Source organism: Elephas maximus, chromosome X (assembly GCF_024166365.1).
Source record: "Elephas maximus indicus isolate mEleMax1 chromosome X, mEleMax1 primary haplotype, whole genome shotgun sequence".
In the NCBI taxonomy this organism is placed as follows: domain Eukaryota; kingdom Metazoa; phylum Chordata; class Mammalia; order Proboscidea; family Elephantidae; genus Elephas; species Elephas maximus.
In genome coordinates this window covers 81,006,296-81,150,474 of record NC_064846.1, presented here as the reverse complement: position 1 = coordinate 81,150,474, position 144,179 = coordinate 81,006,296, and positions in this window count along the sequence as shown.

Below are 144,179 nucleotides of genomic sequence, written 5' to 3'. Positions count from 1 at the left end.
CTCTTTCAGAAGAGGATGTGGAACCAGGGATATCATTGCTGATGTCAAATGGATCCCGGCTGAAAGCAGAGAATACCAGAGGATGTTTACCTGTGTTTTATTGACTATACAAAGGCATTCGACTGTGTGGATCATAACAAATTATGGAAAACCTTGCGAAGAGTAGGAATTCCAGAACACTTAATGGTGCTCATGAGGAACGTTTACATAGCTCAAGAGGCAGTTTTTCAGACAGAACAAGGGGATACTGATTGGTTTAAAGTCAGGAAAGGTGTGTGTCAGGGTTGTATTCTTTCACCATACATATTCAGTCTGTATGCTAAGTAAATAATAAGAGAAGCTGGACTATATGAAAAAGAATGGGGCATCAGGATTGGTGGAAGGCTCATTAACAACCTGTGTTATGCAGATGACACAACCGTGCTAGCTGGAAGTGTAGGGGACTTGAAACACTAATGAAAATCAAAGACCACAGCCTTCAGTATGGATTGCACCTCAACATAAAGAAAACAAAAACCCTCACAACTGGACCAATGAGCAACATCATGATAAATGGAGAAAAGATTGAAGTTGTCAAGGATTTCATTTTACTTGTATCCACAGTTAACAGCCATGGAAGCAGCAGTCAAGAAATCAAAAGACGCATTGCATTGGGTAAATCTTCTGCAAAGGACCTCTTTAAAGTGTTGAAGAGCAAAGATGTCACCTTGAAGACTGAGATATGCCTGACCCAAGCCATGGTATTTTCAATCACATCATATGAATGTCAAAGCTGGACAATGAGTAAGAAAGACCAAAGAAGAATTGATGCCTTTGAATTGTGGTGTTGGCGAAGAGTATTGAATATACCGTGGTCTGCCAAAAGAACGAACAAATCTGTCTTGGAAGAAGTACAGCCAGAATGCTCCTTAGAGGCAAGGATGGCGAGACTGCGTCTTACATACTTTAGACATGTTGTCAGGAGGTATCAGTCCCTGGAGAAGGACATCATGCTTGGCAGAGTACAGGGTCAGTAGAAAAGAGGAAGACCCTCAACAAGGTGGATTGACACACTGGCTGCACCAATGAACTCAAGCATAACAACGATTTAAGGATGGCTCAGGAATGGGCAGTGTTTTGTTCTGTTGTGCATAGGGTCTGTATGAGTTCAAACAACTCGATGACACCTAACAACAACAGCAACAAGATGACAGAGACTTTCTCTATAGCTCTCTTCACTTCTTTTGGAGCCGTCAACTGAATTGCCTTTGATGTCCATAATTCTACCAGCAGTCTCTTCAAGGCAATCTAGGCTTTTACCATTGAGTACCTTAAAACTCTTTCAGCTTCTACCCATCACGTGGCTTGGCATCTACCTTCCCCTATCTTTGCTCCTCTCATTTGTTTTGTTTAATCTCTTTTATATCTCAAAAGAGATTGACTTAAAACACACCGTATGATAATTCTGTCTCATTAACATAACAAAAAAACATTCCCAAATGGGAATTATAACCACAAATATATGGGTTAGGATTTATGACATATATTTTTGGGAGACACAATTCAATCCATGCAATGAACTAAAGGTTAGAACTAAAATTATAAAGTTCCTGGAAGATAATATAGGAACAAAACTTAGAGGACCTAATTTTTGGCATAAATAGCCTATCAAAAAACACAACTAAAAATGCATGAACAACAGAGATAAATTAGATAACTGGGACCTCCTAAAAATTAAACACTTATGTTTATCAAAAGGCTTTACCAAAATAGTGAAAAGAGAACCTGCTGACTGGGAAAAAAATATTGGCAATGACATGTCTGACAAGGATCTAATCTCTAAAATATTTTGAAAAGTTCAACAACGCAACAACAAAAAGACTAACAATCCAATAAAAAAAATGGGCAAAGATACAACCATGTTTATTGCAACATTTTCCACTACAGCAAAAAAATGGAAACAACCTAAGTGCCCATCAGTGGACGAATGAATAAACAAGCTGTGGTGCATACACACAAAGGAATACTACACAATGATAAAGACTAATTATGAATCCATAAAACATCACCCAACATGGATGAATCTGAAGGATATTACGCTGAGTGAAATAAGTCAATAGCGAAAGGAAAAATATTGTATGAGACCACTATTATATATGGTTAAGAAAAGGTTTCCACACAGAAAGATGGTTATCAGGAACAGGAGGGGAAAGGAGGGAAAATCACCAACTAGACAGTAGACATGTGTTAACTTTGGTGAAGGGAAAGGCAGTACACAATATGAGGGAAGTCATCAAAACATGATCAAGTCAAGGGAAGATACTGAGAAGTATGCAAGAATAAAAGGTAATGATGGTAAATACTATAACATATACAATCCTGCACAACAGCAATAACAAACAACAATTTATGAGTGGATGCATAGGCAGATATGTATGTTGAATAGGTGTGGGAGGGCGTATGCGAGTACACCCACATGCATATATAGGTTTGGCTGTGGACATTTCCACATACATATTTGCATGTGCTGCATATATACTCATATATATAATAGAGCACACAGGGAGCACATTCAGGGAAACTTCTTAGACATAGCCAACCACTTTACAGGACTGAGTTACTGGCCTTGAGGCCTGGGGACCATAGTCACAGGGGACATCATAAAATCAGTGTTCGACATCCTACTTTGGTGAGTAGCATCTGGGGTCTTAAAAGCTTGTGTGTGGCCATCTAAGATATATCTATTGGTCTTTTCCCATCCAGAGCAAAGGAGAGTGAAGAAAACCAAAGATTCAAAGAAGCAATTAGTCCAAAGGACTAATAACCCACAGGAACCAACCCTCCACTAGCCTGAGACAAGAACTAGGTGGTGCTCAGCTACCACTACTGATGGCTTTGACCAGTATCACAATACGAGGTCCTGGTTAGAGTGGGAAAAAAAATATAGAACAAAAATCAAATTCATTAAAAAAACCAGATTTACTAATCTGAGAGAGACTGATGGAACCCCTGAAACTATGGCCCTTAGACACCCTTCTAACTTTGAACTGAAGCCATTCCAGGCTTATAAAATAAACAATAACACCCATGAGGAAATTTCTCCTTGGAAGAATCATCTATATGAAGCCAAAAGGGCAACATCTTCCCGGAAGCAAGATGAGAAGGCAGGAAGGGACAGGAAAACCAGACAAATGGATATGGGGAACTGAAGGTAGTAATGGGGAGAGTGCTGACACGGTGTGGGGATTGCAACTAATGTCATGGAACAATTTGTATATAAACTATTGAATGGGAAACTAATTTGTTCTGTAAACCTTCACCTAAGGCACATTAAAAAAAATGGGCAAAGAACATGAACAGACACTTCACCAAAGAGGACATTCAGGCGGCCAATAAATATATGAAAAGATGCTTGTGATCATTGGCCATTACAGAGATGCAAATCAAAACTGCAATGAGATTGAGATACCTTATCACCCCTGCAAAAATGGCAATGATAAAAAAAATACAGAAAACAACAAATGCTGGTGAGTTTGTGGGGAGATTGGAACTCTTATACACTGCTGGTGGGATTGTAAAATGGTACAATCACTATGGAAAATGGTTTGATGCTTCCTCAAAAAGCTAGAAATATAAATACCTTATGATCCAGCAATCTCACTCCATGAGATGTAAGAGCAGTGACACGAATGGACATATGCACTCCTATGTTCATCGCAGCATTATTAACAATAGGAAAAAGATGAAAACAACCTAAGTGTCCATCGATAGATGAATGGATAAGCAAATTGTGGTACTTATGTACAATGAAATACTACATAACTATAGAGAATAATGAGGATTCCACGCAACATCTTACAATATGGATTGATGTAGAGGGCATTATGCTGAGTGAAATTAGTCTATCACAAAAGGACAAATATTGTATGGGCCCACTATTATAAAAAGTCAAGAAGAGATATACATATAGAAAGCAAGTTTCTTTGATGAGGGGGGAGGTGGAATCCTTTCTAGACAATAGACGCTTGTTATTTTTGGTGATGAGAAAGACAATACCAAATATGGGTGAAGTCTGCACAACCTGACCAAGGCAAATGAAGACACTAAGAAGTACACAAGAAATAGGGACAATTTTGGTAAATGCTATAACATATACAATTTTGCAACAATAGTAATAACTAAAAAATATGTGTGTGGTTACATAGATAGATATGTCTGCATATATGTGCATAGGAAGGCATATGTAAGCACTCATGTGTGCATGTATAAGTGTATCTGTAGGTATATGTGTATATGTGTTTGTGTGTGCTGCACATATATCCACAAATATAATAAAGTACATGGAGGCAGAGTTACAGAGACTTCCTAGACATAGCCAAATAATTCACAGGATTGGTTCACTGGGTTAAAGGCTTAGGACTATAATCTTGTGGGACAACTTAATCAATTGACATTAGCATAGTTCATAAAGAATGTTCTACACTCTAGTTTGGTGAGTAGCATCTGGGGTTTTAAAAGCCTATGAGTGGCCATCTAAGATACAACTATTGGCCCCTACTCATTTGGAGCAAAAGTAAATGAAGGAAACCAAAGACTCAAAGAAGAAACTGGCCACAGGACTAATAGCCCACACAAACCATGGCCTTTTCTAACCTGAGACCAAAAGAACTAGATGGTGCCTGGTTCCTGCTAACAACCGTTCTGACCAGAGACATAATAGAAGGTCCGGGATAGAATGGGAGAAAAATGTAGAACAAAATTCAAATTACTAAAATAGGCCGGATCTACTGAACTGATAGAGACTAGAGGGAGAGACTAGAGGGACCCCTGAGATTATCACCCTAAAATACACTTTAAACTTGGCACTGAAGCTACTCCTGGAGGTCACCTTTCAATCAAATAATAGATTGGCTTATAAAATAAACAATGTCGTCCATTCCTTAAACAACCAATATATGAGCCCCCAAAATGGTCAACATTTACCCAAAAACAAAGATGAGAAGGCAAGAAGGGGAAGGGAAGCTAGAGATCAATGGATCTAGCTTCCAACAAACAGAACAGAAATAATGAGAACTCTGACACATTGTGGAAATTGTAACCAATGTTACAGAACAATTTGTATAAAAATTATTAAATGGGTACCTAATCTGCTGTGTAAACTTTCAGCTAAAACAGGATAAAATATTTTTTAAAAAAGAAAAGAAATGGAAGTGTCCAGAGAACAAAAATGGAAACAGTTGCTGTAGTACAGTTCATGTATTGCCAGAAACAGTGCCTATCCTGTGCCAAAAAAAAAAAGAAAGAAACAATGCAGAGGGAGTCCCCCAAAACATTCCTTTCCTCTGATGGGGTCAAATTATTATGTCTGGCAGAGAGAAGGTTGCTGTAGCACCTGAAAAAAGAAAAACTCCAGGTTTATCAAAGTCAGTTAAAGACCCTTTATAGATTTATTGCTTGCCAAATTTAACTTATTAGAGTGTTCACCTTTTAGCAGACGACATCTCACTTCAAGGCCCAGGTCACCCGCCTGATTCCCTTTCTTGACTAATTTCACATACAGGTCCACTTGATGATTGATCACCCCACTCCAGAGTAAGGGTGAGTGTATTTGCACACGCAGTAGCTAGATTTGTTTGGGGAAAAATGGGTAGTTCTCTCTCTCTCTGTCACACACACCCACACATATACACACACACACAGCCAGACTTCCAAAGGAGACCTATATCTTGTGCTTAGTAAATTGGAGCTATTATCACACACACTTTCCTTTACCTTAAACCTGAAGAACTTTCTTTACTAGTGTCAGAAAGTGATTCAGAGGTGGAAATGAATCTAATCTAGGAAAAAAATGTATCTAATGTTTAAAAAAAAAAGCTTGAAATCAAACCTATGAACCCAGTTCATAAATATACTTTCATTAAGATAGAGGTCCTTCTTAATCCCACTTTTACACTCCCCCCCCAAAAAAAATAAAAATAAAAATTTTTATTTTTTTTTACTATCTACTTTCATTTTGCAATCATTTCCCCTCCAAGACTGACCTTGAATTATGAAGTTGCTGCTGTCCCACTCTCCACCAGTTCAGAACAGCTCTTCTAAGCAGTACCAATCTGACTGTTCAAATAGCAGCTTCAGCCCAACCCATCAAATTGTTTTGGACAAACTGAGTCTGCCCTTGTTGATTTACCCATCCAGAAATCATTATTTCCAGAACAGTGAATTCTATGTTAGCTACCTTGCGGAATTCAAGTCAACTATTTTGCATCAAATGTCTTCAATGTACTGATACTGTATGCTTGTGTGTGTGGACAGAGTGAACGCGGGGGCTGGTTGTTCAAGAATGAAAGGAGCAAGTTCCCACTAACCTCAAAGTATTTCCATTATGTTGAGAGAGAAAAACACATAACAGCTTCCTAGAATTTAAAATACTTCTTTTTTATTTTTATGAAGGACAAGGATAGCAACTAGTAAGAAAATGTCACCTTAGCTCTACTTTAGAGCCAACAGATGATAATATCAATTACAACTATTTAGCTCCTTCATTTCAGGTCAAAATAGACAAGGCTCATAGTATAATAGCTTTCTCTGAGCTTCATCAACCAATACCTTCAAATATTCTCAGGAAATTCTGATCCCCTTTTTGATACTAAAGACTCATCTCAATATTGCAATTATCAGATACATGTAAAGACAAAAAGGATCCTGATGGCAAGTTATTTTTAAAAAAATGATTCTGAAATTCTTTGGTGTTTTTGATAAGTATCCACAAAGGATACAAGAAACAAAAAGCAAAATTATTTTCAAAGGGAAATGATAGATGCAATACAGCAGAAAAGCCTCATGTCTGTATTCAAGTCCTATAATTCACTCGGGAAGAAACAAAATTTTGGTCTAGAATGTTGGGTTGTAAATGTGTTATGTAGCTTCTTAAGACAAAAAATTGTGTGAGATTATGTTTTTGACAAGATTGGAAGTTTTATTATTCTCCATGACCTTAAAATACTTGATAACCCCATTGCTTCTATAATGGTGTTTAGTTTTCTCTCTCTCCCTTTCTTCCTTCCTTCCTTCTTTCCTTCCCCCTCCCTCCCTTCCTCTCTCCCTCCCTGTTTCTCGCCCTCTCTCCTTCAGACATGTAATATTCTTCCATGAAATGCCAATAACAACAATATCATTCCAGACACTCTCTGCAGCAAGATTCAGCTAGCCAAAGAGATAAGCACATTTATGCAGCAAACTGAATAGGGTTATGACTGTGAGTCAGAAGTATTAAAAACCAACTTTTCCACAGACCAGCTGTGTGATCTAGGATAATCATAAAATTGTTCTGTGCGTCAGTCACCTGTAGATTAAATATGGGTGTTGGACCAAATAATAATATCTTTGTTGTTGTTGGCTACCTTCAAGTTGGCCCTCGACTCATGACGACCCCATGCACAACACAACAAAATCCTGCCAGGTCCTGTGCCACACCCATGATTGGTTGCAGATCAACTGTTGTGATCCATAGGATTTTCACTGGCTGATTTTGAGAAGTAAATCACCAGGCCTTTCTTCCTTGTCCATACGATTCTGGAATCTCTGCTAAAATCTGTTCAACATCATAACAACACATAAGCCTCCCCTGAGAGATGGGTAGTGTTTGTGCATGAGGTATATTGGCTAGGAATCAAATCCGGGTCTCCTGCATGGAACGTGAGAATTCTACCACTGAACCACCAGTGGTCCCAGATAATGTCTTAGAACTCATTGCAGTTGAGTTAATTCCAACTCTTAGCTACCCTACAGAACAAAGTAGAGCTGCCCCATAGGGTTTCTGTGGAAAAGCTAGCTAGTGGATTCAAACTGCCGACCTTGGCTTAGCAGCCAAACTCTCAACTACTATGCAACTAGTAGTCCATATAAGTCCCTTCAATTTTCCACAATCTATGGTTTTAATTTAAAGAAGTTAGCCAACAGGCATTGGAACTTTCGTTACTTTTGAAATCACAGTATAATTTTTAACAATTTCATATTAAAAAAAAAAAAATGTTGCTTTCGAAACGATTCTGACGCATAGCAACCTTAAAAAAAAAAAAATTACCTAATATCAATTCCTGGTCCTAAAAACCCAGAAGTAGGCAGAGCAGATATTATCATTCCTATTTTAAGTATGAGAAAATTTAGCCTTAGAATGTTTAGGGGGTTTTGACTAAGACTTGCAGCTAGTAAATGGTAGAGTAGGGATTCAAAGCCAAATCTGTCTGACCCTGATCCTTTCCACAAAACCATTACACCTACTTCTCACTTATGACTATCTCGTTAACAGGAATTTCAAATTTATGACAATAGTAAAAATATATACTGTCTGAGTATTTTGTACATTAACAACATGAGTCTGGCAGTTACAGATGCCAACGTTCGAGGTGAGAGTAATGCTGGCTGTGATGGCTAAGGTTATGTGTCAACTTGGTGGGGCCATGATTCTTAGTGGTTTGGCAGTTACGTAATGATTTAATTTGGCTGTTATGTAATGATATAATTTGGCAGTTATGTAATGATGTAGTCATCCTCCATTTTGTGATCTGATGTGGTCATCCTCCATTATTGCATACCTCCGATTTTTGCATAACGACCTGGCCTTTGGAGCCTAACCATGTCAGTAAGTGAGGAGTGAATTTTTTGTTTACTGTTAAGGTATGTACAGATTTTGAGAGGCAGAAAAATCCGTTTTACTCTCACATAGATGACACTTGATATTTTAGTATAAAGACCAGACCTTTTCTGAGTTCCAGATCCATATTCCATGTGCTTACTCAAGATCTCAAATATACCTGACACTCAACAACTCAGCACATTGAAGACTAAAATCATGGTCTTCTTTATCTTCGCCCACTAAACAAACAAACAAGAACACTTGGGAGAGTGTCCAGTATTTTAAGCCTTTTTTATTCAGTTGTACAAGCCAGTAATGTGTCATCCTTGTTGTTGTTGTTAGATGCCGTCAAGTCAAGCAACGCTATGCACAACAGAACAAAATACTATCCAGTCCTGAGCCATCCTCACAGCCATTGTTATGTATGAGCCCATTATTGCAGCCACTATGGTCAATCCCCCACATCAAGCGTCTTCCTCTTTTTCACTGACACTGTTCCTTACCAAGCATGATGTCCTGTTCCAGGGACTGGTCCCTCTTGATAACATGTTCAGAGTCCGTAAGAAGTCTTACCATCCTTGCTTCCAAGGAGCACTCTAGCTGTGCTTCTTCCAAGACAGATCTATTCTCTCTTCTGGCACTCCATGGTATATTCAATACTCTTCACCAACACCATAATTCAAAGGCATCAATTTTTTTTGGACTTCCTTATTCGTAGTCCAGTTTTCACATGCATATGAGGTGATTGAAAATGTCATGGCTTGGGTGAGGCACACCTTAGCCCTCAAAGTGACATCTTTGCTTTTCAGTACTTTAAAGGGGTCTTTTGCAGCTTAGTTGCCTAATGCAATGCGTTGTTTGATTTCTTGACTGCTGCTTCCATGGACGTTGATTGTGGATCCAAGTAAAATAAAATCCTTGACAACTTCATTCTTTTTTCCATTTAGCATGATGCTGCTTATTGGTCCAGTTGTGAGGATTTTTGTTTTCTTTACTTTGAGGAGTAATCCATACTGAAAGCTGTAGTCTTTGATCTTTATCAGTAAATGCTTCAAGTCTTCTTCACTTCTAGGAAGCAAGGTTGTGTCTTCTGTATATTGCAGGTAGTTAATGAGTCTTCCACCAATTCTGATGCCATGTTATTCCTCATATAACCCAGCTTCTCAGATTACTTGCTTAGAGTACAGATTGAATAAGTATGGTTAAAGGATATAGCCTTGACACACATCTTTCCTGACTTTAAACCACACAGTATCCCCTTGTTTTGTTTGAATGACTGTGTCTTGGTTTAGGTACAGGTTCCTCATGACCACAATGAAGAGTACTGCATTCCTCATGCTTTGCAATGTTATCCATATTTTGTTATGACCCACACAATTGAATGCATATGCATAGTCAATAAAACACAGGTAAACATCTTCCTGGTATTCTCTGCTTTCAGCCAAGATCCATTTGACCTCAGCAATGATATCCCTTATTCCATGTCTTCACCTGAATCTGGCTTGAATTTCTGGAAGTTACCTGTCAAAGTACTGCTGCAGCCATTTTTTATGTTCAGCAAAATTTCACTTGTGTAAGATATAGGGTCGCTATTAGTCGGAATCAACTTGACGGCAGTGGGTTTGGTTTTGGTATATTATTGATGTTGCTCAATAATTTTCTGCATTCTGTTGGAGCACCCTTCTTTGGAATGAACACTAATAATCTCTTCTGGTCGGTTGGCCAGGTAGCTGTCTTCCAAATTTCTTGGCATAGACAGGTGAGCCCTTCCAATGCTGCATCCATTTTTTGAAACATCTCAACTGGTATTCCTGGAGCTTTGTTTTTCACCAATGCCTTCAATGCAGCTTGGACTTCTTCCTTTAATAACACTGATTCTTGATCATATGCTACCTCCTGAAATTTTGGAATGTCGACGAATTATTTTTGGTACAGTGACTTTTTGTATTCCTTCCATCTTTTGATGTTTCCTGTGTCATTCGATATTTTCCCCATAAAAAAAACCCAATGCCGTAGAGTCAATTCCGACTCATAGCGACCCTATAGGCCAGAGTAGAACCACCCCATAGAGTTTCCAAGGAGAATCCTTCAAAATTGCAACTTTAGGCTTGAGTTTTTTCTTCAGTTCTTTCTGCTTGATAAATGTGGAGCATATTCTTCCCTTTTGGTTTTCTAACTCCAGGTCTTCCCCACCACCCACATTCTATATTCAATCCGTTACCAAATTCTGTAAGTTTTAGCTCTTAAGTCTATCTTAAATATATCCATGTTTAACGAGTTCTATTACCAACAAACTATCCAAAACTGCCACCGTATCTTGATTGGAATAGTTAAGATAGCCTCCCAACCTATCTCCTTGTTTTCCAAAACATTTGCTCTCCATACAGCAGCCAGAGCCATAATTTCAAATTTCAAATCCAGTCAATTCAGTCTTAAAACCAATTGACGGCTTCTGTGTAAGAGCACTTTAAAACTCAGGCACTTGGCATGGCTTAGTTGGCTGACACAGGTCTGAATCAAATTCCCCTTTGTCCTAGATCCGTGTTTCTACTTTCAGAATACATGACACTCTTCCTTTTTGGGTGAACACCTATGTGGTTATGTTTGCTTAAGTTTATGATAAAAATATTCTAGGAAGATCGTAACGAAAATATGGGGTCACTGTGACTCAGAGCCAACTAAACATCAATGGCTTTTTTGTTGTTGTTGTTTTTCTAAAATCTCAGTTCTTTTCCAAGAAAAACTGTTTCTTGTGCCTAGGCTTTTAATAGCTACTCTGAGAAAATTTGATATAAATCAGTTTATTTGAAAAGTGCAGTAAAAAAGATAGATCACTTGTTTTGATTAGTATAATAGAAACTTCAAAAGGGACAACTTACTGTAAATTTCTATCTCCTTAAAAAATGTCGTTGGAATTAGGATCTGAATTGCATTGTATCTATAGATGGCTTTGGTAGGATAGACATTTTTACAATGTCGCATTTTCCTATCCATGAGCAAGGTATGTTTTTCCACTTATGTAGGTCTCTTTTGGTTTCTTGCAGTAGAGTCTTGTAGTTTTCTTTGTATAGGTCTTTTACATCTCTGGTCAGATTTATTCCTAAGTATTTTATCTTCTTAGGGGCTATTGTAAATGGTATTGATTTGGTGATTTCCTCTTAGACGTTCTCTTTGTTGGTGTAGAGGAATCCAACTGATTTGTGTGTTTATCTTGTATCCTGATACTCTGCTAAACTCTTCTATTAGTTTCAGTAGTTTTCTTGAGGATTCTTTAGGTTTTTCTGTATATAAGATCATGTCATCTGCAAACAGAGATACTTTTACTTCTTCTTTGACAGTTTGGACACCCTTTATTTCTTTATCTAACCTAATAGCTCGGGCTAGGACCTCCAGCACAAAAGTTGAATAAGGTTGTGATAAAGGGCAACCTTCTTTGGTTCCTGTTCTCAAGGGGAATGCTTTCAGTCTCTCTCCGTTTAGGATGATGTTGGTTGTTGGCTTTGTATAAATGCCCTTTATAATGTTTAGGAATTTTCCTTCTATTTCTATTTTGCCGAGAATTTTTATCATGAATGGGTGTTGAACTTTATCAAATGTCTTTCTGCATCAATTGTTTATTTATGTGATGGATTACTTTCATTTTTTTTTTTCTAATGTTGAACGATGCCTGCATACCTGGTATGAATCCCACTTGGTCATGGTGAATTATTTTTTTGATATGTTGTTGAATTCTATTGGCTAGAATTTTGTTGAGGATTTTTGCCTTAAGTCCATGAGGGATATTGTTCTGTAATTTTCTTTTTTTGTGGAGTCTTCAGCACATTTTGGTATGAGGGTTATGCTAGCTTCATAGAATGAATTTTCTTTATGCTCTGAAATACTTTTAGTAGTAGTGGTGGTAACTCTTCTCTGAAAGTTTGGTAGAATTCTCCAGTGAAGAAGCTATCAAGGCCAGAGCTTTCCTTTGTTGGGAGTTTTTTCATTGTTTTTCAATCTCTTCTTTTGTTATAGGTTTATTTAGTTGTTCTGCCTCTGTTTGTGTTAGTTTAGGTAGGTAGTGTGTTTCTAGAAATTTGTCCATTTCCTCTAGGTTTTCAAATTTGTTAGAGTACTACTTTTCATACTACTCTGTTATGATTCTTTTAATTTCAGTTGGGTCTGTTGTGATATTGCCCATCTTATTTCTTATCCGGATTATTTGCTTCATCTTCTGTTTTTCTTTTGTCAGTCTGGCCCATGGTTTATCGATTTTGTTAATGTTTTCAAAGAACCAGCTTTTGTTCTTGTTAACTGTTTCAATTACTTTTGTTTTCTATTTCATTTAATTCTGCTCCAATTTTTATTATTTGCTTTCCTCTTGTGCCTGAGACTTTCTTTCGTTGCTCTCTTTCCATTTGTTCAAGTTGTAGGGATAATTCTTTGATTTTGGCCCTTTCTTTTTTTGTATGTGTGCATTTATTGATATAAATTGACCTCTGAACACTGCTTTAGCAGTGTCCCAAAGATTCTGATAGGAAGTGTTTTCATTCTCGTTGGATTCCATTAATTTTTTTTTTCCATCCTTAATTTGTTCTATAATCCAATAGTTTTTGAGCAAAGTGTTGTTCAGGTTCCATGTGTTTGATTTCTTTTCCTTGATTTTTCTCTTATTGATTTCTAGTTTTATGGCTTTATGCTCAGAGAAAATGCTTTGTAATATTTCAATGTTTTGAATTCTGCTCAGACTTGCTTTACTGGCCTAATATATGGTCTATTCTAGAGAATGTTCCATGTGCACTAGAAAAGAAAGTATATATGGGTCCTGTTGGGTGAAGTGTTCTGTGTATGTCTATGAGGTCCAGTTGGTTAATTGTGGCTTTTAGCTCTTCCGTTTCTTTATTGAGCTTCTTTCTGGATGTTCTGTCCTTCACTGAAAGTGGTGTGTTGAAGTCTCCTACTATCATTGTGGAGCTATCCATCTCACTTTATTATGCTGTTATAGTTTGTTTTATGTATCTTAAAGCCCTGTCATTGGGTGCGTAGATATTTAATATGGTAACATCCTTCTGGTATATTGTCCTTTTAATCATTATATCGTGTCCTTCCTTATTACTTGTGGTAAATTTAAGTTTGAAGTCTGTTTTATCAGAAATTAGTATAGCTCTTTTTTGATTGTTGCTTGCTTGATATATTTTTTTCCATCCTTTGAGTGTTAGTTTGTTTGTGTCCCTAAGTCTAAGGTGTGCCTCTTGTAGGGAGGATAAAGATGGATGATTTTTTTTTTTTTTTTATCCATTTTGCAACTCACTGTCTCTTTATTGGTGCATTTAGTCCATTTACTTTCAATGTGATTATAGATAGGTATGAATTTAATGCTGTCACTTTGATGTTTTGTGTGTGTGTTGTTGACAGTTTCATTTTTCCACTTACTTTTTTGTGCTGAAAATTTTTTTCTTTATAAATTGTGTGTTCTTCTTTTTCACTGTAGTTGAGTATGTTTTTGCTGAGTCTATGTTTTTCTTGTTTTTTATTTTGAAGTGTAGGATTGTTAGTCTTGTTTGTGCTTACCTTAATATTTACGCCTATTTTTCTAAGTTTAAACCTACCTTGTGTCTCCTTATATCGCCTTGATTTCCTTGCCTTATGGACAATCTATGCCTACTTTATCTATTCCCTCTTTATTATGTTAATGTTGTCATCTTTTACATAATGACATCACCGATTCCTTGTTTTGAGTGTTTTTTTTATTTTGATTTGTTTTTGTGATTTCCCTATCTGTGTAGATATCTGGTTGCTCTATCCTCTGTTCTAGTTTTGTGTTCATATCTGATATTATTGATTTCTAACCAGAGAATTCCCTTTAGTATATCTTGTAGTTTTGGTTTGGTTTTTGCAAATTCCCTAAGCTTCTGTTTATCTGTAAACGTCTTAATTTTGCCTTCATTTTAGAGAGACAATTTTGCTGGATATATGAGTCTTGGTTGGCAGTTTTTCTCCTTCAATGCTTTATATATCTCATCCCATTGCCTTCTTGCCTGCTTGGTTTCTGCTGAGTAGTCTAAACTTATTGATTCGCCTTTGTATGTGCCTTTTCACTTATCCATGGCTACTCTTATAATTTTCTCTTTATCTTTGGTTTTGGCAAGTTTGATGATAATATGTCTTGGAGAATTTCTTTTGGGATCTACCTTGTATGGTGTTAGATGAGCATCTTGGATAGATACACTTTTATCTTTTACAATGTCAAGGAAGTTTTCTGCAGACAAATCTTCAACAATTCTTTCTGTATTTTCTGTTATCCCTTCCTGCTCTGGTATTCCAGTCATTCGCAAGTTATTCTTCTTTATAGAGTCCTACATGATTCTTGTGAATCATGATTTTCCCCCCACGTGTCTGTCAGTTTGTCACACTGCGGGGGCTGTGTGTTGCTGTGATGCTGGAAGCTATGCCACTGGTATTCAGATAACAGCAGGGTCACCCAAGGAGGACAGGTTTCAGCTGAGCTTCCAGACCAAGACACACTAGGAAGAAGGACCTGGCAGTCTACTTCTGAAAAGCATTAGCCAGTGAAAACCTTATGAATAGCAGTGGAACATTGTCTGATATAGTGCTGGAAGATGAGCCCCCCAGGTTGGAAGGCACTCAAAAGATGACTGGGGAAGAGCTGCCTCCTCAAAGTAAAGTCGACCTTAATGATGTGGATGGAGTAAAGCTCTCGGGACTTTCATTTGCTGATGTGGCCCAACTCAAAATGAGAAGAAACAGCTGCAAACATCCATTAATAATCGGAACCTGGAATGTATGAAGTATGAATCTAGGAAAATTGGAAATAGTCAAAACTGAAATGGAACACATAAACATCAATATCCCAGGCATTAGTGAGCTGAAACGGACTGGTATTGGCCATTTTGAATCAGACAATCATATAGTCTACTATGCTGGGAATGACAACTCAAAGAGGAATGGTGTTGCATTCATCGTCGAAAAGAACTTTTCAAGATCTATTCTGAAGTACAACGCTATGAGTGATAGGGTAATATCCATACGCCTACAAGGAAGACCAGTTTATACAATTATTATTCAAATTTTTGCACCAAACACTAGGGTCAAAGATGAAGAAACAGAAGATTTTTATCAGCTGCTGCAGTCTGAAATTTATCAAACATGCAATCAAGATGCACTGATAATTACTGGCAACTGGAATGCGAAAGTTGGAAACAAGAAGAGGGTTCAGTCGTTGGAAAATATGGCCTTGCTGATAGAAACAATGCCAGAGATCGAATGATAGAATTTTGCAAGACCAACGACTTCTTCATTGCAAATACCTTCTTTCACCAACATAAACGGCGACTATACACACAGAAATTAAATTGATTACATCTGTGGAAAGAGATGATGGAAAAGCTCAATATCATCAGTAAGAACAAGACCAGGGGCCGACTGTGGAACAGACCATCAATTGCTCATATGCAAGTTCAAGCTCAAACTGAAGAAAATCAGAGCAAGCCCATGAGAGCCAAAATATGACCTTGAGTATATCTCACCTGAATTTAGAGACCATCTGAAGAATAGATTTGATGCATTGAAGACTAGTGACTGAAGGCCAGACAAGTTGTGGAATGACATCAAGGACATCATCCATGAAGAAAGCAAGAGGTCATTGAAAAGACAGGAAAGAAAGAAAAGACCAAGATGGATGTCAGAGGAGACTCTGAAACTTGCTCTTGAGCGTTGAGCAGCTAAAGCAAAAGGAAGACTTGATGAAATAAAAGAACTGAACACAAGATTCCAAAGGGCATCTTGAGAAGACAAAGTAAAATATTATAATGACATGTGCAAAGAACTGGAGATGGAAAACCAAAAAGGAAGAACACACTCGGCATTTCTCAAGCTGAAAGAACTGAAGAAAAAAATTCAAGCCTCTAGTTGCAATAGTGAAGGATTCCATGGGGAAAATATTAAACAAGGCAGGAAGCATCAAAAGAAGATCAAAGGAATACACAGAGTCATTATACTAGAAAGAACTAGTTGATGTTCAACCATTTCAGGAGGTGTCATATGATCAGGAACTGATGTACTGAAGGAAGAAGTCCAAGCTGCTCTGAAGGCATTGGCTAAAAACACAGCTCCAGGAATTGATGGAATATCAGTTGAGCTGTTTCAACAAACAGATGCAGTGCTAGAGGTGCTCACTCGTCTGTGCCAAGAAATATGGAAGAGAGCTTCCTGGCCAACTGACTGGAAGAGATCCATATTTCTGCCTATTCCCAAGAAAGGTGATCCAGTCAAATGTGGAAATTATTAATGACATCAAGGACATCATCCATGAAGAAAGCAAGAGGTCATTGAAAAGACAGGAAAGAAAGAAAAGACCAAGATGGATGTAAGAGGAGACTCTGAAACTTGCTCTTGTGTGTTGAGCAATGTGGAACAATATCATTAATGTCACACAAAAGCAAAATTTTGCTGAAGATCATTCAAAAACGGCTGCAGCAGTATATAGACAGAGAACTGCCCGAAATTCAGGGTGTCTTCAGAAGAGGACGTGGAACCAGGGATATCATTGCTGATGTCAGATCTATCCTGGCTGAAAGCAGAGAATACCAGAAGGATGTTTACCTGTGTTTTATTGCCACAGGCAATAAAATGCAAAGGCATTCGATTGTGTGGATCATAACAAACTATGGATAACACTGCGAAGAATGGGAATTCCAGAACACTTTATTGTGCTCATGAGGGACCTTTACATAGATCAAGAGGCAGTTGTTCGGACAGAACAAGGGGATACTGATTGGTTTAAAGTCAGGAAAGGTGTGCATCAGGGTTGTATTCTTTCACCATACCTATTTAATCTGTATGCTGAACAAATAATCCGAGAAGCTGGACTATATGAAGAAGAACGGGGCATCAGGATTGGAGGAAGACTCGTTAAGAACTTGCGTTATGCAGATGACACATCCTTGCTTGCTGAAAGTGAAGAGGACTTGAAGCACTTACTAATGAAAATCAAAGACCACAGCCTTCAGTATGTATTACACCTCAACATAAAAAAAAAAAAAAACATAAAGAAAACAAAAATCCTCACGACTGGACCAACGAGCAACATCATGATAAATGGAGGAAAGATTGAAGTTGTCAAGGATTTCATTTTACTTGGATCCACCATCAACAGCCATGGAAGCAGCAGTCAAGAAATCAAAAAACACATTGCATTGGGCAAATCTGCTGCAAAGGACCTCTTCAAAGTGTTGAGGAGCAAAGATGTCACCCTGAAGACTAAGGTGTGGCTGACCCAGGCCATGGTATTTTCAATCACATCATATGCATGTGAAACCTGGGCAATGAATAAAGATGACCGAAGAAGAGTTGATGCCTTTGAATTGTGGTGTTGGTGAAGAGTATTGAATATACCGTGGTCTGCCAAAAGAACGAACAAATCTGTCTTGGAAGAAGTACAGCCAGAATGCTCCTTAGAGGCAAGGATGGCGAGACTGCGTCTTACATACTTTGGACATGTTTTCAGGAGGACATGTAGAGAAGGACATCATGCTTGGCAGAGTACAGGGTCAGTAGAAAAGAGGAAGACCCTCAACAAGGTGGATTGACACAGTGGCTGCACCAATGAGCTCAAGCATAACAACAATTGTAAGGATGGTGCAGGACCAGGCAGTGTTTCGTTCCATTGTGCGTAGGGTTGCTGTGAGTCGGAACCGACTTGACAGCACCTAACAACAACCACACATGATTCTTAGGGTTTCTTCATTTTTTTTTAATTCTTTTATCTGATTTTTCTTCAAATATATTGTTGCTAAGTGTTTTATCTTCTGTCTCTCTAATTCTGCCTTCCAGTTACTCCATTCTGCTCCTCTGACTTTCTATTGAATTGTAGAATTCTGTAATTGTTATCTTCTGAATTTATGATTGCTGTCTCTCTATGGATTCTTGCAGCCTATTAAATTTTTCATTATGTTCTTGAATAATCTTTTTAATTTTTTCAACTTCTTTATCTGTTTTCCTTGGCTTTTTCTATGTGTTGCCTGATCTTGTTCCTGATATCTTGAAGAGTTCTGTATATTAATCTTTTGTATCCTACATCTGGTAATTCCAGTAATATGTCTTCATCCAGGAGTCCTTGATTCTTTGTTTTGGGAGTTGTTGAAGCAATCATGGTCTGCTTCTTTATGTGATTTGATATTGACTGTTGTCTCCTAGCCATCTTAAGTTATTGTATTAATTGATTTTATGTTTGCTCGCTGTGTCCTAGTTTCTTGCTTTGTTTTGTTTTGATATGCTCATATAGGCTACTAGAGTGAGCTAACTTGATTACTGGAGCCTTTGAAGAACTAATGTCCTGTTGCTGGATGGCTAGACTTTTTACCAGGCATATGAGCCTAGGAGTCCTTTCACTATTCTTGTATAGATTCAGCTCACGTGTCCTTATAGTCGGTCACCTAGTGTGTGGTGTAGGCTCTCAGATACTGTCTTAGAGGAGCAGTGGTGATGGGTGTATGCACAGGTTTCTGGTAGCAGCAGGGGGTCACACTCTGAGGAAGGCAGGAGGCTGACAGCCTTCCCCAAAGTGTCAGTGAGGAAGGAACGTCCCTGTTCTCTAGAGTGCTCTGGTGGGTGGGCTCTGCATCGGTATCTTAGGCACTCAATGCTTATACCCGTAAGGACTGGTGGGCACCACTATCCTTGGACCCATTTCGTGGGTGGTGAGGTGGCGTGGATGGAGCCTCCAGTCCTCAGGCCCCTGCTGTGGGTAGGTGACTAAAAAAAAAAAAAGGCCCTGTTTAATAGGCAGAGTGGTATCAAACCTCTAAAACCTGCCTCTCCACTGCAGAGCTGAAACAATTATAGTCAGGCCTCAAACATATTTGCCCTTGCAATATAACAGCCAGATCTTATCTGGTGTAGTCAAGCCACCAGGATTCATGCAGAGTGAAAGACAAAGTCTGTAGATCGCTTGTGCCAGGGCTGGAGCTGCTTCTGCTCTGAGCTTCCAGATTAGGGGAGTTGGCAGAGTATTTCCCCCCCGTGTGTTAATTTGTTCCCTCTCCAAGGCCAGGAGAATGACTCAGGGAGCACAGCAGAGCCTATCTCAGGCCCAGGGAAATCAACCGCTAATGAAGTTGGCTGGGGCAGGGGGAGGACGGATCAGATACATAGGAGAGAGTTCTTTTGAAAGAAGGAGCTATTAGATCCTTGCAGTAAATTAGACAAAATCACTTATCTTGTGATGAGAGTGCTGTTTTATCTCAGATTCCAGAGGTGTGTGTAGCCTGTGTGTGCTGGCTGGGTCCCCACCGAGATCACCCCGGGGGTTAGAGCTGAGTCCTGTGCTTGCCTTCTTTCTCTGAAGCAGCTGTGTCCTAAACTCCACCGCCAGTCCCGTGGCTGTCACACCAGGGGGCCAGGGGTGCCAGCACTTTGGTTGCCTTCTTTCACTGAAGCAGCCACTTCCTAAACTCCACTGCCAGCCCCGCTGTAGAAACGCCACAGGGTCAGGGGTGCAACACTCTGCTTACCTTCTTTCACTGAAGCTGCCATGTCCCGGGAAACTGCCATCAGCCCTGCTGCAGTTGGGCCAAGGAAAGCACCAAGGAATCAGAGCTGAGGCACTGCCATGGGCTTGGCAATTCCTCACTGCTTCTGCACCATATCTCCCTTCCCTGTCACTCGGTCCAATTCCTTAACTTTGCCTTTGATGCTCAGGGTTCCTACCTCGTCATATATGTAATTGATTCACTTGTTTTTTTGGGTGTTTGTTGTAAGAAGGATCACCAGAAGCATCTGACTACTCCCCCATCTTGGCCCCGCCTACTGGGTTTTTCTTAATGAAAAGTTATAAAATAATAGAAGAATGTTAAACTGATTGCCAATAGAATAGCAAAGAAAGACAAAGGAAAGAGTCAAGGGACCCTCCCAGCAGAACAGAAATATTTAGAAGGTTATTAGAAAATAAGACGAATAAAGTAGAAATTGATGGGATTTCATTTACATGTAAGTGGGTATAATGCAATGGAAAGTACTTTTATGATTCTGAAACAGTTGCTGAAAGTTTAGGAAGACTGTTAGACTGAGAGGATATGAACAAAGTTAATAGGATCAAGAAAAAGTTCGATTGAAAAATTGGAACGTTTAAATAGATTTTTGCCATATAAAATACTTAGGCTTATTCAGTATGTTATAAATTGCATAAGAAATGTTACCAAATCAGAAGATATACTTAATTTTAAGTTGAATATTATTAACAAATTTCAGAAATTGTATAAGTTCCTAAGGATTTGTCAATATTCTCTCTGCCTCTAATATGTTGGAATGCTACTTTGCCTAATAATGAATATTATTAGAATATCCTGACATTTTAGTATTATGTCTGAAAATTATTGTGTGTTGTATCTGAGCTCTTTAAGTTATTATTAAGTTGACTTTATTTAGCTTTACATTAGTTGTGTAATTAACTTTCATCAGGTCTTTCACTTTTAAGAATTATTATTATAAATTAACCATAGCCATTTTTAAGTTAGTCATCATCAGATAAGTTTTACTTTACCAATTCACTGAAAACACTTAACCAAAATATTTTAACAAAAATACTGTATTTGACTTAGAAAATGAACCACACTTAGTTCTCCATCCTTGTGCAACAAAATTAGAAGGAGTTAAACCTTGGATCCATTTGTCCCAACTTAGGAGGGCTAAGGCACCTTCCTAGACTTGTCAGCCCTCCAAAACCAAAGTCTGTTGCTGTCAAGTTAATTCCAGTGACCTAAAAATTACATTTAAACACCTTCATGGCCAGAATCAGACTACTTTAGAAGTAGAGAGCTAATCCCAAGTGTCATGGATTGAATCGTGTCCCCCCAAAATATGTTCCAACTTTGTTAGGCCATGATTCCCAGTATTGTGTGGTTGCTCTACATTTTATGATTGCAATTTTATCTTAAAGAGGATTAGGGTGGGATTGTAACACCCTTAGTAAAGTCATAGCCTTGATCCAATGTAGAGGGAGTTTTCCTCGGGTGTGTCCTGAACCACCTTGTATCTTACAAGAGATAAAAGGAAAGGGAAGGGAGCAGAGAGGGAGGGACCACATGTCACCAAGAAAGAAGCACCAGGGGCAAAGTGCATTCTTTGGACCCAGGGTTCCTGCACAGAGAAGCTCCTAGTCCAGGGGAAGAATGATGAGAAGTACCTTTCTTCAGAGCCAACAGAGAGAGAAAGCCTTCCCCTGGAGCTGACACCCTGAATTTGGACTTCTAGCCTACTAGACTGTGAGAAAATAAACTTCTCTTTGTTTAAGCCATCCACTTGTGGTATTTCTCTTATAGCAGCCCTAGATGACTAAGATAGAATTTGGTACCAAGAGAGTGGGGTGTTGCTCTAACAGATACCTAAAATGTGGAAGCAGTTTTGAAACTGTGAGTGGATAAAGGACAGTCAGTGTCAGAAAACCAGAGGCAGCAGAACCAGGAGACCAGGACCAGACAGAGCTGGAACTGACCCATGGAGTGAAAGACCTGAGTGCCTTTGTACAGGAGGCTTAGTGGCCTAGTGGGGTGCCTTCAGGCACTTATTGGTGGAGCTAAAGAGCTTCGGAATGGGTGAGCAGTTGAAGAACAGTGGATTATCCTAATCATGAAAATTTGAAAAGTACTTAAACATTAGAATAAAAAAAAAATTATACAGAGGAAATATACCTGATTTTTTTCTCAAAAATAAAAAGAAAATTAAACAAGGGCAAATATATAAATTATTCTTATAAGAGTCCGCTTGCTAAGTATTTCTCTAAATTCTTCTTGCTACTAATCCTTAAGAGTCTCAATGATTTCTGTGCCTAATATCACATCATCCTTTGCTAATTAAAAAGTTTTCCAAGTCCATCATCTGCCTTTTATGATTCATTAGCTTCACCACAAACAAATGATCTGGAATTTCAGTGATATGCCCTTTCATCTGAAGTGCCCCTCTTTTCCTTAATAGTGAATAGCCTCTCATCTTCTAAAACCCAGGCCAAATATCATCCCGTCTGAGAAGACTTCCTCCACTGCTTTTCCCCCAGGCAGAACCCATCCTTTATTGAAATGCGTACTCACAGGTCTTTATACATATCTCTTTTAGACCTCCTATATCACTGTATTATAATTATTTGTTCCATGAACAAATGTTTAACAGTCATTAAGAGACCTATTAATTTTCTATGACAAAATAAATTCAAAGGTAGGCAGGTCAAGATTGTTATAGTGGCTCATGTCATCTTTCTACTGTCTTCAAAGCTCAAACTCTGCCTTCCAAGCTCAAGCTTTCCTCAATGTCACAAGATTTTTGTTGTAGCTCTGCTACTACAGTCATGTCCTAGATAGCTAGAAATGCCCCTCCAACAGTCCTGAGTATACCTCCTTCCCTTTCTATTGAGACCACTTCTTAGTTGATTTCATTTATGTCCAGGAAATGTTGTGAAGTGTGGGCAACCTTTCCCCACTGAGGTGAGACCAGTATGTCAGTGGGGAGTGCTGCTGGGGAGGTGAGTTTAATTATGGTGGTGGTGGTGTGAAGGAGAGCAGTGAGAAGGGAGCTGCCACTGCTGTTGCTATTGCAGCTCAGAACAGGAAGTTCTTGAGCTCTGCATTCTGGTCATATCCATGGCCCCTTGAAGTGGAGACCTTGCTCAGTGGTGATATTGCATCTCCCAGCACAGATACTGGAAGTGCAACTGTGATTAGCAATTGTTCTCAAAAGGAGTAAACTAATTGATGCCTTAAGTGCTGCTTAGCTCTCATAGTAGCTACACTTGAACTGGGAGTGGCCATGTTAAGAGATAAGTGCTAGACATTTCCCTATAATTTCCTTTACCCATAACCCTGACCCATCCAGGAAGTCTGTACTCATTGCCTCTAGATAAGAGTGACACAGTAGAAAGAGATTTTAAGAATGTTGTTACCTGGCTTTTGAGTTTCAAATATAGCCCCTCAAGTTATAACACAAAAGATTCATGGATATAGATACTGCAATACATTTGGAAGAATGCAAGTGGTATAAAAACAAAGCTTCTCACTCAAACAGAAAAGATCTCTAGGAAATAGAGGGAAGCTAGAAGGTGGTGGGTTCTTGAGGATAGAAACACTGTGCCCTGTGCCTCTCCCAGGGAAATGTCATTAGTGAGGGAAATAAATGGAAAAAAAAATTGGTTAGGGGTGTCTGAGTAGAGGAAACTGTTGTCTTCCTTCCCTAGTGGAACCAAAGGAGACAGCAAGATCCCAATGCAGCAAAAGCTGATCCATATGTTTAGATACTAGTTTAGGCCTGAGACAGCCTGTCTCAGCCTGTGTACCTCAGAGGGGCATGGATAGCTGAGATGGAGCTGCGTCTGATGGAGCTTTTGGGGTTTTGAACAAGAGATGACATAGTAGTGACCTATGTCCCAGCAGATCCCAGCCTGAATAAATGATGACTCACCCAGATACTTCCCTCTATCACTGATATCTAGGTCCGTTCCATATAACTTCCACCTCCAGCACTGGAACTCAGACTCAACCCCGGGGGAAAATGAAGTAACCCCAAATTGATTAAGGCTGCACCACCACCACTTGGTCGAATGGAGGCTCATAGCAGAAATTAAGTTCAGTTACACATCTTACACATCTGTGTTTTGGTACTGAAACCTGTATTCTCAACACATTGAATACAAATTATCCATTATTTTGTGTGGTTATTTGACTAATGTTTGTCTACTTCACTAAATCATAAACTTCATGAGAGTGGGAACTGAACTTGTTTTTGCTCAAAAATATATCCCCAACACCTAGCATAGTTCCCGGCACTTGAAGGCACTATGTTTATTTTCTAAGAGCATGACAAGGCCATTGATGAATGACTAATGAAAGAAAAAGAAAGAAAGAAGGAAAGCCAAGATATCTCAAATATCTCATTGGTGCTATTAAGTACCAGGCCTTGTGTTTGCTGTTTTATACTCATTATATCAATCATTAAATCCTCACACAAAGTATTATTATTATCATTATTTGTATTTTATAGAGGAGAAAATGGAGGTTCAGGAAGGTTAACTCACTTGTTTAAGGTCATTTAGTTAATAAGAAGTGAGTCTGGGTATGTCTGACTACCACACCATACTATATACCATGCTATCTCTCAGAAATCTAAAGACTTGATGAAATTTTTTTCCCTCACATATAAGAAAATATATGCGGATCAAACTTTATTCAGCATGTGTATGTACATCTTTACATCACTGGCACATATGATGGAGAAGGTAATTAATATAGTGGCCTTCTTACATTTATAGAACACTTCTCATTTTTTCAAAGCATTTACACATTTACTTTCTAAATAAATCTGACAATACAGTTGCACTTCATGAATAGTTCAAAATGAATAGTAGAACGTGGACTAATTCACCTAGCCAAATAAAACAACTTACTGATCATATGTAATCAGTGCAGAATATCAGAAAAGCTTTTTTATTTTAAGAGTGAATTATGGTTCTCCCTTCTAGTAGAATATCCATTTCAAAGTATGTTGTCTCCTTGGTGCAGAGCTATGTGGCCAGTGGTCGTGCATTATAAAATTCAAAACTATCTAGTGGTGAAAGTGAGGCCACATTACTTAATCTCGTAATGGTTGACTTTGGGATATCTATACATCTTGAAAAAATAAAAGCTTTTTAGTATTTTCTATAATAAATGAAGAAGCAGATGTTGGCCCATGGGAGAAGAAAAAAAAATCAATATTGAGAATAATGCCAGACAGATCTGTGTCAGAACTAGGCCCTTTGGCTGCTATATGAAATTGTAAATCCATTGGTTTTACTCCACAGAATATGCAAAGAAAACTATTATAAAATCAGACCAGGAATCATAGCAAAAACTGTTAACAAAAATCTTAAGTATTTCTGAAATTCCTGCTTAAATTCCTGGCCCCTGAAGACATTGCTAGGTGGCCTATGCCTGTCTTTTATGCCTTCTTCCTGAAATAAAACATTCCCTTCCCTCAGTAGGTACCAGGTACTCTCATACTGTCTCCTCTCATCATTCCAGATCTTTTCTGCCTAAATGATGCTCTGAGCTTCTCTGTTCATCCTTCCTATTATACAGTTCTCTGTGGAGTTTTCATATTGCAAATTATTGGATAGATTAGAGATGACTGATAATATATTATTTCAGCCAGGAAGATTGATTTATTAGCTACGAATGCATTCTGCTGAAAATAACAGAAAATTTCATTATAGGAGCTTAAAGATAGATGGGTTTGTCTCATACAACAAGAGAGTAGGTAGTCTAGAGCTGGTGCGGTAGCCGAATGATGCCACAAGAAATATAGATTCTTAATAATTTCCTTCTCTGTCGTTCTTAGCAATATAGGCTTGTTGCGTCATGGTCATAGATTAACTACTATGCCTTGGCCTCACAACTGAGGTTCTTGGCAGGAAAATGGGAGGTAGTATGAAGGGACAAAATGGTTAAGGGCTTTCATGTAGTTAGGTTTCACCTTTGGATTCGGAAATAGATGCCCTACTCAAGAACCTCCCCATACATTTCGTTGGCAAGAGCTATGTCTCATGTATACTCACAATTATTTTACACAGCTAACAGGGAAACTGGGAAATAGTTTTATTTTTGGCTGATGCATTACCACCATGAACAAAATCAGGCTTCTAATAGTAATAAATAGGAGGGCATATGTATTTGATAGGCAACAACCAGTATCTGCCACAATAGGTATTCTGAGAGAACATGGAAAGAAAGAAAGAAGGGAGGGAAAGAGGAAGGAAGGAAGCAGAAAGAAGAAGAAAAAAAGGAAGGAAGAGAAGGAAAGAAAAGACAAAAGAAAATTTTTTTAAAAATCCAACAGTAGAATTCCAGGCATCAATGAAGCCTAGAGGAGATATTTTGGAGAATATTTGGAGGACTTTTTTTTTTTTTGAGGTATTTTTTGTGACTCCTCGAATTATTCATATAGACACAGAAGCCTCCATATAGAATCCAACAGATTTTTGTATGTTTATCTTGTATCCTGATACTCTGCTGAACTCTTCTATTAGTTAATGAAGTGATGTTTGGAATACTCCAACTATTGTAAAACTATCTGTTTCTGCCTTAAATTTTGTCAGTGTTTGCTTTATATATTTTGGGGCCCTGATGTTAGGTACATATATATTTGTCATTATTATATCTCCTTGATGATTTGACCCTTCTATCATTTTATAATGTCCTTCTATGTCTCTTATAACAGATTTCAAAGTAAAGTCTATTTTGTCTGATATTAAAATTCCCAGCCCAGCTCTCTTTTGGTTACTATTTGCATGGAATATTTTTTTCGATCTGTTCACTTTCAACCCATTTATGCCCTTGGATTTAAAATGTGTCTTTTTAGACATCATGTAGTTGGATATTGGTATCTTTATTCATTCTACTTCCTTCCTTTTGACTGGAGCAGTTAGTCCATTTACATTTGCAGTAATTTCTGATAAGGAAGGACTTACTTCTGTCATTTTTTTTTCTGTATCTTATGCCGTCTTTGTCCTTCATTCCCTCCAAAAGTGCCAACTTCTGTGTTTTATTGATTGCTTGTAATGAACCATTTTGATTTTCTTATCCTTTCCTTTTGTATTTTTTAGATATTTTCTTTTGGTTATGATGTTTGCTTCTAACATCTTACGTGTGTAACAACTTGGTTTTAATTGATAGGAACTTTACAAACCCTTTATACCTATGCTGTTCCTCCCTTCCTCCTCATTTATGTTATCACTTATTATGTATTTATACATCAAGTGTCCTGTAACTTAAATTTATACTTATTTTTATGCATTCATCATTATAAAGCATAAAGGACGTAACAATTAGAATTATCAAGCAAAAATACCTTTAAACTTGCCCTTGTACTTGCCCATGCAATTAACATTAATGGAGGTCTTTTTTTCTTTTTCACCTATGTATATAGTTTTGAGTTATTTTCTAGTGTCCTTTTTTTTTTTTCCTTTCTGAAGGACTTACTTTAACATTTCCTGTAGGATCTGTCTAGTGGTTATGACCTCTCTCAGGTTTCGTTAATCTGGGAATTTCTTAATTTCACCCTCATTCTTGACAAACAGTTTTGCTGGATATAGTATTCTTGGATGACACTGCCTTTCTTTCAGCACTTTAAATATGTCATTCTACCATAATTGGGATGACATACTTAAAGTGCTTAAAGAAAGGCTTCCAAGGTTTCTGAGAGACTAACATTTAATCTTACTAGTTATCCTTTGTATATGACTATTTGCTTCTTTCTTGCTTCTTTCAGGATTCTCTCTTTACCTTTAGTTTTTGAGAACCTGATTATAATGTGCCTTGATGTGGATCTCTTTGGGTTAATCCTACTTGGAGTTCAGTGAGCTTCTTGGATTTGTAAGTTCATGTTGTCAGATTTGGAATGTTTGATGCCATTTTTTTTCTTCAAGTATTTGTTTTTTTCCCCTTACTCTTGCATCTCCTTCTGGCATTCCCATGATGTGTATGTTAGTTCTCTGGATGATTTCCCACATTTTCATTAAGATATGCTCAGCAGTTTTGAACCTTCTCTGTTGTGGTTCTTCATTCTAATTAATTTCAATTACCTTATTCTCTAGATCTCTGATTTTTTCTTTAGATAGTTGAAAGCTGTATTTCTAGTGAGTTTCATTTTAGTTATTGTTTCTTTCTGTTCCAGTATCATTGTTTGGTTTCTCTTGATAATGTGTGTCTCTTTTTACATATATTCATTTTGTTCATGCATTGTTTTCCTAATTTCATTTAGTTCCTTGAGTTTTTCTTAATCCTTGGAACTTGTTTAATATTGCTCATTATTTTGGTTTTCAGAAATATGACTTATCTCTCTTCTCTTGTTAACTTGTGGGGAATCATTTACAGTGTCTTTGTGTGTCTTGCAATTTTTTGTTGAAATAAATACATTACAATTGTGTACTTACTACAAAATTTTGAGCCACAACAGTAGAAGGTGTTAACTTTCTTAATTTCCCCAAATATACAGTGCTTTCAACAGCATGCATTTCTGCAAGAAACTCTTAGAAGGGCACCATCTTCAGACTTTGATTACTACTCCATCTTCTTCTTTGCGTGTCTTAAGTTAGCTAGTGCTACTCTTACACAAATACCACATGTGGGTAGCTTTAATGAACACGTTTTATTTTCTCACAGTTCTGGAGGCTAAAAGACCAAATCAGGGTCACAGTCATATTGCTTTCTTTCTGGGCATTGCATGTTTCCTTGATCCTCAGATGACATCTGCCTTTTGCCATTTGTGCTTGCCTCTGTGTCTTATCTGCACTTTTTATAACTCAAAAGTGATTAGGTTTAGGACACACCCTACACTGATATGGTCTTATTAACATAACAGAGAAGACATATTTCCAAACAGGATTACATCCACAGGTATAGGGGTTAGGATTCCAACATGTATTTTTGAGGACACAATTCATTCCATAACACTGTGATATCTTCTGCTTAGCCCAGACCAAGGTTTCAGTTTTTCAGCAGCTCCCAGACAGATCTGAAAACACACAACTTAAAGGGGTGCAGCCTTTAGACTTTGGTTTATTTCTCCCTCCTTGCTCTATGAGGCCCCCTTTAGTGGCTCCAAAAGTGATCTGAAAACACACATTGAATAGAACACCCTCAGATGGGTATATCCCATGGTCCTTAGTCATCACTCTCTGCTCTGTGAAAGCTATGAGTCCTATCAGACTGCAGGTTGAGTGTTTTAGGCTACCTCCAGACATAATGGAATATACTTCCTGAACAGTCCAACAGCAAGATCTGTCCTATCTATTTCAGAACCGGAGACTGGGGCTCTTCTCAGTGCACAGGAAAGCCATGGGTCAACTAGGGCTGTGGCTGCATCCATCCATCTGCCACACTAGGAGGGGAGGGGCAGAGTCACACTGAATAGTCCACTCAGGAGGTCTATACTGTTGGTGTTGGAGCCAGAGATTGGGGCCTTTCCCAGTGCACAGGAGATTTGTGCATTGGCTGGTTGTGCAAAGTGGCTGCAGGGCCACTGGAGCCTTATCTTGAGGGCAGGAATAGTGGAAGAAGAGATTTTCTTACCATATGATTTATCCCTGTCTTTATTCAGTTTGCAGATCCTTGCTGTGGTTCTTTTTCCATCATTTCAGAATTTTCACAGGGCCAAATATGGGGTTCTAGTTGCTTTTCTTGGAATTCTTGTGGACCCAGTGGGGATCTTGGATCTGCTCATGCTGCAGTCTTCCCAGAATTCTCTGTACATACTGTTTTGAAGCCTATAGTTTAACTTAGCACTGGATTGTGAATATTTTCCCAAGTCAATAAATATTCATCAGCAGCATGACTTTTAATGGCAGTATAACTTACTTCCATATGGATTTACTATAATTTACTTAAACATTTTTCCATTGGTGGACATTTTGGCTGTTTATTTTTTTCATTATTATGAATAATATCATGACCAAAATTCCTACATATCAATTTCTGCATAGGTCTTTGGTTACTTCCTTAGTATAATTCCCTAGGACAGAAATTGTTATATGAAAGGTCATGCATTTTTTAAGACTTTTAAATGTTCTTTGCCAACATATAGCTGACCTTATCATACTGTGTTTACATTTTGTTGCAGAAAAAGAAACTAGCTTTTTTACATGAAGAAACAGCTACACACATATGCAAATTATTTACTATTCTGCACATGATGAAACATCTGTAAAAAAAGGCATTTATTTCTATCAGAAATTTCCATCTAAACACAGATATCACAAAATGAGGATGAAAAAAGACAAGCACCAAGTGATTTTCCATTAGCAGATTTGTGCTCTTCCAGAGTGTGTGTATCCTGGACATTCAACGTAAATGGAAGTGTAGTGGGGACAAAATGGTAGAGGTCATTCAACAAGCCTATATTTAGTCTGTACTTGTCAAGGTATTATTACTCTGCATTTGCATGTGCATAGGACAGGAATACTGTTGACAGTCATTTAGAGAAAAACTGAGACTCTGGTTTCATGAACTGCCAGGAAAAGTTTGCCAAAGAATGTAATATTCAATTAATGGGCTACATGTAGCAAGGGATGTAGAAAGCCATCTGACCAGGCAAAACCAAAGCCAGATGGGTAGGTTACAACTGAAAAAATTGACTTGTGTTGATCTGAATTGAAGTTTGTTTTAATAATTATATCTTAATCTCATTACCATTCTCCTACATGGAAAAGGGCCCCCCAAAATATGCTATAATGTGACAGAAAATATTCATATACTGAATATAGACAAATAGAAAATTTTCAAATAAGTCCTGAACCTAATGCTCCATTGTAAATATGTCTGTAGAAGGAAAATAGATGTTCAAAAAAGGAAGATAACATATAATAAGGATGGGGATGGGGGGGCTCATTGAGTTCTTTGAAAACATTTGTGCTCTGACTTACTAATTTTACATTGATTCTTTGACCACCTACTCTATGTTAGACACTGTGCTAGGCTTTGAAAAAACAAAAACAAATAAGGCAAGGTCCTAAAGGTCTTTAAGGCCTTATCTAATGGAGAAAATAATAATAATGGATAATTTATTTTGAAGGCTTGGTATATGCATCAGGGTTCTTGGTTGTAAGAAACAAAATTTGAATGTGGCTAATTTAAGCATAAAAGTAGTTCATACCTTCTCAGTCTAACAGGACCAGATGACCAAATTTAACGGTTTCACAGGTTGTGCTGCTGAGATCACTGACACTCAAATCTGCCACTGGAAACCTTATTTCTACTGTGTCTAGTAACTGGATGTAATTGTTTTTGTCATAAAAAAAAAAAATCCCAGTGCCTTCAAGTTGATTCCGACTCATAGCGACCTTTTTTTTTTTTTTCACAGCCAGGATTATTTCTGGATGATCCCAATGCCTTCACAATACTATCTTCCATTTAAAGTGTGGGGTGGGTGCTTCTTATTTTCAGAGGCAAATTATTCCAATGCCCTATTTTCAAAGGAATTTGGGAAAGTTATTATCTATTATTTTTCTCTTCTATAGTGGGAAGTGACATTTCAGAAGCAGATTGCAAGGGCTGTTTTCCAAAGTACGTCTGGGCAGATTCAAAGCTCAACATTTCCACTAGTAGTAGAGTGCTTAACCATTTGTGTCACCCAGAGAACACACTATGAAGCAGTTCTACTCTGCACACATGGGGTCACTATGAGTTGGAATTGACTAGACGGCAACTAACATCAACAATACTGGGAAGGGGGTTATGTCTCATAAGATGAAGGATTGCCCAAACATATGAAGATGTTCAGGTGCTAGGGAGCTACAAAGAATTACAAATATCCTCTATGTCACGTACCATGCTAAGTGATTTATATACATTTTCTCTTTTAATCTGCAGAATCATGTGTTAAGTAGATGTGGCTACGTTTCACTGAAAAAAATAAACGACCTCCAAAACTCAGTGGCTTATAACAACAAGGATATCTCACTCATGCTACATGTCCATTGTGGGTCAGCAGGGTGTGAGGGGATTGTTCTCGTTGCCCTTACCAGGTATACAGCCTGACAAAGCCTTTACCATTTTGTAACACCACCATCTCAGTACGAGACACCAGGGTTTACTATATCAGAGGATGAGAGAGCAAGAGTTAAATCATGGTGATTAAGTGTTTTTTAGTCTGGAAGTGACCAGTCATTTCTACTCCCATTTCAGTGGCCAGAACTACTCATGTGACCATGTGTATCTAACTTAAAGGAAGCTGAGAAGTATGATCCGTCATGTGGACAAAAGTAGAAAGTTTATTTTGGGGAATATTAGTAATGTCTACCATAGTAGGCACTATTGTTATCAGCACCTCCATTTTGAGGAAATGTAAACACAGAGAAATTAAGTAAGATAGTAGTAAGTAACAGAACTAATATTTGAATATTTTCTGTTACATTAAGTTTTATAATAACAATGATATCTAACATGCAATGAGAATTACTAAGTGCCATTTTAATTTCCACAACCCTTTGAGATAAGTCCAATTAATGTCTCAATTTAATAACTAAAAAAAAATTTTTTTTTTTTTTTTTAGGAAAAAGGCTATGAAAAGTTCTGCAATTTACCCAAGATCACACAACTAGTAAATGGTGGATCAAGCCTGGAAATAGATGTTTTGACCACTATATTATATCACCTCCACATGCTCTGCTTTCCAACACAATATAGCTAATGTAAAGAAACTAGTCTGTTGTAGATTGAGTTGCATACCCCAAAATATGAGTTTGAATCCTAACCCCTATACCTCATGGTGTTATGTTAATGTGGCTATGTAAGTGTGTTTTCAGCCAATCACATTTGAGATATAAAAAGAGCAGATTAGGCACAGAAGCAAGGAAGCACAGCTAGGGAAGGATAGGTGCCATGCCACATGAAGATTGCCAAGGGATCCAGGAACAGAAGCTGAGAAAAGCTGACAGAGAGAGAAAGAAAGCCTTCTCCTAGAGCCAGTGTCCTGAATTTAGACTTCCAACCTCCTAAACTGTGAAAAAATTAATTTCTGCTTGTTGAAGCCACCCACTTGGGATATTTCTGTTATAGCAGCATTAAATAACTAAGACATTGCCCATTTGAATGAGTGTAATCTTTTATTCAAAATGGGTTTCTTATAATAGATCTTTAGAGCTGCAAGAAACTTTAGAGATTGTTTAGAGATTTTTGCACATGAGGAGATTGATGTCAAAAGAGGGAAAGGGGTTTATGTGGAGTCATCAATATTAATTGGTGGAGCTGGGACTCAAATGCAGGTTTTCAACAATGCTTGGTCTGATATTGAAATTTCTGGAAGTTTTCTGCATCTTTAGATGCTAGAAGTACCTCAGAAGCTCACCCTATACCATATCTCATCTAGGGGTCACGGATATATACTCCTTCATCCAATTACAAGTATATTCTCACTTATTTGCAGGGAAGCTGTGGTGTGGGGAGAGGGAGTGGGAGAAAGAGTATTCAAGTAGATCGACTAATCAAATTTAATAGGGGAAAATTAGTTAAGGGTCTCGTAGAGTGTGTTTCTGCTTTAACAACTGTGAATTGACTAAAGGAAGAGGAATAAAAACTAGGCTTATCAATAGCCAATTAGGCAGAGAATACCTGGAAATATGCCTTTATAGCTGTCCTAAATGGGCCCAAATCAGAAACTGGTCTAAAAAAATAAAGTGAAAAAAGGTGAGCAGGCTTCATCTTCTGAGGTTCACATCCATTTATAGTATTTCACTCTCATTCCAACTGTTTGTTGTGATATTTAGAATAATGTTTGCTTAGAAAACTCCAATCCCACAGTTAGGATGCACTATTGTTACTTATATTTGAGTTAACAGATAATTCTATTGGAATCCTAATTACACAGAATGCTCAGTGTGCATTGTTGAAAAAAGTGGCTGTAAAACACTGTTTCAAATCAAATCAACATTTATAGCCCTTGCCTACTATGTGGAAGGTACCATGCAAAGTGTTTTGTCCCAGAAATTTTATAACAGCTTGAAATTCAGGAGCAAGAAGGGCCAGATAGGGATGAGTCAGAATCTAATTATTAGGAGAGGAAGCAACTCACTGGTGGCTAAAATTAGGGTATAAATGTGTTCTTCTGACGTACAGAGAATGACATTTCTGAATGTAGGGCTGGACAGTAGTTAGGTGTTGGATAGAATCCATGTTTATTAATAACTACACAATTAAAGTAGATGTGTTGTTTCTGTGCCCCTTGATGGTTTTATGCAACTGATTTCAGCTATCATCATTGGAGATTTAACACAAATTCTGCTCCCATTGGAAATCCACAAAATCAAATTAATAGCTTAAACTTTCTCCAAACAAATTAATGCCACATGCTACAATGAACAGCGATCTGTTTTATTTATTTATTTGTTTGTTTGTGGGGCCAAGATGGCAGAGTAGTCGGATGCTTTCTGTGGTCCCTCTTACAACAAAGACCTTAAAAAACAAGTGAATCGATTATGTATGAAAATCTAGGAGCCCTGAACATCAAAGATAAAGTTGAGGAGTCAGACTGAGCAGCAGGGAGAGGGAGAGACAGTTCAGAAGCAGCAAGGATTTGCCAGACCTGACCTTTATACGTTATTCCCTCTGACTGGAACATTTTCTTCAGGAGACCTCCCCTGTTATATGATCCAGAAGACCCTTACAATTCTTTTTCACAAAATACCACCTTTGTTTTTTTAGTTATTTTATGCCTGCTTCCCACACTTCTCCTTGAAGAAAGAGAATGCACCTGTGTTGTTCACATTCTATACTCCAATGCTTACCACATATCATTTTGTAACCTGCTTTGTTCACCTAACACTGTATCATGTACATTTTTCTAGGCCGAAAAACATAGATCTATTCACTCATTTTAACTACTGTGTAATAGTCCATTGTATGAATAATTCATTATTTATTTAATGAACGGTCTATTAAGGGACACAAGTTGTTCCTAATTTTTTGATAATTTAAACTAGGCTTCAATGAGCATTTTTTACTTGTCCAGTTTTTCCTTGGAATAAATTCCCGAAAAGAATTACTTCATCACAGTATATGTGCTTTTAAAATGTTCAGACTACCATTTTTCAGACATGTTAAGAGCTTGGAAGTTGTTACTCCTGTACTTTCAACAAGTTAAAGCTTGGAAAACTGAAAATTGACTTTTATTGAACCCATCAGAGAACTGAAGTCACAGGGAAAACTGCCACCCTGAAATCTGAACAGATGGGTGAATCCATAAAGTTACAACTGAGATCTGCTTATGTGGGGCAGAAGCTACTGGAGCCATAAATTGGTAGAAACAGTTAAGTTGTAAGTTTGAAAAAATTGCTGGATGCTGAGCAATGTATGGAAACCCTGGTGGCGTAGTGGTTAAGTGCTATGGCTGCTAACCAGAAGGTCGGCAGTTCAAATCCACCAGGTGCTCCTTAGAAACTCTATGGGGCAGTTCTACTCTGTCCTATAGGGTTGCTATGAGTGAGACTCAACTTGACGGCAATGGGTTTTTCTGGTTTTGGGCAATATATAAAAAATAATACACACAACCAGCTAGGGTTCATTTCAAGGATACTGGGATGGTTCAGTGTTAATAAACCAACCAATGCAATTCCTCATATTAACAGCTTTAATAAGAGAAACCATATGATCATATCAGTAGATCCAGAAAAAGCATTTCACAAAATGCAATACCCCTTCAGGATAAAAACTCTTAACAAACTAGGAATAGAAGGGAGCTACCTTCACCTAGTAAAGATTATTATATACGAGAAAACCTACAGCTAACACCATACTTAATGGTGAGAGACTGAACACTTTCTCCCTAAGTTCAGGCACAAGGCAAGTATATCCTCTCTCTCACCATTCTTACTTAGAATAGTGCAGGAGTTCTTAACTAGTGCAATTAGGCATGAAAAGGAAATAAAAGGCATACAGTTTGGTAAGGATGAAATTAAACTGTCCCTATTTTCAGATGGCATGATTGCCTACATAGAAAATTCCAAGTAATGTACAAAAAACTGCTAGAAGTAATAACTGAGCTGAAAAACAAGAATTAAGTGAAACGACTAACACTACCCAATTTTAAGACTTACTTTAATCAAAGTTACCATAATCAAGACAATGCTGTATTGGCAAATGAACAGAAATATTAACCAATTGGACAATATAGAGAGCATAGAAATAGTGCCGTTGCCACTGAGTCGATTCCAACTGCCCCACAGGGTTTTCAAGGAATGGCTGGTGGATTCGAACTGCTGACCTTTTTGGCTAGCAGCCGAGCTCTTAACCACTGGGCCACAAACTCACACAAATATTGTTGTTGTTGTGTGCTGTCGAGCCAATTCTGACTCATAGTGACCCTATGGTCAACTGAGTTTTGACAAAGATACAAAAGCAATTCAATGGAGAAAGAAAAATCTTTTCAACAAATTGGACATTTATATGCAAAAAAGGAACCTAGACACAGACTTTACACTTTATGCAAAAAATAATTAAAAGTTAATCATAGACCTAAAAAAAAATTCCAAAACTATGAGATTTCAAGAAGAATCTATTGACCTTGGGTTTAGTGATAAGTTTTTAGATACAACACCAAAAGAATGATCAATGAAAGAAAAAATGGATAATCTGAACTTCAGCAAATTTAAAAATTTTTACTCTGTGAAAGACACGGTTAATGGAATGAAATTACAATCCAGAGATTGAGAAAAAATATTTTCAAATTCAGGACATACAAAGGACTCTTCAAACTCAATAATAAGGGGAAAAAAAAGCAATTAAAAAGTGGGCCAAAGATCTGGACAGACACCTCAACAAAAAAGATATAGGGTTGCCAAATAAGCATTTAAAAGATGCTCAATATTGTTTGTCATTTGGGAAATGCAAATTAAAACAGCAATGAGATACCACTATATTGGCAAATATATAAAAAAAATCTGACTAACAACAATTACTGGCAAGTAGGTGGAGCAACAGGAATGTTCATTCATTGATGGTGGGAATGCAAAATGGTACAGCCAATTTGGAAGTCAGTTTGACAGTTTCTTACAAAACTAAACATAGTCTTATCATACGATCCAGCAATCACACTCCTAGGTATTTTCCCAAATGATTTGAAAATTACATCCATACCAAAACCTGTACCTGAATGTTTAGAGCAGCTTTATTCATAATCACCAAAAGCTGGAAGCAATCAAGATATCCTTCAATAAGTGAATGGATAAACAAACTGGTATATCTACTCAATGGAATAATACTCAACAATAAAAAGGAGAGGGTTATTAATTTACTCAACAACATGAATAAATTTTAAATGCATGCTGTTAAGTGAAAGAAGCCAGTCTGAAAAGGCTGCATATTGTATGATTCCATTTATATGGCATTCCGAGAAAGGCAAAGCCGCAGAGACAATAAACAGAGCAACGGCAACCAGGTGTTCAGGGAGGTTGACTAGGTGACACGTAGGGGTTTTTTTAGGGTGATGGGACTATTTTGTATGATATTATGGTGAGTGACACATTATGCTACGCTTTTTTCAAAATCCAGAGAAGTTTATAGCACAAAAAGTGAATCTTAATGTACAGAAATTAAACAAAATCAACTAGAAAGTCAAGGTATCCCAGGACAGTATGCAGATTGTGGCAAAAGATTGTAACTGCATTACAAATGTATGAAAGAACCTCACTGAAGACAGTGGGGGCAAAAGGTGCTGACTTAAGTAAACTTGGAAGTGAGTGGAGACTGTAAGGCTAACTACAAAAGAAACGATTCATACCCACTGCACCTTACCATAGTTGTTTTCCATAGGGGTATTGGTAAACAATTCTGAAGTCACTATAATATATACCAGAATTGAAAAATTAAGTAAATGATAGATTGTGATATCCAGGCTACTTATTGTTGGAATGGAAGTTTACAACCAAGCAAAGGGAGAGGGCTAGAATGATTGATGTGGTAATGGGTAGTGTTGGAGATGTCAGCATGAACTCGTGTTTATCTTAATATAGATATAGATAGATACATATAGAACACTTAAAGATATACGCATATACACCAGTTAGTATATACACACGTATATTTCCTTATTCTGTCAGCAAGAGGGCCTGGAAACCATGCCATCCCAGTAGCAACAAGCACACCTAGCACCCAAATTTTGGTTTCTGATATCATTTCCCAGTATGTGCAATCGGGGCTCCTTGGAGAAAGAGCTGATTTTAGCGCTGGTGCAAGGAATATACAGATGAGCCCGGAACATCTTTTAGTGTCTGGAAATTCTTGTATGTGCTAAAAACAAAACAAACAACCTCCCCTCCACACACACACATGCAAAAAAGGTATGTCAAAGGGACATAGGACCCAAGTGAAAGGTTTCTGAATGACCAAAACTGGAAACAATTTTAGCAACAAAAACAAATAAAGTGGTCTTGGATTATAATCCAGAATATAAAATAAATATCCATGAGCCCTTAAGGATATAAACCAATTATTGAATAAATAAGCGAATGGGAGACAATAAACAAATCTCCATTAGAATAATTCCAAATAATTTATGTGGATATTCCACCTTCAAAGAAATGAAGCATAGTGCTGGACTCCTTAAGTGTGTGCTGTGCATTGTGTCTTCCCTCCAAAAAGTATAGTACGGAAAGGGGAAAAAAAATAGTAACCTTACAGTAGAAAAACCTGACAAACACTACCTCAGCCAGGTGATCAAGGTTAACATCAACAGTCACGAATCATATTGACAATGTTTATCCTTGATATGATGTAATAACTATGACATTTTACCTCTGTAGACTTCCTCCCCAAAGCCCATAAGCCAAGTCTAAACATGAGAAAAACTTCAGGCAAATATTCTACAAAATACTTGGCCAGGTCTCCTCAAAACTGGCAAAGCTCTTCTCAATACTGTCAAGGTCATTAAAAAGAAGGAAATTCTGAGAAACTGCCATACCCCAATTGTAACACAGTAACGTCAACAGTTTTTTTTTTTTTTTTAACGTCAACAGTAGGGGAAATTGAGTGTGGGGTATATGGGATTGTCTATAATACTCTTTCAACTTTTTTGTAAATCTAAAACTATTCTAAAATAAAAAGTTCATGACTTTTTTCAAAGGAAGTAGGCTAGAGTATAAGATTTCTACTAGTAAATATAATTCAGTGATTAAAAGTTTAGTGCTACGTCAGGAAAACGCAAACAGATCGGAAAGAGTTACTCTTGTTGTTGTTAGGTGCCATTGTGTCGGTTTCAACTCATAGCAACCTTTTGTACAACAGAATGAAGCACTGCCCGGTCCTGCACCAGCCTCCCAACCGTTGTTATGCTTCAACCTATTATTGCAGCCACTGTGTCAATACATCTCATTGAGGGTCTTCTTCTTTTTCATTGACCCTCTACTTTACCAAGCATAATGTCCTTCTCCAGGGACTGATTCCTCCTGACAAAATGTCCAAGGTATGTGAGACATAGTCTCACCATCCTTGCTTCCAAGGAGCATTCTGGTTATACTTCTTGCAAGACAGATTTGTTCATTCTTTTGGCAGTCCACGGTACATTCAGTATTCTTCTCCAACATCAGAACTCAAAGGCATCAATTCTTCTTTGGTTTTCCTTATTCATTGTCCAGTTTACACATGTATAGGCAGCAATTGAAAACACCAAGGCTTGAGTCAGGAGCACCTTAGTCTTCAAGGTGACATCTTTTCAGCACTTTGAAGAGGTTTTTTGCAGCAGATTTGCCCAATGCAATGCGTCCTTTGGTTTCTTGATTGCTGCTTCCGTGGGTGTTGATCGTGGATCCAAGTAAAATGAAATCCTTGATAATTTCTATCTTTTCTCCATTTATCGTGATGTTGCTTATAGATCCAGTTGTGAGGATTTGTGTTTTCTTTATGCTGAGGTGTAATTCATACTGAAGGCTGTAGTCTGTGATCTTCATCAGTAAGTGCTTTAAGTCCTCTTCACCTTCACCAAGCAAGGTTGTGTCATCTGCATAATGCAGGTTGTTAATGAGTCTTCCTCCAATCCCTATGCCCTGTTCTTCTTCATATAGTCCAGCTTCTTGGATTATTTGCTCAGCATACAGGTTGAATAGGTATGGTGAAAGGATACAACCCTGACACATACCTTTCCTGACTTTAAACCACACTCTACCCCCTTGTTCTGTTCAAACTACTGCCCCTTGATCTATGTACAGGTTCTTCATGAGCACAATTTAGTGTTCTGGAATTCCCATTCTTCGCAATGTTATTCATAATTTGTTATTATCCACACAGTCAAATGCCTTTGCATACATAGTCAATAAAACACAAGTAAACATCTTTCTGGTATTCTCTGCTTTCAGCCAGGATCCATCTCACATCAGCAATGATATCCCTGGGTCCATGCCCTCTTCTGAATCCAGCTTGAATTTCTGGCAGTTCCCTGTGGATGTACTGCTGCAGCTACTTTTGAATGATCTTCAGCAAAATTTTACTTGTCTGTGGTATTAATGATATTGTTCAATAATTTCAGCATTCAGTAGGATCACCTTACTTGGGAATAGGCATAAATATGTATCTCTTCCAGTGGGTTGGGCAATTAGCTGTCTTCCAAATATTTTGGCATAGACAAGTGAGTACTTCCAGCACTGCATCCCTTTGTTGAAATATCTCAATTGTTATTCTGTCAATTCCTGAGCCTTATTTTTCTCCAATGCCTTCAGAGCAGGCTGGACTTCTTCCTTCAGTGCCACTGATTCCTGCTCATATGGTACCTCCTGAAATTGTTGAACGTCGACCAATTCTTTTTGGTATAGTGACTCTGTGTATTCCTTCCATCTTCTTTTGATACTTCCTGAGTCATTTAATATTTACCCCCACAGAATCCTTCACTATTGCAACTCGAGGCTTGATTTTTTTCTTCAGTTCTTTCAGCTTAAGAAATGCAGAATGCTTTCTTCCCTTTTGGTTTTCCATCTCCAGGTCTTTGCACATGTCATTATAATAATTTACTTTGTCTCTTGAGCCACCCTTTGAAATCTTCTGTTCAAGCCTTTTACTTCGTCATTTCTTCCTTTCGCTTTAGCTACTCGACATTCAAGAGCCAGTTTCAGAGTCTCTTCTGACATTCATTTTGGTCTTTTCTTTCTCTCCTGTCTTTTTAACGACCTCTTGGTTTCTTCATGCATGATCTTGTTGATGTCATTCCACAACTCATCTGGTCTTCGGTAATTAGTGTTCAAAGTGTCAAATCTTTTCTTGAGACGGTCTCTAAATTCAGGTGGGGTATACTCAAGCTCATACTTTGGTTCTCATAGACTTGTTCTAATTTTCTTCAGTTTCAACTTGATCTTGCATATGAGCAATTGATGGTCTGTTCCACAGTCAGCCCCTGGTCTTGTTCTGACTGAGGATATTGAGCTTTTCCATGGTCTCTTCTCACACATGTAGTCAATTCGATTCATGTGTATTCCATCTGGTGAAGTCCACGTAGTCACTGTTTATGTTGGTGAAAGAAGGTATTTTCAATGAAGAAATCATTGGCCTTGGAGAATTCTGTCATGTGATCTCTGGCATCATTTCTATCACCAAGGCCATATTTTCTAACTATCAGTCCTTCTTTGTTTCCAACTTTCACATTCCAATCTCCGGTACTTATCAATGCATCTTGACTGCATGTTCGATCAATTTCAGACTGCAGAAGTTGGTAAAAGTCTTCAGTTTCTTCATCTTTGACCTTAGTGGTTGGTCAGTAAATTTGAATAATGGTCGTATTAACTGGTCTTCCTTGTAGGCGTACGGATATTATCCTATCACTGACAACATTATACTTCAGGATAGATGATGAAACCTTCTTTTTCACAATGAATGCAAAGCCATTCCTCTCCAAGTTGTCCTTCCCAGCATAGTAGACCATATAATTGTCCCATTCGAAATGGCCAATACAAGTCCATTTTAGCCCACTATTGCCTAGGATATCAATGTTTATGTGTTCCATTTCATTTTTGACGACTTCCAATTTTCCTAGATTCATACTTCGTACATTTCATGCTCTGGTTATTAACGGGTATTTAGATCTGTTTCTTCTCATCTTGAATCATGCTACATCAGCAAAAGAAAGCCCAAAAACTTGACTCCATCCACTTCATTAAAGTCAACTGCACTTCGAGGAGGCGTCTCTTCCCCAGTCATCTTTTAGTGCCTTCCAACTTAAGGGGCTCATCTTCCAACACTATATCAAATGATGTTCTGCTGTTATTCATAAGGTTTTCACTGGCTAAATCTTTTCAGAAGTAGACTGCCAGGCCATTCTTCCTAGTCTCTCTTAGTCTGGAAGCTCAGCTGAAACCTATCCACCATGGGTGACCCTGCTGGTATTTGTATACTGGTGGTATAGCTTCTGGCATCACAGCAACATGCAAGCCTCCACAGTACGATAAACTGACAGACATGTGGGGCTACAGGCCTAACAGTCTACAGAAACTACAGCCTCGTCTTCCCTGAGACCAAAAGAGCTAGATGATGTCTGGCAACCACTATGAACATTTCTGATCAAAGCCACAATAGATGAATTCTAGTAGAACAAGAGAAAAATGTAAAAGGGAACCTCAAATTCTTAAAAAGTCCAAACTTACTGAACAGGTTGAGACTAGAGGACTCCCTGAGACTACCGCTCTGTGATACGCTTTAAACCTTAAACCGAAATTATTCCTTGAGGTCACCTTTTAGCTAAATAACAGATTGGCTCATGGAATAAAGAATATCCCCTGTGAGTAATGAGATACTTTAAAAAATTATCGGTATGAGACAGAATGGTCAAAATCACCCTAAAGAAAAGATGAGATGGTAAGGAGGCAGGGAACCTACAGTACTGGAAATGGTACAATGAGAAAGGAATGAATGAGAATGATGATACATTATGAGAAATGTAACCAATATCACTGAATAATTTGTGAAGAAATTGTTAAATGGGAACTTAATATGCTTTGTAAACTTTCACTTTAAATGCAAAAAAATATGATTTTTTAAAAAAGAAATTATTCAATTGTTCCACATACTCTAGGAAGATCTAGATCAGATAAACAGACTGGTAAATTTAATATGACATATATTACTGGGTATTGTTTTATTTAATATACAAAGAGTTAATTATGGAATTTTAAAGCTATAGTTAGACACTTTATTACCTATTTGTATACTTTTGTGTTTTTCTAATTGCATATATATATATATAAATATTTATTAATAAATAATCATTTGAAAATTATTATGTGAATAATGTGGTAAAGGGGATGCCTTGGAGAAATTCAAAGAGGCTATCAACTGTGAGAGACAATCCTCTATTTGTAACAAAAGGAAATGAGAAAAACTGCTATGCTCACTGAATAAAGGCAATATTTGGTGCTGGCAGGATGGGCAACTCATAGTGCCAAATCATTTAAAAATCGATTTTAGTAAAAATGTTGATACTTCTCATAATAAAAGAGATAAATTGGCCACAATATTAAACCAACATTGATGGAATAATTTTATAGGTATTGGCAAGGATGTTTCCAAAACATGTCTTAACTGCCAATGACACAATCCTGACAAAATTGAAAAGATGGGACATATGCAGAAACCAAAGCTTCGAGGCCTCTTAAACACCTCTAAATGGACTTTATACAAATGCCTTCTGCAATGGATCATGAATGTGTTCTGGTTAGGGTTTTTATTTATTTTTTATTCCCAGGATGGATTAAAACTTATACCTGCCCGAGGGCTACGGTCCTAACTATAACAAAAATGTTACTTTATTTTGTTTTTCCAACCTCAGAAATTCTCACTTATCTCTCTAGTGACAGAGACTTTCACTTTGTTGGCATTGTTATTAAGAAACTTTTTGTAAAAATTTGCCTTCGTCTCAAAATCTTAACTGTCCTAATCGTCCACAGTCCTCAGATAAAGTAGGGAGGGCTAATGGAATCCTAAAATTAAAATTAGCAAAGCTCTTAGGAACCCTTGTTCTTCCATGGCCTAATATATTACCATTAGCTTTAAAGTTTATAAGGTAAACCTTCCTGGCACCCACACTTTATCTCCTTATGAATTTATAACACTCTGTCCCATGCATTCCATAATTTCACTGTCAATCTTAGAGTCTACCCTATTACAAGGCAGATAAGATTAACTCCTGCAAGGGGCTCATATGATACCTCCAGTTTTATTACCATCAGATATTAGATACACTTCCAGAACATCCACCTAAACAGCCTCTGCATAATACACAGCCTGGAAATTCAGTCTTCTGGATAAGACACCAGACAAAAACTGCTCTTGAGCCTCAACAAAAAAGACCCAATCAGGTACCTCGACACCTGACATAGCAGTAATATTTCAAAGTATTTATCTTTGGATTCATGTTTCCCAACTCAAAAGATAAAACACTTCATCCTGACTATTGCACATCCATTGCAATCTGAAAAACTTAAGCTAAAGATTCATAGGAATCATCCAGAAGCCACAAATTCTGAGGTGGACCACCGTCACCTAAGGCGACAGAACAAGACGATGACTTCAGAAGTGGACTGTTTCAACATAAGACTACAGAACAATATTAGTTTCGTGATTCTTCAATACTCTTTCTTGCCCATTTACTACTGATCTTTTCCTGTTATACACTTCGATATCTCTAAAACACTAACAAGATCTCTCTTATCTTCATTCTATTATTTCCGACTCCTTATGGTCTCCTTTTACGACTTAAGGAAACACAAAACTCTCATATGTTTTTCCAGACTATGGATGCTTCCCTGAATTTAACTGATTTCTGGACCTGCCATCCCATACCTGACCCTGCTGACAAAAAGTGTTAGCTAGTAAGAAGCAGTTTGTGCTATAACAAATACATCTTATTGCATCTGTATAAATATGATAGGACAGATACAGGAGTCTGTGATTAAGCCAAAAGAAAAAAGCCACATGATTCTCTAAAACAGATCCAGCTGGAGCCTGGGACATGTTTTAATGGCCTTCATTTCATAATCTAGGCTTCTGGATTTATTTCTGATAATTGTGTGTACTATAATTGAACAATGTATTCTGCCCAGAGTCTAAAATGTAACTGTGCAGCCATTGTCTTGTCTGGTGGTTCAAAAACCCATCTTACAACAGGAGGAGGAGAAAAAATTAACCTTGCATCAGCTACACACTACCGCTACCTTCAATGCGTATTCCTCTGATCCTAATCAGCAGAATCTTGGCAATGGTGAATATCTGAATGTTATGTAATAATGTATTGTGTCCAGACCATCTGCCCTTGCCCCAAAGAGGAAAACAAGAGAAAAAAATAGCCCCTTAGATACAGGGTCTGACCTGACTTCACAACAATGTTGTTGTTGTTAGGTACCCTTGGGTTGGTTCCTACACAGCTGGTAAGATGTGTTTTCATTCTCATTTGATTGTGTGATTTTCTTTATAGGTCTTTAATTTTTTCTATAACCCAAGAGTTTTGAACAAGGTGTTGTTCAGTTTCCACGTATTTGATTTTTTTTCCTTGCTTTTTCTGTTATTGATTTTGACATTTATGGCTTTATGGTCAGAAAAGATGCTTTGTAATATTCCGATGTTTTAGATTCTGTTAAAGCTTGTTTTGTGGCCTAATATGTGGTTTATTCTGGAGAATGTTCCATGTGCATTGGAAAAGAAAGTATACTTGGCTGCTGTTGGGTGGAGTGTTACGTATATGTCTATGAGATCAAGTTGGTTGATTGTGGCTTTTAGATCTTCAGTGTCTTTACTGAGCTTTTTACTGGATGTTCTGTCCTTCACCGAAAGCAGTGTGTTGAAGTCTCCTACTGTTATTGTGGAGCTATCTATTTCTTTTTTCAGTGCTGTTAGAACTTGTTTTATGTATTTTGGAGCCCCATCATTGGGTGCATAAATATTTATTATGGTTATGTCCTCCTAGAGTATTGGCCCTTTAATCATTATGTAATGTCCTTCCTTATCCTTTGTGGTGGATTTTGCTTTAATGTCTATTTTGTCAGAAATTAATATTGCCACTCCTGCTCTTTTTTTATTGTTTTTTGTTTGATGTATTTTTTCCTTTATTTGAGTTTTAGTTTGTTTACGTCTTTAAGTCTAAGGTGTGTCTCTTGTAGGCAGCATATAGACGGATAGAGTTTTTTATGCATTCTGCCACTCTCTTAATTGGTGCATTTAGTCTGTTTACATTCATCTTAATTATTGATATGTATGAGTTTAGTGCTATCATTTTGATGTCTTTTCATGTGTGTGTTGTTGGCAGTTTCTTTGTTCCATTTAACTTTCTGTGCTAAGTCATTTTTCTTTATGTATTTTCTTTTCATCTTTTTCACTGTGGTTGATTTTTTTTTTCTGAGTCTTTGTGTCTGTCTTTTTTTTTTTTAATGTGTGGGATTGTTAGTTCCTTTTGTGGTTGCCTTAATATCTACGCCTATTTTTCTAAGTTTAAACCAATCTTTTATTTCTTTATATCATCTTGACTTCTTCTCTGTATGAAAGATTTATGACTACAGTTTTTAGTCCCTCTTTTTTGTTTTAATGTTGTTGTCTTTTACATATTGACATCTCTGCTTCCCTATTTTCAGTGTTTTAGCTTTGATTTATTTTCACGAGTTCCCTATCTGGGTTGAAACCTGATTGTTCTGTCTTCTATTCTAGTCTTGGGTTGTTATCTGATGTTATTGATTTTCTAAATGGAGGACTCCCTTTAGTATTTCTTGTAATTTTGGTTTGGTTTTTACAAATTCCCTAAACATTTGTTTATCTGGAAATGCCCTAATTTTGTCATCATATTTGAGAGACAGTTTTGCTGGATACATAATTCTTGGCTGGCAACTTTTTTCCTTCAAGGTTTTATATATGTCATCCCATTGCCTTCTTGTCTACATGGTTCCTGCTGAGCAGTCATAGTTTAGTCTTATTGACTCTCCTTTGTAGGCGACTTTCCTTTTGTCCCTAGCTACTCTTAAAATTCTCTTTATCTTTGGTTTTGGCAAGTTTGATTATAATATGTGTTGGTGACTTTCTTTTGGGCTCTACCCTGTGTATGGTTCAATGAGCTTCTTGGATAGATATCTTCTCATCTTTCACAATAGATGAAAACGAGGCAGTTGATCAAGCAGAACAATGGGTTACCTCGTGGTTTAAAATCAGGAAAAGTGTGTGTCAGGGTAGCATCCTTTCACCATAGTTATTCAATTCGTATGTTGAGCAAATAATCCTAGAAGCTGGACTATATGAAGAATAACAGGACATCAGTATTGGAGGAAGACTCATTAAGAACCTGCATTATGCAGATGACACAACCTTGGTTGCTGAAAGTGAAGAGGAGTTGAAGCACTTAAAAGATGTCCCAGACTCTAGCTGGATCTGTTTTAGAGAATCATGTGGCTCTCATTATTGTGAGAGGTTTTAGCCCAGTTAAAGAGGTAGAGAGGCAGGGAAAAACTGTAAAATTATAATCTGGACTTTAATTCTGTATTCTGAGAATCTAAAAAATAGATGTGTTAATATGATTGTTAAATGATGCTTTTCAAGTAAAACAAAAAACTCTTTGTGTAAAGACAAGGCCGTGGAAGCTCCATAGGCACATCCAAACTCATTGAAGAACCAAATTGCTGGGCTGAGGGCTTTGGGGACCACGGTCTTGGGGAACATCTAGCTCAAATGGCATAACACAGTTTATAAAGAAAATGTTCTACATTCTACTTTGGCGAGTAGCGTCTGGGGTCTTAAAAGTCTGTGAGTGGCCATCTAGGATACTCCACTGGTCTCACCTCACCCCTTCAGGATCAAGGAATAATGAAGAAAACTAAAGACACAGGGGAAAGATTAGTCCAAAGGACTAAAAGACCACAACTACCACAGCCTCCACCAGACTGAGTCTAGTAAACGAGATGGTGCCTGGCTACCACCACACCTACTGATCTGAAAGAGACTGGAGAAACTCGGAGAGTATGGCCCCTGGACTCCCTTTTAGCTCAGTAATGAAGTCACTCCTGAGGTTCACCCTTCAGCCAAAGATTGAACAGGCCCATAAAACAAAATGAGATTAAAGGGGCACAGCAGCCCAGGGGCAAGGACCAGAATGCAGAAAAGGACAGGAGACCTTGTAATAGGGAACCAAAGGTCAAGAAAGGAAAGTTTTGACATGTCTTGGGGTTGTAAACCAATGTCATAAAACAATATGTGTACTAACTGTTTAATGAGAAAGTAGTTTATTCTGTAAACCTGCATCTAAAGTACAATAAAAAAAATTTATTAAAAAAATGCATGTTGCCTGAGAAACAAGAAGCAGGGCAAAGCAGAAAAAAAATTCTTTGTGTAGATTAAGGTTTGTTATTGTTAGTTTTTGATCCCATGGGTGGAGGGTAGAACTGCCCCATAAGGTTTTTAAGCCTGTGACCTTTTGGAAGCAGATTGCCAGGCCTTACTTTCAAGGCACCTCTGGATGAATTTGAACCACCAACCTTCCGTTAGTATTCCAGCACTTAACCATTGCTCCACGAGGGGTTCTAGACATTCTCAATTCATATGAAAATACAATTCCAAACCAACTCTACTGCTTGAGGCTAATTTTCATATATAATTTGTGTGGCATCAGAGGGCATACCTATTCTTCTTCAAGGGGAGACATGAGGAAGAATAAAGTTATTCTGAAATGTCCTATGTGCAGAACCAGGGGCTTGGATAGTGCAAACTGTTTAGCACTTGACTACTAACTGAAAGGTTAACAGTCCGTGCCCAACCAGAGGGAGGTGCCTCAGAAGACAGGCCCGGCAATCTGCTTTAAACAGCTCACAGCCTTGAAAACCCTACAGAGCAGTTCTACTCTGCACACGTGGAATCACCATGAGTGGACTCGATAGCAACTAACAACAACAACATATGTAGAGGCAATTATAGGGTCCAGACTGAAATTATTAGAGGGAAAATATCAGTAGGGCTTGTAAGAGGTATTTCTGAGCCATCTCGTATCAGCGATTCTGTGCCCTGTTTCTAAGCATATCTAAAGATCTATTGGGACACTCAAGATTACGATAGTGGGCAATATTGTATAGATTTCTTTCTTGAATGATCCTCCAATGGCTTTTCAGTAAATGCTTTAAAATAGCTCTGCATCCTTCTATATTTTAATGGAAGAATCCTGTTGAGAATTACCCTTCAGAGCTGTTGCTCCAGTTAGCCATCTAAAGTAACATTCCCAAAGAGAGAAATATGAGAATCTGGCACACTAGAGTCCTGCTGATAGAAACTGTTAGGGAGACATCATTCTGACTGTTAGAATTGATTTTACTGTTTCACTACCATCAAACAGACTTGCCAAGAGTCTCTGGGTGGGAGGGTTTCTGTAAGGTGGGCCTTAAGGCAGAAAAAGAATAGGGATTTTTTTAAATCTATTTAATGAGGTTTTGAATAAAGGTAGATATGACAGATCCTCAATTAATACCCAGGTGCTGTATCATGTGAATCAAAGGGAATCCAGACTATCCATTTTGAATATAACCCGTGTTCATGACAAGGCTCTATTATTGCCAAGAGGGCTGTTTTTGACCCAAGATGGCAGTAATATTTAACCAAGTTTGATGATAGGCTGAAGTAGGAACTTTTCTAAGTGCCAATTTAGCCTGGCTGAATTTGATGTTCAGTTAAGGAGCTTACTTCGTCTTACATACTTTGGACATGTAATCAGAGGGACCAGCCCCTGGAGAAGGACATCATGCTAAGTAGAGGGTCGGCAAAAAAGAGGAAGACCTTCAACGGGATGGATTGACCCAGTGGCTGCAACAACGGCTTGAACATAGCAACAATTGCGAGGATGGAGCAGGACTGGGCAGTGTTTCCTTCTGTTGTACATAGAGTAGCTATGAGTCAGAACCTTCTTGACAGCTCTTAACAACAACAACAATGTCCAACCCTGTTAGACTTTCACAGGCTAAAAGAAAATGTCAATGAGAAATTTCCAAAAAAATATTCATTGTCAAAACACTATGCCCCAAAGGATATGCACCACCTCGGAAGGTTGCCTTTAAGAACTCTATGCCCCTCACATTATGATCATATTAAATCCATTAACCCAAGAAGGATGAAGCTTCAGGAGATTTTCATTATTTCTAACAAAAACCAAGCATACTACAGGAACTTGAACTAGAGAAGCAATTGGTTGTATTCCCAATTGAAGAGGGAACAAACGCCTCAGTAAAATGTCAAGGAACACACTGTACAATATGTAATGTCCTTCAGATAAAGGATGAAATGTCCTTGGACTTCCTTTTGTCCTTCAAGGTCCAGAGAAATCTATCTATTGGCATGTTTGTTGGAGCTCTTGCCAATGAATAACTAAGTTTAGCTAAAGCTTTAACTTTGTGAGGTCATCAGTATCTTTGACTGAAAGCTTAAAAAACAATCTATCCTTTTAAGAGGAGCCCTGGTGGTACAGTGGCTAAACAGCTCAGCTGCTAACTGAAAGGTCAGTGGTATGAACCCACCAGCTACTTTGTGGGGGAAAGATGTGGCAGTCTGGTTCTGTAAAGATTACAGCCTTGAAAACCCTATGGGAGAGTTCTACTCTGTCTTATAGGGAGTTATGAGTCTGAATCTACTCAATGGCAACAGGGTTGTTTTTAAGACACATTTAACTTTCCTATCTGAAAGCTGGATTGCTTATTTGTACTACTAAATGTAATCAAATAATTGTAGGTATTTTGCATATTTTCTTTAATATCTCGGTATATTCATGTCACACCCCTCTCTAACATGTGATGCTTACTAAATACTTATTATGTATTTACTCTCTGCAATGCAGTATGCTAGGGGCATGGGTGTGAATAAATATGTGGATAAGATGGAGCCTCTGTGCTATAGTCTGATAGGAAAGATAAAGATAAAACATTTACCCAAAAACTACCACAAAGTAGAACGGTATAGATAAAGGGAATGAGGTGGGTTCGAAGACAATTTCCATTTATTGATCACCCTCTGTGCAGCAGGCATTTTTACATACACTATTGTATCAGTTGCTCATATTACAAGTCTACAAGGTAGTTGTTATTATGTTCATTTTACATTTGAAGAAACCGGTTGAGAGAGGTTAAGTTGCTCTCAGACACCTGGCTAGTTAAATTCAGAGCTGGGATTCATGCAAGATTGACACATTATCTCTGTCCCTTTGATCACTGGGGTCTCTGGCCTCTCATTTGGGTACTCTCCATTTGATAACCCACTACCATGGTGTTCTTTTTTTCCTCTCCCCAACCTACACCCCCACTCAACCTCTATTAAAATCAGATTTCAGTAGAAGGCAACATATGTATGGTGAGCTTTGGAATGACACAGAATGAAGTTATTAGCTCTACCCCTATTTAGTTGCATGACCTTGGGGTTCAGAAAGATCATGGTAAAGCAGCATTTGCTTTTGGCTTAAATGATTATTAAGAAATGAAAATACAAAGATGTTAAGGAAAATGTTAGGGATAGGGAAGGTATTATATATATAGAATATACAATAATTGAATTTATAGTGAAGGGGAATAAAAGAACAAAGGGAGGTGAATCAACACATCTCTAAGACTTAGAGCTTAAGCGAGTGGATGTAAGTGACTCCATTAACAGAAATAGGGAATATGAGAAGGGAACATGTTTGGGACTGGGGGAAAGGCGATAAGAATAGTGTTTTTGAACATTTTCAGTTAGAAGTATCAATAATACATTAAGATGGGAATGCCTAGTAAAAAACCCAAAACCAAACCCATTGCTGTCGAGTTGATTCCAACTTATAGCGACCCTACAGGTCAGAGTAGAACTGCCCTATAGAGTTTCCAAGGAGCGTCTGGTGGATTTGAACTGCCAAACTTTTGGTTAGCAGCTGTAGCACTTAACCACTATGCCACCAGGGTTTCCGAATGCCTAGTAGGCCAATGGAAATTAAATTAGCTTAATCAGAAAAAATAATCAACTAATATGAAACATTCCAAGTAGTCTTACCTCTTAATCAATCTGAAAAGAACATAAAGAATGACGTGAAATTTTAGACGCTAAATGCAGTAATGAGGATATCTTTGACTTTTGTGGCCCCAGAAATCACGAGTCTATTCCATTTATACACAAGGTTGTTTTTATCTTGAATAACGTACTCTTCCCAATTCTATTTTTGCTATGCCAGGGCTTCAGGGGACTCTGTTTATTTCTTCAGCCATAAGGGATTTTATGTTTATATTAGTGATGCAAACAGAAACAGGAAATTAGCCAGTTTTAGATCCCTTGGGTATAAACATCACAAAAAAATTGGATAAGGTGGTTTCACAGGTTAGATTTTCCACCTTATTGCTAGATATGATTAAAATGATGTTGTGCAGTGGATTCTTTGGCTCCAAGGTTACTTTTCACTGTTAGGAGGTTTGTATTCTAGATTCGGCATGCTTTCATTCATAATACATATTTTGTGTACCCTAGCGTATGCTAGGAATATAAATATAAATGTAATCTGTAGGTATGAAACTTTCATGGTAATATCATCTGGGGGGAAGCAGTAGATTTATCAATTTACTATTCTCATTTCTGATGACTTTGTAGCAGGGATGATAAACAGCAAAAATAATATTAAAATGGGTTTATCTCTTCACTTTCTCTTAGGAGACTGAGAAAGTTGCTGTTTCAAGGTGATGAAGTGACACTGAATCTGATATTATGGAGTGAGGGTTGTGGGAGCAAGAGACCTGAGAAAAATACGGGTGCTCAAAACGCAGAACTAACTATAAGATGTTGCCTAAGGAGTATGATTTGAGAGGTTCCAGCAAGGTCTCACTCCCTTTCCCCTCATCTACCGGGGCCAGCATCTTTCATTCACTATTGGGCAGCTTAACATAGAATTCAGATGTCCCTGTAAGAAAAGGTATGGTGACTGATACCTATCATGGAAAGCAGTATTTGTTAGGAAAGAGAGGGGAAGAGAAAAGTGAAACAAAGGGTAGTGGGTTCTTGAATGGCGGAAGGCACCAAGGTGGAATAAAAAGCAATAGAGAAAAATAGGTAGAGGAAGCAGAGGCAAACATTGCTGATTTTACTATTTTACTGAGGTACTCTTTGGCCTGAAGATCAGGGGTCTATTGGAGATTACTAACATACATTGCATAGTTGGCAAGTCAGAGATTTGCCCCTGGAAAAAGCAGCTCGTATTATCCAAGTTCAAAAAAGATGGATTTGTCCCGAAATGCTTATGTGCCAGCTTCAGAATTTACTAATCACTTTACAATTTCTTGTATCCTCTATCCAAAGCACTCTCTTTCCTTTCCAATAGTGAAGGAAACTAAATCAGAATCAGAAATTTGCTGGTTGAGATAGATTTACAGGGGAAAAAAAAAGACAGAAGGTGGTTTTGAGAGATATTTCATTTTGTTAGAGATAATATACTTTTTATTGTATCCTGGAGTACAGTTTTCCAGTGGCCATGATATTATTTCTGGCCAAGATAGTAACTCTACTGAAGGATGGGCTGGAGACACCCTGAGAGTTATCTCCACAGGCTTGTGTTTCTTAGGATACTAAACTCACCTTTAAGTTCTTTTACTTACCTCCACTTTTCTCAGATACACCTTAAATCTCTTTGTAGTTACTAACTCCTAGTTTGCAATAATCCTATTTAAGAATGGTGTCCTTAGTGACTTCAAAGAAGGCCTCTAGAAGATAGCAATCACTTATAGTGCCTTAGAGGAAGCAAGATTTTCACAAAAGATGGTGTCCTTTCCTTGACTTTTTATCTCATCTTTCCTCAAAAGTTCATTAAGAACAAGGGCTAACTATCAATGCCATTTTATCTAATCACTTAATATAGGGATTAAAGAAATAGATTTTTTAAAGAACTTGCTAGCTCCTTAAATTAGAAGATATATTTTGATTGCCTAATTGTATGTGCTTATTCTCTCTCCTTCTCTCATTTACAGAGAAAATGGAGGCAAATGTGTCAATACTCTTTTCCTTAGGTACGACATATAATGACCACTTTCTACCTACCTCTGATCCCCACCCTCTCACTCTCACCCCTGAATCCTACCCAGATCCCCGTTAGCTCACCAATCCCCACGGCTGGGGGATTAGTCCCTAACTGTAGACTCAGGCCCAGCCTGAGCTCTGGTATCAACCCTGTTCCTAGTGAGGAAAAATTTGAGATCTAAATCAGTAACACATTAGTTTAGAATCAAATTGTTTTTTTCTGTTCTGACTTTATATATTGGTAGGAAATGTTATGGCAGTTGGGCTTTGGCCTTACACTCTACCTTCCATGAACTAAGTGTTTCTCTTGGTATCCACTTTTGTATACTAAGATTTTGCCTTGTTTTTACTCTGAGTCAAGTTCTGGCCTTGAACAATTCTGTGGTCAGATATTTCCTACTGGCTTTCAGCAATACTCACTAATTGTCTATACCAACTCCTTTAAGAAAAAATCACTAATTGCTGAGACCTCTCCAGCTTTAAAATAATTCCTGTTAGGTTTGCCTCTTTTTCAGGTCTGGACTGTTCTGCTGTCAAATGATCTGATACAGCAGCTTCTATTTAAGCGCATAGACTTTTCATATTATTTCAAGGATGGATATTTTACAATTAAGACAGTGTCCAGGCATTTACTCTAAGATATTCAAGAAGAAATGGCTTAAAATAATAATATTCTGCGTCCGTCCAATTGCAAAGGATTGCCTCAACTGTTAACTTTGTTAGATGTGAAAGTGACATGGTGGCTATATATTTCTTAAAAGAAAAAACAAAACAAAAACACAATGCCTTTATCAGAGTTGCATACTGAAGTACTATGAAAGAAACGACATGATGTCTGATATTTGCTTTAAAATACTCCTGAAAAAAAAAGTTCAATGTGGACCTCAGGAGGATAAGGGGTGGGGAATGTATGAATCAAGATTGGCAAAATGTTGAATATTGTTGAAACTGGTTGATGGCTACGTGGGTGTTTACTATACTATTCTCTCTACTTTTGTAGATAATGGGAAATTTCCATAATAAAAAGGTTTATAAAAATGTTTTCTTACTTTATAGACCTATTATTCACATGCATACATATGGATGTATCTGCACACACATATATGTGTGCATATATATAATGAATTCAGAATTTGAAATCCTCGTGGCATGGTTGAGAAAACATGGACATTGATAGTAGCTAGATCTGGGTTCTAATCTGGTTTAACAACTGATAAATTATGTCACCTAGGGGTAAATTTAGAAATTATTGTATGGATAAAATAAAACAATGTGTGTAAGTGCCTACAATAGGGTCTATCACATAGGATAGATAGATGGATGGATGGATGGATGGATGGATGGATGGATGGATGGATGGATGGATGGATGGATGGATGGATGGATGGATGGATGAAGAAATATAATATCTATACTCTTCTACTTATCTCTAGGGCATTTGTAGAGAAAAGACTGCACTGGAAGTCCTGCATAATGCCTGGCATTTCAAAGATACATGCACACTTATATGAAGCACGTGATTGCTACATGGCCAAATCAGCTTCTTCTTATGTTCTGTTTCACAAAACTGTTTTCATGTTTGAACTGTTGGATTAGGCATTAGTCAGACATGTTTGTTTTTCTATAGCCTTCTTGTATTGCTCCCTAGTCCCATGGGAACACAATTTGTACTATCATTTTGTATATGAGAATGGAGGCCCAGAAAGGTAAAGACAATTGTCTGAATTCATGCAAAAAGTAAGTGGCAGTGGTATAAATACTATTTATTAACATATTATTTATATTTTACATATTTTTCTGCTCAATCTTGCTGTTATTTTAACATCTTTAAGTTACTTTGATTTTCTTCTCCATGAACTGGGTAGGGAAGGAAGAGCAAACACCAAAACACCATCTTTGGCTTTTAAAATGCCAGAGATGAACTGGAAAAAAAAATAACTCTTCAATATATTTTATTTAAAAAGAGTTGTGGTCATTTCATGTTAAGCCTTGCTCATGATTTTTTTTTCTTATCTGTTCTTTCTCTTTGCAAGTAAATGATTTGTTCATATTATACAATATCCCACCAAACTGGGGCTCTGCAAAACTGAGATTTAGCTTGGGGCTACTCAGCTTTGAGTAAACTAAATGACACACACAGACATGGATTATTCTTAAGGTGTAATAATTGTCAGTCCAGTCCAAACCATTTGTCAAGCATTAGTCTTAACTATTCCTTTCTCAAGTTAAAACTAGGGAACAGTCATTGAATTGGGTAAATCTAGAGAAAGCCTCAGAGGGCTAGTCACCCAGAGCTCCCCTGGCTAGAAACAGGCCCTAGGAGGCCACAATTGCATTTCTGTCCTGTTAGCCTTAACTACTTGCCCGGAAAAGAAGGGGAGGTAGCCAGGCATGCTGGGACTAGATATTATAACAAAGGTAAGGGGGCAACTATGACAGGAGGTCATGCAATTATTTTCTGCCCTATTCAAGGTAGAACAAATATTTGTGCCTTGAAAATAATAAGGTAGAAAAGGGGTGGCATTGTGAATGGCTCGCACTAAGAGGAATGATTGTTTTCTATCAGGAAGGTTTTCAAAATAGTAGAAATAGGACACAGTGAGATACAATTCCTTCTTGTTTACTTGTTCCTTTTAAATGAGTTATGCATTTGAAAAGGATTAGTATGATACATAGGTACTCATATAGGATTTAATTATGAGAAAGCATTGCCAGTACTTATCTTTGGGTTTGTGATAATTACTATGCAAATGAAGGACTACTCTACAGGAAAACCTTTGTGTGTGCACGTGTGCACATAATCATAGAATATTAAAGCCAAAAAGGACATTTGAGAACATTTAACCCAACCTTGTCATTTTTCACATGAAGAAATTGAAATACAAAGAGTTGCAATGACTTGACTAAAGTCACATAGCTCAGGAGTGGCAAACCACGAATAGAACTTAGCTTTCCTCAAAACTTAAAATTACTACCTAAATTTGTGAAACAGCATTGAGTAGTGTCTTAGTCATCTAGTGCTGCTATAACCGAAATATCACAAGTAGATGGCTTTAACAAAGAGAAATTTATTCCTTCACAGTCTAGTAAGCTATAAGTCCAAATTCAGGGCATCTCTCTCTGTTGGTGCTGGAGGACGGTCCTTGTCATCAGTCTTTCCCTGGACTAGGAGCTTCTCTGAGCAGGGACCCCGGGTTGAAAGAATGTGTTCTGGTACTGGCACTGATTTCTGGGTGGTATGAGTTCCTCCCCCACTTCCTTTTCTTTTATCTCTTGTAAGATAAAAGGTGGTCCAGGCCACACTCCAGGGAAAATCCCTTTACATTGGGTCAGGGATGTGCCCTTAGTAAAATGTTAAAATCTCACCCTAATCCTCTTTAACATAAAATTACAAGCACAAAATGGAGGACAACCACACAATATAGGGAATCATGGCCTACCCAAGTTGACACATATTTTGGGGGGACACAATTCAGTCCATGACAAGTAGTGATTAAGACCGTGGGCTTGAAGTCAGAATACCTGAATCTGCAATCTTGGCTCCCCCCACCCCTTTTTTAGCTGTGTAACTTTACCCAAGTTACAAAGCTCTGTGTTCCTTGATTGGCTTGTTATCCTACAGTGGCACTTCATTGCTCACAAACAAGTGATTAAAATAGTTCCTGGGATATAATAAGCAATCAATAGATATGAGTTTTCATTATTACTAGTTGAATTTTTGTTCCTTTTTTTCCCCCTACTTTACCATGATTCTCATTCTACCTTAGAAAAATCCATGGTAACCTTTCTGAATCATTGCCAGATTTTTAGAGTCGTTACAGGAAGGAAATCTGTTGGAAATAAACAGGAAGTATAGATAATATTAATCAACTAATGTGTTCATGCATAATCCTTAATTGGAATGATGTAAGCAGCCATGAAATCTATAACCATGTGTTCTATTTATAGCTTCAGTCCTGAGAATACCAAGACAGCAGTGGTAACTTTATCAAGAATATCAACGTTTGTTTTCAATGAGCTCATCCATTAACTAGCATCCAGCTGTGTCCTGGAAGGGGGTGGTAGTAGGGTGGGGTAGGAAGAACAGAAGGCCAAACTGAGTTTCAGAGTGGGGAAGGGAATGAAACCTATTCCTTTCTCTGGTGATTGCCTTGAAAACAAGCCAGTAATGACCAGTGTAAAAAGTACACAAAATAATTTTCTTTCAAGAAGTTTAAAGGAGATTAAAGCTTCCCCCTGCGGCTAGGAACATGGGCCTGACTGAATCCTGTTACTCTTAGTCAAGTTCATTTAAAACTAGAACTGAGGAGTGGGGAACACTGTATTGTTCTCAGCTGTTTTTAGGGGGTCCCTTTCCCACTTCTGATCAACATGAGGCTGAGGCTAGAGTACCAGCTGAGCTCCTCAATTTATTTGCTCAGTTAAGACTTAAGCCTAGTCCTAATGTTTTTACTCAGTGCTTTTCAACTAATAACTAATGTTTCTTGGTTTTTACTATATGAACTTCTGTTTCCTCATATTATAAACTGAGAATAATACTAGTACCTGCCTTAGAAAGTTGTAGTGAGGATTAAAAAAGATAATACACATATTGCATTTGGAATTGGTCTGGTACATGGTAAGTGCTCAAAACAAGTTAACTGTTACTCTCATGCTCCAGTCTAGGAAGGCTCCTCTTATAATTCAGTATTAAGAATCGCATCCAGTGACGCTTCTGTTCTAGCTTTTGTTATTTGTATTATTATTGTCTCTGGTACCAGAAAATGAGCTTGTCTCTGATACTAAGGTTATGAACTTACATATCTTGTGCAGAGGTTTTCACTGAGGTATGTTACAGGAATAAGATTCTTGCCTTTCACTTGTCAATAATGAGCAGGCAAAAAAAATTTTTTTTTTAAGGCATGTAGAGTTTTCCACATGAGCAAAGCTTTACTGAAGAGACTTGCAAGAGGAGACGAGGAAGGCCTAGAGCAATGCATACCCCCATCTCACAGAACAAAATACGAGCCTGGGTTTTTAAAAGTTCTTGGGTGGGAAAAGATTCATATTTATTCGTAGGCTCAGGCAGGGATATATTAACTACTGTGAACGCGCAGCAGCTTTCCAAAATGGCTCCTGTTCCGGAGGCCTCTGGAATTCGTAGCAGGACTTATTATGGGTGTCATGCCTGCACAGTCCCCTGGCTGCTGCTGAAGCCCCTCACTGCCCCTGGTGGAAGGTCACATAGTGGTCACAGGTGGATGTTCTGCACATGTCCTTAGGGCTGGTTTTCTCCAGCTGCTTCTGAAAGGCAACTTTAAAGAAGTTTGTGGGCTAGTTTTACATACCCTGCCCCATTGTTCTGGGGAATGGCTTTGTTTCTGCGCCCTGGATCATTTCTTGTTACTTTGTTTGCAGATTTGGGGGGCCCTCTGTTCCCTGTCTCATTAAGTCCCTATGTTCCACACCCAACCTCCTATTACCTCCCTGATAGTATAGCCTATCTCTCTTTTACTTGCTTCTCCTCTAACCACACCAGTCTCTGTTGTTCCTCAAACAGGCACCTTCTGATCTCAGGGCCTTTGCTCCTTGTTTTAAAAAAAAATTCATCTAACTTTTAAGTGGTGAAGCTAGAATTCAAACTAGGATTCTTTTCATACCAAGTATAGTACATAGAAGTCACTTAGTAAATTTTGCTAACAGTGAACAAATGACTCTCAATTTTATTCTTTTATTCATCAAATATTTATGGTCCTACCTTGTTCATGATATTACATTTTACATAGACCAGTAAGTAGCATCTGGTCACCATTAGAATGGATGACATTTTCCCAAGAGCCGGGTGACTATCCCAGTGACGTTATTTCATAACACCTATGCTGTAAAGATATTTTCCCCTCACTAACTTTATGCAAGTTGACAAGGAGGTAGATTGAGAACATTCCATGGAGGTGTCTCCTAGACAAGTGTTTCCAGAGTTACTTGCAATAGCTATTTTAAGGAGCCCCGGTGGTGCAGTGGTTAAATGCTTAGCTGCTAATCAAAAGGTCGGTAGTTCAAACCCACCAGCCACTCCACAGGAGAAAGATGAGGCAGTGTTAAAAGCCAGAGCTCATTATTCACAGAAGGGCCTCTTTGACTTTTTCCCCACATTTATAAGGAGGCTGGTTATTAGGTGTTCAAATCCTCAGCAAATTACAAGTGTGAAGAGGGGCTACAAGAGGCAGGCATGATGACAGCCGTACTGACAGCTGACAGTTTGACAGAAGATGGGGAAGGGATAGAAAAGCAATAAAGCCCAGAAACAAGAATGCACGAAAAAATAGCTATCTAGGGTCATTTAGCATAGGAGGAATCATGCCCTGAAGGCATCATTGTGTAACATAGCACAGTACTTCAGATTCAGAATGATGCACCTAGCTCATTAAAACATCAGCCAAAAGCAAAAGTTTAAAAATTATAGATTTTTTTTGCCATTTAAAAGGACAAGGGGAAAAATCCTAAGAAGCAACAAATGTTCTCAAGTGCTCAATTTTAACTTGTCTAAACCGTGTATCATTAAACCATGAATATAAAGGAAGATATACATTTATTCAGTTTTTCTTTTTTTACTTCAGTAGAAATTAGCTTATTCAAAATGAAGAAGGAATCAGGATTATTATTATTTTTTACGAGCGTCGATAGTAAAAAATAAACCCTCAGCTATATGGAAAATTGTACTGATTGGAATGATTCATTCCTGAAGCTTCTTCATAGCTGAAGTTTACTGCAGTTATATAGCAAATTAATCAGCATGAGTGATTTTTCTCTAACTTGGCTATCGCAGACAGAAAATTGCCTACACTGAAATATCTGTTAAATTGGCCCTCGATTAATGCCTTTCTGGGCATGGTAATGTTGCAGAGCACTTTAGGCAATGAGATACCAAACGCTGAGCTGGCTACAAACCCCTTTGAGTAAAAAAGAATGTTTGGGATTATGACTACAATGGTGCAAAAGATAACAGCACATTCCTAGAAGCAACATTTCCTTCCTAAATTGTATGCGTACCTTGTAAATAGAAAAAGGATTATTTGTTTTTACATGTCTCTTTAAAAAAAAAATTGGGCCCTAATATGTTATAAAAATTTTTATTTTTTCATCCCATAGCAAGGTAGCTGAGAATGCTTTAATACATGTTCTTGTTATCCTGGATAGGTACTCTTATCTGCCTGTGGCCAATAATGTGAGGATGAGCAGAAGAGAGCTATAAATTCGGCATTTGTCTATAAATCCATTTGTATACTTAATGACTACCTTTGAAAGAGGAATGAAAACTTCAGTGAAGTGCCAAGGTACAATGAAGAATTTCGGAAGCAGAAGGACTTTTACTCAGCAATGGCAAGAAAATGATACTTCAAATGGCATGTTTCAGCTCAGTCTCTAAATTCTTAATCTAATATTCTGAAATTCAAATTAGGGTGATATATTCTAACCTTCATGCAGCTTTTCTGAATATAAAGATTGAACTGTCCAACATTATGGCTGATGCCAACTAAATGATTTTATTTATACAGTCTCTTAAATTAGAATGACAGGATATTTCTAGCAAAGATAATCAATTAGCAAGTTACTGTTCTGCTACTTTTTCCTACACTGAAGAGACATATTCAGGAATTGATTGAGATGAGAAAGCTTCAGACAGCTTTGAACCTAGAGGCTCACAAACCCGAATCGTTCCTAGATACCTATACCTTGATATTTCCGGGATTCAAATAAGTAGATCTTAAGATAAAAACTAATTGTAACGGCATATAAAATAGACTGGTTTATGTTTCAATGTATTGCTGGTCTTAGTTGGTTGAGCATGTTACGAAGCAGAAGTATGATAGGCAACCAGTCGGTCTAATTACGGTCGTTATTGGTCAGGTACAAAAATAATTAAAAACACACACACCCGACCATGGGCTATCTCAGAGCTAAATTGTAAACTGGAAGAGCACTCCCTTCCTTACCATACTCTTGGAAAGGAAAACATTTCTCTCCTCTACGCCCCTCTCCTCCCCTGCTCTCCTCCCCTCCCCTCTTCCTCGCTCCCCTCCTCTCCCCTGGTCTCTTCCCCTCCCCTCCCTTTCTCCCCTCTCCTCCCCTCCCCTTCCTCTCTCCTCTACCCTCCTCCCCTCCACTGCTCTCCTGCCCTCCCCTTCCTCTGTCCCCTCCCCTCCTCTCCTCTCCTCTGTTTTCCTATCATAGCAGTGTTAAAGTATTATCATCGAACCTGTTAGGCAAGCAAGACACCTCAGCAGATCTTGGATAAAAGGTGATGCTTTCTACATATTTTGCTTGTGTTTTCTGCTTCTAATGTAATTTACTGATCTGGTTTGGTGGTGGGGATGGTGAATACTGTTGGTTTTAGTCACTTGTGAGTTCACTTTGAATGTATTCATATGCTATGTCATACAGTAGTATCTCTTAAGCCTGACTAAATGGAACTGATTGAGCTGCACAGCAAGCACGCTGCCGGAATCTGCTTAGCAAGAAGTGCAGTTGGAATTGAACGCTTCGGTAGACAAACACAGGCAAGGCTATACACTTCTTTACATGCTGGATGATATATTAGTTTTATGTTTGTTTGGTTTTCAATTTCTTGGATTAGATGCTGTTTTCTCTTTCAAATTTGATAATGTGGTAGTCAGAAATCGTGCACGTATGCAGCACTTGTGCAGAGTTTTTAGGCACGATCTCGGGAATGCCGATGAGGTCTGGAATAAAAAATTTTGCTAACATTAGTGAGTCTAGTTAATTTTCCAGCTTCCTCCTTGTTTAGTTTATATTTGTTTTGAAAATGTCTCTGTTTTAGAACAATCACAGCTACAGTGGACAGTACAGTCATCGCTCAGTGTAGTAATTGTGATAGAAAATGATAGAGGCTGCCTTTTCTGTGAGCACGTTTTCATTAGGGAAACTCAGGAAAACTTAGAAACCACGATCTGACTGTATATCTGTAACTTATAATATCAAGGTAGGAACATAGAAAATATTTTCTTTTCAAACATAAATGTACTAGATGCAAGGATTTTAAGGTGGATAAAATTGTTTACAATATCATACTGGGCATGACTGGGGTCAGTATTTACAAATGAAAGGCAAAGAATGACATTGGAGAAGAGTCCTTTCTTTTCCACGATTTTATACTATTCTAATGTAATGAAGAGCATGTTTCTCATTTATGCTGTAGAGTCAGATTTGCTCTTTGGATAGGACACAAATAGGATGTTCACATACCTGTTAGCCTAGGAATTTTTACAAAGACGTTTGTACTTTGTCTAAGAAAAAAATTCAGGAGGAATCTATCTCAGGCGGGCTGTAGCTTTTCAGTATTCATGAAACATGGCAAAATCAGTCAATTTGGTATGAATTTTATTATTTTAATGAAATGTGAATGCAAAAAATAAGTTTTATTTGCTTTAGTAGCATTTTGCTTTACAAAGTCTAGATATCACTAATATCATTGGGCATGTCTAGGGAAATGAGAATGCTAGAATTTGTTTCCCTGAGCATGTGACCATCAACTCAGACTAGTAGGAATGCTGATTATCCGAAGTGTTTCATTCAAGATGATTCTGATGTGACTAGCTAGTTGATAGATACCTGTGTGTGTCCAACCAGACAGAAACGAGTCCTCTGCTGACAGATTAGAGATGTCAAAAGCTGGAAAAAAAAGTCATCTATACTTGTCATTATCAAAATTGTATAGGGGAAATGAGCAAAAGGAGAATTTATGATAACAGAAAAGGGTGAGTCAAACGCTAGAGTGATAAAAAATCCAACTGACAAGTTGAATTTCAAACCTGAACCGACACTTTTGAAGCACATTTAATTAGATCCTGGCTATTGAATTTACCTATTGAGTACTGCCTTATTGAGAACTACCTTAGTTTGCCAACTCCGTATAATAAATAATCTTTTAATATGCAGTTAGAGTTTTCACCTGTTGTAAGTTTTTCATGTAAAAATGGGAAAGATATCAGTTTGAAACTTCTGGGTTTTTCAGTGTTTTAACATGTCCACTGCAAATCACTAGTTAAATAAAACAATTTGAGATTATCTCGTGTTACCCAGCAGGTTTGTAAATAGGATTAAAAACATAAATAAACTGCCTATACCTTATTGATTAGTAAATTTTATATGACTTTTTGAGACCTGTAACTATCTCAGAGGCATCAGCTCTGCATGTGGCCTATGACGTATGTTCCAACTCTGAAAACACTTCAGAAAATTGTACTTTTAAATATTTACGTATTATGTCACTCAGCTTTTGATGTCCATTTCATTCCAAGGAATGCATTTAAAGGCTTCAGCAGTATCATGGTGCTTTGGTTTTTTGCTTAGCAGAAGGACAATTAGTTCAGAAGTAACTTTTCTGTCATTTTCTTTTTTAGTGCCATTTTACTGCCTGCATTTGGTAGAAAGCTGTTCCATTACAAAATCAATATGAAATGGCCGAGTTTTCCTGGTTTTCAAGTGATATCTACTGTTTCCATAGGAATTACCTTGGACTCACCCACTGGCCGAGATTTGCCTTTTAAATATATTGCAGTGCCAAAGAGTGATTAGAAATCCTTGTTTGACATATTCTGGATGCTTCTTTGCTTTAAATATATTTATTTAAGATCTAAGATGTGACGGTGAAAATTCATCAGATTCCAGGATGTTCTAGATATATAACAAGACATGCAATTCTGTGTTTAAGTTTGGTGAACTGTGGCATTCAATCAAATATTTAATTTTTATTACCAGGTTGTCCTAGCACTGATGGTAGTGAGATGTTTGTTCCTTATTTTCTATGAATGAAATTATAATTTGGATATAGGCATGATTTAGGGGATTAAAGCACATTGGACAAGACTCTCGAGATATATATGTATCTGTATAATAATCATGTTAGGACTTTTCTTGGGAAATGGGAACTAACGTAGTGAAGGGACAGTTTGTTATGGTGAGCTGATCCAAAAGATGGTACCAGAATATGTCATGTTCCATTGCTAATGCACAGCAACCACTCAACAAATCACCAGGTATTTATTCAGAGTTTGCTATATACCAAGTTCACACAGGAAAAGTAAAATGAAACCGTATGTGTTATATTCTGTTCAATTGTTAATTAAGTAAAGGCTGCAGCTAAATGCTAAGCCGATTTAAAAGGTGCATTTACTCTAAGAAGCATTGACTGCATGTAATCAAGGCAATTTTTACAAGCTGATTACAATATGCCTATTATAAAAGGAAATGCATTTAATAAGCACGTACAGGAATTTTTTAAAATGTCGTTAACAACAGTCAACTGGGGTTAGAGATTGATTATACAGTTTCTAGATTATCCAAATCATTGCTTTTTCCTTTTATTTGCCTATCTTTTTGCTCTTTTTTTTTTTTCTCCCTGAAGCCTGAACAGGTAACCCTTTATACATTTTATTTCACTGCTTATTAGTTCCTATGGGAAAACATTTAATGGGAGAAAAAGTTGAAATAAGATGTTTGAGATGATTTGTGGATTGATTTCCATTATCCACGCTATCTCTACACAATGACGTTATGGTTAATTAGAAGTTGATTATAATATCAAGCTATAACCTCTCAGCACACCAGTTATATCAAAGAAGGCAGATATTTTTTGTCCTGCTTTCAAAAGTTGATTAGATCTCTCATAAATGCAGAATTAAAAAGAAAAGCAGATAACATGGAGAACTTTGGTACCATACAAAGCCCTGAATGGATTATACAACTAACACAAGAAGATTAATCAGCAGCTGAGGAAGGTTAATAGAACACAAATAAAATAGACATTACACTTTAAGACTGACTCTCTGGTTTGGTTTTTTTTTTTTTTTTTTTTTGGTTCTCCGGTACATCCAGTAAAGAGATTATTGAGTAAGCTTCTAGATAGCATCAGTGGTATCTACCCTGCTGATATGTAAATCAGTCTGGCTGTAGATAAAATTAGGAGTCCTGGTGGTACAACCATTAAGTGCTCGTCTGCTAATTGAAAGGTTGGCAGTTGGAACCCACCCAGTGGCTCTGAGGGAGAAAGATTTGGTGATCTGCTACTGTAAAGATTCAAAAACCCACTGCCGTTGAGTCGATTCCGACTCATAGCGACCCAATAGGACAGAGTAGAACTGCACCATAGAGTTTCCAAGGAGCACCTGGTGGATTCGAACTGCTGACCACTTGGTTAGCAGCCATAGCACTTAACCACTACGCAACCAGGGTTTCCCACTGTAAAAATTACAGCCTAGAAAATCCTATGGGGCAGTTCTCCTCTGTCACTTGGAGGTTGCTATGAGTCAAAATTGACTTGATGGCATCTAACAGCAACAGCATGGTTAAGATTATTTGAGACTGCCACCATAAAAAAAAAAAAGGTTTTAATCCCCCCCTTTTTTAACCTATATATAGATATCAATTGTGAAAAAAAGAAATTTATAATTCCAACAGCTAAAATCTGTTGTCTTTACTAAGGATTAAATTTTACAGAAGGTAAGAAATTATGAAAAATGTGAGAAGCATGTAAAGAAGAGAGTGGCAAGAATATAGCAGTCAGATGCTGGGAAACGCCATCAGAGTGGATATTAGCTGATGGTGGGAGTTTCCATTTTCTGAGTGAGCCAACCTTTGCTTTACTAAATGGCACCCTAGGGCTGATTTAATATAAAATCACTTCTTGGTTATGTACATAAATGGGGGTTTACAGTGATAGGGATATTTGAAAACTGTATATTTAACAAAAATTTGTTGCATAATATATTACAAAACTAATTTTGAAGTTGGGCATGATGCATTTAACTTCCTAATTGCATGTTACATTGGGTTTATAAGGGCAGGGGAGAGAGGACAGAGGGCAGGGGAAAACAAGATTAGGACAAAAATGCTGTGAGTAATCCATATGCAGTTAATCGAGGCTTAGCTGTTTATTTTGACGTTCTGCTTACTGTTCTGTTGAATAATCATTGGAAAACATGTTTTTCTCTTATATCTGTAGCTACTGCAGATGTTTCCAGAGGGTGCAATTTTTAATACACTGAAAAAACATAAGTGGCCTAGGTTTTAAAATGTGCAGGGTTCCTTCATGCATATGCCAATATACACTGTGGTCAAAGAAGTCAGGCTTAATTTGCCAGAGTTCATGTTAGCCGTGGAAATTCTACAGTTTTTTTAAGGCAGTAGTGGTAACTGATGGGGATTAGGGGATCACCAAAGGGTGGAACACACAGATATAATTTTTCTCCCCTCATGAAGGTGTTTATATGTGTTACTTACACTCCAAATACATTTTAAAAAACCCATTGCCGTCAAGTCAATTCTGATGCATAGCGACCCTATAAGACAGAGTAGAACTGTCCTATAGGGTTTCCACGGAGCACCTGATGGATTTGAACGGCTGACCTTTTGGTTAGCAGCCATAGCATTTAACCAACTACGTCACCAGGGTTTCCATGGACACCATGAATAAACCTTTTTGTCATGATCCCATCTTGAGTAAAGAGCCTGCTGTCTTAGAGTCGGAGATTGTGTCTGTTCAATGCAAGTGGGGATTTCACTGTCTTTGCATTACCTCTCTTCAGGTTTAGCCTTTGTTAGAACTCACTTGTCGTCTGTGGTTGAGACCATTTCTGATCATTCCATTTATTATATATATTGGAAATTTTATATTTTGGTATATTTTAATAGTCAGTCACTACAACTCTGACAGGCACAGCCATGTCAGTAATTAACTGAAAGCTTTGTCATTCTAATTAATATGCACATAATAAAAGAATAAACAGTCCAATTGCTCTCTGCTATGGCAGAAAGCTCCTTTTGTGACAAAGATAATTAAATCACCAGAACTGTAAACTTACTTGATGACTGTAGGTTAACTGAAGTGCAGCTTTTACTCATCTATACTCTTAATGCAGTTACAAATCCAGCTACTGAGTGCCTCAGAGACACAGCTAAAAGAGAAAAAAAAAAACAGGAGAATTTCAGATGATGTGGAAAGATAGACAAGGGATCTTCTGATATTGTTTGTTACATATTTTAATAATTGGAAGATTAAAGGGAGAGTTTCATTTTTAAAGACGAATCTGAAGGAAGAAAATTTAATTTTGACTGGTAATACAGGGAATTCACTTAGTGTTTAACAGCAAAAGTTAAGAATTAACAGAATAATTGTACTCTTTAAAAATGACATTTAAATTAAATACCTCTGTCAATGCTTCATTGCTATATCAGCAATGGATCTTCAAATCTCTCTGGTAATATGAGTTTTTCTCTTGTATACTAATAATTTTCTTCTGTTATTATAAAGTTTCTGTTTACTCTTGGGCAGTTTATTATTATGGAAGAGATCCTGAATATCATTTATAATTTTTGAGATATGCGTAGAGAAAGCTTAAAAATGTCTATAGTTGTTGTTTAAACAAAATACTTTCCTTCTAATACTGTCAATACAAATAACCCGACCTTTCTTGTTTCCTGGCTGATTCTGAGACCCAAGATAATTGGACAGTTTTCCATAATACCTCACTCTCATTTGATGTTGTTTAACTGGAAACCATCACAAGACATAATATCTAAAATGGGCTATAATTTTGTGCTGAATTTTGAACATCCATTTGTTTTAAAAAATCTGTAGGAAATTTCCTGACATAAGCAGCAACATTGATACGTCTACTTTTAGTTTTGCAAAGCAGTATTTTTCAAGTTGCCCGATAGCTTTGTGACTAAATGAGCTTTAGAAAGAGACAGGATGAATTGATTTGGGGCGGGGGGTGGCCACGGATTACCACAATATTTCTGGTAACTGCCTAGAATCCGTGAAAGATTACTCCCTTTTAACCCTGAGCACATCTGGTGTCCTTGACTCTCTTGTTACATTTTAAACACCTCATGGGGAGGGGAATGATTTCCTTAATGTAAATCATTATCAGTTGAGAGTTTGTCAGAAATTAATTTCCCAGAAAAGGCCCATCTAGAATGGAAGATAGTATATGGATAGTCAAAGGAATGAAAGGAGAGATGAGTGAATTTGGGGTAAGGGATTGACAACAAAAACTGACCTAAAAAGTTTGCCTTGCGTTGCTGCTATTTGTGACTGAATCCAGATACTGCCCTTCACTGGGGTCAGAATTTTAAAACCAGATCCTACTCTCAGCCTACACTGAAATTTTGATGCTTTGAATTTTAAACCTCTTTTCCTATTAGCTTTCATAATGTGCTTGTTCTTTATTATATGGTTATTTTTGAGACTTGTACTTATGGCAATTACACCAACAAAATTGACAATAGATAAATATAAAGAAATACATAAGCTATCGGGAAAGATCATAGTATTAACTTCAAAACCTACAGGTTAGTTATGCCCTCTTTTTTTTTTTTGCTAGTCAGACTCAATTGATTGCATTAAAAATTCAACACTAGAATTTTTTTCTTCCTAACAAAGTATGGTTTATATTATAAGGCTGATAGGAACATCATATAATGATGTGGAATCACTGAATATCTCCTTAGGTAAAGAATCAATAAAACTGGCCAGGATTCCACAGTAGGTCACTTTGATCATAAAGCATTGATTGTTCTCATGGTAACATGGACTTAGGCAAATAGAAGGCATAAACATTTTACTTTATTAAATTGAGTTATAAAAAAAAAATACATTATTACCCCTGAGGGAGCAGGAGAGCAGTGGGATGCAGACCTCATATTCTCATAAAAAGACCAGACTTAATGGTCTGACTGAGACTAGAAGGACCCCAGAGGTCATGGCCCCCAGACCTTCCGTTAGCCCAAGACTGGAACCATTCCCAAAACCAACTCTTCGGACAGGGATTGGACTGGACAAAGGGATAGCAAATGATACTGGTGAAGAGTGAGCTTCTTGGAGCAAGTAGACACATGAGACTATGTGAGCAGCTCCTGTCTGGAAGGGAGATGAGAAGGCAGAGGGGGACAGAAGCTGGCTGAATGGACATGGACAGAAATAGAGGGTGGAGAGAAGGAGTGTGCTATCTAATTAGGGGGAGAGCAACTAGGAGTATATAGCAAGGTGTATATAAATTTTTGTATGACAGACTGACTCGATTTGTAAACTTTGGTTTAACGCACAATAAAAAAAATCAGTAAAAAATGCATTATTATTATTATTAAAAGAGTCATAATTTAAAAGTAAAATCCCAGTTTTTATTTTTCCCTTAGAAAATATGTAGGTGATTTTGGGATCAAAACACTGACAGAAAGAAAAATATTCAAGGTACTTTACATTAGTCTCATTCAATTGTAGAGTTGGAATGAACCTTAGAAATCATTGAATTCAGTTCTGTTATTTCACCATTGAAAACTGTAAGATCCATAGAAAATAAATGAATGGCTCCAGAATCCAGGCTTCCTGAATCCCAGTTGTGTATGCTCTTCAGTGTACTTTTGCCATTCTACTGACTTATATTTGATATGTCAAATAAATTTGGAGTTTTGTACTCTTGTTTTTCTTAATAATTTATTGCTGTTAGGTGCCATGGAGTTGGTTCTGACTCATAGTGACCCTACATACAACAGAACAAAACACTGCTTGGTCCTGCACCATCCTCATGAACATTGTTATGCTTGAGCTCATTGTTGCAGCCACTGTGTCAATCCATCTCTTTGAGGGTCTTCCTCTCTTTCGCTGATCTTCTACTTTACCAAGCATGATGTGCTTCTTCAGGGACTGGTCCTCTGGACAACACGTCCAAAATATGTGAGATGTAGTCTCCTCATCCTTGCCTCTAAGGAGCATTCTGGCTGTACTTCTTCCAAGAGAGATTTGTTTGTTCTTCGGGCAGTCCATGATACAGTCAATATTTTTTGCCAACTCCATAATTCAAAGGCATCAATTCTTCTTTGGTCTTCCTTATTCATTGTCCAGCTTTCACCTGAATGCATATGAGGCGATTGAAAATATCATACTTTGGGCCAGGTGCACCTTAGTCCTCAAAGTGACATCTTTGCTTTTCAACACTGTTAAGAGGTCTTTTGCAGCAGATTTTCCCAATGCAATACATGGCTTGATTTCATGACTACTGCTTCAATGGACGTTGATTGTGGATACAAGTAAAATGAAATCTTTGGCAACTTCAATCTTTTCTCCATGGTTAGGAATATTTGTAAGGATATGTATATGTTGACAAATCACTTTCTAGAAAAGCTATACAAATAAATGCAGTTACCAGCAGTCTATGAAAACATTATTTGACATCAAAACTATGAGGTTTTATGTATGCATGTATATATAATGTTGCCAATTAAAGAGCAAAAAACACAATTTCATTGTTTTAATGATAATATCTTTTATGCTAGTGAGTTTTAATGGCTTTGTATATTTATTGCCCTCTAGCATTTATTTTTTGTATTATTTTTATATTTTCAAGTCTTCTGTACATTTGTCTACTAAGCGTTAGTATTTTCTCTCAGTGATATGTAAGAACATTTTATATAATAAGGACATTAATGTATCATCATATTTATTGCAAATATAGTTTTATTGGCTTTCCATTTTTGCCTTTTAATATTGTTTATAGTATTTGATATATAGATTTACAAATTTTTTATCACATAGGCTTCTTCAATAGCTCTTATGTTTAGAAAGTTCTTACCTATCTTGAGATCTAACAAATATTATCCCTTTATTTTCTTGTTAAACTTTCAATTATTTTTACATTTAAATATTTGACCCATTTGGAGTGAATTTCGGTGTTAATTATGAGGTGATTATACAACTTTGTTATTTTTTCCAGTTCACTAAAACAATTATTTTGTAACAATTTATTAGCTGATCCTTCTTATTCCCACTGATTTGTAATGCCACCATTCTGATAAAATTGGACTTATTTTTGGGTGAGATCCTTTAGAAAACTAGCACTGTAGCATTCTTCCCCCAAAATTCTGAGCTGCTTAGTGCAGTCTCAAATGTTAGTCATAGTTGCACTCTTTATGTATACACATTCCATGATCTTTGATCACAGAGTCCATAGATTCTTTCAAATACCTTCTTGCCCCAGCCTCCTTAGTGCCTATAATGATGCTTAGTACAACAGTAGATATTCAATATGGCACAGTGACTAAGGGTGAAGGTTCTGGAACTAGACTATTTCGGTATGAAGGCTCTGCCATTTACTGGCTTTTTGCAAGTAATTTAACTTCTCAAGGCCTCAGTTTCCCCATCTGTGAAATAGGGATAAATAACTGTACCTATATATTTTTTTCTTATATATTGTAGTGAAGGAGCCCTGGTGACACAGTGGTTAAATGCTTAGCTGCTAACTGAAGGGTGGGCAGTTCAAATCCACCAGCCACTCCACAAGAGAAAAGACCTGGCAATCTTCTCTTATAAAGATTACAGCCCAGGAAACCCTATGGGGAAGCTCTACTCTGTCCTATAGGGTTGCTATGAGCTGGAACTGACTTGACTGCACACACAACAACAACAATATTGTAGAGATTTTGTGAGAATCAAATGAGATAATACATGCAAAATTTTTGAGCCAGTGCCTAGAACATATAAGTACTCTGTGTTGAGACTTTAAAAATTATTATTGTTATTGCTATTATTATTATAACAATAACAATGATATGAGACCACCCCTGAATAGAAATAGAAAGTGTCCTACAGAGGAAAGGAGGAAGTTCACAGTCTGCTTGATGTCCAGAAGCTGCCCTGGAAGCAGAGGTACTCTCAGAGGTAACTTTACAACGACAGTCTCACAGTCTCCTCTTTGGTCACAGTGTCATATGACAAAAGGAATCAAAGGACAAAGGGAGGGAAAATGCAGAAGGGTATTCTCTAGGTGCCTAGGCAACATACTTATTCTATCATTTTATTAGAAATAATAGGAGAGTATAACCATTTTTACCTTGCTGGTTGTGATGGAGTACTAAAGTAATATTTAAAATAGGTCCTTCATTGAGCATTTTTGGCCTCAAAATGAGGTAATGACCTTTTTGGTCTTACAATTATTCTTTTGGTCTTAAAAATCATAGAATTTTACACATAAGGAACCATCTAATTCAAATCCCCTAATTTTATAGATGAGGACACTGGCACAGAGATTTAGTGTCTTTCTCAATAAAAAAAGTTACATGTTAAGCTTAGAGTTTCAACTCAGGAGTTCTGACATACGGCCAAGTGTTCCTTAAATTATCTTCCTATCCATAATTTATAATTTACCGGTACATAGACCAAGAGTCAGTTGTTCGAACAGAACAAGGGGATACTGATTGGTTTAAAGTCAGAAAAGGTGTGCGTCAGGGTTGTAGTCTTTCACCATACCTATTTAATTTGTATGCTGAACAAATAATACAAGAAGCTGGACTATATGAAGAAGAACGGGTCATCAGGATTGGAGGAAGACTCATTAACGACCTGCGTTATGCAGATGACACAACCTTGCTTGCTGAAAGTGCAGAGGACTTGAAGCACTTACTGATGAAGATCAAAGACCACAGTCTTCAGTATGGATTACACCTCAACATAAAGAAAACAAAAATCCTCACAACTGGACCAACGAGCAACATCATGATAAATGGAGAAAAGTTTGAAGTTGTCAAGGATTTCATTTTACTTGGATCCACCATCAACAGCCATGGAAGCAGCAGTCAAGAAATCAAAAGATGCATTGCATTGGGCAAATCTGCTGCAAAGGACCTCTTCAAAGTGTTGAAGAGCAAAGATGTCACCCTGAAGACTAAGATGCACCTGACCCAAACCATGGTATTTTCAATTGCATCATATGCATATGAAAGCTGGGCAATGAATAAGGAAGACCGAAGAAGAGTTGACGCCTTTGAATTGTGGTGTTGGTGAAGAATATTGAATATACCATGGACTGCCAAAAGAACGAACAAATCTGTCTTGGAAGAAGTGAGGCCAGAATGCTCCTTAGAGGCAAGGATGGCGAGACTGCATCTTACATATTTTGGACATGTTGTCAGGAGGGATCAGTCCCTGGAGAAGGACATTATGCTTGGCAGAGCACAGGGTCAGCAGAAAAGAGGAAGTCCCTCAACGAGGTAGATTGACACAGTGGCCTCAACGATGAGCTCAAGCATAACAACGATTGTAAGGATGGCGCAGGACTGGGCAGTGTTTTGTTCTGTTGTGCATAGGGTCGCTATGAGTCGGAACCGACTCGACGGCACCTAACAACAACAATGAATCTGTATGCTGAGCAAATAATCCAAGAAGCTGGACTATACGAAGAAGAATGTGGCGTCAGGATTGGTGGAAGACTCATTAACAACCTTCGATACACGGATGACAACCTTCCTTACTGAAAGTGAAGAGGACTTGAAGCACTTACTGATCTTACTGATGGGGATCAAAGACTACCACATTCAGTATGGATTACATCTCAACATAAAGAAAACAAAAATCTCTGCCACTGGACCAGTAAGCAACATCATGATAAATGGAGAAAAGATTGACATTGTCAAGCATTTCATTTTATTTGAATCCACAATCAATGCCCGTGGAAGCAGTAGTCAAGAAATCAAATGATGTATTGCTTTGGGAAAATCTGCTACAAAAGACCTCTTTAAAGTGTTAAAAAGCAAAAATGTCACTTTGAGGACTGCGGTGCACCTGACCCAAGCCATGGTATTTTCAGTTGCTTCATATGCATGCAAAAAGCTGGACAATGAATAAGGAAGATCGAAGAAAAATTGATGCCTTTGAATTCTGGTGTTGGTGAAGATTATTGAACATACCACGGACTGCCAGAAGAATGAACAAATCTGTCTTGGAAAAAGTACAGCCAGAATGCTCCTTAGAAGTAAAGATGGCTAGAGTTCCTCTCACACACTTAGGACATGTTATCAGGATGGACCAGTCCCTGAAGAAGGCCATCATGCTTGGTAAATTAGAGGGTCAGTGAAAAAGAGGAAGACCCTAAACAAGATAGATTGACACAGTGGCTGCGACAATGGAATCAAACATAGCAGTGATTATGAGGATGGTGCAAGACCAGGCAGTGTTTCCTTCTGTTGTACATGAGGTCGCTATGAGTCGCAACTGACTCAATGGCACCTAACAACGACAAATGCTATTTGTATAAGGCCTTCACAAGTTTTCACTCTCTGAGTGTGATAAGACTCTCAAATACGGCCTCGAGATTTCTAGGGCTATTTTGAACTAGAACAGCAAATACCTTATTTTGTTTCTCTAATTGGATAGTTATAAAAACATGGAGAAAATGAAAGAGAAGTACCTATGGCTGATAAAAAAAAAAAAAGTGCTGTTAATTCTTTCTCTCTCTCTCTCTCTTAAAGGTGTTAAGTTAAACTTGAGTCTCATTTTGCTCTGAGTTGAATCTATATTTTTCCCTCAGTTATGAGAGTTGGATATACTGCCGTATGCAAGTTTTTAGAATTCTAAAATCTTGTTACCTAAAGCAGAGGTTCAAAGAGATGGGGTTTTGAGAGAACAGAGCTGGAGGCTCCTCGGTTCAATACACATAAAAGCACAGTATATTCTTATATTTATCCTTGTGCCCACAATTTAAACCATTGTTTAAAAATATTATAAAACTGGAAGTTCACTATGCTGTAAGAACACAAAACAAAGAGCTGATTTAATGGAAGAAAGGAAAAAAAAAACAGACAGAAAGGGAGTCACCTGAGGCTTTTGTGATGGGAATGTTAATAAATTTTACTAACATCACCAATATCTCTGCTCTCTCTTGAACCTTTCCTCATTTATAAGCTGGTTTATGTTAAGGGAAACTATTAATCCAAACTTAATTCTTCTGAACAGGGATCAGTGCAGCCCAGTAAAGCAGTTTAGTAACTGAATTAATTTTTATTTGATTTTCTGTCTATGGGTCACCTGTTAGGGACATAGAGCTCAAGGAATAATACTAATAAAAAAATTAGTTGCATTTGTGAATGAAGTGCATGCATATGAACAGTCATTTTGGAAAGCACCTTTCCTCCCAGCTGCTCTGAAGCTACTCACTGTGATCAATCATTACCACTTTGGAATAACAGGCTTCACATGAAGTTATTACCAGGTGGGGCATGATTGAAGCACTGTCCATTTCCTTTTCTTAAACTCAAACTTGGTAACCATAGTCCACTCAGAAAATATGGTAGTGCTATCAATTTTTGGACAAAAATCATTTTGATCTCTGATAGGAAGTTCCCATTGTCTTTCATTAAATGTACTTTATGACACAAAATAAGATTGCTAATGTACCTTAGGAAGCTTGGAAATTATTTGAGATAGTGTTTTAAGAGTTATATAATTGTTTATATGTATTCTATCTCCATTTTCAAATTAAATTATGGATTTTGTTGTTGTTAGGTGCTGTCAAGTCCATTCCAACCCTACGTACAACAGAACAAAACACCGCCCAGTCCTGTGCCATCCTCACAGTTGTTGGTATGTTTGAGCCCACTGTTGCTGCTACTGTGCATTTTGAATGTCTTCCAACCTGGGAGGCTCATCTTCCAGTATTATATCAGACAATATTCTGTTGTGATCCATGGGGTTTTCACTGGCTAATTTTTGAAAGTAGATCATCAGGCCCTTCTTCCTAGTCTGTCTCAGTCTGGAAGCTCTGCTGAAATCTGTCCACCAAGAATGACCCTGCTGGTAATTGATTTGAAATACTGGTGGCACAGTGTCCAGCATCAGAGCAACATGCAAGCCCCCACAGTACAACAAACTGTGGTGTGTAACACTGTAGCCAGTTAAATTGTCCAGTCCTCTAGGAAGGCCAGTATTTTCCTGCCAGTACTGCTACTGCAAAATGTTAAATTATTATAAAACCATAGACCAAGTGGTCAGTATGAAAAACAGACCGTGATGAGCAATTTGCTCTTATCTGTGTGTTTGTCTGTCTTCCCTAATGATGCTCATTAAGGTCTTGTACATGGGAGAGAAATTTAGTATTCAGCACTCTTTTCTAAATGTCACTGTTCAGTTGCTTCTTTGTAAAAGGACAGAGAAAATATTAGAAGCAATTCTGGCTTGCTTGTTTTGTGAAATGAAATAAAACGTTTTCCTTTTTTCTTTCTAATGTTGTTAAGCAAGAATGTGCAACCAGTTTAAAACAACAAATATGTATATATATATATATTATTTTTGCTTTGGTATTATTTCTATGACCCAAGATAAAAAAAAATAGTACCCAATTAAAACATAAGATTTTTTTTTTAACTTGGGTACTATTTCTATGAGGAGCCTTATTGGAGCAGTGGTTAAGAGCTCAGCTGTTAACCAAAATATTGGCAGTTCGAATCCACCAGCTGCTCCTTGGAAACCCTATGGGGCAGTACTCTGTCCCATAGGGTTGCTATGAGTTGGAATCGACTAGACAGCAATGAGTTTGTTTTTTTTGGTTTGTTTTGTTTTATTTCTATGAAGTACTGGTTTTATCTTACAAGTACTGTGCAAATCACTTTCACATACATTATCTCATTTGATCCTCAAAGCAGCACTTTGAATTAAACAATGCAGATGCTAATGGCCCCATCTTGCAGAGGAAGCAATTGAGACTCAAATTTATTAAATGACTTGCTCAGGACAATTAAGAGATATGGCAGGAATAAGAATGTTAGATTTCTGAGTAAAGGGAGAAATTGACAAACTCAGACCATACAGATAGTTTAGATCATTTGATGCTGGAGTAGATTCATTTGTCAGTGCCAGAAGTGAGTGGATATGAAGTCTACTAGTATTTTTCCCCTGGCTGATGCAGGAATCATGAATGCAGTCTAAATCAGCACAGTCAAGTTTCCATTTGCAACTTACCTACGAAAATAATGATGCAATGAAGGATTTAAATATATCCATTCAGAAACATCTTCTTTGAAGAGACTAACCTCAATGGGATGAATTTGACACAGTGGTTGCAACAATGGGCTCAAACATAGCAACGATTGTGAGAATGGCGCAGGACTGGGCATTGTTTGGTTCTGTTGTACATAGAGTCGATATGAGTTGGAACTGACTCGACAGCACCTAACAACAACAATCACTATTTTGTATAGTCAAAGCACAAGTAAATCATATTCTTCGTCATGATTCACCTGGCCTTCAAGTTAAGCGAAAGTGCTGTTATTGAGATTCTACAGGGGATACACCCCTCCCAGATACACATACTTAAGCTTCCTGAATATATTATAGATAACAAGCTATCTCCTCAGTGAAAAAGGAATATGGAGAATGTAGCTTGTTTTCCCTTATGTGTAACTACTTTTGCTACGGCAAGAATACTATTTTCCCATGACACTGAGTCACTAACAGCTCTAACAAATTCATGGGATGGTGAGTCAGATGCAACACAAGAAAGAAGAATCAGGGAAGCTATGAAAAGTAATTAAGTTTATTTTACTCATAGTCTCCAGAAACAGCGAAACAGCATGCCATGACACACACAGGGCCACACAAGGGTTTGCATCTGGGGACAAAGTAACAGTAAGCTGTAATTATATGAGAGGGCTTATGTATGGCAAGTAGCGTGGGCTTAGCTACATTGCACAGGCTTCCTGGGAACTGGACATTTTGAATAATTATGAAGGCTCAAGGGGCATATGTGCTGTCCCTAGTTGGGTACCTGTCCTGGGATGATTAGGATCGGTGCCTAATGATCCAGAAACGTGGGATTCTGATAAGGGAAGTGGTTGGAGAATAGACTTAATCAGCTGCTCAAGAAGGGGAACAGATTGGCCTCTAGCCAAGAACTCAAACCTGTCTGAAGACAGCATTTAATGAAAATGGTATTGTACTAACTAATTTGGTAACTTCCTTTACAAATAGATGGGAGAGTGGTTTTGAAAGATTTAACCTGTTGCCATCGAGTCGATTCTGACTTATATAGGACAGACAGAGTAGAACTGCCCCATAGGCTTTCCAAGGAGCGGCTGGTGGATTTGAACTGCCAGCCTTTTGGTTAGCAGCCAAGCTCTTGATCACTATGCCACCAGGCCTCCTTGAAGAATTTAAAACCCCAAAACCAAACTAGTTGCCGTTGAATCGATTCTGACTCATAGCGACTCTATAGGACAGAGTAGAACTGCCCCATAGAGTTTCCAAGGAGCTCCTGGTGGATTCGAACTGCCAACCTTCTGGTTAGCAGCCGTTGCACTTAACCACTACACCACCGGGGTTTCCTTGGAGGATTTAGGCAGGCAAAATACAGTAAGTATACAGCAAAGCTATATGTATCACTTTCTGTCTTAGTCATCTAGTGCTGTCATAACAGAAATACAACAAATGGATGGCTTTAACAAAGAGAAATTTATTCTCTCACAGTCTAGTAGGCTACAAGTCCAAATTCAGGGCGCCAGCTCCAGGGGAAGGCTTTCTTTCTCTGTCGGCTCTGGAGGAAGGCCCCTGTCATCAATTTTCCCATAGTCTAGGAGCTTTTCTGCACGGGAATCTCAGGTCCAAGGGATGTGCTCTGCTCCTGATGGTGCTTTCTTGGTGGTATGAGATCCCCATGTCTCTCTGCTGGCTTCTTTCTTTTATATCTCAAAAGAGCATGACTTAAGATACAATCTAGTCTTGTAGATCTCATCAACATAACTGCCGCCAATCCATCTCATTAACATCATAGTGATAGGATTTATAACAGGAAAATCGCATCAGATGACAAAATGGTGGACAATCATACAATACTGGGAATCATGGCCTAGTGAAATTGATACATGTTTTGGGGGGACACAGTTCAATCCATAACCTCTTCCAAATATTTTTAGTATTTGGTGTTTTGAAATTAGTCCCTCTCTCATTTTATTTTTTTACTGTGTATTCCATTAAGAGGAAGGCTATTTGATTTGTTTGGTAGTAGAGAAAAAATATACTCAGGAAAGAAGCCAGAACAAATACCAAGATTTTCTTTTGAAGGAATTGAGCTGAACTTTATTTAAAAGAAGAAAAACTGAGAGATGGTGGCCAAATTGTGAAGTAGAAGTACGTATGTCTAGGCCCAAATTCCACCCAGACCCACTCTGCCTGAGTAGCATCTTCTCATGCTTTGAGTCTTTTCCTGATATCTTTTCCCCTTACCCCCTTATTACACTAAAACTTTGATGCTCTCTGCATCAGTCTCTTGGCTAGGGAATTGATAAACCACCAGTAAGATGCTAATGAGCACAAATGAAGTTTAATCTGTCATCCTCTGGGCCTTCAGATTTGAGCATTAACTTAAAAAAGGGAATGAAAATATCACCCATTTTGGCTGGCTATTAGCTACTGGGAAATTCGAGGGGGCGGGAGATGTGCACTGTCATGTCCCTCATGTAACACTATGTACAGAGATGCATACTGCCTGCATGTGTACTACAAATTTTAACAGAGGATGGAGTCTAAGGATGGGGAGGTGGTAAAGAGATGAAGTAGGAGATGTAGTTCACATTAATGCTATTGATTTTAAAATATGAAACATTCTATGCATAGTCATATAGTAATGAGTTCTAGAATTAGTAGTACATGGACCTTCTGCAGAATAGTTCTCACTGGGATAATTTCCTCTTTCCCTGTCTACTAGTACGTATATAGTAAGTGCCATAATGGAATTTCAGTTCAGATCTCTGCCTGACTCCAAAGCCACTCCTCCCAATACATCAGAATTTCCACACAAGGCTGAATCCACTATGCCTGTTCTTTTCTCCATGTTTTTAATCCCACTGAATTCAATTTTACTTCTTATTTTGCCCCCAACCCCATCTCACCATACCCTGTCCACTTCTCGCATAGCGTGTGTTTTGTGTTCTTAGGCACTTCCATTCTCTTGTGAAGAAACACCTCTATATCTGGCTATGTGCAAGGGCCCGGGAGCCAGATTTCTTATGTTTAAGTTCTGAATCCACCACTTACTAGCTTACACGTGCAAACTTGATTTGGATACATCTTTGTGCCTCAGTTTCCTATTTGTAAAAATAGTATCCTATTTGTTTCTATCTTGCAGGTTGTTTATTGGATTAGATGAGAAAAAAAAAACATGAAAATAACTTAGAACAGTGCTTGATACGTTATAAACCAAAACCAAAAACCAAATCCAGTGCCGTCGAGTCAATTCCAACTCATAGCGACCCTATAGGACAGAGTGGAACTGCCCCATAGAGTTTCTAAGGAGCGCCTGGCGGATTCGAACTGCTGACCCTTTGGTTAGCAGCCGTAGCCCTTAACCACTATGCCACCAGGGTTTCCTGATATGTTATAAGTATTCAATAAATGTTGGCTGTGATTATTCTACCATATATATGTATATATATATATATATATTTAATGTTGTGCATTAGGTGAAGGTTTGCAGAGCAAAATAATTTCTCATTCAAAAATTTATACACAGTATAAGTTTTTGTATGAGAAACTGATTTGAATTGTAAACTTTCACTTAAAGCAGGATAAAAAAAAAACTTATACACAAATTATTTTGTGACAGTGTTACAATTCCCACATTGTGTCAGCACTCTCCCCATTTCCCTTTCTCACGTCAGGTTTTCCGTGTCCATATGTCCAGGTTTTCCTGTCTCTTCCTGCCTTCGTGCCTTTGCTTTTGGGCAGATTTTGCCCACTTGGTCTTCTATATTTGATTGAACGAAGGAGCACATTCCTTACGTGAGTTATTGTTTCTGTCTAATCTTGGGCTGAAAGGTGGACTTCAGGAGAGACTTCAGTTCTGAGTTAGCAGGAAGACCGGGGGCCATAGTCTCTGGGGTTCCTCCAGTCTTTGTCATACCAATAGGTCTGGTCTTTTTTTGTGAATTTGAATTTTGTTCTAAGTTTTTCTCCCACTCTCTTCCAGACCCTCTATTGTGATCCCTGTCAGAGTAGCACCATCTAGTTCTTCTGGGCTCAGGCTGGTGGAGGCTGTGGTTCATGTGGTCCATCAGTCCTTTGGACTAATATTTTCCTCATGTCTTTTTTTTTTTTTTTTTCATTCTCTTTTGCTCTGGACGGGATGGGACCAATAGATGGCTGCTCACAAGCTTTTAAGATCCTAGATACTACTCATCAAAGTAGGATGTAGAACGTTTTCTGTCTTTCTTTTTTTTCTTCGTGCCTTAAGTGGAAGTTTACAAATCAAGTCAGTCTTTCATACAAAAACTTACATACACCTTGCTATGTACTCCTAGTTGCTCTCCGCCTAATGAGACAGGACACTTCTCCTCTCCATCCTGTATTCCCTGTGTCTATTCAGCGAGCTTCTGTCCCCCTCTGCCTTCTCATCTCGCCTCCAGACAGGAGCTACCCACATACTCTCATGTGTCTACTGGAACCAAGAAACTCACTCCTCACCAGTATCATTTTCTGTCTTATAGTCCAGTCCCATCCCTGTCTGAAGAGTTGGCTTTAGGAAAGGTTCCAGACTTAGGCTAACAGAAGGTCCGGGGACCATGACCTCTGGGCCCCTCCGGTCTCAGTCAGACCATTAAGTCTGGTCTTTTTTTACAAGAATTTGAGGTCTGGATCCCACTGTTCTCCTCCAACAGGGATTTTCTGTTGTGTTCCCTGTCAGGGCAGTCATTGGTTGTAGCCAGGCACCATCCAGTTCTTCTGATCTCAGGCTGATGTAGTCTCTGGTTTATGTGGCCTTTTCTGTCTCTTGGGCTCATAATTACCTTGTGTCTTTGGTGTTCTTCATTTGCCTTTGCTCCAGGTGGTTTGAGATGCATGTTAGATGGACACTTGCTAGCATTTAAGTCCCCAGATGCCACTCACCAAAGTGGGATGCAGAATGTTTTCTTAATACATTTTGTTATGCCAGTTGACCTAGATGTCCCCTGAAACTGTGGTCCCCAGACCTCTACCCCTGCTACTCTGGCCTTTGAAGTTTTCGGGAAACGTCTTTGCTTTTGCTTTAGTCCAGTTGTGCTGACCTCTCCTGTATTGTTTGTTGTCTTTCCCTTTACCTAAAAGAGTTCTTGTCTTCTATCTAATTAGTGAATACCCATCTCCCTCTCTCCCCACCCTGTAACCATCAAAGAATATTTTCTTCTATGTTTAAAGTACTTCTTAAGTTCTTATAATAGTGGCCTCATACAATATTTGTCCTTTTGCAACTGATTAATTTCACTCAGCATAACGCCTTCCAGATTCCTCCATGTTATGAAATGTTTAACGGATTCATCGTTGTTCTTTATTGTTGCATAGTATTCCATTGTGTGAGTATACCATAATTTATTTATACATTCATACATTGATGGACACCTTGGTTGCTTCCATTTTTTGCTATTGTAAACAGTGCTGCAATGAACATGGGTATGCATATATCTAATCGTGGGATTGCTGGATCATACGGTAGTTCTATTTCTACCTTTTTAAGGAAGTGCCAAATCGATTTCCAAAGTGGTTGTACCATTTTACATTCCCATCAGCAGTGTACAGGTGTTCCAGTCTCTCCACAACCTCTCCAACATTTATTATTTTGTGTTTTTTTTTTTTTTTGGATTAATGCCATCCTTGTTGGAGTGAGATGGTATCTCATTGTAGTTTTGAATTGCATTTCTTTAATGGCTAATGATCGACAGCATTCCCTCATGTATCTGCGAGCTGCCTGCATGTCTCCTTTGGTGAAGTGTCTGTTCATATCCTTTGCCCTTTTTAAAATTGGGTTATTTGTCTTTTTGTTGTTGAGTTTTTGCAATATCATGTAGTTTTTTAGAGATCAGATGCTGATTGGAATTGTCGTAGCTAAAAACTTCTTCCCAGTCTGTAGGTAATCTTTTTACTCTTTTGGTGAAGTCTTTGGATGAGCATAAGCGTTTGATTTTTACGAGCTCCCAGTTATCTAGTTTGTCTTCTGGTGTTTGCATTTTTAGTAATGTTTCGTATACTGTTTATTCCATGTATTAGGGCTCCTAGTGTTGTCCCTATTTTTTCTTCCATGATCTTTATTGTTTTAGATTTTATATTTAGGTCTTTGATCCATTTTGAGTTAGTTTTTGTGTATGGTGTGAGTTATGGGTCTTGTTTTTTTTTTTTTCCCAGACAGATATCCAGTTATGCCAGCACCATTTGTTAAAGAGACTGTCTTTTCCCCATTTAACAGACTTTGGGTCTTTGTCAAATATCAACTGCTCATATGTGGATGGATTTATGTCTGGATTCTCAATTCTGTTCCATTGGTCTATGTATCTGTTGCTGTACCAGTACCAGGCTGTTTTGACTACTGTGGTGGTATAATATGTTCTAAAACCAGGTAGTGTGAGGCCTCCCACTTTTAGAACATTTTCTTTATGAGCTATGTTATGCCAATTGATCTAGATGTTCCCTGAGACCATGGTCCCCAGCCTTTAGCCCCAGAAACTCTGTCCCTCAAGGTGTTCAGTTGTGTCTAGGAAGGTTCTATGACTTTGCCTTGGTCAAGTTGTGCTGGCTTATATTGTGTGTTGTCTTTCCCTTCACTGAAGTTAACACTTGTCTACTATCTAGTTAGTTATTTCCCCTTACCACCTTTCCCCTCCCTCATAACCATCAAAAGTTGTTTTTTTATGTGTGTAAACCTTTTGTTGGGTTTTTTATAATAGTGGTCTCATACAATATTTTTCCTTCTGTGATTGACTTATTTCACTCAGCATCATACCCTCCAAATTCATCCATGTTTAGAGATATATCGAGGATTCATCATTGTTCTTTCTTGCTGTGCATTATTTCTTTGTGTGCATGTACCATAGTTTATCCATTCATATGTTGATGAGCACTTAGATTGTTTCCATCTTTTTGCTGTTGTGAATAGTGCTGTAAAGAAGATGGGTGTGCATATGTCTATTCTTGTGATGAATCTTATTTCACTAGGATATATGCCTAGGAGTGTGATTGCTGGATCATATGGCATTTCTATTTCTAGCTTTTTAAGGAGGCGCCATGTTGTTTTCCATAGTGGTTGTACCGTTTTACATTTCCTCCGGCAGTGCCTAAGATTTACAGTCTCCCTGCAGCCTCTCCAACATTTGTTATTTTCTGTTTGTTTGTTTGTTTGTTTTTTTGATTAGTACCAGTATTGTCAGGGTGAGATGATATCTTATTGTAGTTTTGATTTGCATTTCTCTAATGCCTAACGATCTTGAGCATTTTCTCATGTGTCTGTTAGCTGGCTGAATTTCTTCTTTGGTGAAGTGTCTGTTCATATCCTTTGCCCATTTTTAATTGGATTATTTATCTTTTTATTGTTGAGTTGTCCAGATATTCTATAGATTTCAGAGATTAGACCGTTGTCGGATATGTTGTAGGTGAAATTTTTTTCTCCAGTCTGTAGGTTCTCTTTTTACTCTTTTGGTGAAGTATTTTGATGAGCATAACTGTTTAATTTTTAGGAGCTCCCAGTTATCTAGTTTATATTCTGGTGTTTATGCATTGTTAATTATGGTATGTACTGAATTTGTGCCATGTATTAGGGCCCCTGAGCACCTCTGGTGGCATAATGGTTAAGTACTCCGGATGCTAACCAAGAGGTCGACAGGTCCAATCCACCAGATGCTCCTTGGAAACTCTACAGGGTAATTCTACACTGTCCTATAAGGTCTCTATGAATAGTAATTGACTTGATGGCAGTGGGTTATTAGGGCTCCTAGTGTTGTTACTAACTTTTCTTCCTTGATCTTTATCATTTTAGGGTTTATATTTAGGTCTTTGATCCATTTTGAGTTAGTTTTTTTTGTATGGTGTGAGGTATGTGTCTTGTTTCATTTTTTTTTTTTTTTTTTTTTGCGGATGAACATCCAGTTTTGTCAGCACCATTTGTTAAAAAGACTGTCTTTTCCCTACTTGATGGACTTTGGTCCTTTGCCAAAGATCAGCTGACCACAGGTGGATGGATTTACATCTGGGCCCTTGATTCTGTTCCATTGGTGTATGGGTCTGTCATTTGTCTTCTACCCTCTTGCTTTAATTAAAGGATGGGTTTTATCTGAAATGATAACTTAAAGCTTTATTCTACCCCTGTGCTTCTCACTCTCAATGTAGTTAACCTTGCTTGCCTCTACCAACCTCCATTCCACCTTAGTACTTCCCTGTGTTTTCACCCTCCTTTCCTTCTGTCTTAAGAGAGTATGCCTCTTTTTCCTGATTAACTTTTTCTCTCCTGTCTCTTTAGCAATCTCTTTCCCTTCTTGTATCTTTCATCTTTCCCTCTCCACTACCTACTTCCCTCCAGGATCATCTTTTCCTCTCAAATCTTCCCTCAGCTATGTTGGTTACTCAAGTTTCAGTAGTATCGGTGGGCTTTATATCACTTTAAAATGTTTTCAAGGTAGATATGTAACACGTAATTTGAAGGTAGATGGAAATCTTCCAAACCTACCCCTATTATTTATAAGCTGTATAATCTTGATTATGTCAATACCTCTGAACTGGTTTTTTTCATATAGAAAATGGTAATAACTACCTGACAGAATTGTTTTAAGAATTAAATGGAATATTTTATTTAAAAAAAATGCTCAGTGCAGGTGTTTCTTGATCTTGGTGATGGCGATATAGGAATGTTCTGTTGGAAAAATTCATTGAGCTCTACACTTATCGTATGGGTCCTTTTTTGTGTGTATGTTATAATGTGTGTTATATGTTTATTAAAAAAAAAATTAAATGCCAGCACTGTTCCTGGCATGGAGTAAGTACTCAATAATTGTGGCTATTTTTCTTTATTAGTGCTTGGAATTTGGATTCCACTTCCACAACTCCAAGTTTACCAGTGAAGTCTAATCAATATATCCAATGCATTTTCCTGTTTCAGACATGGACACCATCACTTTGAATCTCTCTCTTTTTTTTTTCCCTCGGCTTCCTTGATACACCTGACCATTCCCACTCAAATACTACTTGACTCAGCCAGGCATTTGTAAGCAGGTATATTTTTAATGGTGGAAAGTTCTGTGTATATAAATTTGTTGTTAATAGAATTTTCCTGTCTTCATAAGAAGAAATGTTGACCCATTATCAAGAAGTTAGTAGAAAGGGCTAGTTTTGATAGGTTGTTTGAGTTGATAACAATAGGTATGGAAATGGATACAGATAAGAATTAGGGGCTTGAGGGTCATAAAAAACAAAACAAAACCCACTGCCATCGAGTCGATTCCGACTCATAGCATAGGCAAATAGTTTAATTCCAATAAGTAAAGAATATTATCACAGAAGTGTATAAAGAGAAGGTTGTATTTGTCAGAGTAATAGGAGAAATAAGAGTGAGGGGACAGGGAAGGAGTTTTTGGAGAGGTAGAATTTGAGCTAGGACTGTGTATTGTCCAGAAAACCAAATCTTGTGCTTGTGATATGCAAATAATTATCCACTATTCTCTGAAGGGAAAGTCAAAATAATTGTAATATATCTGAAAGACATCATTGAAAGTGACTGATTTACCATTTGAGGGGGGGTAGAGAGAACACTAAAATAGGAGTTAAACAATCTGAATTCAAGTCTCAGCCCTTTCATTTTAGCTTGCTGGGTTGTGCTGAGCAAATAACATAACTCCTCGGAGCTGCAGTTTGCTAATAGTCTCTCCTCCCCACCATTTTAAAAATGTTATTGTGAGGCTCAAATGCCATAATAGATGTAGAGATGTTTGCATTAAGGGATGATTTGTAAGGTACTTGTTTCACCTCCCGTTCCACGTGCCTGCCATGTGACTGGATGTTACTACAGTGCAGCAAATAATGTCAAAGGGAGCAATGGACAAGAGTTGTAGTTTAGATTAAGTTGCATTTGGGAGACACTTCCGAGAGCATAGACCTTGTGGTGAGCTCTCTGACTTTTAAGAGTCTGTTGTTTGAATTCTATCTTGCACGTGACAACCGGCTGCTTGCTAATAGATGATTCACTCTTTCTTGTAAATTTAGAAAGTAAAATCACTTAAGTAAGTGCGCTTGACTTGTATGAGTGTTTCGTGAAGAAAATAGGGGGAAAACAAAGGGATTTTACTGCTACTTTTATTAGGTAAACTTGTAAAGATGAAGAATAGGTATTTTAGGAGTTAAAGGATCAACTAAAAATATGTTCTGTATCTGTTTGTCAAAGGAAATGAATGTTTAGAAGGATGTTTATGATTTTGTAACCTGGAGAATTGCATTCTATTGGAAAAACTAAATTTCAGGGTTAAATGTTTGGGATATGGGGTTTTGTTTTTCTTTGATGGAAACTTTCTGGTTTATAACAAATCAGAGGTCTATCTTCTCTGGGGTACATGAGCCTTAAAAAGAAAGAAATTGTAAATATGAATCAAGTGAGATACACAGTTAAATTAGATTCGTGTTTTTTTTACATCTTAGTAAAATGGGGAAATGTGCTAATAGCACTTTTACCTCTGCTCTACTTTTTTTTTACTGTGTAGTGGAGTTTTGCATACAAAAGAGGGAGTGGGGGGAAAGCAAGAAATTCTGTTCCTGACATGATATATTCAAAATGGTAAATCCATCTTGTATCTGAGAAACCTAGGAAGCTGTAAATTTCTATACTAATATATGCTATGGTTATTTTTATGTAAATTGTGCCCGATATGATTTATTAATGCCTCTCCCCAGTAGTAATATGAACTTCATCAAACATTCTGTAGTTTTAATATTTATCAAAGTGGGTTATTTACTACTATTAGATTTTGTTTAATAGTTTTCATCAAGTCATGAACTTAACTGGCTCTGTTAACAAAATGTAGCAGTGACTATCGTCTCAGAAGAATTAGACTTGTTTTCAGGCAAATGGTGCACTGGTTAAAGAAAATGAGATGTGTATAAATATGTATAATGCATACATATACATATATACATATATATATATGTTTCCCCCCTTAAGGGACAAACAGAAAGAAACAGAAAGGGGGTAAGAACTAATTAAACATTGCCAAGTCTCTCTGATTAGCATTCAGTACACAAGGCTACAGCTAAATTACAGATATCTTACAAGGGATGTTGGCAAAAATTATTAACATACTGGCACAGTTTAGTTTATCAGATTAATTTGCATGAAGCTGAAAGCCTCAGGAATAACAGCAAATGAAGTGCTGCGCACCAACCCTGAAGAGGACTATCCCATTAATTAAATAACAAAAAGTAAGATTTCTACAATTTGAGTATGCCGACTCTAACCTTGCTTCTCTGAACACAGGCTTTTATTTTTTTTTAGTGAAAAACAATTTATTCATCCTTTTTGTAGAATAAACACAATTTGCAGTGTAAACACACTTTGCATTTTTCCCACTCCATTTTAGGCAGCATCCCTGTCTATCACCTTTGTCAGAAAGTTGCTTTGATTTCATTTAACATGAGAATTGAAGAATAACAGCTAAGTTTTATTTAGTGTCTTTGTTATGGTTTAATATACACACTTTTGAATTACATAAATTGCTTAAAGTGGTTGAAGCAGTAAATGAATATTTTGAGGCCTTATTGCATCCTTTATTGTAAGACAACACAAATCTTTAGGAAGAATGTTATTGTTGTTATAGTTGGGTGCCATTGAGTTGGTTCTGACTCACAGTGACCCCATGTGACAGAGTAGAACTGCCCCATAGAGTTTTCTTGGCTGTAAGAATACATAGGCTTTTGAATGACACATTTAAATACCTAAAAGTAGGATGGTATTTGGCTGCAGGAACCCCAAATTTATGTCAATAGTATTAATAAAAATACCATATTTGTAGAGTAGATGTGTATAGGATCAGAGGTTGAGCCAACAAGGGAGGGGGTGGGCACTGATTTGAGAAGTTGCTTAAGACAGCTGATAAAGGTGCCAAATTGCTATCTTTAAAAATGAGGATGTGAGCCAGCATCTTTTATCCCTATTTGATAACTTGTTCTAATAATTTCATTTGGTTAGAAATGATTCATGTATGTTCACACTTGTAAAACACCATTTTCTGTGATGCTTCTAGCTCTCCCCACTCACCATCCGCTGCTTTCCTTTCTCTCATCCTTAGTGTTTGGTTGTATTTGTTTGGTTGTTTGTTTTAGCCTCTCTTAAAAAAAAATTTTTTTTTTTTTTGTATCTAGATCCTGGAAGACAGAAACCTATGTGTGGCATTTTCCCAAAACTTTATCCATTTGCCTGGGATGCTATTTAAATCAGATATGATTGAGGTTTGGTGAGAGAAGCACTGCACTGGAGTATGAATGTCTGAGTTATTGTTCTAGCTCTGACTCTAAACTGTTGTTTGACCTGAAGCAACTCTCTTCAATCTGAGCCTCAGTTTCCACACCTGCAAAATGAAGGAATTAGATAAAGTTAATTTCCAGGCCCCTTTCAGCTACATTCAGCATTTGATTATTCTATTTGGTGGACCAGATGGCCTCCTTTGGGGGCATAGTAGATCTGGGAAATTGTTTTCCAGTGAATGAGGCTATTAATAGAAATCTTGATTTAGTTTTTTACACTTTTTAGACGTTTGCTTTGATAAAGGACCTTAAAAATAAATGTGTTCACCCATAATGGTACCATGTCTGGAGTGCAGAGCTCCAGGAACACTTGTTACAAAAAATGAATATTCAGATATGATATTGAGGGGGACTCCAAAAGCGTGAGAGGATAATTGCTGCTTTAAGACTAGGTTCACAAATTCACTAGAGACACAGTGTTTTGGTGATGATCTGTGTTCTGATGAAGCAAAATATTCTAAATTTAATTTTGCACAACATGTACTAGGGTAAAAAAAAAAAAACTAGTGCCGTCCACTTTAAATCGGAATTAATTAAATCTACAGCACATACAAATGGGACTTACTTGAACTAATAGGGTGGAATCAGCAGTAGGTAAGGCTACAAGAGACTCTAGTTCTAGCCTCCCTCCTACCCTGTTCCCTCAAGTCTGAGCCTCAGTTTTATGGTTTATAAAGTGAGATTAAAAAAGAAAAGGGGGAAAAAAAGTGAATTTCCCGGAAACGCTAGAAAGGGGCACTTCATTCCAGCTCAGCATTCCAGAGACCATCTCTTTTATTCAGACATCTGTGGCTATCAGTTTTCTTCTGAATTCATGCTCATAGTGTGTGTATATGTGTGTTTAATCCTCTCGTGAGACTCCCTAAAGCACCCTCACAGATTTCTGGAAAGTTTCTCAAGGCACACAATCGTTATAAACAACTATTAAACGCGGATTAAGGGCGAAAACCAGCTCCCTCGCCAACCTCCCTCCTCCTCCTTCGCCGCTAGTCCAGCGACGTCACCACCCGCAGCCGGCGGCGGTTCCTGGGCACGCGCTGGGCGCGGGCGGGGGAGCGGGGGGCGCGCCGTTACAGCCGCGTGGAGCGGGCGGCGGAGACCGGTCCCTCACAGACTCAACGGCTGCTTGGCCGCTGAGGGGATCCAGTCCCCGCGGCTTCGGGCCTGAGGGGGTAGGGGAAGAGGCAAGTAACAAGGGCGCCTGCTATAGTCCTCGGGTGTGGCTGTAGGGGGAGGCAGGGAAGCTTTTGCCGCTCTCACGGCGGCAGTGAGAGAGTTCCTGAGGAGCATCCCTGTGGAAAGCTCCCTACCGCTCCTAGGTCTGACCAGAAAGAGACTACCTCTGGACGGGAGGAGGCCGACGGAACTGCTTGGGCAAAGGGATAGGGAGAGTGGTCTGGTGGCCTCGGTTTTTCACCTCAACTCAGAGCCCCACGTTGCGGAGGGAGGTCCCGAAAAACTGTGCTTTGAGAAACTGAGAATGGAAAAACGATGTGCGGGGACAGTGAGGTTGGCCAACTGATAATTTGGCAGGAAAGGGCCATTGGATGATTCTCTCTGAGGTGAAGGAGTGAGGAGATTTGTTCTCAAAGACAGGATGAGGCAGAACTAGGAGGAAAATGGGAGTGGGAGATTAGGGCGGGACTTCAGAGAAGGCAGACTTCATTTCAACCTGAGGAAAATTTCCTACAGAATTTTAGCTGTCCTCAAAAAAAAAAAATTTTTTTTTTTTTCAAGCTCAGGCTGCTGCCTCACGAAGCTCAGGGCCATTTCTGTGCTGGCTGTTCTGTCAAATGGTTGGCCTTTTGATTAGACATCACTGGTAAAAAAAAAAAAAAAGCTCAGGCTTTGATTATCCCTTTATGACCCTCTCAGCATTATTTGTATAATTACTTTATGGAAATAGAAATTTAGATGATATTGAGGCTTAAATTTAGCCTGATATGATTTAGATTTTTTTCTTTATTTTAAATCATGACACCTTATCATGGATATGAACAGCAAGATTTCTATTGTGAGTTTAAAACACATTAAATTTAATTAATATGCTTAGAAATGGTGGCCCTCCAGCTTTCCAGATTATCCAGGTTATAAACCCAAGCCTTTCAACATAAAGGAATGTAATTGGAAAGAGACCACTTTACACAACTAGTCAACATACTTAAGAATAGACGCTGAGGTCTTTAGAAGGGACATTTTCCACCATCTTAGATCACTGATAGGTTTTGTTTGTTTTGCCGGTTTTTGTCCCCCCACCCCCCTTTCCTTCTTTGAGCCTGAGGAGCTGATAAGAGCCCTTGGCAAATGATTTGCATAACCAGCCCTTTGGATTTGAAAGAGGAGAAAACAGGTGTAGTCATCGTCCTCTCTGGAGTTAAAAGAAGACAGCAATGCAAACTGGAAAAGCAGAAAAAAAAAAAAAAGAAAAACATTTAGGTGGATTAGAGAAGACATGTACATGTTAAATAGCAAAAAAAGAATAGACAAAATTACTCCCTCTACCCAATGAAAATCCCTTTCCTTGAAATTAGAGGAACTTGAAGTGGTGTTATACAGTCATAGAAAGTACAACTGCATCTTTTAATTAATGAACTTCCTTCTACCTTGCACATAACAAGTATTATCCACTTGTTGAATGTGCTTGAATGAAATGAAATGTTTTCCTCTTTCTTTTTAACTCTCTGCTGAATGCCAGAACTTCTCTAAATGTTCCTGTTTTACTTTATTTTTTTTTCAGAATAACTGAGAAAAGCCTTCACAGTTCCCCTTTTATTCACTCACCCCCACTTCTGTACAACCTCTCCTACTCTCACACCTCAGGCGAGGGGGAAATCAAAGGATCAGAGGCTTACTGGTGCTGGTGGGCTCGCTGCTACTTTCTCCGTGCATTTCAAGACTACAGATAATCTGACAGTAAGCATCTGGATTCTTTCAGACACTCCTGTTCTTTCCTGTTCCTCTAAACTAACTAATTAACCCATTGAGGTTAAGTCAGTTCAGACTCATAGTGACCCTATGAACAGAGTAGAACTGTCCCATAGGGTTTCCAAGGCTGTAAATCTTTATGGAAGCAGACCATCATATCTTTCTCCCCTGGAGAGGCTGGTGGGTTCAAACCACTGACCTCTCGGTCAGCAGCTGAGTGCTTAACCACTGTACCACCAGGGCTCCTACTCTGTTCCTCTAACAGTCTTCATTTTCAGTCTGAGATCGTCCACCAAGCATATGACTCTAATAATTAGAGTCTCTAGAACTACCTTGTCCAATGTGGTAGCCACTAGCCACATGTGGCTGTATAAATTTTAATCAATTACAAATAAATAAAAAATTCAGGTCCTAAGTTTTTTAAGTCTCACTAGCCAATTCATGTGGCTTAATTTACGTGGCTACCACATTGAAGAGCGCAGATATAGGCCATTCCAACATAATAGAAAGTTTTATTGGACAGTACTGCTCTAGAAAATCTGTCATCCCCTTTCCACTTCTGCAGTTTAAAAGAGATTCAGATTCAAATTCAATTTTCTTAAGAGGTAAGGATAAACATAAAATGACCTGCAGTAGTTCAAGAAGTGACTGTGCAAGGCAAGGCCTGAGTTAATTGAGCTGAGTGAAGGCACCACTCATCTGATTTGGTCTTACTTAGTTCGGGAAAAGAAAACAACACCAAACACATCGTCTTAGAGTCAATTCTGTGTCATAGTGACCCTATAGAACAGAGAAGAACTGCACCATAGGGTTTCCAAGGAGCTCCTGGTGGACTCGAACTGCCGATCTTTTGGTTCAGCAGCTGAGCTCTTAACCACTGTACCACCAGGGCTCAAATTTGGGAAGGTGAGACCTAATTTTGACTTTTGTTGAGAAAGGGTTTTGTTTATGACTTTAGGCCATTCAGAAAACATGAACATTATGTAAAGCATTTGTACATATATGGTCATACATTTTAGTTAAAAGTTGATGATTGAGAGGGGTAAACGAGTTGATTCTGAGAGCATCTGCACTGTCACCATCTTTTCTTTTTTTTAAATTGTCATTATATGCCCTTTGTTTCTTCCCTATTGTGAGTTTCAAGAGCTGTGTAATATAGATGAGGAAACTGCAAAAACAAATTAGAGCTTCACAACTACCAAGATTAATAACGACTCAAACTTCAGTAATGAATGTTTTACATTTTAGAAAGTTTTTCTTCTCATTTCTCTCCTGGATCTCCCAAGATATTCCCAATGTAGGTAGGATGGTTTTTTTTTTTTTTCCTGAAGGTTATTTCCTGTTTAGTCTTCTTTGCTAGCTGCTGCATGAAGCTGTCTCTTATCCTTGTAGTTATGCATCAACTCCATAACACTTTCTTGGTGTAGTATTCATTTTAAGCTATTGTCTTGGTTATCTAGAGCTGCTATAACAGACATACCACAAGTGGATGGCTTTAACAAAGAGAAATTTATTTCCTCACAGTAAAGTAGAAGTCCAAATTCAGGCTGTCAGTTCCAGGGGAAGGCTTTCTCTCTCTGTCTGCTCTGGAGGAAGGTCCTTCTCATCAACCTTCCCCTGGACTAGGAGCTTCTCTGCACAGGAACTACGGGTCCAAAGGATGTGCTCTGCTCCCAGCACTGCTTTCTTGGTGGTATGACGTCCCCCTGTCTCTCCACTTGCTTTTCTCATATCCCAAAAGAAACCAGCTCAAGACACAGTCCAATCCTGTACATTGAGTCCTGCCTCATCAATACAACTGCTGCCAACCCACCCGCATTAACATCACAGAGGCAGGATTTGCAATACATAGGAAAATCACATCAGATGACAAAATGGTGGACAGTCACACAATACCAGGAATCATGGCCCAGCCAAATTGATACACTCACTTTTGTGGTACACAATTCAATCCATGACAGCTACTTACAACATTTTTCATGTGTTTTTTTTTTTAATCCTTCTTAGTTGATTCACAATTCCTGTAGGACTGAAGCTGTGTCAGACTTGTAGTTTTGTCTTTCACTAAAGAGGTACTCAGTATATCTTAATTTAGTTATTTGATTATTGATGGACCATTTCCCCCCAGACTCCCACATCTGACAACATATGCTAATGTAATGCAGTCTGTTCAAATAGGTAAGGCCTGAACCTGGTTAAATTCTGTTATTTTATTCTTAGGTACTCACATAATCTAAGCCTTAAACATTAATTGCCAGAAGAGTTTTTCTATTTACCTGTTCTGAGAGATGGCACAGTTGCTTCATCTTTTCCAAGGAGATCCTACTGTGACATCCTCTCCCAGTGAAGTTCGTGTGTGGATAGAAGGTAAGATGTTTTGAAACATCTAAAGAGTTTTGTCTCTTCCTGTCACACTTCATCTCTGAAGACTCAGCTACCCAAATTGTGCAGAATTGTCATACACAAAAATACATATTATTTTTCAGAGTATTTTACAGATGATGCTTCAGTATTAAAGGTTTACAAGTGACAATATTATGTTGTAATAAATACATTCCAAGAATAATTTCCTTGCCTTAATTAGTATTTTCATTGCATAAATATTGGTATTAAAGTATTAATTAAATTAAATTTTAATTAATGAAGTAACATGATTGTTGGAATTAATAGAATCAATATATGATCATTGAAAGCAACCAGACACTCTAAATAATAACAGCAGATAAAGAGTGAAACATACCATCTAACAGACAGTTATTCTGTTGGAAGGAGCCAATGCTGACTGAAGAGATACAACTGCATTGAGGAATAGATGCAAAGAAAGGAGTTAAATGTAATTAATTAAATTAGTAATATTAATTATAATTAATGAAATTTAAATGGCACATAATCTTTGAGAGCAAAGGCTATGTCTACCTCCATCACTTGCTGTTCACTGTAATATATACTCAACAAATAATATATTTAATGATTTAAGAGGGAGGAGAGATCCAAAGACTTATTTCAGTTTTCTTTTTTAGCATCATATGAAAGAGTACTTTAGGAAAGCCTGGAAGTCCTTAGTATTATTTAATTATAGAAACTCTTCTAAAGATGATAAATTACTATGCAGCTTTGTGTTATTGCAATGTTTTCTTTACACAGTAAGTAGTAAAGATGGTTTAGCATATTATGCTGTGTTGAATAAAATGTATTAGGCATATTTTGGTGCCAGTCTAGTGGATTTCAACTCATAGCCACCCAATGTGACAGAGTAGAACTGCTCCATAGGGTTTTCCAGGCTGTAGTCTTTATGGGAGAAGAGCTTTCTCCAGTGGAACCTTTGGGTGAGTTTGAACTGCCAACCGTTAGCAGCCAAGCACTTAACTGCTGTGCCAACACAACTCCCTATATTTAGCATTACCTAGGAGAAAATAAAAAACTTTTTTAGTTTTTTAGGAGAAAATAATATATTAGCATTACAGAATTATAGTACCTTTTTAAGGTTTTAATTCTCCATCTATAAAATAGCTTCAGTGAAATTAAATTTTCCTTGCATTACGTTTAAATGGTACAGTTATCTAAACCAACCGAAAACCAAACCCACTGCCGTCGAGTCGATTCTGACTCATAGCAACCCTATAGGACAGAGCAGAACTGCCCCATAGAGTTTCCAAGGAGCACCTGGCAGATTCGAACTGCCGACCTCTTGGTTAGCAGCCGTAGCACTTAACCACTATGCCACCAGGGTTTCCAACAGTTATCTAGCATAACGATGTATATGTGAATTAAAAAAAAATTTCATTTATATCAATGAAATTATTTCAGTGCAGAAGAATTTGAAATGAAGAGGAAGAAATTCCATTTTCTGGGCTCACTTTTAGTTCTTTTGTATTTTTTACTTTTTTTTATTGTGTTGTAAGTGAAAGTTTACAGTTCAAGTGGATTTCTCATACAAAAATTTATACACACATTGTTATGTGACCCTAGTTGCTCTCACTGTAATGTGACAGCACAGTCCTCCTTTCCACCCCGGGTTTCTCGTGTCCATTCAACCAGCTCCTATAACTCTCTGCCTTCTCATCTCACTTCCGGACAGGAGTTGCCCATTTAGTCTCATTTTTTTATCTACTTAAGCTAAGAAGCATACTCCTCACCAGTATCATTTTATGTCTTATAGTCTAGTCTAATCTTTGTCTGAAGAGAAGGCTTCAGGAATGCTTTTAGTTCTGGGGTAACAGAGAGTCCGGGGGCCATGTCTTCTGGGGTCCCTTCAATCTCAGTCAGACCATTAAGTCTGGTCTTTTTACTAGAATTTGAGTTCTGCACCCCACTTTTCTCCTGCTCCATCAGGGACACTGTTGTATTTCCTGTCAGGGTGGTTATTGGTGGTAGCTGGGTGCCATCTAGTTCTTCTGGTCTCAGACTGATGGAGTCTCTGGTTTATGTGGCCCCTTTGTTTCCTGGGCTCATATTTTCCTTGTGTCTTTGGGACTTGTGTCTTATTCTTCATTCTCCTTTGCTCCAGGTAGGTTGGGACCAATTGATGCATCTTAGATTGCCACTTGCTAGCTTTTAAGAACCCAGATGCCACTCACCAAAGCGGGATGCAGAATATTTTCTTAATGACCTCTGCTATGCCAGTTGACCTAGAAGGCCTGTGTAACCATGGTTCCCAGACCTCTACCCCTGCTACTCTGTCCCTTGAAGTGTTTGGTTGTATTCAGGAAACTTCTTAGCTTTTTATATAGTCTAGTTGTGCTGACTTCCCCTGTATTGTGTGTTGTCCTTCCCTTCACCTAAGAAAATTCTTGTCCACTATCTAGTTAGTGAATTCCCCTACCTCTCCCTCCCCACCTTCGTAACCATCAAAGAATGTTTTCTTTTGTGTTTAAACCTTTTCTTGAGTTCTTATAATACTGATCTCATATAATATTTGTCCTTTTGCTACTGACTAATTTCAGTCAGCATAATGCCTTCCAGATTCCTCCATGTTATGAGGTGTTTCACGGATTCATCATTGTTCTTTATTGTTACATAATATTCCATTGTGTGAGTATACCATAATGTGTTTATTCATTCATCCATTGATGGGCACCTAGGTTATTTCCCTATTTTTGCTATGGTGAACACTGCTGCAGTGAACATGGCTGTGCATATATCTATTCGTGTGAGGGCTCTTATTTCTCTGGAATATATTCCAAAGAGTGAGATTGCTGGATCATATGGTACGTCTATTTCTAGCTTTCTAAGGAAGTGCCAAATCGATTTCCAAAGTGGCTATACCATTTTACATTCTCACCAGCAGTGTATAAGTGTTCCAGTCTATCCATAACCCCTTTAACTTTTATTATTTTGTGTTTTTTAGATTAATGCTAGCCTCGTTGGGGTGAGATGGTATTGCATTGTACTTCTGATTTGCATTTCTCTAATGGCCCCTGCTTTTGAGCATGTCTTCATGTATCTGATAGTCACCTGAACGTCTTCTTTGGTGAAGTGCCTGTTCATATCCTTTGCCCATTTTTTAACTGGTTTATTTGTATTTTTGTTGTTGAGATATTGCAGTACGTTGTAGATTTTAGAGATTAGATCCTGATCAGCTATGCCATAGCCAAATTTTTTTTCCCAGTCTGCAGGTTGTGTTTTCACTCTTTTGGTGAAGTTTTTTTTTTTTTTTAATACTTTTTATTGTGCTTTAAGTGAAAGTTTACAAATCAAGTCAGTCTCTCACACAAAAACCCATATACACCTTGCTACACACTCCCAACTACACTCCCCCTAATGAGACAGCTTGCTCTCTCCTTCCACTCTCTCTTTTTGTGTCCTTTTTGCCGGCTTCTAACCCTCTCCACCCTATCATCTCCCCTCCAGGCAGGAGTTGCCAACAAGTCTCAAACGTCCACCTGATCCAAGAAGCTCACTCCTCACCAGCATCCCCCTCCAACACATTGTCCAGTCCAATCCATGTCTGAAGAGTTGGCTTCGGGAATGGTTCCTGTCCTGGGCCAACAGAAGGTCTGGGGGCCATGACCACAGGGGTCCTTCCAGTCTCAGTCAGACCATGAAGTCCGGTCTTATGAGAATTTGGGGTCTGCATCCCACTGCTGTTCTGCTCGCCCAAAGGGGTTCTCTGTTGTGTTCCCTGTCAGGGCAGTCATCGACTGTAGCCGGCCACCACAGGATGATGTAGTCGCTGGTTCATGTGGCCCTTTCTTTTTCTTGGGCTCGTAATCACCTTGTGTCCTTGGTGTTCTTCATTTTCCTTTGATCCAGGTAGGTTGAGACCAATTGATGCATCTTAGATGGCTGCTTGGTAGCGTTTAAGACCCCAGATGCCACTCTTCAAAGTGGGATGCAGAATGTTTTGTTAATAGACTCTATTATTCCAGTTGACTTAGATGTTCCCTGAAACCATGGTCCCCAGACCCCTGCCCCTGCTACACTGGCCTTCGAAGCATTCAGTTTATTCAGGAAACTTCTTTGCTTTTGGTTTAGTCCAATTGTGCTGACCTGCCCTGTATTGTGTGCTGTCTTTCCCTTCACCTAAAGTAGTTCTTATCTACTATCTAATTAGTGAATGCCCCCTCCCACCCTCCCTGCCTCCCCCCTCTCCTAACCACAAAAGAATGTTTTCTTCTCAGTTTAAACTATTTCTCAAGTTCTCATAATAGTGGTCTTACACAATATTTGTCCTTTTCCAAATGACTAATTTCACTCAGCATAATGCCTTCCAGGTTCCTCCATGTTATGAAATGTTTCACAGATTCCTCACTGTTCTTTATCGATGCGTAGTATTCCATCGTGTGAACATACCATAATTTATTTATCCATTCATCTGTGGACGGGCACCTTGGTTGCTTCCATGTTTTTGCTATTGTAAACAGCACTGCAGTAAACAATAGGTGTGCATATATCTGTTCATGTAAAGGCTCTTATTTCTCTAGGATATATTCCAAGGAGTGGGACTGCTGGATCCTATGGTAGTTCTATGGTAGTTCTATTTCTAACTTTTTAAGGAAGCGCCAAATCGATTTCCAAAGTGGTTGTACCATTTTACATTCCCGCCAGCAGTGTAGAAGTGTTCCAATCTCTCCACAGCCTGTCCAACATTTATTATTTTGTGTTTTTTAGATTAATGCCAGCCTTGTTGGAGTGAGATAAAATCTCATTGTAGTTTTGATCTGCATTTCTCTAATGGCTAACGATCGTGAGCATTTCCTCATATATCTGTTAGCTACCTGAATGTCTTCTTTAGCGAAGCGCCGATTCATATCTTTTGCCCATTTTTAATTGGGTTACTTTTCTTTTTGCAGTTGAGAACTGCAGTATCATGTAGATTATAGAGATCAGGTGCTGATCAGAAATATCATAGCTAAAAAGTTTTTCCCAGTCTATAGGTAGTCTTTTCACTCTTTTGGTGAAGTCTTTGGATGAGCATAAGTGTTTCATTTTTAGGAGTTCCCAGTTATCTAGTTTTTCTTCTACATTCCTTATAAGGTTTTCTATAGTGTTTATGCCATGTATGAGGGCTCCAAACGTTGTCCCTATTTTTTCTTCCATGATATTTATTGTTTTAGATTTTTTTATTTAGGTCTTTGATCCATTTTGAGTAAGTTTTTGTGCATGGAGTGAGGTATGGGTCTTGTTTCATTTTTTTGCAGGTGGATATCCAGTTATGCCAGCACCATTTGTTAAAAAGACTGTCTTTTCCCCATTTAACTGTTTTGGGGCCTTTATCAAATATCAGCTGCTTTTTTTTTTTCATATGTGGATGGATTTATGTCTGGATTCTCAATTCTGTTCCATTGGTCCATGTATCTGTTGTTGTACCAGTACCAGGCTGTTTTGACTACTGTGGCAGTATAATAGGCTCTAAAATCAGGTAGAGTAAGGCCTCCCACTTTGTTCTCCTCTTTCAGTAATCTGTTACTTACCCGGGGCCTCTTTCCCTTCCATATGAAGTTGGTGATTTGCTTCTCTATCTCATTAAAGAATGTGCTTGGGATTTGGATTGGAATTGCATTAAATGTATAGATCGCTTTTGGTAGAATAGACATTTTTATAATGTTAAGTCTTCCTATCCGTGAGCAAGGCATGTTCTTCCACTTACGTAAGTCTCTTTTGGTTTCTTGCAGAAGTGTACTGTAGTTTTCTTTGCGTAAGTCTTTTACATCTCTGGTAAGATTTATTCCTAATTATTTTATCTGCTTGGGGGCTACTGTAAATGGCATTGATTTCATGATTTACTCTTTGATGTTCTTTTTGTTGGTGTATAGGATTCCAACTGATTTATGTATGTTTATCTTGTATCCCGATACTCTGCCGAACTCTTCTATTAGTTTCAGTAGTTTTCTGGAGGATTCTTTAGGGTTTTCTGTGTATAAGATCATGTCATCTGCAAATAGAGATACTTTTACTTCTTCCTTGCCAATCTGGATGCCCTTTATTTCTTTAGCTAGCCTAATTGCTCTGGCTAGGACTTCCAGCACAACGTTGAATAAGAGTGGTGATAAAGGGCATCCTTGTCTGGTTCCTGATCTCAGTGGGAATGTTTTCAGGCTCTCTCCATTTAGGGTGATGTTGGCTGTTGGCTTTGTATAAATGCCCTTTATTATGTTGAGAAATTTTCCTTCTATTCCTATTTTGCTGCGAGTTTATATCACGAATGAGTGTGGAACTTTGTCAGATGCCTTTTCTGCATCAATTGATAAAATCATGTGATTCTTGTCATTTGCTTTATTTATGTGGTGGATTACATTAATTGTTTTTCTAATGTTGAACCATCCCTGCATACCTGGTATGAAACCCATTTGGTCATGGTGAATTATTTTTTTGATATGTTGTTGAATTCTATTGGCTAGAATTTTGTTGAGGATTTTTGCATCTACGTTCATGTGGGATATACGTCTATAATTTTCTCTTCTTGTGGCATCTTTACCTGGTTTTGGTATCAGGGGTATGGTGGCTTCATAGAATGAGTTTGGTAGTAGTCCATCCTTTTCTATGCTCTGAACTACCTTTAGTAGTAGTGGTGTTAACTCTTCTCTGAAAGTTTGGTAGAACTCTGCAGTGAAGCCATCTGGACCAGGGCTTTTTTTTGTTGGGAGTTTTTTGATTACCTTTTCAATCTCTTCTTCTCTTATGGGTCTGTTTAGTTGTTCTACCTCTGTTTGTGTTAGTTTAGGTAGGTGGTGTGTTTCTAGGAATTCGTCCATTTCTTCTAGGTTTTCAAATTTGTTTTGAGTTTGGTTTTTCATAGTAACCTGATATGCTTCTTTTAATTTCAGTTGTGTCTGTTGTAATATTGCCCATCTCATTTGCTATTCGGGTTATTTGCTTCCTCTCCTGTTTTTCTTTTGTCAGTTTGGCCAGTGGTTTATGAACTTTGTTGATTTTTTTCAAAAAACCAGCTTTTGGTCTTGTTAATTCTTTCAATTGTTTTTCTGTTTTCTATTTCATTTAGTTCAGCTCTCTGGTTTTTATTATTTGTTTTCTTCCGGTGCCTGTGGGTTTCTTTTGTTGCTCTCTTTCTATTTGTTCAAGTTGTAGGGATAGTTCTTTGATTTTGGCCCTTTCTTCTTTTCGGATGTGTGCATTTATTGATATAAATTGGCCTCTGAGCACCGCTTATGTTGTGTCCCAAAGGTTCTGGTAGGAAGTGTTTTCATTCTCATTGGATTCTATGAATTTCTTTATTCCATCCTTAACGTCTTCTATAATCCAGTCTTTTTTGAGCAGGGTATTGTTCAGTTTCCAAGTGTTTGATTTCTTTTCCCTGCTTTTCCTGTTATTGATTTCCACTTTTATGGCCCTATGGTCAGAGAAGATGCTTTGTAATATTTCAGTGTTTTGGATTCTGCTAAGGCTTGCTTGATGACCTAATATGTGGTCTAGTCTAGAGAATGTTCCGTGTGCACTAGAAAAGAAAGTATGGTTGGTTGCTGCTGGGTGGAGTGTTCTGTATATGTCTATGAGGTCAAGTTGGTTGATTGTGGCGTTTAGATCTTCTGTGTCTTTATTGAGCTTCTTTCTAGATGTCCTGTCCTTCACCAAAAGTGGTGTGTTGAAGTCTCCTACTATTATTGTGGAGCTGTCTATCTCACTTTTCAATGCTGATAAAAAAAAATTTGTTTTATGTATCTTGCAGCCCTGTCGTTGGGTGCATAAATATTTATTATGATTATATCTTCTTGGTATATTTTCACTTTAATCATTACATAGTGTCCTTTCTTATCCTTTCTGATGGATTTAACTTTAAAGTCTATTTTGTCAGAAATTAATATCGCCACTCCTGCTCTTTTTTGATTGTTGTTTGCTTGATATATTTTTTTCCATCCTTTGAGTTTTAGTTTGTGTCTCTAAGTCTAAGGTGTGTCTCTTGTAGGCAGCATATAGACGGATCTTGTTTTTTAATCCATTCTGCCACTCTCTGTCTTTTTATTGGTGCATTTTAGTCCATTTACATTCAGGGTAATTACGGATAGGTATGAATTTAGTGCTATCATTTTGATGTCTTTTTTTGTGTGTCGACAGCTTCTTTTTCCCACTTGATTTTATGTGCTGAGTAGATTTTCTTTGTATATTGTCCTCTCCTCTTATTTGTTGTTGTTGATTTTGTTTCTGTTGAGTCTGTATTTTTCCCTTGTATTTTATTTTGATGAGTAGGATAGTTTGTCTCCTTTGTGGTTACCTTATTATTTACCCCTAATTTTCTAAATTTAGAATTAACTTTTATTTTTTTGTATCACCGTATCTTCCTCTCCATATGGAAGGTGTACGATTAAATTTCTTAGTCCCTCTTTGTTATTTTAATGTTGTCTTCTTTTATACAATGACATCGCTGTTTTAATCTTGCTTTTTTTTTTTTTGGATTTTCCTGTCTGGGTTGACTTCTGATTGCTCTTCCCGGTGTTCTGGTCTTGGGTTGATACCTGATATTATTGATTTCCTAACCAAAGAACTCCCTTTAGTATTTCTTATAGTTTTGGTTTGGTTTTCACAAATTACCTCAACTTGTGTTTTTCTGGGAATGTCTTAATTTTGCCTTCATATTTAAGAGACAGTTTTGATGGATATATGATTCTTGGCAGGCAGTTTTTTTCCTTCAATTTTTTATATATGTCATCCCATTGCCTTCTTGCCTGCATGGTTTCTGCCGAGTAGTCCGAACTTATTGACTCTCCTTTGTAGGTGACTTTTCTTTTATCCCTCGCTGCTCTTACAATTGTCTCTTTATCTTTGGTTTTGGCAAGCTTGATTATAATACGTCTTGGTGACTTTCTTTTAAGAGCTACCTTATGTGGAGTTCGATGAGCATCTTGGATAGATATCTTCTCATCTTTCACGATATCAGGGAAGTTTTCTGCCAACAAATCCTCAACAATTTTCTTCGTATTTTCTGTTATCCCTCCCTGTTCTGGTACTCCAATCACTCGTAGGTTACTTCTCTTGATAGAGTCCCACATGATTCTTAAGGTTTCTTCATTTTTTTTAATTCTTTTGTCTGTTTTTTCTTCAAATATAATAGTGCCAAGTGATTTATCTTCGAGTTCAGAAATTCTAGCTTCTACTTTTTCAATTCTGCTCCTCTGACTTTCTACTGGGTTATCTAATTCTGTAATTTTATCGTTAATCTTCTGAATTGCTGATTGCCGTCTGTCTATGGATTTTTCCAGCTTATTAAACTTTTCATTATGTTCCTGAATAATCTCTCTGATTTCTTCAGTTGCTATATCTGTGTGTTCCTTGGCTTGTTCTGCACATTGTGTCATGTCCTTCCTGATGTCTTGAAGGGTTCTGTATATTAAACTTTTGTATTCTGCCTCTGGTAATTCCAGGAATGCACTTTCATCTAAAAGATCCCTGGATTCTTTGTTTTGAGAGCCTGTTGAGGGATCATGGCCTGGTTCTTTATGTGACTTGATGTTGATTGTTGTCTCCGAGCCATCTGTAAGTTATTGTGTTAGTTTATGCTTGCTTACTGTGTCATAGCTGCTTGCTTTGTTTTGTTTTGTTATACCCCTGTGGGTTGCTCGAGTGAGCTAACTTGATTATTTTCACCTTTGGAGCTCTGGTGTTCTGTCCCCAGCTGGCTGGAGCTGGAATCAGATATATCAATCTAGGAGTCCATTCAGTTTTCTTGTGTGAATTCAGCTCAGGTTTCAAGGTAGCTGATATCAAGTGTGTGGTACAGGCTCTGTCCTACAGTCTTAGAGGGGGTAGGGGTGATTGGCATATGTACCCGTATCTGATTGCAGCAGGTGGTCATGCTCTGAACAAAGCAGGAGTCTAAGAACTGACCCCCAAGTGTCTCTGAGGAAAACGCATCTCTGTTCCCTAGAGCGTGCTGGTGGGTGGGCTCTGCAGAGGGACCACGGGCACCCATAGTTTTTGTTGTAAGGACTGGGAGGTACCAGTTATCCCTGGACCTCTGTCGCGGGTGGCTGGGCGACCCGAGTGGAGCCACCAGTCCTTAGGTCCCTGTCGTGGGTAGGTGAGGACCTTGTTTAATAGGCAAAGCAATATCAAACATCAAACACCCGCCTCTCCACCGCACAGCTGAAATGGTTGGAGTTTGCCACCAAGGGCCTCTTCTCCCGAAATAGGCCCACACAGTTCCATGCAGAAGGGAAGGGTGCTCAAGGTTCACGAACGGTTTATGCCTAGACAGGAGCCGCTTCTGTCCTGAGCTCCCCCAGTTAATGGAGCTAGCAAATTATCTTTTCCCCCCAGTTGCAAATTTTTTCCTTTCCCAAGGCTGGGAGGACAGCTCCAGGTGCTCACCAGGGTCTATCTCAGGCCTAGGGATTCAGCAGCTGAAGCTGGGTTGGGGTTGGCGGAGGGGGGGGTGTGGTAAAATATACGCACGTACTTAGCTTTTGCCGAGAGCGCCCTTCTCCTCAGGTTCCGGAGGTGTGAGTGGGCTGTGTGGCTGGCTGCTTCTCCCTGTGGAAACTGCGGCCGAACGCCAGGACCAGCCCGCCGCCGCCGCCGCCACCGCCACCGCCACCGCAGTGGCTCTGGGAGTGGTGCCTGAGGACTCCCCGCGATTCAGGTCCAGTGACTCCTCTCTGCTTCTGAACGGTCTCTTCCTTCTCCTGCCCTTCAGTTCGTTCTCTAAGCTTGCCTTTGATGCTAAGAGATCCCAGCTTGTCACAAATATACTCGTTTCACTTGTTTTTTCAGGTGTTTGTTGTAAAGAGGGCTCGAATGAAGCGCCTGTCTATTCCGCCATCTTGGCTCTGCCTCTTGGTGAAGTATTTTGATGAACATAAGTGTTTGATTTTTAGGAGCTCCCGGTTGTCTAGTTTCTCTTCTGGTGTTCGTACATTGTTAGTTATGGTTTATATTCTGTTTACGCCATGTATCAGGGCTCCTAGTGCTGTCCCTATTTTTTCTTCCATGATCTTTATTGTTTTAGATTTTTTAATTTAGGTCTTTGATCCATTTTGAGTAAGTTTTTGTGCATGGAGTGAGGTATGGGTCTTATTTCATTTTTTTTGCAGGTGGATATCCAGTTATGCCAGCACCATTTGTTAAAAAGACTGTCTTTTCCCCATTTAACTGTTTTGGGACCTTTATCAAATATCAGCTGCTTTTTTTTTTTCATATGTGGATGGATTTATGTCTGGATTCTCAATTCTGGTCCTTTGGCCTATGTATCTGTTGTACCCTTACCAGGCTGTTTTGGCTATAGTGGTGGTATAATAGTTTCTAAAATTACATAGTGTGAGGGCTCCCGCTTTGTTCTTCCTCTTCAATAATGTTTTACTTATCTGGGGACTCTTCCATTTCTATATGAAGTTGGTGGTTTATTTCTCCATCTCATTAAAAAATGCCATTGGGATTTGGATTGGGACTGTGTTGTGTCTGTAGATCGCTTTGGGTAGAATATTTCATTTTCACAATGTTGGGTCTTCCTCTGCATGACCGAGGTATGTTTTTCCACTTACGTAGGTCTCTTTTGGTTTCTTGCAGTAGTTTCTTGTAGCATTCTTTGTATACGTCTTTTACATCTCTGATTAGATTTATTCCTAAGTATTTTATCTTCTTGAGGGCTATTGTAAATGGTATTGATTTTAGTTCTAACTTCTGTGTTCTTTAATATTATGAATCTTAACAACTTAAACCCATGCTCAGTTGTTTAGGGAATAATGCCTTGATTCCTGTTTTTGGAAGGAAATTACAGGTTTTCTCAATTGTTCTCTTCTGTGAGTTATTTTTTCTTGGTTTTCAGGCTTTGCTTTTGCAAATTACTAGGACCAGTACCAGTGCAAGAAGAAATGTCTTCCTCTCCTGTGATCCCATGACAGTTCTGTTGCTTCTCAAAGTACTTTTTCCCTATTATTTTATTGCATGTGTGGGTATGCGGGTGTGTGTGTGTGTGTACATGCTTTATCTTTTCCCTATCCAATTGGAAATTCTTTGAAGTCAGGTTAGTATTTCATTCACCTTTGAATTTCTAACAGTGCTCAACACAGTACCTTGCAAAGGCAGTGAATGCTTTGCTCTTGTTTGTTGCCAACTGGTAGATTCTGACTCATGGCAACTCTATGTGTGCAGTGTAGAACTGCTTCATAGGATTTTCACGGTTGTGAACCTTTGTTAGCAAATCTCCAGGGCTGTCTTTTGATGCACCTCTGGGTGAGTCCTAACCACCTGCCTTTTAGTTAGTAGTCAAGTGCTTAACCCTTTGCTCCACCCAAGGACTCAAAACCCATTGCCATAGAGTGAATTCATACTCATAATGACCCTATAGGGCAGAATAGAGCTGCCCCATAGGGTTTCCAAGGAGAGACTGGTAGATTCGAACTGCTGACCTCTTGATTAGCAGCCAAGCTCTTAACCACTGTACCACCTGGGCTCTCCAGGGACTGAGGTGCTTTGTACATGTTTATTATTATTGATAAAACATGACATAAATACTCCCCTTCTAAATTTTTTCTGTGAAATGGTCCATGTGGCCAGAAACTTTCTACACTAAGTTACCTTTTGTTTGATGATAGGAGCATATTTTTATAACAATTATTGTAAAATTGAGTAATTTCAAACAAGCAGGCCATGAATTATAAGCATCTGTCTTCAGTGCTTTTAATTTCTGACAGAATATAAGATTAAAGACCCTTTCCTTACTGCCATGCTAGCTTTTATTTGGTCTTTGATTTAAGGTGAGTTACAATATTATTATAAAGGCTAAAGGTTTCTGTTATCTGAGGGGAAAACCAAAGATGATTATACCAATTTGATTTACCAAAGACCTTTTTCACTGTTAATTTAGAGGAGAAGGTCCAGAGCAGACTAGTGGTGGTGAAAGTGAGAATGCCTGGGAGTTTTCAGATAGCTGTAATTTGAGCGACCAAGATAGTAATTATCATGCTTAAACAGGTTAGTCCAGGAATATCACTCATATAGCACTGTATATTGAAGTTTGGGGTACAGTTTGATACAGAAAATGTACTTAAGAAGAATGTTTTTGTTTTGAGACTGACAGCGGTTAGAAAAATTATTGCTCACTTATTTTGATTTGGGGTTTAAAATAATTTATTTTGGTTGTTGAGAATACACACAGCAGAACACCCCATCAATTTAAAAGTTTCTACAAGTACAATTCTCTGACACTGATTACATTCTTCTAGTTGTACAACGATTCTCACCTTCCTTTTCTGAGTTCCTCCTCCATTAACATAAGCTCACTGCCCTCTGAGGTTCCAAGAGGACATTCCTAGATTTTGGCAGAAAATAGAAAATGTGATTTATATTTAATAGGTGGAGCATCCTGAATCCATTGAAAGAACATTGGCTGGGAGTTAGGGGACATGACTTCTAGGCACGATTGTACTACTAATCCATATTGTGACCTCAGTCAAATCACTTGGCCTTTAAGGCTCAGGTTTCTTTATTCCTCAAATTAGCAATAGAGGCATATTTGCATGTCTGACGGTAATATTTTAATGAAAAATAAAAATCAATAATAATGGAAATACTTTGGAAAAGTTAAAATATAAAATGTGAGATATAATTTATTCTCATCTCACTATGAATTAAAGGATTATGATGATGATGGTCACTTAGTTTGGCATTAAAAAAAGCACTGCCAGGAGCAACAACATACTGTTGCTATTTATGGACTGTCTTGGATCTTATAGGTTTTATTTATTTATGAATTTTAATACCATAAAACCAGATACCTTAGCTTAGAAAGCATTAAGTAGGAGATGTTTTTCACTCAGAAAGTGTTTGTTCATCTAGAAATGATGAATTAAATTGAGCAACTTTTAAAATTGGGAAAGATAATGATTGATATGACAGCAGCTAACAACAACAACCACAAGGATCTTTCCTTCCACCCCCTAACATATTTTCACAAGGTCAAAATCATAGGATGTGCCGGATGCTTTTCGTAGGAGAATCATTTTGCAATAGTCACCATGGCAATATTGAATATACCATTCTGTGATAAGCAGAAGAGCTTCAAATTAAAAATGTTAAGTATCAAAACACCAGAAAAGAGACCAAGTAATTTTTACTTTTTGATATTGATATTTTAGTATAACCCATTCCCTGAAAAAAAAAATACATAGATTTTAGAAGACGTTAGGGATAAATCACCAGTTATGAAACCTGAGGCATCAGAAGGGATAAAAAATTTATTTGGAAGACTTTCAAATGTCCCTTAAAAAAAAGAAAGCCTGCCATTTATCCTGATATCTCTGTTTTCAAGTTCTCAAGATGCTTATTTGGTCCTGATTATTTAATACCAGTTTGGGATGGCTAATGCTGCTTTCCAAAGCTGTGAGGGAAAAAAAAAAAAGAAGGCACCTAGAATTGTATGAGGATGTAAGAAAATAGTTGAATGCAGGGAGGAGGAATCCCCAAAAACTCCAGCTAAAGTAGAGAAATTGCCAATAGGAGATAAACTAGTAGCATGTTTCCTCTGGATTTATAGTCTCTTGGTGTGGAACCCCAGTGGCGCAGGGGCTAAGAACTCAGCTACTAACCAAAAGGTTGGCAATTTGAGTCCACCAGCTACTCCTTGGAAACCCTATCGGGCAGCTCTGCTCTGTCCTATAGGGCTCCTGTGAGTCAGAATTGACTAGATGGCAATGAGTTTTTTTTTTACTATCCCCATAGCACAGAACTAATGAAAACTACTTGAAAGAGTAAGAAAATGTTTGTGTAAACTGAAGTTGCATAGTCCTCTCACACATATTTACACCATCCCTACACATACATTCTCACTTAATTCTTCACTGTTATTTAATTTTTGTTATTTTAATTATAACTTGGCCAAAAAGCTCTGTTATTGAAAAAAAAACTGCCAAATCCCTCTATCTATAGTCATAATAAGCCCATAATTTGATTTATGCTAAATTCTGTGACTAGTACGTTGTTGTTGTTAGTTGCCCTCGAGTCAGTTCTGACTCATAGTGACCCTGTGTACAACAAAAGGAAACACTGCCTGGTCCTGTGCCATCCTCATGATCATTGTTATGCTTGAGCCCGTTGTTGCAGCCACTGTATCAGTCCATCTCCTTGAGAGTCTTCCTCTTTTTTGATGACCCTCCACTTTTCCAAGCATGATGTCCTTCTCCAGGGACTGATCCCTCTTGATAGCATGTCCAAAGTATGTGAGATGAAGTCTCCTCATCCTCGCTTTTATGGAGCATTTTGGCTATACTTCTTCCAAGAAAGATTTGTTCATTCTTTTGACAGTCCATGGTATATTCAATAGTCTTTGCCAACAGTACAACTCAAAGGCATCAACTCTTCTTCGGTCTTCCTTATTCATTGCCTAGCTTTTGCACACATATGAGGTGATTGAAAACACCATGGCTTGGATCAGGCCCACCTAAGTCCTCAGAGTGACATCTTTGCTTTTTAACACTTCAGAGAGGTCTTTTGCAGCAGATTTTCCCAATGCAATGTGCCTTTTGATTTCTTGACTGCTGCTGCCATGGGTGTTGATTGTGGATCCAAGTAAAATTAAATCCTTGACAACTTCAGTCTTTTCTCTGTTTATCATGATGTTGCTTATTGGTTCAGTTGTAACTAGTATAGAATTGAAAAAGTATTCATGTATTACTGACATATGTAGTGTGAAGAAGTTTAAAAATAATATTGTTAAAAAAAACTTCACTTCTAAATAATATAAATGTACCCTATCGGTAATTGTGGTCCAGCACATTGTTTTACAAGAGGTTCTAGGTGCCTTCCCTAGAAGAAAAGTGGAAAGACCAAAATAGAGCTTTTCTCTCCCAAAGTGATTTTTCTAGGTCTTCCTTGGAATATAGAATGGCAAGACCTGTAATAAGGACAATTTTTAATACCCTTTTTAAAAAGGAAGTGCTTATATGAATATCATTGAACAATGTCAAGCATACTTAATACCAGTGCTCAATGCCATGGTTAATAATTGAGGTGAACCAGCAATGGACATAGGTTACTATTTGATACATTTCCTCTATGGAGAAAAAACGTCCCTTTGATTGGAATTTTTCTTCCTTAAGGTTATTCTAGACTTCTTACTAGATTCTCTCTACTTAAACTAGTTGTGTCAAGAGAATTGAATTTTAATACCTTCATGGAAGGAAGGCTCAAATGTTGTACAAGTGCTGCAGCCCATTCTGAATGATGATAATCCTTAATGCTTTATTAATGATATGCTTTTTTGACTAATTCTTTATATCTTCTTGAGGCATGTTGTTGTGTGCCTTAGAGTTTATTCTGACACGTAGCTACCCTATATGACAGAGAACTGCCCCATAGTGTTTCCTAGGCTGAAATGTTTACAGGAGCAGATCGTCAGGTCTTTTATCCCACAGAGCAGCTGGTGCATTTGAACCACCAGCCTTTTGGTTAGCAGCTGAGCACTTAACCGTTGCACCACCAGGGCTCTTTTTCAAGACATAGATAGGCTTGTATCACTGTCCCCATTTTACAAATGAGGACACAAAGACTCAGTGAGGTCAGGTATTTAACCCAACATCCTACTCACACTGATAGCATGCAGCAGAGCTGGGCCAAGCTGCTGTTTTGACTGTTTATACTGTGGCATCTCCATTACATGACTTTAGCTAAATTCTCCAAACATATTAACAAATGCATTAATAAAACACGAGGCTAGCCATCTCTAAGATTCATTCCAGCTTTGAATTTTAAATCTACATTATAATTTTAGTGTTAAGACAGCTCCATTGAAGGTCAGGGAACCTCTTGTTTACTGTTTGCATAAATCTTGGCACATGAGCCAATTTACATTTTGACTCTTGAATGTATTTGTAGAGGGATGTAAGACAATTCAGCTGAACTAATTATATGTCATATTTTCACAAACACAAAGTGTATTTATTTGAAAATGATCTATTTGCAACTGGATTTACCGAAAACAAAAAACAAAACAAACAAAAAACATTGCCATCAAGTTGATTCCGACACACAGTGACCCTGTAAGACAGAGTAGAGTTCCAAAAGGGTTTCCAAGGCTGTAAATCTTTATGGAAGCAGACTGCTGCATTTTTCTCCTGTGGAGTAGCTGGTGTGTTAAGTAGCCAAGTACTTAACCATTGCACCACCAGAGCTCCTTACAACTGGATTAGCTTACATTTGCAATTAGGACTTTATATAATTTAAATTGAGGGATATGTTAATTTTGGATATGTTAGAAATTCTCTTTTTTATTAAAAAATCTCAGTAGATTATATGATGAAACTTAATTACTTAGCTTAGAAGACTGATGACTTACTCTGGATACTTGCAAGTTTGTTTTCTTGTTTTGTTTTAAACCACCATTCCCTTACCCATCCCAACCCCTTCTTTCTATCATTCCTTACTTCAGTATTAGCTAAGGATCTAGTTCTTGACTTCCTATGCACAAAAAGCTAAAGCTAGTCTAGTTGAAGCCCTAACCACTTAGTATTTTATATATTGAGGTTTGACTAGCCTACCTTAAGCTTATAAGGCTATTGTGAGAGCATTAGTTCTCATAAAATTTCATTGGTCTACTTCTCCTAAACTTTTGTAAAGTTCCCTGGCCTTCTCATCTCTAACATATTCAGGAAACTCAGCTCAAAATTTGTAAAAAATGCATCCTTAACATTTTATTTTTCTCTGTAGGGTAGGATATAATGATTTGTAACTGGGATGATCCAACATTTTATAATAAACCTGGGCCAAAAAGCATAGGAGCAGATTAATTTTCTGGGTATCTGAACAGTGTCTAAAGAAACCTATATATCTTCATTTACAATGTGATTTGCTTCGCTGACTAAGAGTGAAGAAGAGCCCAACTTCTAATCCTTTGGCAATCCAGTATACCCCCTGAAAATACCAACTAGATATCTATTTGCAGGTAGCTTGTACCAGATTCACTAAAGTAAATTTTTTACAATAAAATTATTTACAATCAAGTTGTAAGCAAGCCACTTAGGGATCTGCTTTAGCCCTCCGGAGTCACATATTTTATTTAACAGTCTGTGTTATAGGTGTCAGCAACCTATGGCATTGCATAGAAGATGACTTCTTAACCATTTTAGGGTCAAACATTCTAACCCTTTTGAGAATCTTATGAGACTTATAGATTCTCTCCTTTAAAATGTACATATATACTCTATTTTGTGTGCAGTGATGATCAGAAGGTTTATAGTTCAAAGGTAACAGATTAAGAACCTCTTTACTAGAAAATGAGCCATTAACTTGTGATGGGCAGCTTTTTCCCTGTTCTGCCTTCTACCTTCCCCCACATTTCTAAGACTACTACTTAGATTTAGAGCAACTAAGAGCAGTCTCTTATAACTGGGAAGTTATAGTTATATAGTATGCATAAAGCAGAGAAAGCATGTTGATATAAAAACTAGGAAGAGATTCCCACCATAAAGAATAGCTATTCCCCCTAATGGAGCCCTGGTGGTGCAGTGGTTAAGAGCTCACCTGCTAACCAAAAGTTCGGCAGTTTGAAACTCTATGGGGCAGTTCTACTCTGTCCTATAGGGTTGCTATGAGTTGGAATCATGTTTTTTTTTTCTTTGATCAAGACTTCATTTCTGTTTATAGCTGAGTAATATTCCATTGTATGTATGTATCATATTTTGTTTATCCATTCATTTGTTGATGGACATTTAGGTTGTTTCCATGTTTTGGCTATTGTGCATAGTGCTGCATTGTACATTGGTATACATGTATATGTTTGTGTTCCCGCTTTCCACTCTTTTGAGTATATACCTAGCAGTGGAATTGCTGGATCATATGGTAATTCTGTGTTTTACTTTTTGAAGAACCACCAGAACTGTTTTCCACAGTGACAGTACCATTTTACATTTCCACTCACAATGGATGAGAGCTCCTATTTCTCCACATCCTTGCCAACACCTGTTGTTTCCATTTTTCTAAATTTTGGCTGTCTTAGTGGTCATAAAGTGATATCTCATTGTGGTTTTGATTTGCATTTTCCTAATGACTAATGGAGCCCTGGTAGTGCAGTGGTTAAGTACTGGGCTGCTAACCGAAAGGTCGGTGGTTTGACCAGCCACTCTGTGGGAGACAGATGTGGCAGTCTGCTTCCTTAAAGATTACAGCCTTGTAAACCCTATGGAACAGTCCTACTCTGTCCTATAGGGTCGCTGTGAGTCAGAGTCGATGATAATGGGTGGATTTAATGACCAACAATGTTGAGCATCTTTTCACGTGTTTGTTGGCGATTTGTATATCTTCTTTGGTGAAATGTCTTTTCTTGTGTTGTGCTCTTTTTTTTGTTGTTGTTGGTTTGTCTTTACATTGCTGAGTTGTAGGAGTTCTTTATATGTTCTGGGTATTAAACCCTTATCAGATATATGGTTCCCCATATTTTCTCCCAGTCTATAGGTTGTTTCTTCATTTTATTGATAAAGTCCTTTGATGTACAGAAGCTTTTAATTTTGATGAGGTCCCATTTATCTATTTTGTGTTATTTTGCTTGTGCTTTTCGTGTCATATCTAAGAATTCATTGCTGAAAACTAGGTAGTGAAGTGATACCCCTGTATATTCATATAATATTTTTTATAGTTGTAGGTATTACATTTAGGTCTTTAATCCACTTTGAGTTAGTTTTCATATATGGTGTGAAGTATGGGTACAATTTCATTCTTTTGCATATGGAAACCCAGTTGTCCCAGCACCATTTATTGAAAAGACTGTTCTTTCCACATTGGATGAATTCAGCACCCTTGTCAAAGATCAGTTGACCGTAGATGTGAATGCTTATCTCTGGAGTCTCAATTTTATTCCATTGGTCTATATGTTTATCATTACACCAGTACTAGACTGTTTTGATTATTGCACTTTATAATATGTTTTGAGATAGGGAAGTGTGAGTCCTCCTACTTTGTTCTTCTTTGAAGATTGCTTGGCCTACTGGGGCCCTTTGCAGTTCCATATAAATTTGAAGATTGGCTTTTCCATTTCTGCAAGAAGGCTATTGGAATTTTGATGAGTATTGCACTGAATCTATAGATTGTAAACTCCAAGTAAAATGAATCATACTTATTTACTAAACCCATTTTTCCCTCATGAATATGAAAGAAATCAGAGGTTGGAATTTTTAAATGTTAATGAAATGGTAGGATGCAGAGCGTATTTATGCTATTTTAAACATTCAAGTGTCTTCCATGCTAAGCCTGAATATATAATTTGTCTTGAGATCCTGATGGCTTTTGGCAATATTCCATTTGTTCTTCTCCTTGAATTAAGTAATTGCCTGAACCTGAAATGCAGGTGCCAGGTAAAGATTTTTTCTTTTTCTTGATGCCTGATGTTTTTAGTATATGGTATTTGTTATTGCTCTCTGATAAAGACAATAAAAAAAAATATGTAGGATTAAATCTTATAATTGTAAAAAACAATTTAAAAAAATTTCCATATGATTTTGTGAAGTCGAGACATTTTATGACTCTGATATACTTCTGCTTTATCGAAGTAACCATATTCTGGGTTAATATCCAAAACATGATTTAGATATTCACAGCTGATAAAAATCCACAGATATGTAACTTACAATGCCACCTCTGACAAGATCACTAAATCATGACTTTCAATGAGACATTTGAAGGAATATTTACATTACATATTGGGGAAACCCTGGTGGCATAGTGGTTAAGTGCTACGGCTGCTAACCAAAGAGTCAGTGGTTCGAATCCTCCAGGCGCTCCTTGGAGACTCTACGGGGCAGTTCTACTCTGTCCTATAGGGTCGCCGTGAGTCGGAATCGACTCGACGGCACTGGGTTTTTTTTTTTTTTTTATAAGCGATAGGCATAAATACATTGCAGAAAAAGCTGGAAAAAGAAAGGCTAATTTCAGTTCACGAAGGAATCTCTTTCAGCAGAGAGGACATATCTTCATCCTTAGTAAGATGTTAAAAAAAAAACAAAAACAACCAAACCCATTGCCAACGAGTTGATTCCGACTCATAGCAACTCTACAGGACAGAGTAGAACTACCCCATAGGATTTCCAAGGAGTGACTGGTGGATTCGAACTGCGGACCTTTTGGTTAGCAGCCACAGAGCTTAACCACTGAGCTATCAGGGCACAAAAGAAAGGTAACACCAAAAATGTAGAAGTAATTCAGTTTGCATTGATCTCACTTAGAACAACTGTAGTTTTTAGTTTAAGGGTTTGAGGGAGGGTGGGAGTAAGGAGGGCCAAGAACTAGAGAGGACCGTCACTGGCATCAGTTGAACGCTTCAACAGTCCCATCACGCAGTCCCTGACAAACCCCTTTGAAGCTTTTGATTTTTGTTAAATCACTACCTGCTTTATGACTGCTTGAGACTACGTGTGAATCTCTCTAATTTCTTAAGTTATCGGCACTAGCCCGTATGTCAAATTTTGTTTTTTGATCAGCTTCCATTCCTGGGGAATATTGCGTGTTAGATGTTAGTTACCTTTAGGGAAAATATCTTTTCTTCCTAGAACTATTATGAAGGAGTTAAAAATATAAAACTCAGTATTTTTTCCTGTGGTATACTGTGAGAAATAAGGTAGTTCTTAAAAAGCAATCTTCAAGCATGTGTGGAAATTCAGCTGTTCGTATTCCCAGGCAGGGGCCCAATGAATACTCCCAAGTTATGTAGTTGATGGTACCATAGCAAAATAGAGTATTAACTTGAATTCAGTGAGAGTGACACTTGTTAAAATGTATTGCTTTTCAAGTTCTTTTCATTATTGAAGATATTTGGGTTTCAATTCATATAGACTATATCTTCTAACTGGAGTTCACCTGGAAGCAGCGTTTTCTAAGACTAATGCTTTGTTCAGGATAATTAATTTGAACTCAATTCTGCTGAGATGTATATACCTTTAATGAATATTTTAATGTGTTTAAAAATACACGAATAAAAGTTATTGTATATTAAGAATATATGGAGAAGAAGAAAGTAAGAATCATACATAATTTGTGTAACTCCGCTAACCATAAGCAACTTTTCCTGTATATAACCCATATGTCTGAATAATTTTATCTGCATAATTAAACACTTGCAATTATATAATTTTCCTTTTACAACATTAAGTGACCCATGTACAGTGCCCAGGACCCTGGACATTTATTGCACTTTATTGATAAAGTATGTGATTTCGTTGTACCACTGAATGAAAGTGTTAAAGGCTTTCCTTTTGGGAGATTTTTTTTTTTTTACTTTTTTCCCCAACACTTTATTATGACAATTTTCAAACATACAGTAAAGTTAAAAATATTTTACAGTGAGCACCTGTATAATAATCCCCTAAATTCAACCGCTAACATGTTATCCATGTCTAACTATTTACCTGTCCCTGTTTGTATGATTGCTGTCTCTTTGAATCTGAAATATTATTTCTTCTCCCGTGTTTTTTCCTTGCCATTTCTTGAGGAAATGGTGTCATTTATCCTGTAGAATTTCTTTTTTTTATTGTGCTTTAAGTGAAAGTTTACAAATCAAGTCAGTCTCTCATACAAAAACGTATACATACCTTGCTATATAACCCTAGCTGCTCTCCCACTAGTGTGACAGCACACTCCTCCTCTCCACCCTGTATTCCCCATGACCACTCAACCAGCTCCTGTCCCCCTCTGCCTTCTCATCTTGCCTCCAGACGGGAGCTGCTCACATAGTCTCTTGTGTCTATTTGAGCCAAGAAGCTCACTCCTTATCAGTATCGTTTTCTGTCTTATAGTCTAGTCCAATCCCTGTTTGAAGAGTTGGCCTTGGGAATGCTTCTAGTCTTGAGCCTGGGGAACATGACCTCTGGCATCCCTCCAGTCTCAGTTAGACTATTAAGTCTGGTCTTTCTACCAGAATTTGAGGTCTGTATCCCACTGTTCTCCCACTCAATCAGGGATTCTCTGCTGTGTTCCCTGTCAGGGCAGTCATCAGTGGTAGCTGGGCACCACCTAGTTCTTCCTGTCTCAGGCTGATGTAGTCTCTAGGTTATGTGGCCCTTTCTGTTTCTTGGGCTTATATTTACCTTGTGTCTTTGGTGTTCTTCATTCTCCTTTCCTCCAGGTGGGTTGAGACCAATTGATGCATCTTAGATGGTCGCTTGCTAGCATTTAAGACCCTGGATGCCACTCACCAAAGTGGGATGCAGAGCATTTTCTCAATACATTTTGTTATGCCAATTGACCTAGGTGCCCCCTGAAACCATGGCCCCCAGACTCCTGTTCCTACTACTCTGGCCTTCGAAGCGTTTAGTTGTATTCAGGCCACTGCTTTTGGTTTAGTCCAATTGTGCCAAACTCTCCTTTTGGGAGATCTTTATTAACTCTCTCAGAAATTATGTACCAAGACTTTCATAGTCTTTCATCATTTACAAAATAAATCAAGACTAATTAACAAATGTATTTTTTTAATGTCTATTGTTTGTTCCATCAGTCAATATACATTTCTCTAGCACAAACAGTACAAAGCACTGTGTTTGGCACTGAAGGGGTTTAGGTATGCATCAGATAACGTCTTTCTATTCAGCTTCTTTTCTTTTTTCCCCCACTGGATAATTTCTTTTTTTTTTTTAATTTTTATTGTACTTTAAGTGAAAGTTTACAAATCAAGTCAGTCTCTCGTACAAAAATGTATATACCTTGCTATATACTCCTAATTGCTCTCCCCCTAATGAGAAAGCACACTCCCTCCCTCCACTCTCTATTTTTGTGTCCATTTGGCCTGCTTCTGACCCCCTCTGCTTTCTCATCTCCATGCCAGAGAGGAGATGCCAACATACTCTCATGTGTTTACTTGATCCAAGAAGCTCATTCTTCACCAGTGTCATTTTCTATCCCATAGTCCAGTCCAATCCTTGTCTGAAGAGTTGGCTTTGGGAATGGCTCCTGTCTTGGGCTAACAATGTTTGGGGACCGGGACCTCTGGGGTCCTTCTAGTCTCAGACAGACCACTAAGCCTGGTCTTTATATGAGAATTTGGGGTTTGCATCCCCCTGCTCTCCTAAACCCTCAGGGGCTCTCTCTTGTGCTCTCTGTCAGGGCAGTCATTAGTTGTAGCTGGGTACCATCTAACTCTTCTGGTCTCAGGCCAATTCAGTCTCTGGTTTATTTGGTCCTTTCTGCCTCTAGGGCTCATAATTACCTCGTGTCTTTGGTGTTCTTCATTCTGCTTTGCTCTAGGTAGGTTGAGAACCATTGATGCATCTTAGATGGGCACTTTCTAGCGTTTAAGACCCAAGAAGCCACTCTCCAAAGTGGGATGCAGAATGTTTTCTTAATAGATTTTATTATGCCTGTTGACTTAGGTGTCCCCTGAAACCATGGCCCCCAAACCCCTGCCTCTGCTACATTGGCCTTCAAAGCATTCAGTTTATTTAGGAAACTTCATTGCTTTTGGTTTAGTCCAGTTGTGCTGACCTCTACTGTATTGTGTGTTGTCTTTCCCCTCACCTAAAATAATTCTTATCTACTGTCTAATTAGTGAAAACTCCTCTCCCTCCCTCCCACCCTCCCCCCTCTCGTGACCATCAAAGAATATTTTCTTCTCTGTTTAAACTATTTCTCCAGTTACTATAATAGTGGTCTTATACAATGTTTGTCCTTTTGCAACTGACTAATTTCACTCAGCATAATGCCTTCCAGATTTCTCCATGTTATGAAATGTTTAACGGATTCATCATTGTTCTTTAGCAATATGTAGTATTCCATTCTGTGAATATAGCATAATTCATTTATCCATTCATCTGTTGATGGCATCTTGGCTGCTTCCATCTTTTGCTTTTGTAAACAGTGCTGCAATGAACATGGGTGTGCATACATCTGTTCCTGTAAAGGCTCTTAATACTGTAGGATATATTCCAAGGAGTGGGATTGCTAGAGCATATGGTAATTCTATTTCTAGTTTTTTAAGGAAGCGCCAAGTGATTTTCCAAAGTGGTTGTACCATTTTACATTCCCACCAGCAGTGTATAAGTGTTCCAGTCTCTCCACAACCTCTCCAGCATTTATTTTTTTTGTGTGTTTTTTGGATTAATGCCAACTTTGTTGGAGTGAGATGGAATTTCATTGTAGTTTTGATTTGCATTTCTCTAATGGCTAATGATCGTGAGCATTTCATCATGTATCTGTTGGCTACCTGAATGTCTTCTTTAGTGAAGTGTCTGTTCATATATTTTGCCCATTTTTTAATTGGGTTGTCTCTCTGTAGTTGAATTTTTGCAGTATCGTGTAGATTTTAGAGATCAGGCGCTGATCGGAAATGTCATAGCTAAAAACTTTTTCCCAGTCTGTAGGTAATCTTTTTACTCTTTTGGTGAAGTCTTTGGATGAGCATAGGTGTTTGATTTTTAGGAGCTCCCAGTTATCTAGTTTCTCTTCTGCATTGTTAATAATGTTTGGTATACTGTTTATGCCATGTATTAGGGCTCCTAGCTTGACCCTATTTTTCCTTGCATGATTTTTATCATTTTAAATTTGTATTTAGGTCTTTGATCCATTTTGAGTTAGTGTTTTGCATGGTGTGAGGTATGGGTCTTGTTTCATTTTTTTTTGCAGATGGATATCCAGTTATGCCAGCATCATTTGTTAAAGAGACTGTCTTTTCCCCATTTAACTGACTTTGGGCCTTTGTCAAATATCAGCTGCTCATATGTGGATGGATTTATGTCTGGATTCTCAATTCTGTTCCATTGTTCTATGTATCTGTTGTTGTACCAGTACCAGGCTGTTTTGAATACCGTGGCAGGATAATAGGTTCTAAAATCAAGTAGAGGGAGGCTTCTTGCTTTGTTCTTCTTTTTCAGTAATGCTTTAATTATCTGGGGCCTCTTTCCCTTCCATAGGAAGTTGGCGATTTGTTTCTCCATCTTGTCAGAAAATTTCACTGGTATTTGGATCGGGATTGCATTGTATCTATAGATTGCTTTGGGCAGAATAGATATTTTTACAATGTTCAGTGTTCCTATCCATGAGCCAGGTATGTTTGTCCACTTATGTAGGCGTCTTTTGGTTTCTTGCAGTAGTGTCTTGTAGTTTTCTTTGTATAGGCCTTTTACATCTCTGATTAGGTTTATTCCTAAGTATTTTATCTTCTTAGGGGTTATCGTAAATGGTGTTGATTTGGTGATTTCCTCTTCAATGGTCTCTTTGTTGGCATAGAGGAATCCAACTGATTTATGTATGTTTATCTTGTGTCCTGATACACTGCTAAACTCTTCTATTAGTTTCGTGGCTTTCTTGAGGATTCTTTAGGTTTCTCTGTGTATAATATGTCATCTGCAAACAGAGATACTTTTACTTCTTTGCCAATTTGGATGCCATTTATTTCTTTATCTAGCCCAATTGCTGTGGCTAGGACCTCCAGCACAACGTTTGAATAAGAGTGGTAATAACGGGCATCCTTGTGTGGTGAGGATGATGTTGGCTGTTGGCTTTGTATAAATGTCATTTATTATGTTGAGGAGTTTTCCTTCTATTCTTATTTTGTTGAGAGTTTCTATCACGAATGGGTGTTGGACTTTGTCAAATGCCTTTTCTGCATCAATTGATAAAATCATGTGGTTCTTTTGCTTTATTTATATGATTTTTTTGTCAAATACCTTTTCTGCATCAATTGATAAAATCATGTGGTTCTTTTCTTTTGCTTTATTTATATGATGGATTCCATTAATTGTTTTTCTAATGTTGAACCATCCTGCATACCTGGTATGAATCCCAGTTGGGCATGGTGAATTCTTTTTTTGATATGTTGTTGAATTCTATTAGCTAGAATTTTGTTGAGGATTTTTGCATCTAAGTTCATGAGAGATATAGGTCTGTAATTTTCTTTTTTGTGGAGTCTTTATCTGGTTTTGGTATCAGGGATATGCTAGCTTCATAGAATGAGTTTGGAAGTATTCTGTCCGTCCTTTTCTCTGCACTGAAATACCTTTTGTAGCAGTTAACTCTTCTCTGAAAGTTTGGTAGGACTCTGCAGTGAAGCTGTAAGGGCCAGGGCTTTTTTTTTTTTTTTTTTTGGGAGTTTTTTGATTACTTTTTCAATCTCTTCTTTTGTTATGGGTCTATTTAGTTGTTCTACCTCTGTTTGTGTTAGTTTAGGTAGTTAGTGTGTTTCTAGGAATTCATCCATTTCTTCTAGGTTTTCAAATTGGTTAGAGTACAATTTTTCATAGTAATCTGATATAATTCTTTTAATTTCAATTGGGTCTGTTGTAATATCGCCCATCTCATTTCTTATTGGGATTATTTGCTTCCTCTCCTGTTACATTTTTGGGAGTTAGCCAATGGTTTATCAATTTTGTTAATTTTTTCAAAGAACAAGCTTTTGATCTTATTAACTCTATTGCTTTTCTGTTTTCTATTTTATTTAGCTCTGCTCTAATTTTTATTATTTATTTTCTTCTGGTGCCTGAGGGTTTCTTTTGTGGCTCTCTTTCTATTTGTTTAATTTGTAAGGATAATTCTTTGATTTTGGCCCTTTCTTCTTTTTGTATGTGTGCATTTATTGGTATAAATTGGCCTCTGAGCACCGCTTTTGCTGTGTCCCAAAGGTCCTGATAAAAAGTGTTTTCATTCTCATTGGATTCTATGAATTTCTTTACTCCATCCTTAATATCTTCTATAACCCAGTTTTTTCTGAGCAGGGTATTGTTCAATTTCCAAGTGTTTGATTTCTTTACCCTGCTCTTTCTGTTATTGATTTCTACTTTTATGGCCTTACGGTCTGAGAAGATGATTTGTAATATTTCGATGTTTTGGATTCTGCTAAGGCTTGCTTTATGACATAATGTGTGATCTATTCTAGAGAATGTTCCATGTGCACTAGAAAAGAAAGTACAGATGGCTGCTGTTGGGTGGAGTGTTCTGTATATTTCTATGAGGTGAAGTTGATTGATTATGGCATTTAGATCTTCCATGTCTTTATTGAGCTTCTTTCTGGGTGTCCTGTCCGTCACCAAAAGTGGTGTATTGAAGCCTCCTTTTTTACTATAATTGTAGAGCTGTCTATCTCACTTTTCAATGGTGTTAGAATTTGTTTTATGTATCTCGTAGCCCTGTCACTGGGTGCATAAATATTTAATATGGTAACACCCTCTAGGCATACTGTCCCTTTAATCATTATGTAGTTTCCTTTCTTGTCCTTTGTTTGGATTTAATTTTAAAGTCTATTTTGTCAGAAATTAATACTGCCAATCCTGTTCTTTTTTTGATTGTTGTTTGCTTGATTTTTTTTTTCCATCCTTTGAGTTTTAGTTTGTTTGTGTCTCTAAGTCTATGGTGTGTCTCTTGTAGGCAGCATATAGACAGATCATGTTTTTTTTTATCCATTCCGCCACTCTCTGTCTCTTTATTGGTATATTTAGGCCATTTACGTTCAGCCTAATTACAGATAGGTAAAAAAAAAAAAAAAATTTTTTCTTATGAGTTTAGTGCTGTCATTTTGATGTCCTTTTTGTATGTTGTTGACAGTTTTTTTCCCACTTAATTTTTTGTTCTGAGTAGTTTATATATTCTCTTTTCGTCTTATTCGTTGTTGATTTTGTGTCTGCTGAGCCTCTATTTTTTTCTTGTATTTTATTTTGATGAGTAGGATAGTCAGTCTCCTTTGTGGTTACCTTAATATTTACCCCTATTATTCTGAGTTTAAACCTAACTTTTATTTCTTTATATCTCCTTGTGTTCCACTCCATATGAAAGATCTTTGACTATATTTCTTAGTCCCTCTTTATTGTTTTAATGTTGTCTTCTTTTATGTAATAACATTGCTATTTCTTTGTTTTGAGCGTTTTATTATCTTGATTTATTTTTGTGATTTCCCTGTCTGGGTTGACATCTGATTGCTCTGTCCAGTGTTCTGGCCTTGGGTTGATACCTGATATTATTGATCTTCTAACCGAAGAAATTCCTTTAGTATTTCTTATAGTTTTGGTTTGGTTTTTACTAATTCCCTAAACTTGTGTTTATTTTGAAATGTCCTAACTTCACCTTCATATTTGAGAGACAGTTTTGCTGGATATATGATTCTTGGTTGGTAATATTTTTCCTTCAGTGCTTTATGTAAGTGATCCCTTTGCCTTCTTGCCCACATGGCTTCTGCTGAGTAGTCCGAGCTTATTCATATTAACTCTCCTTTGTGGGTGACTTTTCGTTTGTCCCTAGCTACTCTTAAAATTCTGTCTTTATCTTTGGTTTTGGCAAGTTTGATTATAATACATCTTGATGACTTTCTTTTAAAATCTACCTTATGTGGAGTTTGATGAACATCTTGGATAGATATCTTCTCATCTTTCGCGATATCAGGGAGGTTTTCTGCCAGCAAATCTTCAACAGTTTTCTCTGCGTTTTCTGTTGTCCCTTCCTGTTCTGGTATTCCAGTCACTTGTAGGCTATTTCTCTTGATAGAGTCCCACATGATTCTTAAGGTTTCTTCATTTTTTAAAATTCTTTTATCTGATTTTTCTTCAAATATATTGATACCAATGGCTTACCTTCAAAGTCCCCAATTCTGCCTTCCACTTTCTCTATTCTGCCCCTCTGACTTTCTATTGAGTTGTCTAATTCTGTAATTTTATTGTTAATCTTCTCAATTTCTGATTAGTATCTCTCTATGGATTCTTGCAGGCTGTTAAATTTTTCATTATGTTCTTGAATAACCTTTTTAATTTCTTCAACTACTTTATCTGTGTGTTCCTTGGCTTGTTGTGCATATTGTCTGATCTCTTTCCCAATCTCATTTCTGATGTCTTGAAAGTTCTGTATGTTAACCTTTTGAATTCTGCATCTGGTAATTCCAGGAAGGGACTTTCGTCTAGAAGATCCCTTGATTCTTTGTTTTGAGAACTTGTTGAGATGATCATGGTTTGTTTCTTTATGTGACTTGACATCAACTGTTGTCTCCGAACCATCTATAAGTTAATGTGTTTGTTTATTTTATGTTTGCTTACTGTACCTTAGTTTATTGCCCTGTTTTGTTTTGATATGCCCAAATGGGTTGCTTGAGTTAGCTAGCTTGATTATTTTCACCTTTGAAGCCCTGATGTCCTGTCTCCAGATGGCTATAGCTGTTATCAGGTATATCAGTCTAGGAGTCCATTCACATTTCTCGTATGACTTCAGCTCAGGTGTCGAGGTAGCAGCTGATCATCAAGTGTGGTACAGGCTCTGTCCTACAGTCTTAGAGGGGCAGGGGTGATTGTTGTAGGTACCAGTATCTGGTTGCAGCAGGGGGTCACACTCTGAACAAGATGGGGGGTTGAGAACTGTCCACTGAGTGTCTGTGATGGTAACATGTCCCTGTTCCCTAGAGTGTGCTGGTGTGTGAGTTCTGCAGATGGACCCTGGGCACCCAATGCTTTTGGTCATGAGGACTGGGAGGTACCAGTTATCCTTGGACCCTTGTCATGGGTGTCTGGGTGACCTGAGTGGAGCCACCAGTTCTTAGGCCCCTGATGTGGGTAGTTGAGGACCCTGTTTAATAGGCAAAGTGATGTCAAATATTAAACACCAAACTCTTCACCACACAGCTGAAACAGTTGCAGTCTGCCAACAAGGGCTTATTCTCCTGAAATAGGCCCACACAGGTCCATGCAGGGGGGAAAGGTATTCAAAGTTCATGGACCATTCATGCCTGGAGAGGAGCCACTTCTGTCCTGAGCTCCCCTGGGTAGTGGAGTGGCAAATTATCTTTTCCCCCAATTGTGAATTTATTGCTTCTCCCCGTCTGGGAGAATGGCTCCATGCACTCAGCAGGACCTAGCTCAGGCCCATGGAAATCAACAGCCACTGAAGCCAGCTTGGGGGCTGGAGGCACGTTAAAATATACACAAGTACTTTTGCTGAGAGAGCCGTTCCTCTCTGGTTCTGGAGGTGTGAATAGGCTGTGTGGTTGGCTGCTTTTCCCTGAGGAAACCATGTCCTAATGCTACCACTGGCCTGCTGCAGCCGCTCCCGGGAATGATGCCTGAGGGATCCCAGCGATTCAGGTCCAGTAACTCCTCTTCGCTTCTGAACTGTCTCCCCCTCCCCCTGCCGCTCAGTCAGTTTTCTAACTTTGCCTTTGACGTTCAGGGCTCCTAGGTTGTCATAAATATAATTATTTTCACTTGTTTTTTTGGTTCTTTGTTGTAAGAGGGATTGTAGGGAGCATGTGGCTATTCCACCATCTTGGCCCTGCGTCTCAGCTTCTTTTCAAAGCTGTCAATAGCAAAGGGGAAGAATGATCTCATAGAACCAATCTTGAAAAATATTCAAATGTCAACAAATTCTTTTGAGATTCTGGGTTAACAATCATCTTTACCCTCATGACCATTTTATATCAAGTGGGTTATTTTGAAAATGGAAAAACTGAGGTACTAAATGTTGAAAACAATCATTCTTGGGTCAGTCCTGAAGCCTGCTAACTAGTCTTAATGATGGATGTTTGCAGGTCTCTTGGCACTAGCTCAAGCCCACTATAGCACTTGATGAGCGGGGTACCTTATAGTGGAGGAAGTAGATCAGCTGTATTACAAAGATTCCAGAAGACTGTGGTGTCATTTGACCGTCTTTCTAAGCCATAGGTGGTCCAAAGACAGACCTATTCTTCCTATTCATCTTGTATTTTTCATGTCCTCACCTTTAATATATGTTCATGGGAAGTTACTTTATACAATTCATTGCATTGTTAGTTCTAAATCATGGCTTAATGTAGAAGTTTGTCACGTTCACAGATTGATTGTAATAAGAGATGGAAACAGGCAGGGATAAAATAGTCATTTTGGAATTAGGTTCAGCTGAATCTGTTTTCTAGCTTGAATACTATAGGGAATAGTCAGCATCTACAAAGACCTTCATAGTCAGTCAGCCAGGTTAGAACATTGGAAAAGTGTTAAAAAACAAGGAGAAAATGCAGATTGAAAAGTAATTAGAATATAATTCTCACACAGTAGGTTAAACTCAATGAAATAAGAATTAGGGAGAGTGAATAAAAGCAAGACTAAATTCTGCAGAGACAGAGTATAATTTTCTGTTCTTAAGAACTAAGAAAAGACCTTTTAATTCTCTACACAACGTAAAAATCCTTCCAACATCTCATCTTGTTTCATGAATCCCTAACATTTAATGACTATACATTTTTCTCAACATAGAACTTGAATTTCCTCTATGAGGATAATGACATTTTATAAATGAGGAAAAAAAAATGTACCTCAAGGAATACTACAATTAGATATATTTCCAGTAAAATTTCTGGGTTCTATTTGTAGGTGAAAGCATTGCCTTTGCTTCCTTAGCATATAAAAGAGATATCTTTATTACATAATTAAAAAAGAGAAAGGGCACCCTCTGAAACACTTCCTTGTGGGTATAAAATCTAAAATTTGGAGAAGAATGCATGTACTTTTACCATCAAAGTACTTTTCAGGTGAAATTGAACAGAATTCAGTGTTTTTCTCCGTTTAACAGCACTATATCCTTCCTGGGATGAATTTACAAAGGCGATCTCTTAAAGGTGAGCTTCCAGCATGCTCTATTTATTCTCCAAATAAAGGTATTCAGTCTTGAATGAGAATCAAACTGGAAGGAAGACATGCATTAGTAAGGATATTGGAGTTGTGTGGACAGACAGTTGTACGTTTCTGTTGTTAGGATTAGATAGCTTCAGAGAGCAAGAAGCACTAGAGCCAGTTCTCTTCCCTTGAAAGCACATCAAATCACATTTCTGTGGAAAAAAAATTTTGTTGAGTACCAGTCATAATTATTAACCCCCCCACTCCACTGTCTGCCTTTCTTAAACTCAGTCTTCTTCATTCAGTATTGTAGCGTAAACAGAATGGGGTAAATAATATACCTTGCCAGGTTTATGACACTGTACAAGTCGTTTAACACTCTGAGTCTTAGTTTCTTTATTGTTAAGTGAGAGCAATACAGAACCTGACTGCCCAACAGGGCATTTGCAAGAATCAGAGAAAATGATAATGTGTATTTAAATACTTTGTATGTTGTAAAGTGCTATCTATGTGTAAAATAATTGTGATCTAATATTTGCATTTTCTTGTTATCAAGTATGAATAACTGGTGTTTCACATTTAAAAAAAATTTTTTTTCTAGTGCTCTGATCATTTTCCGATCATGTCTTTGTCTTATTTTCATTGCCTTCCTGTCCCTCTCCCTGTGAATGTCTTTCTTCGTGTACTTTTGAAAATCCTTCTGAAGAAATCAATAATTACAACGAAATTACAGACCAAGTTAGGTTAAAAAAAAAGGGGGAGCATCTAGATGTGTTTGAGTTAATGGATTTTAGTTTAGTTTTAAACAGACAGTAGTCACTTCAGGAGAGGGACTGTTGTGTTTTCTTTTTATGATCAACTCTTGACTGTTCCTTTAGCAGTTAGTCTTGATAACCTCAAGGCATCATTTAACTTTTCTCAACAGGTGCATTGTAGATTGCAAAGAAAATCCCATGAACTATTCATACTAACCTCTGGTTCTCCCAGGCAGGTGAACACCTTCTAGAGTTAAATTATAAGAAACAGTTTGGAATAAAATGGTTGCTGCTGCCTGAAAGATCACCTAATAGGTAGAATAAAAGCAAGATATAAAACCCCTGGTAACTCAGAACTTTTTGTAGCATTTTAAAAATTCACAAAATTTTTACTTCAGACTCAGACATATTTTCAAAGAAATAAATGCATTATATTTTGGGGGGTGGCAGAAGCTATAGTCCATTTTAAATTCCCCTTTCTTTGTATTTTTCTTTTTCACCTGTAATTCAAATAATATATGTAATAGAAAGAGACTAGAAAGTTCTGTTCCTTGATGATAAACACAAGCAAATAATAATTAATTACTGGGCTATTTAAACTCCCATAGGCAGAATGTTTCATGTTTGGTGAAACAGTTTTAATTTTATGGTAATAGTTATTTCTCATGGATAGACTAGCCTTTTGACAGCATATCCCAGAGGTGTTAGTGATCTCAGAGAATGTGGAGTATATTTTGTTAGTCTCTTTTTATGAAAATGAGATATAGCATATTCTCATGTAATTGCAGCCCCTTTCTTGTGTGTTTTGTGTTTCTCTCTTAACCTATCCTTTCTAGTTTTTTTCCTCGTCTATTTTTTTTAAGTAGTAGTATGGGAATGGATGAAGGACATAGCAGTGGGATGGTAGCATAGATTGATGTCTCTTGTCATACAATCTGAATTAACCCAGATGCCTTAGTTTTAGGGCCTCTGAGTCAGAATTGACTCGACAGCAGTGGACTTTTAGTTTTTGGTTAGCTGAAATTGTTTTAGGCTACAGGATTTTTATGAAAAATAGAACTATCACAAGAATGTATATGGACCTCAAAGACATATTTAAAAAATGACCTTTGGGGTTGTCTTAAAGTTGGCACACACCTAGCTCAATCTCTTATATCACAAGCAGCTGAGGCTTCTATATTGTTTTGATATTCAGAAATGCCCTGAAAGGCCTAGAGTGTCTTTTTTTTAAAACCAAACAGAAGTTCAATTATAGTAATTAGACTTACTAAGGCATAAAAAATGGATTCAGAGGTTTTTCGAAAGCACCAGAATCCAATCAAGAAGGGGTTGAGTATTAACTCTATGCTAAACTCTGAACACATTAACTAAAAACTCAAATACTAGAAAATTATAGGTTTTTTATGTACTTATTATGAAAGTAATATATAGAGAGCTCATAGTTAACAAGCTTTCTATAAAGCATTATGATTTTTAAAACTCCAAATAATTTCTCCCTTTATGTCCTCCCCTAGTAATCCATTTAAATAAGACTGAAATTCAAAAGAACCTCTAATACTATTTTTATTACTGAGAAGTGGTAGCTATAATTTAAAAAAATAGGAGAAGTTGTGGCAGTACTGTATTTTGGATCATCTGGGCATTAGATATAAAGGAGAGTAACTAAAATGTAAGGCTATCTAAGGTGAGAGGCCAAACTTCTTGTATTAGGTTTAGTAATTTGTGTATATGTTTAGTAATTTGCCTAGATGTTATAAAAATTATTAGACTTTATATGATGGAGAGAGCATCTAACTCTCATCCAGCTTCCTGTGTTGTGAAAATGTATAGGAGTTGACTACATATAGCACTAGACTCGTGGAAAGTGCTTGGATCATATTGTTGCCTGGCAAATAAATAATAAACACCTTCCCCCCCATCCTGAGAAGTATCAGTAATTTGGAATTAGGGGACCTTTGTCATGTCAGATGCACATGGCAACCAACATCTCACTGAAATAAAATTAATTTGTTGAAAATGTCAGGATCATCTGCATGTAAGCCCACAGCTTCCTCTCTTCAGAGTAAAATGTATACCTTATTTCTTATCACTGAGTCAGTCAAAATGGACAAGCATTTCAAACAGATATATAGAAGGCCTTTTGTATCTTTTGTTTTTTAGTCATGACCATATAGTTTTCTATACCACCTGCATAATAACTAGTTCTTACACATATATGTATTAGTTTCTTATGTCTGATGTAACAAATTACATCTTACAGTTCTAGAGTCCAGAAGTCTGAAATCAGTTTCACTGGGCTAAATTCAAGGTGTTAGCATGGCTGGTTCCTTCTAGAGGTTCTAGGGAAGAATCTATTTCCCTGCCTTTTCTAGCTTCTGGAGGCCGCTTGCATTTCTTGGCGTATAACCTCTTTCTTGCATTACTCCAACTTCTTGTTTTTGTTGTAACATCTCCTACTACTCTTCTGTAGGGTGCTTGCGATTACATTTAGGGCCCAGCCTGATACTCCAGGATAATTTCCCCATCTCAAGATCCTTAACTAATCACATCTGCAAAGTTACTTTTGCTATGTACTATTCACGAATTTCGAGGATAAGGTCTTTTCGGGGGACATTATTCAGCCTACAGCATATATGTACATGTAATGTGTGTTGTGTTAGTAAATGGTCTTAGGAAGAAGTTTACACTTCGGAGAATGGAAGACAGATATAAATATGCTATCTATATATTGGAGTCCCTGGGTGGTGCAAACAGTTCAGTGCTCGACTACTAATTGAAAGTTTGGTGGTTCCAACCCACCCAGAGGTACCTCAGAAGACAGGCCTGGTGATCTGCTTCCAAAAAGTTACAGCCTTGAAAGCCCTATGGAGCAGTTCTACTCTGCACATCTGGGGTTGCAATGAGTCAGAATAGACTTGATGACAACTAACAACAACTTTGATCTATATACTTAAATATTCTATTCAGTTTATGGTTTACAGAGGTTACTTCTGTGAGAATAAAAAACACATGGAAAAGGGCAGCATAGTGGGCTTGTTATTGTTAGTTGCTGTCCAGTTGGCTCCGACTCACGGCAACTTTATGTATAACAGAACAAAATGTTGCTCAGTCCTGAGCCATCTTTAACATTGTCAGTTGTGGTGGTTGTGCCAATCTATATCATTGAGGATTTCCCTCATTTTTCCTGACCCTCTACTTTACCAAACATGATGTCCTTTTCTAGCAATTGGTCATTCTTGATGATGTGTCCAAAGAAAGCTAGCTGAAGTCTCACTATCCTTGTTTCTAGGGAGTATTCTGGCTGCATTTCTTCTAAATCTGATTTGTTTGCTCTTCTGGCAGTCCACGGTGTATTCAGTATTATTTGTCAGCAGCACAATTTGAATGTATTAATTCTTCTTCTGTCGTCCTTTTTCGTTGTTCAGTTTTCACGTGCATATGAGGAGATAGAAAAGACCATGGCTTGGATCAGGTGCACCGTAGTCATCAAAGTGACGTCTTTGCTTTTCAAAACTTTAAAGAGTCTTTTGCAGTAGATTTGCCTGATGCAGTGCATCGTTTCATTTCCTGACTGCTGCTTCCACGAGCATTAGTTACTGATCCAAGTAGAATGAAATAATTTACAACTTCAGTTTTTCATTTGTCATTATTTTGTCTGTCTGCCCGGTTGTGAGGATTTTTGTTTTCTTCATGTTCATGTGTAATCCATACAGAAGATTGTAGTCTTTGACTTTTATCAGTAAGTGCTTCAAATTGATTTACTTTTGCGCAAGTAAGGTTGTATCATAAACCTGTCACAGGTTGTTAATGTCTTCCTCCAATCCTGATGCCCCATTCTTCTTCATATAGTCCAGCTTCCCAGACAGGGGTTAAGATAAACACACACACACACATATACACACTTGCTGTCAAGTCAGTTCCAACTCATGGTGACCTCATGAGTGTGAGAGTGGAACTGTGCTCCATAGGGTTTTCAGTGGTTGATTTTTTTCAGAAGTATATTGACAGGCCTTTCTTCCAAGGCACCTGTGGATGGTCTCATACCTCCAACTTTTCTGTTAGCAGCCAAGCTTGTTAACCATTTGCACCACCTAGGACCTCCGGGCAGGAGGTAGACAAGCAATATTAAGCATTGAAAATACTATAGGATAAACATTTAGGTGGAGTTTACCTTTATGAGCTTTCCTTTGCAAGGCTGGAAGCAATGTTTATATATCAGGCAAACCTATAGCGAAGGGTAAAGATTGGAGGAAAAGTTTGGTGTTATGGGAGAATAGTAACAGTGAAAAAAACTATTGCACTTCAGGCAGAGAAAAAACTGTGAATACTTTAAAACTAGGTTTGAAGTGAAAATACCACTCTCACCATAGGGAAGCATGGACAGTAAAATGTAGCCAATGAGGAATCACAGCATTGCTTTTCAGGAGGGTACTGGAGAGTTTGAATAATGAAGAATTAATTGCCTGATACAATTATTCAGATGAGAAAACACTGTAGTATAATTGACAAATATTTACACATAACTATTAGGGGACTATCTAGAACATTTAAGAAAAGTGATGTAGAGGATAGGTGGTTCTAGACATGCCTTTTGTATCCAAGGTGAGAAACAGCTAATGAATTCTGAACAAGTTTTGAACTCCAAAGAGGCCTGATTCGTATTGTCGTTTTTCACTTTAAAGTACAAATTAAGGAGACAGGGTGGGGCTGCATGGGAAGGTGTGTGTGTGTGTGTGTGTGTGTGCGTGTGCGTGTGCGTGTGCGTGTGCGTGTGCGTGTGCGTGTGCGTGTGCGCGCGCGCGCGCACAGGTGCACCCTATCTGTGGTTTCAGATATTAACTTCTTTAGCTTACTCCATTAACGAACTCAAAAACCTAAACCCATTGCTGTCTAGTTGATTCCGACTCGTAGTGACCCTATAGGAAAGAGTAGAACTGCCCCCATAGGGTTTCCAAGGAGTGGCTGGTGGATTCAAACTGCCGACCTTTTGGTTAGCAGCCGAGCTCTTAAATACTGCAGCTCCAGGGCTTCGTCCATTAATAAAAACCGCCTATATTGCTTAGTAAAATGTGCCCACTGAACTTAATCTAAATTATTTTTGTGATGGTGGGGTGGAGGGAGTGTCAGCTTGGCATAATTTATCACTTTACGTTGCTGTCTGAGCTTATTTATATTTGGCCTGATAGGCTACATGCTGCAACTCATTGTAACAGTCTTGTCACTTCATAAAAGCTCAGCAATAACCTAAAGAATGTTAGAATATCCAGAAATAGCATGGTATCTTTTGACTTACCAAGCTCCCTTAAAATTCAAATCTATTGTTTTTAGTTTTGAACTTACTGAAATTAAAAATGTATACAAAACTAGAGACAATCATATAATGAACCTACATGCTTCCATCACTGAGCTTCATCAATTATTAACTTAAAGCTAAAATTGTTTCACCAGTATTCCCACCCATATCTCCCTTATCCTATATATTCTTTTTTTTTATTGTGCTTTAAGTGAAAGTTTAAAAATCAAGTCAGACTCTCGTACAAAAATTTATAAACACCTTGCTATATACTCCTAATTCCTCTCCCCCTAATGAGACAGCACACTCCTTTCCTGTTCTATTTCTTTTCGAATCTATTTGGCCAGCTTCTGACCCTCCCTACCCTCTCATCTCCCGTTCAGACAGGAGATGCCAACATAGTGTCTACTTGATCCAAGAAGCTCATTCTTCACCAGTATCATTGTCTATCCTATGGTCTAGTCCAATCCCTGTCTGAAGAGCTAGATTTAGGAATGGCTCCTGTCTTGGGAAAACAGAACGTCTGGGGACCATAAGCTCCGGGGTCATTCTAGTCTCAGTCAGATCATTAAGTCTGGTCTTTTTACGAGAATTTGGCGTCTGCATCCCACTACTCTCCTGCTCCCTCAGGGGTTCTTTGTTGTGTTCCCTGTCAGGGCAGTCATCAATATTGGTTGTAGCCGGGCACCATCTAGTTCTTCTGGACTCAGGCTGATGTAGTCTCTGGTTTATGTGGCCCTTTCTGTCTCTTGGACTCGTAATTATACTGTGTCTTCGGTGTTCTTCATTCTACTTTGCTCCAGGTGGGCTGAGACCAACTGATACATCTTAGATGGCCGGTTGCTAGCATTTAAGACCCCAGACGTCACTCTCCAAAGTGGGATGCAGAATGTTTCATAATAGATTTTATTATGCCAGTTGACTTAGATGTCCCCTGAAACCATGGTCCCCAAACCCCTGGCCCTGCTACACTGGCCTCCAAAGTGTTCAGTTTATTCAGGAAACTTCTTTGCGTTTGGTTTAGTCCAGTTGTGCTGACCTCTCCTGTATTGTGTGTTTTCTTTCCCTTCACCTAAAATAGTTCTTTTTTTTTTTTACTATCTAATTAGTGAAAACCCTCTCCCTCCCTACCTCTCTCCCCCGTCTCCTAACCATCAAAGAATATTCTCTGTTTAAACTATTTCTTGAGTTCTTATAATAGTGGTCTTATACAATATTTGTCCTTTTGCAACTGACTAATTTCACTCAGCATAATGCCTTCCAGATTCCTCCATGTCATGAGATGTTTCATAGATTCATCATTGTTTTTTATCGATGTGTAGTATTCCGTCGTGTGAATATACCGTAATTTATTTATCCATTCATCCATTGATGGGCACCTTGGTTGCTTCCTTCTTTCTGCTATTGTAAACAGTGCTGCAATGAACATGGGTGTGCATATATCTGTTCCTGTAAAGGTTCTTATTTCTCTAGGATATATTCTAAGGAGTGGGATTGCTGGACCATATGGTAGTTCTATTTCTAGTTTTTTAAGGAAGTGCCAAGTGGATTTCCAAAGTGGTTGTACCATTTTACATTCCCACCAGCAGTGTATAAGTGTTCCAGTTGCTCCACAACCTCTCCAACATTCAGTATTTTGTGTTTTTTGGATTAATGCCAGCCTTGTTGGAGTGAGATAGAATCTTATTGTAGTTTTTATTTGCATTTCTCTAATAGCTAATGATTGTGAGGATTTCCTCATGTATCTGTTAGCCGCCTGAATGTCTTCCTTAGTGAAGTGTCTGTTCATATCCTTTGCCCAGTATTTAATTGGGTTATTTGTCTTTTTGTAGTTGAGTTTTTGCAGTATCATGTAGATTTTAGAGATCAGATGCTGATTGGAAATGTCATACCTAAAAACTTTTTCCCAGTCTGTAGGTAGTCTTTTTACTCTTTTGGTGAAGTCTTTGGATGAGCATAGGTGGTTTTTTTTTTTGGGGGGGGGGGAGCTCCCAGTTATCTAGTTTCTCTTCTGCATTGTTAGTAATGTTTTGTATAATGTTTATGCCATGTATTAGGGCTCCTAGCATTGTCCCTATTTTTTTTTTCCATGGTCTTTATCATTTTAGATTTTATATTTAGGTCTCTGATCTGTTTTGAGTTAGTGTTTTGCATGGTGTGAGGTATAGGTCTTGTTTCATTATTTTGCAGATGGATATCCAATTATGCCAGCACCATTTGTTAAAAAGACTGTCTTTCCCCCATTTAACTGTTTTGGGGACTTTGTCAAATATCTGCTGCTTATATGTGGGTGGATTTATGTCTGAATTTTCACTTCTGTTCCATTGGTCTGTGTATCTGTTGTTGTACCAGTACCAGGCTGTTTTGACTACTGTGGTGGTATAATAGGTTCTAAAATCAGGTAGAGTGAGGCTTCCCACTTTGTTCTTCTTTTTCTGTGATGCTTTACTTATCCAGAGCCCCTTTTCCTTCCATAGGAATTTGGTGATTTGTTTTTCCATCTCATTAAAAAAATGTCATTGGAATTTGGATGGGAATTGCGTTGTATCTGTAGATCGCTTTTGGTAGAATAGACGTTTTTACAATGTTAAGTCTTTATATCTATGAGCAAGGTATGCTTTTCCACTTATGTAGGTCTCTTTTGGTTTCTCGCAGTAGTTTAGTAGTGTAGTTTTCTTTGTATAGGTCTTTTACGTCTCTGGTAAGATTTTTTACTAAGTGTTTTATCTTTTTGGGGGCTACTGTAAACGGTACTGATTTGGTGATTTCCTCTTTGATATTCTTTTTGTTGGTGTATAGGAATCCAACTGATTTATGTATGTTTATCTGGTATCCTGATACTCTGCTGAACTCTTCTATTAGTTTCAGTATTTTTCTGGAGGATTCTTTAGGGTTTTCTGTGTATAAAATCATGCCATCTGCAAACAGAGATACTTCTTCCTTGCCAATCTGGATGCCCTTTCTTTATCTAGCTGCATTGCTCTGGCTAGGACCTCCAGCACAATGTTGAATAAAAGTGGTGATAAAGGGCATCCTTGTCTGGTTCTCGATCTCAAAGGGAATGCTTTCAGACTCTCTCCATTTAGGATGATGTTGGCTGTTGGCTTTGTATAAATGCCCTTTATTATGTTGAGAAATTTTCCTTCTATTCCTATTTTGCTGAGAGTTTTTATCATGAATCGGTGTTGATCTTTGTCAAATGCCTTTTTTGCATTGTTTGATAAAATCATGTGGTTCTTGTCTTTTGTTTTATTTGTATGATGGATTACATTGATTGTTCTCCTAATGTTTAACCATCTCTGCGTACCTGGTATGAATCCCACTTGGGCATGGTGAATTCTTTTTTTGATATGTTGTTGAATTTTTTGGCTAGAACTTTGTTGAGGATTTTTGCATCTATGTTCGTGAGGGATATAGGTCTGTAATTTTCTTTTTCTGTAGTGTCTTTACCTGGTTCTGGTATCACGGATATGCTGGCATCATAAAATGAGTTTGGGAGTATTCTGTCCTTTTCTATGCTCTGAAATACCTTTAGTAGTAGTGGTGTTAACTCTTCTCTGAACGTTTGGGGAAGAACTTTCTAGTGAAGCTGTCAGGGCTAGGGCTTTTTTTTGTTGGGAGTTTTGGATTACCTTTTCAATTTCTTCTTTTGTTATGGGTCTACTTGGTTGTTCTACCTCTGTTTGTGTTAGTTTAGATAGGTAGAGTGGTTCTAGGAATTCATGCATTTCTTCTGGGTTTTCAAATTTGTTATAGTACAATTTTTCATAGTAATCTGATATGATCCTTTTAATTTCAGTTGGGTCTGTTGTAATATCACCCATGTCATTTCTTATTTGGGCTATTTGCTTCCTCTCCTGTTTTTCTTTTGTCAGTTTGGCCAGTGGTTTATCAGTTTTGTTAATTTTATCAACGAACCAGCTTTTGGTCTTCTTAACTCTTTCAATTGTTTTTCTGTTTCATTTAGTTCTGCTCTAATTTTTATTATTTCCTTTCTTCTAGTGCCTGAAGGTTTTTTTTTTTGTTGTTGCTCTCTTTCTATTTGTTCAAGTTGTAGTAATAGTTCTTCGATTTTGGCCCTTCTTTTTTTATGTGTGCATTTATTGATATAAATTGACCTCTGTCCGCTGGTTTCACTGTGTCCCAGAGGTTTTGGTAGGAAGTGTTTTCATTCTCATTGGATCTACGAATTTCTTTATTCCATCCTTAACGTCTTCTATAACCCAGTCTTTTTTGAGGAGGGTATTGTTTAGTATCCTAGTGTTTGATTTCATTTCTCTGCTTTTTCTGTTGTTGATTTCTACTTTTTTGGTATTATGGTGAGCAAAGATGCTTTGTAATATTTTGATGTTTTGGATTCTGCTAAGGCTTGCTTTATGACCTAATAATATGTGGCCTATTCTAGAGAATGTTCCATGTGCACTAGAAAAGAAAGTATACTTGTCTGCTGTTGAGTGGAGTGTTCTGTATATGTATAAGGTTGAGTTTGTTGATTGTGGCATTTAGATCTTCCGTGCCTTTATTCAGCTTCTTTCTGAATGTCCTGTCCTTCACCGAAAGTGGTGTGTTGAAGTCTTCTACTATAATTGTGGAGCTGTCTATCTCACTTTTCAGTACTGTTAGAGTATGTTTCATGTATCTTGCAGCCCTGTTATTGGGTGCGTAAATATTTATTATGGTTATATCCTCCTGGTATATTGTCCCTTTAATCAATATATCCTGTCCTCCCTTATCCTTTGTGGTGGATTTAACTTTGAAGTCTTTTTTGTCAGAAATTAATATTGCCACTCCTGCTCTTTTTTGATTGTTGTTTGGTTGGTAAATTTTTTTCCATCCTTTGAGTTTTATTTTGTTTGTGTCTCTAGGTCTAAGGTGTGTCTCTTGTAGGCAGCATATAGACAGATCGTGTTTTTTTTTTTAAATCCATTCTGCCACTCTCTGTCTCTTTATCAGTGCATTTAGTCCATTGACATTCAGTGTAATTATGGATAGGTATGAGTTTTTTTTATGAGTTTAGTGCTGTCATTTTGATGTCTTTTTTTGTGTGTTGTTGACAGTTTTTTTCCCACCTAATTTTTTGTGCTGAGTAGTTTATATATTGTCTTTTCCTCTTATTCGTTTTTGTTGATTTTGTTACTTCTGAGTCTTTATTTATTTATTTATTTTTGTATTTTATTTTGATGAGTAGGATAGTTAGTCTCCTTTGTGGTTACCTTAATATTTACCCCTATTATTCTGAGTTTAAACCTAACTTTTATTTCTTTCCTCTCCATATGAAAAATCTATGACTACATTTCTTAGTCCCTCTTTATTATTTTTATGTGGTCTTTTACATAATGACATTACTGTTTCCCCAGTTGAGTGTTTTTTTTTAACTTGAATTATTTTTGTGATTTCCTTGTCTGTGTTAACAGCTGATTGCTCTGTCCAGTGTTCTAGTCTTTGGTTGATACCTGATATTATTGATTTTGAAACCAAAGAACTCCTTTTAGCATTTCTTATAGTTTTGGTTTGGTTTTTACATAATCCCTAAACTTCTGTTCATGTGGAAATGGCCTAATTTCACCTTCATATTTGAGGGACAGTTTTGCTGGATATATGATTCTTGGTTAGCAATTTTTTTCCTTTAAAACTTTATATAAGTCATCCTATTGCCTTTTTGCCTGCATGGTGTCTGCCGAGTAGTCCGAGCTTATTCTTATTGACTCTCCTTTGTAGGTGACTTTTTGTTTATCCCCAGCTGCTCTTAAAATTCTCTCTTATCTTTGGTTTTGGCAAGTTTGATTATAATATGTCTTGGTGACTTTCTTTTAAATTCTACCTTATGTGGAGTTTGATGAGCATCTTGGATAGGTATCTTCTCATTTTTCACTATATAAGGGAAGTTTTCTGCCAACAAATCTTCAACAATTCTCTCTGTATTTTCTGTCATCCCTCCCTGTTCTGGTACTCCAATCACTTGTAGGTTATTCCTCTTGATAGTGTCCCACATGATTCTAAAGTTTCTTCATTTTTTTAATTCTTTTATTTGATTTTTCTTCAAATGTATTGGTGCCACATGGTTTATCTTCAAGGTCCCCAATTCTGCCTACCACTTGCTGGATTTTGCTCCTCTGAGTTTCTATTGAGTTGTCTGATTCTGTAATTTTATTGTTAATCTTCTGAATTTCTGATTGGTGTCTCTCTATGGATTTTTGCAGGTTATTAAATTTTTCATTATATTCTTGAATAACCTTTTTAATTTCTTTAAGTGTTTTATCTGTATGTTCCTTGGCTTGTTTTACGTATTGCCTGATCTCCTTCCTTATGTCTTGAAGAGATCTCTATATTAATCTTTTGAATTCTGCATCCGGTAATTTCAGGAAGCCACCTTCATCCAGAAGATCCTTTGATTCTGTTTTGAGAGCTTGTTGAAGCTACCATGGTCTGTTTCTTTATGTGTTTTGATATTGACTGTTTTCTCCGAGCCATCTATAAGTTATTGTATTAGTTTATTTTGTTTGCTTACTATATCCTAGTTTCTTGCTGTGTTTTGTTTTGATATGCCCAAATGGGTTGCTTGAGTGGGCTAGCTTGGTATTTTCACCTTTGGTACTCTGACTTCCTGTCACCAGATGGCTAGAGCTGTTATCAGGCATATGAGCTTATGAGCCCATTCACTTTTCTCGTGTGGGTTCAGCTCAGGAGTCCAGGTAGATGGTCATCAAGTGTGTGGTACAGGCTCTGACATACAGTCTTAGAGGGGCAGGGGTGTTTGATGTAGGTACCTGTTGCAGCAGGGGGTCACACCCTGAACAAGGCAAGGGGCTTAGAACTGTCCCCCGAGTGTGTCTGAATAAACCGTGTCCTTCTTCCCTAGAGCATGCAGTTGGGTGTGTTCTGCAGATAGACCATGGCCACCCAAAGTTTTGGTTGTAAGGACTGAGAGATACCTGTTATTCTTGGACCCCTGTTGCAGGGGCTGGGTGACCTGAGAGGAGCCACCAGTCCTTAGGCCCCTGATGTGGGTTGTTGAGGACCCTGTTTCATAGGCAAAGCAATGTCAAATATCAAATATCCACCTCTTCTCCACACAGCTGAAACGGTTGTAGTTTGCCAACAAGGGCCTATTCTCCTGAAATAGGCCCACACAGGTGCATGCAGAGTGGAAGGTACTCAAAATCCGTGGACCATTTATGCCCGGACAGGAGCCGCTTCTGTCCTGAGCTCACCCAGGTAGTGGAACTGGCCAATTATTTTTTCCCCCTGTTGTGAATTTATTCCTTCTCCAAGTCTGGGAGCATGGCTCAGGGCACTCAAATGGGTCTATCTCAGGTTCAGGGAAATCAACAACCACTGAAGCCAGCGTGGGGGCAGGGGGCACGGTAAAATATACGCAAGTACTTGGGTTTTGCCGTACGTGCCATTCTTCTCTGGTCCAGGTGGTGTGAGGTTGCTGTGAGGCTGGGTGCTTCTCCCTGAGAAAGCCGCATCCAAACGCTACCACCAGCCCGCTGCAACCACTTCTGGGAATGGTACCTGAGGGATCTCAGTGAGTCAGGTCCGGCAACTCCTCTCTGCTTCTGAATGGTCTCACTCTCCCCCTGCCACTTAGTGTGTTTTCTAACTTTGCCTTTTGATGCTCAGGGCTCCTACCTCGTCATCAACATAATCGTTTCACTTGATTTTTCCGGTCTTTGTTGTAAGAGGGATCACCAGAAGCATCTGGCTATTCTGCCATCTTGGCCCTGCCTCCTTTCTATATGTTTTTTTGAAGCAAATTCCAGTTCTCACATCATTTCACCTGTAAATATTTTAATATATAGCTCTAAAAGATGTTGTATGCCATGGAGTCCATTTGCACTCATAATGACCCTGTATAACAGAGTAGAACTGCCCCATAGCATTTCCTAAGCTTTAATTTTTATGGGAGATCACCAAGTCTTTTCTCCTGAGGAGATGCTGGTGAGTTCTAACTGCCAGCCTTTCAGTTAGAAGCCGAGTGCTTAACCATTGCACAACCAGAGCAATGATGTTGTTGTTAGGTGCCATTGAGTCAGTTACAACTCACAGCAACCCTACAGAATGAAATACTGCCCTGTTGTGCACTATTCTCACCATCTTTGCCATGCTTGAGTCCATGGTTGCAGCCACTGTGTCAATCCAAATCTTTGAGGAACTTCCCCTTTTTCTCTGACCCTCTACCTTACCAAGCATGATGTCCTTCTCCAGGGACTGGTACCTCTTAATAACATGTCCAAAGTAAGTGAGACGATGTCTCACCATCCTCACTTCTAAGGTGCATTCTGGCTGTAGTTCCAAGACAGGTTCGTTTGCTCTTCTGGCAGTCTATGGTATATTCAGTATTCTTTGCCAATATCAAATTCAAATGCATCAATTCTTCTTTGGTCTTCCTTATTCATTTTCCAGCTTTCACGTGCATATAAGGTGATTGAAAATACCATGGCTTGGGTCAGGTGCACCTTAGTACTCAAAGAATCTAAAATGAAACCACAGTACCATTCCATCTACAACTACCAGTGATCCCTTAATATTTTAAAATATCTACTCACTGATCACATTTGCCCAGTATTTAAGAGCTTGATTGTTTAAATGGCGATCCAAATAAGATTTTTATGTTGCAACTGGTTTCTACATCTCTTTTAATCTATGTTTATTTTCCTTCCTTGTAATTTGTTGTTATTAAAGAAACTGGATTGAATTGTTATAGAACCTTTTAGCATAGTCATTTGTTCTCTACATTTTCTGCAGAGGTTAGACCACAAATCCATTGTTTTAAATATCTCTGTATTTTGTTTCTCTTCTAAGATCTAAAGAGAGGTATCTGTGACAAACATTATATTGTGACTATCTTAAATATTGGAATTCCAACCTTTTGGTAAAACACTTAAATAGACAAAACACCGCATTCTATATATTAAACGGAAATTGTAGAGGTCATATCAGTTTTCAGTTCTTTGTTTTATTGCCATGCTAACTGATTTATAATATTTTTATAAGACTTTGCAAATAATCATTACAAGTTTCTGAGGTAGAATGACATAGTGGAAATGACTTCTAAAATGTATTACTTAGAAATTTTACTATTACTTAGAAATTTTGTTATCTTGGACTTGTCACTTTTCCTCCTGAGTCTCAATTTCACCATCAGTAAAATGGGTATAATACTAATGGTATAGAGATTTTTTTGAAGTATTAAGTTAAACATTGAGTTACCATATGACTTAGGAACTCTACTCCTACGTATATAATCAAAAACCTTGAAAGCAGGGATGACTGAAACAGATAGACGTACACCAACATCCATAGCAACATTATTCATAATAGCTGAAAGTTGGCAACAGCCAAAATGTCCATCAGCAAGATGAATTGGTAAACAAAATGTGGTATGTACATACAATGGAGTATTATTCAGCCATAAAAAGGAGTGAAGTACCAATAAATTCTACAATGTGGATGAACCTTGAAAATAGTATAAATGAAATAGTCAGATACAGTAGAACGAGTATTGTTTGATCCCACTTATGTGAAATGTCTAGCACAGTTTATTGGTTGTTGCCAGGGGCTGGGAAGAGGAGGGAATGGGGAGTTATTGCTAAAGGGTACTACGTTTGTGTTTGGGATGATAAAAAAACCTTTAAAATTGATGCTGGTTATGATCGCACAACACATCAAATGTAGTTAATCCCACTGAATTGTACAATTAGAAATAGTTAAAATGGAAAACATTTTGTTAGATATATTTACCACAATAAAATTTTAAAATGAGACACTGCTTATAAACACAATCTCTCTCTGTCTCTAAACCAAGGAACCAAACCCGTTGCCGTCTTGTCGATTCCGACTCATAGTGACCCTGTAGGACAGAGTAGAACTGCCCTATAGGGTTTCAAAGGAGTGCTTGGTGGATTTAAACTGCTGACCTTTTGGTTAGGAGCCGTAGCTCTTAACCAGTGTGCCACCAGGGTTTCTATACATGCACATATATGCATGTATATGTATATATATGATTATTTTCAATTTCTGTATTTCATAATTAAGAAAAGGGAATACTCACAGTCACACTCATG